This window comes from Pelophylax lessonae (assembly GCF_965119305.1).
Source record: "Pelophylax lessonae genome assembly, chromosome: 11".
Taxonomy (NCBI): Eukaryota; Metazoa; Chordata; class Amphibia; order Anura; family Ranidae; genus Pelophylax; species Pelophylax lessonae.
The window spans coordinates 199,301,122-199,425,259 of NC_138778.1; the positions used below are offsets into that span (position 1 = coordinate 199,301,122).

Here is a 124,138-nt window from a genome sequence, read left to right on the forward strand (position 1 = left end):
GGTGTCAGGGGGGCACACACTGGGGGGGAGGTGCTGGGAGGGCATACCATGGGGTATCAGGAGGGCACACACCAGGGGGCATTCACAATGCTTTATTGAGCTAAATGAAAAGGACATGCATTTCCATTTGTTAGCTAACAGCAGCTCTATGCTAAGCTGCAGTAACTCAGCAGACTTGGCATAGAGGTGCTTGCAAACGAATCCACCATGTACAGCTAGCTGAGCCTACCTCCAGGGACATTCACTCGGCTCCCTCTGCTCAGCTGCTCACACTTCCCTCTTTCAGGCGGGCGCGATCTCCGTGGTCAGGTACATCCCCATCCTGCCCACTCAAGCAGCAAGCAGCCTGCAGGAGATAGGCTGGAAACCTGCTGGGGGAGGTACAGGGGGTAGAGCGTCAAGTGTCTATGTGTAATGGCTGTGAGTCGTCCCGACCGCAGCTCTGATTTCCCGGGGGGGAGGGGGGGTTGGCCTCACAATCAGTAATATTTTCTCGGGGGGAGCAATTGCCCTGTTGCCCCCCCCCCCGCCGAACCCCTGAGACTGACTCACCGAACCCCTGGGGTTCGATCGAACCCAGGTTAAGAACCACTGCTTTATGGTCTGTAAAGAGCACCCTGGCCAGACCCGTGAATGGCTAGGTGCCACCCTGAAGGGACCCATGAACAGCCGGGGGCACCCTGGAGGGACCCGTGGACAGACGGAGGAATCCTGGCCAGACCCATGGATGGACGTGGGCACCCTGGCGGGACCCGTGGACGGACAGAGGAATCCTGACCAGACCCATGGATGGACGGGGGCACCCTGGCAGGACCCGTGGATGGACTGAGGAATTCTGGCCAGATGCGTGGATGGACGGGGGCACCCTGGCGGGACCCGTGGATGGACTGAGGAATCCTGGCCAGACGCGTGGATGGACAGGGTCACCCTGGCAGGACCCGTGGACTGACGGAGGAATCCTGGCCAGACGCGTGGATGGACGGGGGCACCCTGGCAGGACCCGTGGACGGACTGAGGAATCCTGGCTAGACACGTGGATGGACGGGGGCACTCTGGCGGGACCCGTGGATGGACAGAGGAATCCTGGCCAGACCCATGGATGGATGGGGGCACCCTGGCAGGACCCGTAGACGGACTGAGGAATCCTGGCTAGATGCGTGGATGAATGGGTGCACCCAGGCGGGACCCATGGACGGACAGAGGGATCCTGGCCAGACCCATGGATGAACGGGGGCACCCTGGCGGGACCCATGGATGGACAGAGGGATCCTGGCCAGACCCATGGAAGGACGGGGGCACCCTGGCGGGGGCCAGTGGACGAACTGAGGAATACTGGCTAGACCCATGGGTGGACGGGGCACCCTGGCGGGGGCCAGTGGATGAACTGAGGAATACTGGCTATGGTCAGTGGGTTGTCTGACCAATATTCGGTTGGTCGCTGGATGGTTGGCAAGTAGTGACTGGAAATCCCCTTGCTTTTTTGATCTGTGTTTGCCCTTCCAGTGCTCCTTACTATCAAGACCAGTTATAGGTGGGGGAGGTGACCACTTTTTGTATTATCGTTTATATTGGTCAGGCAACGCACTGACACCTGTGCTGCCAATGTGCGATGTGCTGGATGTTCAGTGTGACCCTGCGCCTTCAAGGAGGGGTGGGCTCCCTCTAGTCACCTGTCCTCCATCTACCCATTAGATGCATGTGCTCCCATTGTGAAGACTCTTTAAAGGTAGGGTTAGGGAATGCAGATATCAGGGTGCCTTGCCGTGGCCTGCAGCTTACGCATGTATTTGCAAACGTGTGCAACTAAACCCCTGCTTTTAACGCATACCACTGTTCTGAGTGGAACCTGTCCTGTTGAACTCCTGTATGGTATGATGTATGGTCTTGGCCACAGTGCTGCAGCTCAGTTTCAGGGTCTTGGCAATCTTCTTATAGCCTAGGCCATCTTTATGTAGAGCAACAATTCTTTTTTTCAGATCCTCAGAGAGATTTTTGCTATGAGGCGCCATATTGAACTTCCAGTGACCAGTATGAGAGAGTGAGAGCGATAACGCCAAATTTAACACACCTGCTCTCCATTTACTCCTAAGGCTGTGTAACACTAACGAGTCACATGACACTGGGGAGGGGAAAATGGCTAATTGGACCCAATTTGGACATTTTCACTTAGAGGTGTACTCACTTTTGTTGCCAGCGGTTTAGACATTAATGGCTGTGTGTTGAGTTATTTTGAGGGGACAGCAAATTTACAATGTTATACAAGCTGTACACACACTACTTTACATTGTAACGAAGTGTCATTTCTTCAGTGTTGTCACATGAAAAGATATAAAATATTTACAAAAATGTGAGGGGTGTACTTACTTTTGTGAGCTACTGTATAGATCTATATATTTTTTTTCTATATATTAGTGATGGACTTCCTTTAATTTTTTTTAAAAAAATTTAAAAAAAAGGAAACACTTTTTTTTATAATTTAACTTTTTATTGAATTCTCTTTACATACATAAAAAGTAAAAATATAACATTACAACTTTTACAAAACCATAAAAAGATGGTGTTTCCAGCGTATACATTATCCTTCAAAGGATCACCTTTTAATCAGAGTGTAGCATCGAATCAGTTGAACTTCTGGTATATTGATCTGTTCAGTTAAGTAGCAGAGGAGGTTGTTAGCTGCTTTGGTGTTAATGACATTAACTGTTGCCTATCTAGTGCACCTATAAAACCACCTCCAAAACAGGAATGGTTTTACAGGTGCAGGCCAGACTTTGTTTTACCTACTCCTCTTTTCTGACTGTTTTTCACTAGTTTTGCATCTGGTTAGGATCAGTGTCACTGCTGGCAGCATGAGGCCATACCTGGACCCTATAGAGCAGGGGTATTGAATTACAATTCACCAAGGTCCGGTCAGTAAAATTTTCTTCTAGGAGAGGTCCGAATATCAGGTCGGTACCGTTGCGCATTTTCACGTGCGCCAAACGGCATATGTTGCTTCAGCACCATGCGGCTTGGTGCTGCGCAATTTTTTAAAAATAGGTAAAAGGACTTCTTTCTGTGATTCTTGCGGGTGGTGCAGCCCATGATGTGTGCACCTAATGCACATGCACAGATCTTAGCCCATTCTTACATCAGCGTCCTCCGTCCCTACTGCACATCACAGTCCCCTCCCCCTTCACATCAAGATCCCCTCTTGATGGGTGTCCTCAGTAGGGCTGAATAATATACGATTTTCACATTGACATCGTGCTGCGAGCGTGGGCAATAGTCACATTGCCGAAACATGCGATGGAAGACATAGAAGAACACAGCCTGACATCCGTTCCCCCCCCCCCCCCCCCTTGACATGTTCAGTCTGCCCTGCAGCTAGTTCTCCTGACTGAGCGATGAGCAGCACGCCGTGACCAGCAGCACCTCCCCCCCACATTTCAGTCCTCAGCTCCCCCCCCCACATTCCAGTCCTCAGCCCCCCACATTCCAGTCATCACTTCTCCCATATTCCAGTCCTCAGCTCCCCCCCCCCCCCACATTCCAGTCCTCAGCTCCCCCCCCCCCCCACATTCCAGTCCTCAGCTCCCCCCCACATTCCAGTCCTCAGCCCCCCACATTCCAGTCGTCACTTCTCCCACATTCCAGTCCTCAGCTCCCCCCCCCCCACATTCCAGTCCTCAGCTCCCCCCCCCCCACATTCCAGTCCTCAGCTCCACCCCCCCCCCCACATTCCAGTCCTCAGCTCCCCCCCCCCCCCACATTCCAGTCCTCAGCCCCCCCCCCCACATTCCAGTCCTCAGCTCCCCCCCCACATTCCAGTCCTCACCTCCCCCCCCCCACATTCCAGTCCTCACTTCTCCCACATTCCAGTCCTCAGCCCCCCCCACATTCCAGTCGTCATTTCTCCCACATTCCAGTCCTCAGCTCCCCCCCCCACATTCCAGTCCTCAGCCCCCCCCACATTCCAGTCCTCAGCCCCCCCCCCCCCCACATTCCAATCGTCATTTCTCCCACATTCCAGTCCTTAGCTCCCCCCCCCACATTCCAGTCCTCAGCTCCCCCCCCCCCACATTCCAGTCCTCAGCTGCCCCCCCCCCACATTCCAGTCCTCAGCTCCCCCCCCCACATTCCAGTCCTCAGCTCCCCCCCCCCCCCACATTCCAGTCGTCACTTATCCCACATTCCAGTCCTCAGCTCCCCCCCCCCCCCACATTCCAGTCGTCACTTCTCTCACATTCCAGTTCTCAGCCCCCCCCCCCACATTCCAGTCCTCACTTCTCCCACATTCCAGTCCTCAGCTCCCCCCCCCCCCCACATTCCAGTCCTCAGCTCCCCCCCCCACATTCCAGTCCTCAGCTCCCCCCCCCCCACATTCCAGTCCTCAGCTTCCCCCCCCCCCACATTCCAGTCATCACTTCTCTCACATTCCAGTTCTCAGCCCCCCCCCCCCCCACATTCCAGTCCTCAGCTCCCCCCCCCCCCACATTCCAGTCCTCAGCTCCCCCCCCCCACATTCCAGTCCTCAGCTCCCCCCCCCCACATTCCAGTCCTCAGCTCCCCCCCCCCCACATTCCAGTCCTCAGCTCCCCCCCCCCCCCACTCCAGTCCTCAGCTCCCCCCCCCCCCACATTCCAGTCCTCAGCCCCCCCCCCCACATTCCAGTCCTCAGCTCCCCCCCCACATTCCAGTCCTCAGCTCCCCCCCCACATTCCAGTCCTCAGCCCCCCCCCACATTCCAGTCCTCAGCTCCCCCCCCCCCCACATTCCAGTCCTCAGCTCCCCCCCCCCCACATTCCAGTCCTCAGCTCCCCCCCCCCCCACATTCCAGTCCTCAGCTCCCCCCCCCCCCCCCACATTCCAGTCCTCAGCTCCCCCCCCCCCCACATTCCAGTCCTCAGCTCCCCCCCCCCACATTCCAGTCCTCAGCTCCCCCCCCCCCCACATTCCAGTCGTCACTTATCCCACATTCCAGTCCTCAGCTCCCCCCCCCCCACATTCCAGTCGTCACTTCTCTCACATTCCAGTTCTCAGCCCCCCCCCCCCACATTCCAGTCCTCACTTCTCCCACATTCCAGTCCTCAGCTCCCCCCCCCCCCACATTCCAGTCCTCAGCTCCCCCCCCCACATTCCAGTCCTCAGCTCCCCCCCCCCCACATTCCAGTCCTCAGCTTCCCCCCCCCCCCCACATTCCAGTCATCACTTCTCTCACATTCCAGTTCTCAGCCCCCCCCCCCACATTCCAGTCCTCAGCTCCCCCCCCCCACATTCCAGTCCTCAGCTCCCCCCCCCCACATTCCAGTCCTCAGCTCCCCCCCCCCCACATTCCAGTCCTCAGCTCCCCCCCCCCACATTCCAGTCCTCAGCTCCCCCCCCCCACATTCCAGTCCTCAGCTCCCCCCCCCCCACTCCAGTCCTCAGCTCCCCCCCACATTCCAGTCCTCAGCCCCCCCCCCCCCACATTCCAGTCCTCAGCTCCCCCCCCACATTCCAGTCCTCAGCTCCCCCCCCACATTCCAGTCCTCAGCTCCCCCCCCCCCCACATTCCAGTCCTCAGCTCCCCCCCCCCCACATTCCAGTCCTCAGCTCCCCCCCCCCCACATTCCAGTCCTCAGCTCCCCCCCCCCCCACATTCCAGTCCTCAGCTCCCCCCCCCCACATTCCAGTCCTCAGCTCCCCCCCCCCCACATTCCAGTCCTCAGCTCCCCCCCCCCACATTCCAGTCCTCAGCCCCCCCCCCCCACATTCCAGTCCTCAGCCCCCCCCCCACATTCCAGTCCTCAGCTCCCCCCCCACATTCCAGTCCTCAGCTCCCCCCCCACATTCCAGTCCTCAGCTCCCCCACATTCCAGTCCTCAGCTCCCCCCCCCCCACATTCCAGTCCTCAGCTCCCCCCCCCCACATTCCAGTCCTCACTTCTCCCACATTCCAGTCCTCAGCCCCCCCCACATTCCAGTCGTCATTTCTCCCACATTCCAGTCCTCAGCTCCCCCCCCCCCCCACATTCCAGTCCTCAGCCCCCCCCCCCCCCACATTCCAGTCGTCATTTCTCCCACATTACAGTCCTCAGCTCCCCCCCCCCACATTCCAGTCCTCAGCTCCCCCCCCCCACATTCCAGTCGTCATTTCTCCCACATTCCAGTCCTCAGCTGCCCCCCCCCCACATTCCAGTCCTCAGCTCCCCCCCCCCACATTCCAGTCGTCACTTATCCCACATTCCAGTCCTCAGCTCCCCCCCCCCCCCACATTCCAGTCGTCACTTCTCTCACATTCCAGTTCTCAGCCCCCCCCCCCCCACATTCCAGTCCTCAGCTCCCCCCCCCACATTCCAGTCCTCACTTCTCTCACATTCCAGTCCTCAGCCCCCCCTTCCCCCACATTCCAGTCCTCAGCCCCCCCCCCCCTCCCCCCACATTCCAATCCTCACTTCTCCCACATTCCAGTCAGCTCCCCCCACATTCCAATCCTCACTTCTCCCACAATCCAATCCTCAGCCCCCCCTCCCCCCACATTCCAGTCCTCAGCCCCCTTCCCCCCACATTCCAGTCAGCTCCCCCCACATTCCAATCCTCATTTCTCCCACAATCCAATCCTCAGCCCCCCCCCCCACATTCCAGTCCTCAGCCCCCCCCCCACATTCCAGTCCTCAGTCCCCCCCCCATATTCTCAGCGGGGGATCGATCCCCCACTGAGAAAAACGAGTCCGCCTGGCAGACTTTGTATGTGAAAGAACCCTTAGGCCCCTTTCACACTGGTGCGACTTATGCGACTTTGCAGTCCCAAATCGTAGGACAAGTCGTACTCCATGATTTCCAATGAGTACCATTCATATCTGTACGACTTCAAAATCGCAACAACTTCAAAGTAGTCCCTGCACTACTTTGGGAAGATTTTAATATGTTCTGAGGTCCAAAGACATAGGCATTTCTTCAAATCCAGTCAAAATCACATAGGTCGCATAAGTGTGAAAGGGATAGCCATGCGAATAGCGGCTACAAGGCATAGTCGGCACCGGAAGGAAGGTGATAAAACATGAAAATGGCAGGATCACCGCATTATTTATCAATAACAATTTGCCCAATTTAAAAGGCGTATAACTATGAAAGTACAAAGATTCTGCGAACCCTGCAAAAGACACTTCGTTTACTTTTACCTGGAGTTCTGCTTTAAGGCCCCTTTTACACTTGTCCTGTGATTTGGGACTGCAAAATCGCATGACAAGTCGTTCTCCATTATTTCCAATAAGTACCGTTCATATCTGTATGACTTGAAGTCACACCGACTTCAGAGTAGTCCCTGCACTACTTTGGCCCGATTTTGATGCGCTTTGAAGTCAAAAGACATAGGCATTGCTTCAAACCCAGTCAAAATCGCATCAAAATTGTGCCAAAAATCGCGGCAACAAAGGCGCAGTAAAATCGTGAAACTTTTAAGTCGCACAAGTGTGAAAGGGGCCTAAAAAACACAAAAAAAAAAAAAAAGTAAAAAGTAAAAAAAAAAAAAGTCACGCACACACAAAACTACTAAAACCACTGAAGACTCAGACTAGAAGAGCGAACATGTCGGATACAGCACACAATGTTTTTCAGGCTGCGAATCCAAGATCAGAATTATCACACCACAGAAAGGTGTTCTACAAGAAAGGTGACTGAAGTTGTAGCTCGGTTCTGTGCCACAAATTCCAGATTGAGAAGGAGCGGATAAGACCAGAAAGTGAAAGATGTAATAAAAGTTCCAGAACTTTCCACAGCCAAGAGAAGAATTACAAGAGGAAAGCAAAGCACACAGCCCCTCATTTACACAAAATGCGCCTGCACATGTGCCCCCCACAGAAAACTGCTTCCTATGGGGGGGGGGGTACTAGTCAGAGAGAAGGATCCAGGAGCACCAAGAGGAGGAAGCTCGAGGTCGCTCTGTGCAATTCCAGCAAGTCTAACTATGTATAAACCCATTTTCTATAAAGAAAAAAAGAAACATAAAGAAGACGTTTACAAATCACTTTAAGCACAGTTTCTCAGCCAGGGTTCCTCCAAAGATTGCCGGGGGTCTCATGGGCAATGAGCAACTTCTACCTTTCAAATAAGTAACCTATGGCACTAATTATCTCTTGAGCCATTTAGGGGAACATTCTTCCCGCTGGGCGCCAACGCAAGGGGCCTCCTCCCCGCTGGGCGCCAACGCAAGGGGCCTCCTCCCCGCTGGGCGCCAACGCAAGGGGCCTCCTCCCCGCCGGGCGCCAACGCAAGGGGCCTCCTCCCCGCCGGGCGCCAACGCAAGGGGCCTCCTCCCCGCCGGGCGCCAACGCAAGGGGCCTCCTCCCCGCCGGGCGCCAACGCAAGGGGACTCCTCCACGCCGGCCGCCAACGCAAGGGGCCTCCTCCACGCCGGCCGCCAACGCAAGGGGCCTCCTCCACGCCGGCCGCCAACGCAAGGGGCCTCCTCCACACCGGCCGCCAACGCAAGGGGCCTCCTCCACGCCGGCCGCCAACGCAAGGGGCATGCTCCCCTGATGGCCGCCAACGCAAGGGGCATGCTCCCCTGATGGCCGCCAACGCAAGGGGCATCCTCCCCTGATGGCCGCCAACGCAAGGGGCATGCTCCCCTGATGGCCGCCAACGCAAGGGGCATGCTCCCCTGATGGCCGCCAACGCAAGGGGCATGCTCCCCCCCTGACCCCCAACGCAAGGGGCATGCTCCCCCCCTGACCCCCAACGCAAGGGGCATGCTCCCCCCCTGACCCCCAACGCAAGGGGCATGCTCCCCCCCTGACCCCCAACGCAAGGGGCATGCTCCCCCCCTGACCGCCAACGCAAGGGGCATGCTCCCCCGCTGATCGCCAACGCAAGGGGCATGCTCCCCCCCCTGACCGCCAACGCAAGGGGCATGCTCCCCCCCTGACCGCCAACGCAAGGGGCATGCTCCCCCCCTGACCGCCAACGCAAGGGGCATGCTCCCCCGCTGACCGCCAACGCAAGGGGCATGCTCCCCCCCCTGACCGCCAACGCAAGGGGCATGCTCCCCGCTGGCCGCCAACGCAAGGAACATTGCTCCCACTAAATGCCAAGGTACCAAAATAAGGCCCATGCTTCCCACTAACACCAATATAAGGGGGCACTTCTCTCATTGGATTACCAGTCTGAGAGGGCGCTTGTTTCATTGATAGTCCTTCCCACTGGCCACCAGTGCAGGAAGCATTCTTCCCACTGGCCACCAGTGCAGGAAGCATTCTTCCCACTGGCCACCAATGATAAGGGGTACTTCCCCCCAACCATCAATATGAAAAAAACACTACACATTTTCACTGAGTTTTTCTTTTCTCATCATTATTACAGAAAATAAAGGCTAGATAGATAATCATATAGTGTCAGAATGCTTATTCCTCTATTTAATCCAATATCTGCATTCTACTGTCCACACTACACATACCACAAGATGGAGATATAATAAATTATCAGCTGGGATTCCTGGATACCTGAAAAGTTATTTCAAGGGTTCCTCTATGATAAAAAGTTTGAGGAAGCCCGTTCTAAAATAACTCAGCAAAAGGCGCGCAAAGTTTTCTGCTGTGACCCGGGACTGAACATGTAGAATAAGATCAGAGGAACACACGGCACGGAGAGAGGTCTGCAAAATGAAGACGAGTTAAGAAAAATAATCGTGTTTCAGCTGAGCTCCACTCATCCAGACACCATCAAAAGTCCCCCCACCCTTCCCCGTGAGACCTACTTCAGTCTGTGACCACAGACCTTTAACTGAACCTAAAACACCAAGACAATTTTTTAAAAGACTGAAGGAAGTCATGTGAGCACAGTAGCCAATCAGATTGCAGCTGTCAATTTCAAATGCGTTCTATCAGCAACTCCGCTGATTCTGGCTGCACAAAAAAAAAAAAAAAAAAAAAAAAAAAGAAGAAGAAAAACACATGGGACCTTCACCTAATCTTTAGGACACAGCCACACGGAGTTCACAATCAGGAGAAGGAGATATCAGTTTATGGGAAGCAAAGAAATAGAACTTTAATGTCATGGTAAATACAATTTAAAAAAAAAAAAAACACAATAAATCTCTCTATAATATAATATATTATATATATTTATTTTTTTTTTTTTTTTTATTAATACTGTAAAAAAAATTTTATATATATCAGGGTTTTTCAAAAACGATTTTCCGCCACTAACTCTATTATATTTACATATAGTGCAGGAACATTTTGAAGAATATATATATATATATATACACATATACATATACACACATATATATATACACACCCCTCACATTTGTGTAAATATTTTATTACATCTTTTCATGTGATAACACTGAAGAAATGACACTTTGCTACAATGTAAAGTAGTGAGTGTACAGCTTGTATAACAGTGTACATTTGCTGTCCCCTCAAAATAACTCAACACACAGCCATTAATGTCTAAACCGCTGGCAACAAAAATGTGTACACCCTAGGGCTGGGCGATAAATCGATTTTTTGGTTGGAAACGATTTTTGTTAAACTCAAGTTTTTTGTACAATACTAGCCACCGAACTCCCCACCGCCGCGCCTGGATGTGACGTCAGCTGCGGGGCGGGCGGTGCGCTGTGATAGGTAGTCTCCCCGGCCTGGATGTGACGTCAGCTGCGGGGCGGGCGGTGCGTCTGTACAGGCCGGGGCTGCGGCGCGCTGTGATGATCACAGCGCGCCGCAGCCCCGGCCTGTACAGACGCACCGCCCGCCCCGCAGCTGACGTCACATCCAGGCCAGGGAGACTGTCTGTACCTATCACAGCGCACCGCAGCCCCGGCCTGTACAGACGCGCCGCCCGCCCCGCAGCTGACGTCACATCCAGGCCAGGGAGACTGTCTGTACCTATCACAGCACGCCGCAGCCCCGGCCTGTACAGACGCACCGCCCGCCCCGCAGCTGACGTCACATCCAGGCCAGGGAGACTGTCTGTACCTATCACAGCACGCCGCAGCCCCGGCCTGTACAGACGCACCGCCCGCAGCTGACGTCACATCCAGGCGCGGCGGTGGGGAGTTCGGTGGCTAGTATGGAGAACAGCATATGACGTGGCATACAATGTGGACAACCAGGGATGGTGGAAATGAGGGAAAACTATCTAGGTCGGCTAAAACTGAAGTGGTAATCCCATTTTGGAACCAATATTCCCAGTGACATGAACACACTTTGCATCTTCCTAAAGCTGAAGACACCAAGTTAACTTGTAATGAGACATGGACATTGAATATAAAAACATGTAATAAAGTCTGAATTCTTCTTACTGCAGCATTTTCAAAAAAACAAACAAACATACTAAATAAAAAGCAGTAGAACTCAAAAAAAAAAAAAAAAAAAACTCGAGTTAAAACAAAAAAAAAAAAAAAAAGAAACGTTTCAGCCCCGGTTCACACTACTGCGAGTGCGGGGTTCGCATGTAATGTCGGAGCGCACAGCTCCTTCATTACATGCGATCGGCTGTGCGGTGCGAGTTTAGCCATACACTTTGGCTAAATTCGCACCCACAGCAAACTCGCACAGGACCCTTTTTGGAAGCCGCATCAGGATCGGATCGCACAGCGGTTCACACTTGTGCGATCCGATCCTGTGCGAACTGCACGATCGCACTGCGATATGCGATCAAACTGGGGGTGTCGTTAAGATTACATTGACACCCCCAGCGTATCGCATATGGCAGTGTGAACTGCCGGGGGTGCGTGTGCCATGCGGGAACAGGCTGCGAGTTTGCAGCCTTCCCGCATCGCATAAGGTCCGGTTCACACTTATGCGATGCAGGAAGGCTGCGAATTCTCAGCCTGTTCCCGCATCGCACACGCACCGCCCGCAGCTGACGTCACAACATCCAGGCGCGGCGGTAGTCCGTCAGAGTCAGACACACATATACAGCGCTTCTCCTTCCTCAGTCCTCCCTCAACACAGTGAGCTCTCCTCCCTCCCCGCTCAGTGCGACGCCCCCGCGTCTTCTTTTACTCTCTAATGTCTAGTAGTCTATTAAAAGAACAACACAGTCAAAAAATTCTACGCATTTTAACTCTTGAGGAGTTAAAATAGCAATAAAGTTGCACTTTTGACACTATATCTGATGTCTGCAGTCTTTTTTTTTTTTTTCCAATGCACTTAAAAAATAACTAAAATCGAATCGAAACTCGAATTTTTCTTTAAAAATCGAAGATTTTTTTTTAGGCAAAATCGCCCAGCCCTAGTACACCCCTAAGTGAAAATGTCCAAATTGGGCCCAATTAGCCATTTTCCCTCCCCAATGTCATGTGACTCGTTAGTGTTACAAGGTCTCAGGTGTGAATGGGGAGCAGGTGTGTTAAATTTGGTGTTATCGCTCTCACTCTCTCATACCGGTCACTGGAAGTTCAACATGGCACCTCATGGCAAAGAACTCTGAGGATCTGGAAAAAAGAATTGTTGCTCTACATAAAGACGGCCTAGGCTATAAGAAGATTGCCAAGACCCTGAAACTGAGCTGCAGCACAGTGGCCAAGACCATACAGCAGTTTACCAGGACAGGTTCCACTTAGAACAGGCCTCGCAATGGTCAACCAAAGAAGTTGAGTGCACGTGCTCAGCTTCATATCCAGAGGTTGTCTTTGGGAAATAGATATATGAGTGCTGCCAGCATTGCTGCAGAGGGTGAAGGGGTGGGGGGGGGTCAGCCTGTCAGTGCTCAGACCATACGCCGCACACTGCATTAAATCTGCATAGCTGTCCTCCCATAAGGAAGCCTCTTCTAAAGATGATGCACAAGAAAGCCCACAAACAGTTTGCTGAAGACAAGCAGACTAAGGACATGGATTACTGGAACCATGTCCTGTAGTCTGATGAGACCAAAATAAACTTATTTGGTTCAGATGGTGTCAGGCGTGTGTGGCGGCAACCAGGTGAGGAGTACAAAGACAAGTGTGTCTTGCCTACAGTCAAGCATGGTGGTGGGAGTGTCATGGTCTGGGGCTGCATGAGTGCTGCCGGCACTGGGGAGCTACAGTTCATTGAGGCAACCATGAATGCCAACATGTACTGAAGCAGAGCATGATCCCCTCCCTTCAGAGACTGGGCCGCAGGGCAGTATTCCAACATGATAACGACCCCAAACACACCTCCAAGACAACCACTGCCTTGCTAAAGAAGCTGAGGGTAAAGGTGATGGACTGGCCAAGCATCTCACCAAATCCAAACTCTATTGAGCATCTGTGGGGCATCCTTAAACAGAAGGTGGAGGAGCGCAAGGTCTCCAACATCCACCAGCTCTGTGATGTCATCATGGAGGAGTGGAAGAGGACTCCAGTGACAACCTGTGAAGCTCTGGTGAACTCCATGCCCAAGAGGGTTAAGGCAGTGCTAGAAAATAATGGCGGCCACACAAAATATTGACATTTTGGACCCAATTTGTACATTTTGACTTAGTGGTGTACTCACTTTTGTTGCCAGTGCTTTAGACATTAATGGCTGTGTGTTGAGTTATTTTGAGGGGACAGCAAATTTACACTGTTATACAAGCTGTACACTCACTACTTTACATTGTAGAAAAGTGTCATTTCTTCAGTGTTGTCACATGAAAAGATATAATAAAATATTTACAAAAATGTGAGAGGTGCACTCACTTTTGTCAGATACTGTGTGTGTGTGTGTGTGTGTGTATATACATACATGGCTTGACAAATGTGCTTGGAATCTATAGGAACCAGCTAAAAAAAAAAAAAAAAAAAAAAAAAATGAAGATATGAGCCATTTTTTCCCCGCGCATGCCGAATGGCTGGCTTCTGAAAGACTGGCTGTCATACACACAGGCCACATAGTGACCAGTTTTTATTGAACCGGCTGATGGTGCCCAGCATTCGACCCGTGTGTACTTGGCCTGATGGTGTGATGGGCAGTGGCTCACTAGGGAAAGACAGTGCAGCAAGGTGGGGGCGATAGGAGATCCAGTAACCCATGCCACCTTAGGCCCCTTTTTTATGGGCACCTCCACTAAGCGGAATCTGCTTGCTCAGCGGGGACTTCTCTGCTAATCCCATCTGAACAGGCAGATGACAGGTCTTGTCCGCTCCGCTATGCAGAGCAAACACTAACACAGCCCCGCTCTCCTCTATGGGGCAATCAGATGGAAATGGACTGCCTGTCCCATTTCCATCCGATTCAATCCATCGGAGGGATGTAAAGTAGGACCACCATCCATCTGTTTTTGGCGGACAGGATCGGATGGCAGCGGACATCCACTGTTCCATGGAGGAGACTGGAGGGTCCGATCAGGTCCGTCCGAAAAACTGACAGGTGGACCTGATCCGACAGCCTGTGTGAAAAGGGCCTTCGGCTGTGTGGCATGACAGGGAGAGAATGAAAAATAAAAAATGTATTTTCATGGGAAAAAAAAAAGAATAATAAAAAACGGTTTCCATCTTTGTGGGGTTGTAAAGGGAACGGAGACCGTTCCAACCAGCTGCCCCACACTCCCTGTCCACTCACCGGTAAAGACAGGGTGCCAGATCAAGCCGGCAACACCTTCAGCCTCCTCTGTTTGGAAAGAGATGGGTGGGCGCACTGGGCAGTGAGAACAGACAGGGGAAACCCTCAGCGCCACCATTGACTACTTGTTGCATCCCTGGCCACCACAGGAGGGCGCTAGTTCCCCAAAGTGTCTCGCTCCAGCAGGCCGCAAAGCCACGGCCTCAATTACCGGCCGGCACGGCATTTTAGTCCGCACACCCGCGGGCAGGGGCCACATGGGGACAACAAACAGCCCAACCTGCAAAAACTAATTTCAGGAAGGTGGCACTCCACCTTCACCTCCCCCCACTAATTTAACACCACTAGAGGATGATCAAATGAAATGCAATCAGTATACGGAGGTTTACTTCCTCGGAGAGATATAAAAACACTAACCACCATGACCACTTCAGTGATTTGAAGTGGTCATGGTGGGAGGAGTCAGAAACACTGCACATGCTGTTAAACTTACCATTATGTGCTGGGGGCTGGTTGCACCCCTAATAGGGCTGAACGATAGTAGGTAAGTCTCTCTGCATTGATGGGGTGGCACGCTGGTCACTGCATTGATGGGGGGGGGGGCACGCTGGTCACTGCATTGATGGGGGGGCACATTGGTCACTGCATTGATGGGGGGGCACACTGGTCACTGCATTGATGGGGGGGGGGGCACGCTGGTCACTGCATTGAATGGGGGCACGCTGTAGTAACTCTGCACTACTAAAAATGCGCGAAAAAAAAAAGGATCCGCCGCAAAAAAATATCGCAATATATATCGTTGGGGGAAAAAATATTGCAATGTGATTTTTTTTTTCAATATCGTGCAGCCCTAACCCCTAGCACATATGACTTACTGCTGGCGGGTAATGCTGGCTCCTCTGAGAGACATCAACAGAGTGTGCATTTAATATCACTCCGCCTCTGACAGGATGGGGCTGAAACTATACAGGATACATCGGCTCTGTTCTGACAGCCCGGAGCCGGGATATCGCATGGCACTTGCGGGTGTCAGGGAGCCTCAGCCCGCATGAGGGAGAATCCCGCACCTCACGGGAGACTTGGGATGTCTGGCATGGGGAGAGGACACCTACTGAAGTGCAGCCCAGGTGCCATGCCGCTTTCTAGTCGCCAATGCGACCTGGCGCCTGGGATTTGTCGAGCCCTGCATTTATATATATATATATATATATATATAAGATAGAGATATCTATCTATCTATCCACTGCTCAAAAAAAAAAAAAAAATACTTTTTAATCAGAGTATAGCATCAAGTCAATTCAATGGACATTGATCTGGTAAGGTAAGTAGCAGAGGGGGTCGTTAATCAGTTTCAGCTGCTTCAGTGTTCATAAAATTAACAACAGGTGCACTAGATGGGCAACAATGGGATGACCTCCAAAACAGGAGTGGTTTTACAGGCCACTGACTTTTTCCTTACTCTTTTCTATCTGTTTTTACCTAGTGTTGCATTTGGCTAGGGTCAGCATCACTACTGGTAGCATGAGGCAATACGTAGACCCTATAGAGGTTGCACAGGCAGTCCAACTCCTCCAGAACAGCACATCAATACGTACCATTGACAGGTTTGCTGTGTCTCCCATCACAGTGTCAAGAGCATGAAGGAGATTCCAGGAGACAGGCAGTTACTCGGAGAACTGGAAAGGGCTGTAGAAGATCCTTAACCCATCAGCAGGACCGGTATCTGCTCTTTTGTGCAAGGAGGAACAGGATGAGCTCTGCCAGAGACCTACAAAATGACCTCCTGCAGGCCACTGGCATGAATATATCTGAACAAACAATGAGAAATAGACTTCATGGAGGGTGGCCTGAGGACCCGACGTCCTCTAGCGGGCCCTGTGCTCACTGCCTGGCACTGCGGAGCCCGATTGGCATTTGCCATTGAACACCAGAATTGGCAGGACCACCACTGGCACCCTGTGCTTTTCACAGATGAGAGCAGGTCGTGAAAGGGTCTGGAGAAGCCATGGAGAACATTATGCTGCCTGTAACATCGTTCAGCATGACAGGTTTGGTGGTGGGTCAGTGATGGTCTGGGGAAACATATCCATGGAGGGACGCACAGACCTCTACAGGTTAGACAATGGAACCCTGACTGCCATTAGGTATCGGGATGAAATCCTTAGACCCATTGTCAGACCCTACGCTGGTGCAGTGGGTCCTGGGTTCCTCCTGGTGCACAACCATACCCGGCCTTATGTGGTGAGAGTATGCAGCCAGTTCCTGGAGGATAAAGTAATGGATACCATTGAATGACCCCCATGCTCGCCTGACCTAAATCTAATAGAACACCTATGTTTCAGTCTGATGCCACCAGGTTGCAACTCAGTCTGTTCAGGAGCTCAGTGATGCCCTGGTCCAGATCTGGGGGGAAATACCCCAGGGCACCATCCATGGTCTCATTAGGAGCATGCTCCAACATTGTCAGGCATGCATACAAGCACGTGGGGGCCATACAAACTACTGAGTACCATTCTGAGTCGCTGCAAATTTCAAAATGGACTAGCATTTTTTCTCTTTGATTTTCGGGGTGTCTTTGAATTCAGCCCTCTGTAGGGTGATAATTTTCATTTCCAAACGATGTGGCATCCTTTCCTTCCTAACACATTACCCAGTCCATATCAGTATAGATATCCAGCATGAGATTTTTTTTTATGTGTTTTCAAAGTGTTCCTATAAGATTTTTGAGCAATACATACTAAATATCTCCACACACAAAATATATACACATACACAGTGCCTTGCGAAAGTATTCGGCCCCCTTGAACTTTGCGACCTTTTGCCACATTTCAGGCTTCAAACATAAAGATATAAAACTGTAATTTTTTGTGAAGAATCAACAAGTGGGACACAATCATGAAGTGGAACGGAATTTATTGGATATTTCAAACTTTTTTAACAAATAAAAAACTGAAAAATTGGGCGTGCAAAATTATTCAGCCCCCTTAAGTTAATACTTTGTAGCGCCACCTTTTGCTGCGATTACAGCTGTAAGTCGCTTGGGGTATGTCTCTATCAGTTTCGCACATCGAGCGACTGAAATTTTTGCCCATTCCTCCTTGCAAAACAGCTTGAGCTCAGTGAGGTTGGATGGAGAGGGTTTGTGAACAGCAGTTTTCAGTTCTTTCCACAGATTCTCGATTGGATTCAGGTCTGGACTTTGACTTGGCCATTCTAACACCTGGAAATGTTTATTTGTGAACCATTCCATTGTAGATTTTGCTTTAGGTTTTAGATCATTGTCTTGTTGGAAGACAAATCTCCATCCCAGTCTCAGGTCTTTTGCAGACTCCATCAGGTTTTCTTCCAGAATGGTCCTGTATTTGGCTCCATCCATCTTCCCATCAATTTTAACCATCTTCCCTGTCCCTGCTGAAGAAAAGCAGGCCCAAACCATGATGCTGCCACCACCATGTTTGACAGTGGGGATGGTGTGTTCAGGGTGATGAGCTGTGTTGCTTTTATGCCAAACATAATGTTTTGCATTGTTGCCAAAACGTTTGATTTTGGTTTCATCTGACCAGAGCACCTTCTTCCATGTTTGGTGTCTCCCAGGTGGCTTGTGGCAAACTTTAAACGACACTTTTTATGGATATCTTTAAGAAATGGCTTTCTTCTTGCCACTCTTCCATAAAGGCCAGATTTGTGCAGTATACGACTGATTGTTGTCCTATGGACAGAGTCTCCCACCTCAGCTGTAGATCTCTGCAGTTCATCCAGAGGGATCATGGGCCTCTTGGCTGCATCTCTGATCAGTCTTCTCCTTGTATGAGCTGAAAGTTTAGAGGGACGGCCAGGTCTTCGTAGATTTGCAGTGGTCTGATACTCCTTCCATTTCAATATTATTGCTTGCACAGTGCTCCTTGGGATGTTTAAAGCTTTGGAAATCTTTTTGTATCCAAATCCAGCTTTAAACTTCTCCACAACAGTATCTCGGACCTGCCTGGTGAATTCCTTGTTCTTCATGATGCTCTCTGAGCTTTAAATGGACCTCTGAGACTATCACAGTGCAGGTGCATTTATATGGAGACTTGATTACACACAGGTGGATTCTATTTATCATCATTAGTCATTTAGGTCAACATTGGATCATTCAGAGATCCTCACTGAACTTCTGGAGAGAGTTTGCTGCACTGAAAGTAAAAGGGGCTGAATAATTTTGCACGCCCAGTTTTTCAGTTTTTTTATTTGTTAACAAAGTTTGAAATATCCAATAAATTTTGTTCCACTTCATGATTGTGTCCCACTTGTTTTTGATTCTTCACAAAAAATTACAGGTTTTACATCTTTATGTTTGAAGCCTGAAATGTGGCAAAAGGTCGCAAAGTTCAAGGGGGCCAAATACTTTCGCAAGGCACTGGGTGTGTGTGTGTGTGTGTATATATATATATATATATATATACACACATACATACATACACACACATACACCCACTTATTTTTCTTACTCTATAAAAAAAAAAAAAATCTAGATCCACTTGTGAATGGGGTTGTAAGCGATTACATGCAGGAACCACAAGGGTTGGAAACCCCATTGAAAGCACCTGGAGACTGACAGCTGCCGCCTTTTGCGTCCGCTTTCATATAATTGCCAAAGCTGCGATTACCTCCAAGTGATTGGCCCTGGACACAGACTCTTGTTGCTTTCAAGCAGGGCTTCCCTCCTGCAGCAAATTGCCAGGAACCCCGCCTGGGTTCCCACATGGAATTGCAACATGGTTGCAAATGCAGCCTAATGAAGGTGGTTACATTTGCTCTTCATGGTCCCACTGTATGTAAGGAATGTAGCCACCCTCCTGAGACCGGCTCAGTGACAGATGTTGGAGGTACCTGTATATGCAAAAAAAGATGCATGCACACAGTGGAATCATCAGGTGCAATAGTGGATGGGATTTGTAGTATGGTGGGAGCGGCACATGTGACTGCAGTCTACATACCCACAAAAACAGAAGTGAAAGGAAAAGAGCCTCCATGGAAGGGTGCAAAGAGGAAACAATTTGTGAAATCAGAAGATTTGAATAACTGAAGTAGTACTGTATGCTGGACTGAGATTTTAAATTAACATGCAGTGTTTAGGGACACGTTAAATAGCCAATCCAAAAAACAAAAGCAGTGCACCCAGATGTCCTGGTTACATTTCATAGAGGATAAAACGGCTGGGACCACTGATAAAACACACATCAGTTCCTATGGAGGAAATGCTTCAGCATCCGAGTACATAAACCTCTAGTGACACCAGCTGACGGACTTCACAAACTGATAGTCAGGATTTTATTCAATTCTAAATGATTAGAGGCATAAATAAAGAAATAAAAATGAGAACATCTAAAAGTATATACCAAAGTTCTAAAAACACAACAGATTTGGGGGTCATTTGTACCATCAGATGACAACTAAACAACCAAAAAAATAAAAAAGTAGCATTCAAACTACAAGTCAGAAAATAGCATTCCAAATTAATATAAAAAATGACAATAAATCTGAAGCTTCTATAGTCCCTTGCAGCCAGTTCTCCGATTTATTGACAAAAGCGAGTTTGACCATGTTAGTTTTAGGTTCTGGCAACATAAATGGGTTAAATCAGACAATCGTAAAAAAGATCAATAGAACGGACTGCAAGCCTTGAAGAGTGAAATAGGAGTTGTGCTGCCGAGAGATCCGGTGGAGGAAGGCACACCGGGACAAGGTGGGTTGAGGGCACTCTAGGTGACTCGGATTGGAACTCTTCACAGGATGGTATTTGCACAGAACGAATAGATTACACAATGCTCCGGGTCTCACTCTTTCCAAGCTGTCAAAATGCTGCCCCATGTGACCCTCATACAAAGCTGTGGCTTTCAGAGCAGGGTGACAATGATTGGTTGGATGAACAGGCACATGTAGTATAAACACAACTAGAAGAGGGAGGGGTACACACAGCACGCCTCTCCCAATTCACACTCAGCTGAACTGGTCTTCTAATGTTGAAGAGGTTGGGTAACTTTTCCTAGTCACTTCTTTACTTCTAAAGAGTGCCAGGCAGATGCCCACCCTAATCCAATCACCATGGTAAAGAAGATTGTACAGTCCCAAAACAGGACCTTCCCATTCACAGACAATCGACATCTGCATATGCCATGGGGATTAGACTGAAGCACCCGTGCTACCTTTATCATATAGATTTTGGGATATTATCCCAACATGCATGGCAACTGAAGAAGCTGCGAAACATCTTCTGGTACAATCATTTTTATTGAAGATTTGGAGATGGCAAAAGAACTGAGCAAGTATGCATGGGGATCAAAATAAAGAAGTGTAAAAGTAGTGACGTAGATGAGATCACATAAAATATAGCATTTTTGTACAATAAAATGTCCATAATCAAACCTCACAGCAGGGACCGTCAGTCTGCGTAGATGACCTAGGTCCAGGGACTCGAACATAGCTGTTTAACACCTTTGACATTACAGAACAAGTCCAGATCATTGAGAACCTTGACAGACACATTCCATGACCCGGATCAATGAGAACCTTGACAAGACACATTCCATGACCCGGATCTATGAGAACCTTGACAGACACATTCCATGACCCAAATCATTGAGAACCTTGACAGACACATTCCATGACCCGGATCATTGAGAACCTTGACAGACACATTCCATGACCCGGATCAATGAGAACCTTGACAGACACATTCCATGACCCGGATCAATGAGAACCTTGACAGACACATTCCATGACATGGATCATTGAGAACCTTGACAGACACAGTCTATGACCCCGATCAATGAGAACCTGCACAGGCACATTGCATGACCCCGATCAATGAGAACCTGCACAGGCACATTGCATGACCCCGATCAATGAGAACCTGCACAGGCACATTGCATGACCCCGATCAATGAGAACCTGCACAGGCACATTGCATGACCCCGATCAGTAAGGACCCTCGCAGACATTCCATGACTTGAAACAATGAGAACCTTCACAGATACATTCCTTCACCTGGACCAATGACAACCCCCACAGACACATTCCATGACTCAGATCTATGACAACCCCCACAGACACATTCCATGACTTAGATCAATGAGAACCCTTCACAGACACATTCTATGACCCGGATCAATGAGAACCTCCACAGACCTTACATGACCTGGATCAATGAGAACCTCTACAGACCTTACATGACCCGGATCAATGAGAACCTCCACAGACCTTACATGACCTAGATCAATGAGAACCTCCACAGACCTTACATGACCTGGATCAATGAGAACCTCCACAGACCTTACATGACCTGGATCAATGAGAACCTCCACAGACCTTACATGACCTGGATCAATGAGAACCTCTACAGACCTTACATGACCTAGATCAATGAGAACCTCCACAGACCTTACATGACCTGGATCAATGAGAACCTTCGCAGACATATAGCATGATCTGGATCATTGAAACCCTTCACAGACACATGCCATGACCCGGATCAAGAGAACCTTCACAAACATATTGCACGACCTGGATCCATAAGAACCTTCAGTCATTTACCATGACATGGATCAATGAGAACCTTCAAAAACACATTGACCCAAAGACAATATAGTTTCTTACCTGGAGGAAGCTGAAAGTTTTGGATGTTTGGTGGGTTCTGTGGAGGCTGTGGCACCCGCGGCGCTAACATAGGTGGTGTTATGGTCGCCCTGATGCCACCACCCGGTGCTGTAGGAGTCCTTGGCAAGCTTGGAGGCACAGTGCTGACTGTAGGTTTGCCCATTGCTGTCGGGGTGCCAGGAGCTGCTACTCCAGGGCCAGGATGTCCTGCTTGCATAGTCTGTCCAATAACCATATTCCCAGGGGTAGGCTGGCTCTGCTGAGGAGTCTGAATAATAGTTTTAGGGGACTCAGATTTGATCACCTGGCTAGGAGCCGGGCTGGGCTGGCTGTTCATTTGCAAAGATACCCCACCAGGTGTTGGCAAAGGGGAATTGATCACAGTATTGCTTCCGTTCTGGGTGGCTGGCACTCCCTGATGCACAAGAGGTCTCACCAGCGCTACAGTAGTGGGTACACCTGCCATGCCTGCGGGCTGTCCAGCTGCCCCTACAGTCGATGCAGATGAGGAGATGACAGAGGCCGACACATTGGTTGTTGCAAGGTAAGAAGTCTGGATCACCGTATTGGCAGCTGCGTTCACACCGCCCTTGGTGACAGGAGCAGGGCCATTGTTGACAAGATTAACGCCTGGCGTTGGGTTACTGTTCCCCTGAAACGGAGCTCCATGTCCTCCAGGTCCATGAGAATTTATAACAACATTATTTCCATTCATGGTCTGAAGGGCCGCAGGTTTGCCATTACCTGAGCCGTGGTTGGGCAAAGCAGTTACAATGTTGCCTAGGATCCCAGCTTTGGCCTGACTGAGCGGTCCTCCCGTCTCTGATCCAGCAGACTGAACTCCATCCGGCTGAGGGACTGTTTGCGGTCGGGTGTTGTTAATGACGCCTCCTTGGACTCCAGGTAAAGCTGCTCCTAGGAAGCAAAGACATATGGTGAAATAAAGATGTATAGGGTCCAATTCTATAAACAATCTAAAATGTGACAACAGCACACAACTTCTGTTACCAAGAGAACTTGATATGAACCAATGTACATCTCTGAGGCTATTGAGCTTAAGTCATAGGCTAAGGCAGATCCCAAAATAGGATAAATACGGGTTACTCACTCTAATGTAATGCAGCAAAAGAACATCTACATGTTTATTAGGGTTATGTGCTCCTTGACCTTGGTTGCATTTTATAGTAATCATTTCTTCAAGTCAAGTCTCTCACCAACAAAAACCATGACACCTGTAACCTAAGCTGTCATTATACATCAGAGGGGACCCCCGTATAAACCCCCAAAATAAATACCAATGTGGGAGCTTGTTTCTAAGGATGACTACGTGTCCCATGAACTCTCTTCTGTCATATACTACCTGAGATTATGACACACCTTTAAAAGTCTATGGAGGCCCTTAAACCCTACAGGAGCCACCCTCAACCTTTTTACCATGGAGGAACCCTTGAAATACCTTTCTGGCCTAAGGGAACCCCTACTAACGATTACTAGATCTACAGCCTGTGGTACATTGCTGTGATAGTCAGTGGAAAGAATGCTGCTTACATGTATGGTTGGTCAGTGGGAAGAATGCCCAGTACATATATTACGAGTGAGAAGAATGCCCCTAACACACATGACGAGTGAGAAGAATGCCCCTAACACACATGACGAGTGAGAAGAATGCCCCTAACACACATGACGAGTGAGAAGAATGCCCCTAACACACATGACGAGTGAGAAGAATGCCCCTAACACACATGACGAGTGAGAAGAATGCCCCTAACACACATGACGAGTGAGAAGAATGCCCCTTACATATATGACGAGTGAGAAGAATGCCCCTTACATATATGACGAGTGAGAAGAATGCCCCTTACATATATGACGAGTGAGAAGAATGCCCCTTACATATATGACGAGTGAGAAGAATGCCCCTTACATATATGACGAGTGAGAAGAATGCCCCTTACATGTATGACGGGTGAGAAGAATGCCCCTTACATGTATGACGGGTGAGAAGAATGCCCCTTACATGTATGACGGGTGAGAAGAATACCCCTTACATATACGACGGGTGAGAAGAATGCCCCTTACATACATGACGAGTGAGAAGAATGCCCCTTACATACATGACGGGTGAGAAGAATGCCCCTTACATACATGACGGGTGAGAAGAATGCACCTTACATACATGACGAGTGAGAAGAATGCCCCTTACATACATGACGAGTGAGAAGAATGCCCCCAACACACATGACGAGTGAGAAGAATGCCCCTTACATACATGACGAGTGAGAAGAATGCCCCCAACACACATGACGAGTGAGAAGAATGCCCCCAACACATGACGAGTGAGAAGAATGCCCCTTACATACATGACGAGTGAGAAGAATGCCCCTTACATACATGACGAGTGAGAAGAATGCCCCTAACACACATGACGAGTGAGAAGAATGCCCCTAACACACATGACGAGTGAGAAGAATGCCCCCAACACACATGACGAGTGAGAAGAATGCCCCTTACATACATGACGAGTGAGAAGAATGCCCCTAACACACATGACGAGTGAGAAGAATGCCCCTAACACACATGACGAGTGAGAAGAATGACCCTTACATGTATGATCAGTGGGAAGAACCCCCCACCCCTTACTAAAAGGATCATTGGTGTCAGTCTTTACCTACCTGAGAGGCAGAAATAGCCCATTGCTTAAGGGACATCTAGCAAACTCTAGAACAGGGGTCTCCAAACTACGGCCCTCCAGCTGTTGCTGAACTACACGTTCCATGAGTCAGTGTAAAACTCTGACATGACCAGGCATGATGGGAATTGTAGTCCCTGAACAACTGGAGGGCCATAGTGTGGAGACCCCTGACCTAGAGGAACCCTGGCTGAGAATGATTGCTCTACTGCTGATGTCCCCGGACCTTAGGAAGCATACCCAGGCCTGATCACCCAAGTCTGCATTACTAAGGTGCCTGGCATCACCCTCCTACAATAAAGCTGCATAGGATCGCCCCATAACACAGCATGCTGAAGGCAGGACTAGCCAAATGTTAGGACAGGTAATAGAAGGTCTCTGGTAGCTTTGCATACTAGGTTTGGTTTTCGGCACATAGTGATCACTCTGCAATGGTTTACTGAGTGCGCTTTATACCAGGCTATGTGCCCTGCCACCCTCACCCAACACCACTCATCTCAGGGCAAGTGGAAGGAATTCTATGGTCAGCAATGAGGACATTCCACCCTTTTCACAATTACTGGAAAATCAGGACAGTACGCCAGAGTAGTCCTGGTAACCCCGGCATTAGCTGCCCCAGAAGTTTCAGCAAGTTCAGCAATCAGACCCCAATAACCTGAACCACACAGTTGGCGACCTCTGGGCTTATGGCTGGAACGTGGTAGTTGTCAAAGCCCTGGCACCCCAGGAGAAACGACAGCTACTACCTTCCATTAGCTACTACAGATAAAAGCTGGTATGACCCCGTTCACCCCTCCCCCCCCCCTATGTGACACTGAATGACTGCCAGAGCTTCCAGCTTCTTGTGCCCAGTATGCCCACTCGCCTCAAGATTTCCAGACAACCTTCAGCAGCCGTGAAATTGCTTGCCACTCTCAACCTTGTTGCTGGGGTGCAGCAGCGGGCACACTCCCCGACAACCCCAGGGTACACTCCCTGCCACCCCCAGGGCACAGCGGACACATCTTTGACACCTGAACATGGTAGTTGTCACAGCCCTGGCACCCCAGGAAGAGATGACAGCGGCATGACAGCTGCTACCTTCCAAGCGCAACCAAAGCTGGCAGTGGGCATGGCGTCATTCACCGTCCCAGGTAACCCTGCCACCCTTACAACTGCAAGAGCTTCCCACTACTAGTGTCAGGTATACCCAGATGCCACAAGCTTACCAGACAATCTCCTACAGCCGACATGACATCACTGACTCCTCACCAGCCTGACAGCAACATATTGCTGGGGTGCCGTAGCTGGCATGCTTCGGTCACCCTCAAAGCAAACCTAGAACCCTCCTGTCACCCTTGGGGGCACAGTCAGCATAGTCTTGTTGCGCTCTGAACACATCTGACATGCTTGTCACCTTCTGGGCATGCTCCTGTCACCCTTCCGGGCACACCTGGCACCCTCCTGTCAAACCTCGGTTAAGTCTAGCACCCTCCAGGCAAGACTGGCACCCTCTCGGCAACCTCCGGGCAAGACTGGCACCCTCCCAGCAACCTCCGGGCAAGACTGGCACCCTCCCAGCAACCTCCGGGAAAGACTGGCACCCTCTGGTCAACCGCCAAGCAAGACTGGCACCCTCCGGTCAACCGCCAAGCAAGACTGGCACCCTCCCGTCAACCTCCGAGCAAGACTGGCACCCTCCCGTCAACCTCCGGGCAAGACTGGCACCCTCCCGTCAACCTCCGGGCAAGACTGGCACCCTCCCGTCAACCTCCGGGCAAGACTGGCACCCTCCCGTCAACCTCCGGGCAAGACTGGCACCCTCCGGAAAAGACTGGCAACCTCCTGTCAAGCTCTGGGCAAGACTGGCCCCCTCCTGTCACCTTTAGGGCACAGTCAGCAAGCTCTTCTTGCCCTCTTAGCACAGCTGGCATGCTTGTCACCTTCTGGGAAAGCGGATACCCTCTGGGCACACCCGGCAACCCCTGGGCAAGCCTGGCACCCTCCTGTCAACCTCTGGGCACACCTGGCACCCTCCTGCTACACCCTGCACAGTTTGGGTACACCTGGCATCCTCTTTCACCCTCCAAGCACACCTGGAACCCTCCTGTCAACCTCCGGGCAAACCTGACACCCTGCTGCTGCACCCTGTACCCTCTTTTACCCTCCAGGCACACCCTTTAGTCACACATGGCACCCTCTTGTCACACTCAAACACCCTTTAGGTGCACCTGGCACCCTCTTGTCACCGCTAGCACCCTCCAGTAACCCCCAGGTGATAGTGGTCACACTCTTGTCACCCTGGGGTCACAGCGGGCAGCAGACACCCCCCGGCCCCACTGAAGAGGTGACAGCGGGGTGACATACCCCAACTTCCCCGCACAGACCCCAGCCGGGCCCCAGTCACCCCCCAGGGTCACCCTGAGAGCGGTCAGCCCCCCGTCACCTGACTCCCGGAGCCCCCAGACACCCCAGGGTGATGCCCCCCCTCCAGGCACCCTCTCCTGCCCCCCCTGGGTGGCACACACCAGCTGGCCTCCTCCTGTCACCCCCAGGCTCCCTCCCTGGCCCAGCCCGCCCCTCTCACCCGTCTTGGGGAGGTCCTGGGGGAGTCCGATCTTGGCCTCCGGCTGTCCCCCGGCGGTGGCGGCGGCCCCTACCCCAGCAGGGCTGGCAACATGGTTGGCGAGGGCCTGGCTGCGGACCTCGGGGGGCCCCGGGTGCGGCTGTGGCGGCTGCTGCGGGTGGTGGTGGTGATGGTGGTGGTGGGCGGTGGCCGCCAGCTCGGACTCCAGGGAACCCACCAGATCGCTCACCACTTTCTCGTCCACGTCCGTGTTGAAGAAATCATCCAGCAGATCCGAACCCGCCGCCATCTTTACTCCGCCGCTCAAACTCAAGAGGGCAGCGGCCTACTGCGCCTGTGCGGCTGGCCTACCACGTCACGGGCACACAGGGAACCCATTGGACGGCGGCGCCCTATATAAGGCGAGGGCAAATGGCTGCGAGCGGGATTTGGTGGTGCGGAGGGCTGAGGAGAGGAACGGGGGAGGGGAAAGGAGAGCGGGGCCTGGCGGGAGGGTGAGAGGAGTCCGGGCTGGGAGTGGAGGAGGAGGACCGGGGATAGAGTGAGGACAGCGGAGGATCGGGCGGGGAGGGAGAGACAAGCCTTTGTCTGCAACATTCAAAATGGCTGCGGGTGAGCGGAGCACTACCACACCTGTCCGGGCTGAGAGAGAGCGGGGAGCCGGGGACGGGAGAGCCCGCGCCTTTCCAATACACACCCCGGGGGCGGGGCTGGGACACCCGGAGGGAGGCGGAGATACGCAGGCGGTGCTACGGGGTCATTTCCGGGTGAGCGGGTGACATGCCGTTCCGGGATAAACGATTACCTACCGGGAGAGGGAGGCCGCCGGCCACGTATCCACCGGAGAGACCTGAGACTACCGGGGAGAGACATGTACCTACCGGAGAGACCTGAGACTACCGGAGAGAGAGGTGTACCTACCGGAGAGAGAGGTGTACCTACCGGGGAGAGAGGTGTACCTACTGAGACCGGAGACTACCGGGGAGAGAGGTGTACCTACCGAGACCTGAGACTACCGGGGAGAGAGGTGTACCTACCGAGACCGGAGACTACCGGGGAGAGACATGTACCTACCGAGACCGGGGAGAGAGGTGTACCTACCGAGACCGGAGACTACCGGGGAGAGAGGTGTACTTACCGAGACCGGAGACTACCGGGGAGAGAGGTGTACCTACCGAGACCTGAGACTACCGGGGAGAGAGGTGTACCTACCGAGACCGGAGACTACCGGGGAGAGACATGTACCTACCGAGACCGGAGACTACCGGGGAGAGAGGTGTACCTACCGAGACCGGAGACCACCGGGGAGAGACATGTACCTACCGAGACCGGAGACTACCGGGGAGAGACATGTACCTACCGAGACCGGAGACTACCGGGGAGAGAGGTGTACCTACCGAGACCGGAGACCACCGGGGAGAGACATGTACCTACCGAGACCGGAGACTACCGGGGAGAGAGGTGTACTTACCGAGACTACCGGGGAGAGACATGTACCTACCGAGACTACCGGGGAGAGAGGTGTACCTACCGAGACCGGAGACTACCGGGGGGAGAGAGGTGTACCTACCGAGACTGGAGACTACCGGGGAGAGACATGTACCTACCGAGACCGGGGAGAGAGGTGTACCTACCGAGACCGGAGACTACCGGGAAGAGAGGTGTACTTACCGAGACTACCGGGGGGAGAGAGGTGTACTTACCGAGACCTGAGACTACCGGGGAGAGACCAACGGGTCATGTATCTACAGAGATTCGTACCTACCAAGATGTGAGACTACAGGAGAGACCACCGGGGCATGTATCTACAAATACCTGAGACTATCGGTAGAAACATGTACTGACCGGGAGAGTGACCACCAGGGCATGTACCTTCTGGGAGAGACCTGTACCCAGGGAGACTACATACCGGGAATGACTGCACCTACTAGGGCATCCCCTTAATATTGAACCCACTGGGAGACCCCCCCCCTTCCTGTACCAGAATACCGCCCCAATACTGTACCAACCAGGTCATCCACCCCCCAATACAGTACACACCAGGGATCCTCCCTCCCCCATTGGAAGCCCCTAATACTGTACCCATTAAAGGATCCCCCCTTTCCCACTGGAAGACCCCCCCCAATACTCTACCTACTGGGGGATCTTCCCCCACCAGAAGACCCCCCCCCAATACTGTACCCACCAGGGCATTTCCACCACCACACTAGAAGACCCCCCTCCCCCAATATCGTGCACATGGAGATCCCCTTCCCTAAATATTGTTACTCTTGGGAACTTCCCCAAATGCTGTACCACCAGGACACTGTACACCCCCCTCCCCCCAGGAAGATTTCCCTCCTCTATATTCTGCCCACCAGGAGACTTTCCTCCTTCTCCCAATACTGTACACATTGGGGATCCCCCACCCACTCACTGGCAGACTCCCATCCCTCAATACTTAACACATACCCCTATCAAGACTACCCCAATACTGTACCTGCTGGGGATCCCCCACCTGGAAGACCCCTCTCCCCAGTACTGTACACACCTGGGATTCCCCCCTCCCCAAGGGGAAGACTACCACACTACTGTACCCACTAAGAGAACTTCCTCCCCAATACTGTACACATTCGGAAGCCAACCCCCCCCCACACACACACACACACACACACACATATATATATATACACACACACACCAGAAGATCCCACCCAATACTGTATCCACTAGGGCATCCCCCACTGGAATACTCTCCTCCTGCAATTGCCCACATCCCTCCACTGTACACACCACTGAGCTACATCTGACCTGCTCGTCACTGAGCCTGGGACAATGGGTGCTTATCCACTGAACCCCACACAGGTTATATATGGCTCAGTACCTACCGTATCACCTATGGCAGGGATCTTCAAACTACGGCCCTCCAGCTGTTGCAGAACCACACATCCCATGAGGCATTGTAAAACTCTGACATTCACAGACATGACCAGGCATGATGGGAATTGTAGTTCCTGAACAACTCGAGGGCCACAGTTTGGGAATCCCTCACCTATGGTCTCCAGGCTGTGTATAGAATGACTCCTTGTAGGGACTCCTAAAACTATAGCTGAGTGGCAACACTGACAGATGTTACAGCCAGCCATGCTACCGGGGCATTAGACGGCTCATTCCTATAAATGGCCGGTCTGTACACTGCACAAGGCAACAAAGTAGTGTAAATGGGCCCCAACTGCTCATGGAATGCTGGTGTATATGTGGGGGTCTCAGATACACTTGCTTTGCACACTTATTCACCAGTATGGATATTCATTCACTGGTGGGGAAAAATAAAAGTAAAGCATGGGCTATCTTCACACCCCTAGGCCTTCCATTACTTGGCTTTATGGCCAGTAACGGGCACCTCTTAGCAAGCCTTGTAATACACCTTCATCCCATTTGCCTAACCAGTAATGTTTTATCCCAGCAATGCCTCCCAGTTGTGCCAGGCTCTGTAACCACTGAGTTACATACTTCTCTGAGCCATGCTTTTTGGCAAATGCCACATTCTGGAAGGCTTTGCATTCATGGACTTTCTATTAGAGTAAGTTCACCTTTTGAGAAAGGATAAAAAGGTGAACTAACTCTCTACATGCCCCCACCCCTCTATTTCCTATTCTACACCCTCACCCTGGTCTCCTACATGGGCGATGCAGTTTCACCATCCATGCAGCCCAGTGTGGTGGTCCTGGGGTTTGAAAACCATGCTGTCCTTTCCCTAGAGCAGTGATTTGGCACCCCAGATGTTTTGTAACTACATTTCCCATGAAGCTCAACTACAGTGCAGAGTGCATGAGCATCATAGGAAATGTAGTTCCAAAACATCTGGGGTGCCAAGGTTCCCCATCACTGGTCTAGAGGGACCAAGATGAATCAGATCATGGAAAGAAGAGGAAGAACAGCATAGTTTCCAAACCCCAGGACCACCACACTGGGCAGCATAGACAGTGAAACTATCACCCACAGAGGTAAGTACAGTAGGGACTGGTCGGGTGTTAACTTTTTTTATTCCTCAAAAGGTGAGTTTGCACTATAAAGTTGATGCACACCCTAAACTGAATGACGTTTCCTTTGTGAAAGCACTGGGTATCCTAAACTATGACCTTCCCTCCTCTAATAAAATACTTGTTTTTGCCTTTATTTTTGTTCTTTGCTGCATCTCCGTACTTCTGATCATCTGCAGCCTCTTTGTTGCCACTTTCTGTCTACGGGGGCTCCAGCCATTGCTGTATGGGGGGGGGGGGGTCCAAGGAAGGCTTTCTTGATGAAGACTACAGTAGACCATGCACATGGCATTTTGTGATATAATGGCACCCCAATTCGTATGGAATTTTTACTTTTAGATTTTCTTATCATGTGTTTGAGCCTGAGTGGTGCCAACAAGGAGGAGCTGGAAGAACATTTTGCAACTAATAAGAACAACTGGCAACAAGTCAGAAACATGATTGGACATAAAAAGGGCAACTTTCTGAGTCAGTATCTCAGAAGTAAGGATGGGGAGAGGTTCACAAAGCTGTGTCTAATAAAAGTTGTCATACAATGTCAGAATAAATGTTCCACAATGTAAAATTGCAAAGACCTCATGCCCAGTCACAGGTGTGGGGTGGGTCCAAGAGAAACTGTCTCTAATACATCATCAAATGTCATTTTTTTAATGCAAGCAATTTAAAGCGGAGTTCCACCCAAAAATGGAACTTCTGCTATTTTGCTCCCCCCCCCCCCTCTGGTGCCACATTTGGCACCTTGGAGGGGGGAGGGGGGGAACGGGTACCCGTTTTTGACAAGTACCCTTTCCCCTCTTCCGGGACACGGGCTGGGCACAGTGTCCCAGAACTTCAGCTCCCGCCTCCCCCCTGCCGCGAGCCAATAGGAATACGCAGCGCGCTTCGTGCATGCGCAGTAGGGACCCGGCTGCGAAGCCGCAAGGCTTCACGGCTGGGTTGTCTTTCCCAGAATGGCGGCGGCAGCACCTGAGAGCCGATACCAAAATCGGCTTTGGGTGCCAACATCGCTGGACTTTTAATTTTTTTTTTTAGGGGAAGGTAGAACTCCGCTTTAAGCACTTGAATAGGACCTGCTATCATCCTCTTGCAGTCCCTGTACAGCAGGGCTGGGGAGTGAAAGGAAAAAAGGAGACAACCAGTTCACGTGCTAACAAAAAGTGTACTGATAGGATGAGAAAGCAGAGGTGAGCTGATGCTTCTGTCTTTGCCCAGTCACAAGTTGGGGTAGGAGAACCTTGGCTCAGAGGAATTATGCTGGTCATCAGACTGAGGACATCTACTGGCTGCAGAAAGAAGTATTCTAATGCCTCGTTTCCACTGAGTGGTACGGTTCAGTTCGGTATGGTTCGGAACGGTACACATTGCGTTTCCACTGCCAATAGTACCCTTTCATGATAGGCGTGGTGTAGCAGGAAAGCTGTGATAGACGATTCTCTGTCAACCAATCAAAGTTCTGCAGAGTGTAGCTCCACCCTGTTTGTATGGTACTAATGTGCTTGGTACCCCAACGAAAGGGTACCAAAAATTGGTACGGTACAGTTTGGAATTAGGGTACCATTCACAATGGAAACGGCATAAATGGCGTACTGTACCAGAAAGCTCAGTGGAAACGAGCCATAATTTACCTCTGCCCCGTTCAAGGGATTTGCTTTCACTCACTGTCCTGAGGAAGTGAAAGAAACCGCAACATAGGGGTAAAAATGCCTTTTTTTGATGGTGTGGAATGAACAGGAAGTGAGGGTAATTCTCTCTAAGTGCCGGCTCACACATATGCGATGTGACTCGCACCGCACTCACTGCTATGAAAATCACATGTGATGTCTGCAATGCAAATTCAGCCATACAGATTGTATGGCTGAATTTACAGCTCATTCGGACCAAAGTCGCACAGGACCCTTTTTTGGTCCGCACCACACCTATGCGATCCCATTCTTGTCTGAACTGACAGTTCTCACTGTGATATGCAAACTGATCTGGGGGTGTCATTAACTTTGTATTGACACTCCCAGCAGTTTGCACATGGCAGTGTGAACTGTCTGCGAGTCGGGTGCGATGCTGGAACCCGCAGTGGATTCGCAAGGTTCCCACATCGCGCCAATGTGAACCGGCACTGCGGGTACATTCATAACAGCCACTGCGTTACAACCAAGCTGCTCATTCTATCCAAAACAAAAAGAAAATGGGTTTGGCTGTAGGTACACTTTAGTTCTTTAAGGCCCCGTTCACACTGGGGCGATCCGACTTGGGGGGGCGACCTCCGAGGTCGCGGTGCGAGCAGCGCGCCGCGACCTCGGAGTGGCCGGCACGGACTTCATAACATTGAAGTCTATGCAGGTCGCTCCGGGTCGCCCCAAAGAAGCTCCGGACCCTTTTTCTGAGTCGGAGCGACTTGTGTCGCTCCTATTAGAACGGGTCCGCAGCTTCCCTTTGGAAGGCGACCAGGTCGCCTCACAGGTCGCCCCTGTGTGAACGGGGACTTAAGGGGAACACCTTTCAGTATTGGTGAGCCAGTCCCTGTTACTGATTTATTTATACTGTATGTGTATGCACCAAGGTTTCCCCTTGTTTATTTTATTCCTTGCCAGTAAAGGGATGAAGTATGGTAATTATGGACTTGTTTTGTACGGTGCAGGTGTAGGGACTATCATCTTTTTCTTATTTCTGGTTATTTTCTAATCCTGATTAGGTTTCAGTCACATATCCTTACCCACTGTCCTGAGTTTTATAGCAAGAGACACCTATTTTTCTTAGGTCCTGTTTACTCTAGTGCCTCCTGCTGGCAGAACAGGTAACGGCTCTGGAAGACTGTGGTAGTCCATGCATACCAAAGCATTAGGTCTATGCATCACTTGTAACCGTGAGAGTGTGCAGGGTTTAAATTGCAAACAATAATGAGAAGAGGAGCTCCAACCACCTATCGAAAAAATAAAAGTTAGCAGCTGCAAAAAGTGTAGCTGCTGACTTTAAAAAAAAAAAACAGCCACTCACCTGTCCAGCGGTGCCCTCAGCCCAGCCGTCTTCATCCTCCCTCAGCGGCGCCAGCATCTTCACTATGGTCACCTGGCTGTGACAGCTTGCGGCTTTACAGCCGGGTGCCTACTGCGCATGCGTGCGTCGAGCCGCGCATTGTGAATGTTGGATGCAATCTTCTGGGACCTGTCAGTGTCCCAGAAGACTATAGGGGAAAGAGGAAGAAGGGAAGTGGAAAGCAGGTATCTGTCAAAATCAAGTACCTACACCCCCCCCCCCCCCCACACTTCTCAAACATACTCGGTGTCTAAGTCCATGGGCGTTCGCTATTGGCAATTAAGACATGCTCTTGGGACCCAGTTTCCAGACTTTGGTCGGACCCCGTAGAGCAGGGATCCTCAAACTACGGCCCTCCAGCTGTTGTGGAACTACACATCCTATGAGGTGTTGTAAAACTTTGACATTCACAGACATGGCTAGGCATGATGGGAATTGTAGTTCCTGAACAGCTGGAGGGCCATAGTTGGAAGACCCCTGCCGTAGAGCAGTGGTTCTCAACTCCGGTCCTCGGGACCCACCAACAGGCCAGGTTTGCAAGATAACTAAATTACATCACAGGTGATCTAATTTGCTGCTCAGTGATTGCAGTATTCTAGTCTGCATCTCCCAAGGTAATACTTAAAATCTGGCCTGTTAGTGGGTCCCGAGGACCGGAATTGAGAACCACTGCCGTAGAGCATCTCCTGACCTCTAAAGTGATGGGGAAACCCTTGTCCTCACTATACCTCCACTTGTCTGTGGCCCATGAACATTAAATCTACTCGAACATTTGACAGATGGCGCACTGATATTCCTACCCTTACTGAGGAGGATTGGGATGATGTGTTCCTCCACAGAGCATACTACACTCCTCAACGCTTAGGTGGACTCAACATGGACTAGGTGTATTGCTGAACCTGGTACCTTTTGGCATATGGCGTGGTCCTGCCCTAAGCTTCGCCCCTTTTGGGATTGGGTGGTTGACACTCTCAGTGACCTAAGTGGTGTGGTCCCCCTTGACCCTCTCGTTCTGCTACTGAGTTGTATGGAGGAGGTTGATGGAGATACTGTAGATACACCAAGCTCTCCCTTACTTATACTCTATTTTATGCGAGGAGGGAGATCCTTTTGAGATGGAAATCTTCTGATCCTCTTACCTGACGGAAGGGTGTTAATTCTGTGATACCATTGGACAAGATAACATATGAGAGCAGAAATTGTCCTAAAAAGTTAGACAAAATTTGGTCCAGTTGGATCGATGCAGATGGTCAGGACCCTTTGGCGGATGTTTGACTTGCATGTGCTACTCTCCTTGGCACGCTCCTGTCTTGCTTAAAATCCATCATCTACTACGTTTTGAAAAAAAAACATGACAAGCTTCGGGAGGAGATGGTCTCAGTGGGCATGTTTTCTGTGAGATCTCTGTGTATGATAACCTACAAACAGAGCAAATATATAAAAATGCTTGTAAACTGCATTCACTACTTACTCTGGGGTCTATTTATAAAACATTCATTGGATGAATGTCACACACATTCGTTCAGCATGGATGAATTTCCCCTCTAGTTTCTGTATTAGTTTAATTCCTATGATCATCACCTCCATCTAGTGGACAAAAGGCGGCATGTTTTTCATTATGGTAGTTTGGATAACTATACCGCATTTTGGCCACTAGATGGAACTAATGGTCATAGGAATTATTGTATTACAGAAAATACTGGGATAGGTCGTCCACCCTGTACAAATGTGTGTGACATTCATCCAACAAATGTTTTATAAATAGACTCCCTATGTGTATAGCACACCTGTGAGAGGGATGAGGGCTGCCTTTGCTGACCTCCTAACATTTTTGATTGTCCCTGGAGGAACCCTTAAAATAATTCGCCTTGCTAAAATGTATTATACCTACAGTTGACAGTATACGGGTAGTAGCAGGATCATTAAGTTGTAGAAAGTTTCAATTAAAAGAATGTCTTGTACCTACAGTATATGACACCCAGCGTAGATCATTTTTAATGATCTTCTTTCAGATCATTTCAATAATAATCTAGAACTGAATAATAACAGAAAACTCAATACATATAGTAAAAATTGTTGTGTCCTCTTACATTGGTGGTCAGTGAAGAAGTGACCCCTTACATTAGTGGTCAGTGAAGAAGCGACCCCTTACATTGTTGGTCAGTGAAGAAGCGACCCTTTACATTGGTGGTCAGTGAAGAAGCGACCCTTTACATTGGTGGTCAGTGAAGAAGCGACCCCTTACATTGGTGGTCAGTGAAGAAGCGACCCTTTACATTGGTGGTCAGTGAAGAAGCGATCCCCTTACATTGGTGGTCAGTGCAGAAGCGACCTCTTACATTGGTGGTCAGTGCAGCAGCGACCCCTTACATTGGTGGTCAGTGCAGCAGCGGCCCCTTACATTGGTGGTCAGTGCAGAAGCGACCTCTTACATTGGTGGTCAGTGCAGCAGCGACCTCTTACATTGGTGGTCAGTGCAGCAGCGACCCCTTATACTGGTGGTCAGTGCAGAAGCGACTCCTTACATTGGTGGTCAGTGAAGAAGCGACCCCTTACATTGGTGGTCAGTGCAGAAGCAACCCCTTACATTGGTGGTCAGTGAAGAAGCGACCTCTTACATTGGTGGTCAGTGCAGAAGCGACCTCTTACATTGGTGGTCAGTGAGAAGAGCACTCCCATTACATTGGTGGTCAGTGAGAAGAGCGCCCCCATTACATTGATGGTCAGTGAGAACACCCACATTAAAGGTCAGTGAGAAGAGCACCCCCATTACATTGCTGGTCAGTGAGAAGAACGCCCCCATTACATTGATGGCCAGTGAGAAGAGAACCTCCATTACATTGCTGGTCAGTGAGAAGAGCGCCCCCATTGCATTGATGGTCAGTGAGAAGAGCGCCCCCATTACATTGCTGGTCAGTGAGAAGAGCGCCCCCATTACATTGCTGGTCAGTGAGAAGAGAACCTCCATTACATTGCTGGTCAGTGAGAAGAGCGCCCCCATTACTTTGCTGGTCAGTGAGAAGAGAACCTCCATTACATTGCTGGTCAGTGAGAAGAGCGCCACCCTTAACTTGGCTGGTCAGTGAGAAGAGCACCCCCATTACATTGCTGGTCAGTGAGAAGAGAACCTCCATTACATTGCTAATCAGTGAGAAGAGCACCCCCATTACATTGCTGGTCAGTGAGAACACCCCCATTACATACATTGATGGTCAGTGAGAAGAGCGCCCCCATTAAAGGTCAGTGGGAAGAGCGCCTCCATTACATTGCTGGTCAGTGAGAAGAGCGCCCCATTACATTGCTGGTCAATGAGAAGAGCGCCCCCATTAAAGGTCAGTGAGAAGAGCGCCCCATTACATTGCTGGTCAATGAGAAGAGTGCCCCCATTAAAGGTCAGTGAGAAGAGTGCCCCCATTAAAGGTCAGTGAGAAGAGCGCCCCATTACATTGGTGGTCAATGAGAAGAGTGCCCCCATTACATTGATGATCAGTGAAAAGAGCACCCCCATTACATGGGTTGTCAGTGAGAAGAGCGCCCCCATTACATGGGTGGTCAGTGGGAAGAGCGCCCCCATTACATTGGTGGTCAGAATGACAACTTTTTCAGGCTGGGTTCATACTGGTGCGATGTGGGAAACTGCGAATCCTGTGTGGGATCCCACATCGCACCTGAATCGCAGACAGTTCACACTGACATCTGCGAACCGCTACAGGTGTCAATGTAAAGGTAATGACACCCCCAGATCGGTTCGCAGTGCGAACTGTGAAATGGTAAAGGAATCAGATCGCATGAGTGTGAACATCCGATTCCAGTGCGGACCAAAAAAGGGTCCTGTACCATTTTTGTCCGAATGCGATGCAAATTCACCCATACAAACTGTATGGCTGAGTTTGCATTGCCCAGACATCGCATTTGATCTGCACAGCAATGCAGTACAAATCACATGCGATGTCTGTAATCGCATCAGTGTGAACCCAGCCTCAATTCCCACTGAATCTGCACTCCAGCTGCACCGGACATATGTGAACAGGCACAATACAAAGCAATGTTCTTTCACATGTCATGCGAATTGGATGCAGTTTAAAATGCATCCTATTTTCATATGTGTGAGCCTAGCCTGAGGAAATCACTGTCACATCAGAAGCCACCCTTCATATCAGAAGCCACCCACCACATCAGAGTTCCCCTCATCCCATCAGAAGCCACCCTCCACATCAGTGGTCCCCCCTATCACATCAGAGGTTCCCCCATGTGCCATCAGAAGCCCCCTATTCACATTAGAGGTCTTCTGATCGCATCAGAGGTCCTCACATCCCACCGGAGGTCCCCCCATCACATCAGATGTCCCCTGATCTTATCAGAGATGCCCCCCATCATGTCAGATGTCCCCCCTTAACATAAGAGGGCCCCCTTTACATCAGAGCTCCCCCCAATTACATCAGATGTCCTCCAATCACATCAGAGGTCCCTTCACCACAGCAGAGATCCCCGAAATCACAGCAGAGGTCCCCTATCGCACCAACGGTCCCCACAATCACATCAGATGTCCTCCCATTACATCAGAGGTCCCCCCAATCACATCATATGTCCCCTCCTTCACATGAGAAACCCCCCTAATTAAAGCAGAGGTCCCCCTTCACATCAGAGGTTCCCCTATCACATCAGAGGTTGTCCACCCCACCACAGCAGAGGTCCCCACATTGCACCAGAGGTCACCCCCTGCCCATTACATCAGATATCCTCTCATCACAGCAGGGGTCCCCCCAATAACAGCAGAGATCCACCTTCACATCAGAGGTCTCCTCCATCAGATGTCCTCCCATCACATCAGAGCCCCCCTCCTTCACACCAGAGGTCCTCCCATCACAACAAAGGCCCCCCATCACATCAGATGTCCTCCTTTCACATCAGAGGTCCTCCCATCACATCAGAGGCCCCCCCATCACAGAGGTCCCCCCATCACAATAGAGCCTCCCCATCACACCAGAGGTCCCCTCCATCAGATTTCCTCCCATCACATCAGAGCCACCCCTCCCCTCCTTCACACCAGAGGTCCCCATCAAAAAAAAGGTCCCCTCCATCACATCAGAGGCACCCCCCCAATCACATCACAGGCCCCCCTTCTCATCAGAGGGCTGCAAAATCAATTATACACACCTCCCTAATAGATGCCAATTACAAAGTATTAATACGAAGGTACATGGTCCACGCTAGAATTGCCCAATGGGCACACCCCCCATGTTTTTGGGGGTGTGCCCAAGAGGGAACAGTGTATCACGTGTGGTGGATGTGTCCAAAAGCGCAGAGATTTTTGATCCAAATCTACAATTTTATCTATTCTCTCACGGTGACCAATCTAAGTCCCTGCAACAGGCACTCCTTGGATACTCTGTTGGGAGAGACCCCGAGACCCACCCAAAGCCTAATTTATTTTTTACTGCAGCTAGAATAACGATCACAAGATCCTGGAATTCACAAGATCCTGGAATTCCCCAGTGCTGTCTTTTGACCGCTTTGTTAAACGGATGCCTCTTTGCCATCCTGCAGGAAAAGTCCTCCTGATTCGAAAAAAAACCTGGGACCCCTGGACTACATACCTGACAGGGTCCACCTTGTCAGATCTGAGACTACTCTCTTAGTGCCCCAGGAGAGGCTCGCTGTCTCTTTCCTCTTCCTTTATCCCTTTCCTTTTCTTCTCCTTTTCCTACTTATTAAACCCTTTGATAGTTTAAGGAGTGTTCTAGGGCCGCTGGGTGACTGCCATTCATTGGTCCAACTCCTAGTTTGTGGGTTGTGTATTCAAACATAATGACTAGCTCCTATGATCAATTCATGGCTGAGATGGGGCTGCCTCAGACCATGCAGTTCTTTTTCGAAGGATGGATCTTCTGTTCTTAAGAACTATAGTCATAGCCCAATATAGCTTTATACTGGTTCCTTTATGACCAATGCTGTAGGTCAATAATGTTGTCATGTACTGGTACTTCTCTATACTCTATTGTACAGTTTTATATCTGTATTGTTTATAACCCTAAGAAAAAAACTATTGGAAAAAAAATACACATGTGCAATCCTACTCAGACATTTTTGTAATACAGACGCACCTGACAAATAATGTAGCCAGATCCCCGACCTCCAGGGCAGTTAGGTTGGACAGTTTGGCCAAAGACTTACCTAAACCTATTGCTTGAACAATGAGGGAGCTGCAGCATTCGGCTGATGACAACCCTGTGCTCTCTGGTCTTGTATTGTCAGCACTGTGCTAAGCAATGTTGCCTGTCCCTTTCCCAATCTGATGATTCCAATATAAAAACAGAAGCTGGGCACTTATACTAGCTGTATACCATTTAATATTTATACTGAATGCCTGGAGCTCCATAATGACTGGACATTTTAATCGTCATTAATAAAGAAGACCTAAACTCCTAGTTGTCTAGGACTCCTGTATCAATACAATCACACTTTTTTCTTTATTTAAAATACAATTTTCCAGCCCCTTTCTGCCTACATGCCCTCCAGTGATGGCAGCATGGCTGCCAAGGACAGGTGACAACACTGGAGTGCATTTGGGAGACAGTTGCCCCCCCTATCAGGAAGTGCCTGAACAAAGACCTCCATGGGTACATCACCAGATAATCTCTGGATGGGAGCTGCAGATCTGAAGATTGAGACTTCTAAAATAACAATGAATCTGACCTCCAGCCTTCCCTTCAGTCTTCTCCTCAGTCTTCTCCTCAGTCTTCCCTTCAGTCTTCTCCTCAGTCTTCTCCTCAGTCTTCTCCTCAGTCTTCTCCTCAGTCTTCTCCTCAGTCTTCCCTTCAGTCTTCTCCTCAGTCTTCTCCTCAGTCTTTCCTTCAGTCTTCTCCTCAGTGTTCCCTTCAGTTTTCCCTTCAGTCTTCCCTTCAGTCTTCTCCTCAGTCTTCTCCTCAGTCTTCTCCTCAGTCTTCTCCTCAGTCTTCCCTTCAGTCTTCTCCTCAGTCTTCCCTTCAGTCTTCTCCTCAGTCTTCCCTTCAGTCTTCTCCTCAGTCTTCTCCTCAGTCTTAGAAACATAGAAACATAGAATGTGTCGGCAGATAAGAACCATTTGGCCCATCTAGTCTGCCCAATATATCTGAATCCTATGAATAGTCCCTGGCCCTATCTTATATGAAGGATAGCCTTATGCCTATCCCATGCATGCTTAAACTCCTTCACTGTATTTGCAGCTAACAATTCTGCAGGAAGGTTATTCCATGCATCCACTACTCTCTCAGTAAAGTAATACTTCCTCATATTACTTTTAAACCTTTGCCCCTCTAATTTAAAACTGTGTCCTCTTGTGGTAGTTTTTCTTCTTTTAAATATGCTCTCCTCCTTTACCGAGTTGATTCCCTTTATGTATTTAAAAGTTTCTATCATATCCCCTCTGTCTCTTCTTTCTTTCAAGCTATACATGTTAAGGTCCTTTAACCTTTCCTGGTAAGTTTTTTCCTGCAATCCATTTACTAGTTTAGTAGCTCTTCTCTGAACTTTCTCTAGAGTATCTATATCCTTCTGGAGATATGGCCTCCAGTACTGCGCACAATACTCCAAGTGAGGTCTCACCAGTGTTCTGTACAGCAGCATAAGCACTTCTCTCTTTCTACTGCTTATACCTCTCCCTATACATCCAAGCATTCTGCTGGCATTTCGTGCTGCTCTATTACATTGTCTTCCCACCTTTAAGTCTTCTGAAATAATTACTCCTAAATCCCTTTCCTCAGATACTGAGGTCAGGACTGTGTCAAATATATTCTATATTCTGCCCTTGGGTTTTTACGTCCCAGGTGCATTATCTTGCACTTATCCACATTAAATTTCAGTTGCCAGAGTTCTGACCATTCTTCTAGTTTTCCTAAATCCTTTTCCATTTGGCGTTTCCCTCCAGGAACATCAACCCTGTTACATATCTTTGTGTCATCAGCAAAAAGACAAACCTTACCATCGAGGCCTTTTGCAATATCACTTATGAAGACATTAAACAAAATTGGTCCCAGTACAGATCCCTGAGTCTTCCCTTCAGTCTTCCCTTCAGTCTTCTCCTCAGTCTTCTCCTCAGTCTTCTCCTCAGTCTTCTCCTCAGTCTTCCCTTCAGTCTTCCCTTCAGTCTTCCCTTCAGTCTTCTCCTCAGTCTTTCCTTCAGTCTTCTCCTCAGTCTTCTCCTCAGTCTTCTCCTCAGTCTTCCCTTCAGTCTTCCCTTCAGTCTTCTCCTCAGTCTTCCCTTCAGTCTTCTCCTCAGTCTTCTCCTCAGTCTTCTCCTCAGTCTTCCCTTCAGTCTTCTCCTCAGTCTTCTCCTCAGTCTTCTCCTCAGTCTTCTCCTCAGTCTTCCCTTCAGTCTTCCCTTCAGTCTTCCCTTCAGTCTTCTCCTCAGTCTTTCCTTCAGTCTTCTCCTCAGTCTTCTCCTCAGTCTTCCCTTCAGTCTTCCCTTCAGTCTTCCCTTCAGTCTTCTCCTCAGTCTTTCCTTCAGTCTTCTCCTCAGTCTTCTCCTCAGTCTTTCCTTCAGTCTTCTCCTCAGTCATTCCTTCAGTCTTCTCCTCAGTCTTCTCCTCAGTCTTCTCCTCAGTCTTCCCTTCAGTCTTCTCCTCAGTCTTCTCCTCAGTCTTCTCCTCAGTCTTCTCCTCAGTCTTTCCTTCAGTCTTTCCTTCAGTCTTCTCCTCAGTCTTCTCCTCAGTCTTCCCTTCAGTCTTCTCCTGTAATGTTCTGGTACCTTTGGGTACCCTAGTTACTCTTTCATAAGTGTATGAGCCCCACCATTCTCTTTTGGTAAGGTGCGCATACACCTTTAAGACTGATGCTGTCATCACTGAGCGCCGGACTGGATGGCTATTTAGATCGCCGGCTCTCACTCACGTGTTCGTTCAAACTGCTTTGTGCCTTGATGCTAACCTGTCTTGAAGCTCTCATGCTTGCAAGCATACCTCGCTGTCGGAACCACGCTGCGCTGATCCCTGTATCCCGCTACCGGATCATCCGCTCTTGCCGAACCTCTCCTCTGCTACATTGCTATTAGTGATAAGTACCCCACAGGGGAAACCTCTATAACCTTTATACTAAAGCTTACACTATCTAGCTCTGCATACTAAGGACTATTACTACATCTGCATTATCTAAGATTGCTAGCTCTTGAGCCTACTACCACCTGTTCTTGCACTGGGTTGATCTCTCTTGTATGTCCACCTGCTACTCTGTCATCTGCTACCATACATGATTGCTAAACCTATCTGCATCCCATCTGCTACTATCTTACTTTCAAGAACATTTCCTTTCAAGTGTCTGTCATCTACCATCTCTACCCAACCTGTCTCTTCAGCCTATCATCACTGTGTTACTATATACATAAGTCACTCTAGGAAACATCTTATTGAGTGTGTGTATTTACTTGCTGAATTGAGATCATCCACACATGATGAGTCATTGAGAGTTGGGAATGGTGTCTCAGCGTTTCTCTACATGACTACTGAAGTGGAATATTTCTGCAGCTGAAAATCCACATCATACGTAAAACGCAGGAGCGTTACAGATTGAACGAACCCCAAATGGATTCAGCAGAAATAACCACTCAGATGACACAATTAAAACAGCAAGTACCTGCGTTAATACACGCACTTGCTGAATTAAAAGAAGACAATCAGGCTCTGTCGCAGCAGGTAATTAGACTGACACAACTTACCACTGCTCAGTCCCCTGAACCCAAAATAAATCCTCCTTTGGTATTTACAGGCGATCGCAAAAAATTTTGCGAATTTAAAAACGCATGTGAGTTACTTTTCTTGCTAAAACCCCGTACCTACCTTACTGATCACATTAAGGTTTGTACTATTATTTCTTACCTAACAGGCGATCCTCGGGCCTGGGCAGACTCTCTTTTTGAGAAAAGCGACCAGCTTCTCAACTCCTATTCCTTGTTCCTAGCAGAACTCACTAGCCTATATGATGATCCCAATAGGCAGAGTACTGCCGATCTTCAATTAAGATCCTTGAAACAAGGTGGGAGACCTGTAGAAGACTTTGTCGCAGAATTCAAGAGATGGACCCTTGATTCAGAATGGAATGATGCATCTCTGAAATCCCAATTTAGGCTTGGCCTATCAGAGGACGTTAAAGACGAGCTCGCCCGAGCGGATCTGCCAAAAACCCTAGATGCATTGATACAACTCAGTATCACCATAGATAGAAGACTACGAGAAAGAAAGGCTGAGAAAATGGGAATGCCATTATCCAGTTTTTCTCGGATTTCGGCCGTTGACCCCGTTCCTATGGAGGTAGGAACCATACGCCCACCTCTATCAACTATGGAAAGAGCCAGAAGACGATCTGGTAATCTCTGCTTGTACTGTGCATCCCCGGATCACAAGATAAACGTCTGTCCCCTAGTCTACAAAAAGAAGGGTGAGTGTTCACATGTCCTCCTAGGGGGATTGACAACTTCAATCACTAACCCTTACCTTTCTGTTTGCTTAACATTACAGTGGGACCAGAACAGGATTACTACTAAGGCCATGATTGACACAGGATCTTGTGGAAATTATATTGACATACGTTTTGCTGCTTTAAATAAAGTTCCTATTATTTCTAAACTTAAACCTGTCTCAGTGAGTCTTATTAACGGTGTTCCTTTATCCTCTGGTCCGATCACTGATCAGACACAGGCACTCCTAGTCACTACTAACGGGTCTCATATGGAGACCACTACCTTCGATCTAATACCTTCACCCCACTTTCCCATTGTTTTGGGACTTCCCTGGTTGCACACACATCAACCAACCATAGATTGGAAGGAACGGACCCTGACCTTCCTCTCTTGCTATTGCGAGGGTACGTGTAACCTCCCGTCTTTCGGGAAGATCCTGTCTGTGGTGACAGATGAGATTGCACCACTATGTTATCAGGATCTCTCTGAGGTTTTTCTTGAGAAAAATGCTCAAGCACTACCTCCCCATCGAGACTATGATTGTAGCATTGATCTACTCCCAAATAGCAAATTGCCGTTCGGTCATGTTTATCCTCTTTCACAGGATGAACTTTCCCATCTCAAAGACTATTTGGATGAGAATTTGGAAAAAGGTTTTATTAAACCTTCCACTTCTTCCACAGCAGCAGGACTCTTTTTTGTCCGCAATAAGGACTCAAGTCTCAGGCCTATCATCGACTATAGGCAATTGAATGCTATTACAATAAAAGATCGCTATCCTCTACCGCTTATCCCTGAGCTCATTGAGCAGGTGCGTGGAGCTACCTATTTTTCAAAATTGGACCTGAAAGGAGCATACAATCTCATTCGAATCCGTGATGGACACGAGTGGAAGACTGCATTCAGAACCAGATACGGATTGTTCGAATATCTTGTAATGCCATTCGGGCTATGCAACGCCCCTGCAGTTTTTCAACGTTTTATAAACGATATTTTCAGAGACTTACTAGATGTCTGTGTTGTGGTATATCTGGACGATATACTTATATATTCACGATCCCTGTCTGAACACATAAGACATGTAAGACTAGTATTATCGAGATTGCTTGCACACAACCTTTATGTGAAACTGAAAAAATGCTTGTTTCATAAAGAATAGGTACTGTTTCTAGGCTACATCATATCCAAAACAGGAATCGAGATGGACATGAGTAAGATATCCTGCATTCAGGATTGGCCTACACCAACCACACGCAAGGCGCTACAGCGATTCCTTGGATTTTCGAATTTCTACAGGAAGTTCATTAGAAACTTCTCTGCCATTGTGAGACCCCTCACACAGCTCACTAGCATTAAAAAACCATTCAAATGGTCAGATGAAGCAAATAAAGCTTTTCACCTGTTAAAGACAAGGTTTACTTCTGCTCCCATACTACGCCATCCAGACCCATCCCTCCAATACATTCTGGAAGTAGATGCGTCAAACATGGCAGTAGGAGCAATACTCTCCCAACGACCAACTCACACTTCACCACTTCATCCAGTCGCCTTTTTTTCTAAATCCCTAAGCAGTCCAGAGATAAATTACCCCGTGGGTGAAAAGGAACTGCTTGCTATAAAATTGGCTCTGGAGAATTGGCGACATCTACTCGAAGGCAACCAATTACCAATACTTATATACACGGACCATAAAAATCTCCAATATCTTCAGACTAACAAAACTCTCTCGCACCGACAGGTACGATGGTCACTATTCTTTCTAAGGTTTAACTTCCTAGTGACCTACACACCTGCAGATAAGAACAAAAAGGCGGATGCACTATCACGACTAACTGAAGAAAACTACTTCGAAATCCCTTCCGTTCCTATAATACATCACAAACGCATTATTGGAGTTGTCCGTTCCTTGAAGGAAGAGGTTTTGCATGGTATAAGTTTGGATTCACCCCCACCACAACGAAATACTGATGCAGAAGGCTTCCTCTACTACAACGACAAACTTTACATACCACCTACCATACGCACCAAGATCTTGGAATTATCGCATGATGTGCCTATGGCAGGACATATGGGTATGACAAAGACTCTTAATCTGATTACCAGGCAATTCTGGTGGCCTGACATGAAAACATCTATACAAAAATTCGTCTCTTCATGCAATGTCTGTGCCAGGTCCAAAATTGACACTACGAGACCATCCGGTCTACTATGCAGTCTACCAATACCCCAAACTCCATGGGAAGTTGTGTCCTTGGACTTTATAGTGGAATTGCCTCCTTCCAAAGGATTTAATACCATCTTAGTGTCAGTGGACCATCTGACAAAAATGGCACATTTCATTGCTATTCGCAGACTACCTTCGTCCAAACAAATGGCAGAACTCCTGATGAAACATGTCTTTAAGTTACATGGTATCCCAAAAACTCTTCTGTCTGACCGTGGATCACAATTTATTTCCAAGTTCTGGCAAGAACTATGTCACATACTACGGATTGAGCGGAAGCTCACTTCTCCTTACCATCCGCAGACCAACGGACAGACTGAAAGAGTCAACCAATGCATCGAGCAATATTTACGTTGTTACACTTCTTACCAACAGGATGATTGGGTGGATCTTCTCCCTCTGGCAGAATTTGCCTACAACAACGCAACCCACAGTACGACCAAGCAGAGTTCGTTCTACTTGAACTATGGGTTTCATCCCTCTATTCTTCCACCACGCATCCTTCCTTCAAATAACCCAGTAGCTTCAGACTATCTTACCCAAATAAAGGACTCTCTGGGTTTGCTTAATACTACCATTGCACACGCTCATAGTCAACAAAAGAAGTACTATGATCTTCGCAGAAGACCTTCTCCTCAGTACGCTATCGGGGACCTCGTTTGGCTCTCAACAAAAAATTTAAGACTGAAAATCCCTAGCAAAAAGCTTGGACCTCTGTTCTTGGGACCTTTCCCAATCAAGAAACTTATTGGAAAAGCTGCAGTACAGCTTACATTGCCAATAGACCTCAAAATACATCCCATTTTCCATGTGTCGCTACTGAAGCCCCATGTTCTTGACCAAGGAATAAGGCCTACTATCCCACCTCCTCCTCCTGTACAAGTTGAAGGTGGAGAAGAATATGAGATAAAAGAGATTCTGGATTCTCGTATCCACAGAGGAAGACTTCAGTACTTGGTTCGATGGAAGAACTATGGGCCCCAAGACGACACCTGGCTAAACACCTCTGACATACATGCCTCTAGATTAATCCGCAATTTTCATGCGAAGTACCCAGACAAACCAGCTCCAGAGGCCTTCAGGAGCCGGCCTTAAGGGGGGGTACTGTAATGTTCTGGTACCTTTGGGTACCCTAGTTACTCTTTCATAAGTGTATGCGCCCCACCATTCTCTTTTGGTAAGGTGCGCATACACCTTTAAGACTGATGCTGTCATCACTGAGCGCCGGACTGGATGGCTATTTAGATCGCCGGCTCTCACTCACACGTGTTCGTTCAAACTGCTTTGTGCCTTGATGCTAACCTGTCTTGAAGCTCTCATGCTTGCAAGCATACCTCGCTGTCGGAACCACGCTGCGCTGATCCCTGTATCCCGCTACCGGATCATCCGCTCTTGCCGAACCTCTCCTCTGCTACATTGCTATTAGTGATAAGTACCCCACAGGGGAAACCTCTATAACCTTTATACTAAAGCTTACACTATCTAGCTCTGCATAGTAAGGACTATTACTACATCTGCATTATCTAAGATTGCTAGCTCTTGAGCCTACTACCACCTGTTCTTGCACTGGGTTGATCTCTCTTGTATGTCCACCTGCTACTCTGTCATCTGCTACCATACATGATTGCTAAACCTATCTGCATCCCATCTGCTACTATCTTACTTTCAAGAACATTTCCTTTCAAGTGTCTGTCATCTACCATCTCTACCCAACCTGTCTCTTCAGCCTATCATCACTGTGTTACTATATACATAAGTCACTCTAGGAAACATCTTATTGAGTGTGTGTATTTACTTGCTGAATTGAGATCATCCACACATGATGAGTCATTGAGAGTTGGGATTGGTGTCTCAGCGTTTCTCTACATGACTACTGAAGTGGAATATTTCTGCAGCTGAAAATCCACATCATACGTAAAACGCAGGAGCGTTATATCTCCTCAGTCTTCTCCTCAGTCTTCTCTTCAGTCTTCTCCTCAGTCTTCTCCTCAGTCTTCTCCTCAGTCTTCTCCTCAGTCTTCTCCTCAGTCTTCTCCTCAGTCTTCCCTTCAGTCTTCCCTTCAGTCTTCCCTTCAGTCTTCTCCTCAGTCTTCCCTTCAGTCTTCTCCTCAGTCTTCTCCTCAGTCTTCTCCTCAGTCTTCTCCTCAGTCTTCTCCTCAGTCTTCTCCTCAGTCTTCTCCTCAGTCTTCCCTTCAGTCTTCCCTTCAGTCTTCTCCTCAGTCTTCTCCTCAGTCTTCTCCTCAGTCTTCTCCCCAGTCTTCCCTTCAGTCTTCCCTTCAGTCTTCTCCTCAGTCTTCTCCTCAGTCTTCTCCTCAGTCTTCTCCTCGGTCTTCCCTTCAGTCTTCCCTTCAGTCTTCCCTTCAGTCTTCTCCTCAGTCTTCCCTTCAGTCTTCTCCTCAGTCTTCTCCTCAGTCTTCTCCTCAGTCTTCTCCTCAGTCTTCTCCTCAGTCTTCCCTTCAGTCTTCTCCTCAGTCTTCTCCTCAGTCTTCTCCTCAGTCTTCCCTTCAGTCTTCCCTTCAGTCTTCCCTTCAGTCTTCTCCTCAGTCTTCTCCTCAGTCTTCCCTTCAGTCTTCCCTTCAGTCTTCTCCTCAGACTTCTCCTCAGTCTTCCCTTCAGTCTTCTCCTCAGTCTTCTCCTCAGTCTTCCCTTCAGTCTTCTCCTCAGTCTTCTCCTCAGTCTTCCCTTCAGTCTTCTCCTCAGTCTTCCCTTCAGTCTTCTCCTCAGTCTTCCCTTCAGTCTTCTCCTCAGTCTTCCCTTCAGTCTTCTCCTCAGTCTTCCCTTCAGTCTTCTCCTCAGTCTTCCTTTCAGTCTTCCCTACAGTCTTCCCTTCAGTGTTCACTTCAGTCTTCTCCTCAGTCTTCCCTTCCCTTCAGTCTTCTCCTTAGTCTTCCCTTCAGTCTTCAGCAGTACCAGCCAGCAGTTCCCCCACCAGCAGTACCCGCTAGCTGTACCAGCCAGCAGTACCCACTAGCAGTATCTGCCAGCAGTACTCACCAGCAGTACCAGCCATAAGTACCCACCAGCAGTACCAGCCATGGAGTACAGCCAGCAGCAGCCACCAGCCATACCCGCCTGGGGGACAGCAGCAGCCAGCGATACCTGCAGGAATCCTGAGGAAGAAGTGAAGATTGAGGTCAGTTGAGGTGCAGGTAAACCGCAGTGTATTCACGTGAAAGCAGCCTTAGGCCCCTTTTACACAATCGGTCTAATTAGGTCCGCCTGTCTCTTTTTCAGGTGGACCCAATCGTACCCTCCATTCACCTCTTTAGAGTGGCAGATGTAAATGGACTTGTGTCCATTTACACCCGCCTATCTCCAATCCGATCCACTTAAAAAAAACAGAAGGGGATCCGTCCCCTTCTGTCTGGGCGGATCAGGTCAAAGGGCCCATAGAGTAGAGCGGGCTGTGTCCGTGTCTGCTCTGCATATGCTGAGTGGACATGGACCTGTCATCTGCCTGCTCCGTTAAAGTGGCCCTCGCTCCTCAAAAAGGTATATATATATATATATATATATATATATATATATATATATATATATAAATATACACACACACACACACTTTTTTATTTTTGAGGTGGGGGGGGGGGGGGTCTTAGGCGAGTTCCCACACCTTTTTTTCCCCAGGACTTGACCCCTGAATCTCCCCATATCAAAATATCAGTGCAGAGCTAATTAAAAGCAAAAAAGCACAAGATCCCAGAAAGTGAGGAAATGTGCTTCTGAATGAGTCTTGCAGGTGATTCAAGTGCAGATCCTCCACCACAGCTTACCTCACTAGGAGATCCCTGAATCAGCAGATGGGTCAGATGGACATTTCCCCTCTGGGGTGGACAATGGAAGAGGATGAATTCTCCTGTCAAACGCAAACATCGACTGTACCAGGAATCTATCCAAGGATCGTGCGGAACTGGAAACAGCCAACCAATATGTAGCACTACCCCCTTGAGGGTTGCTGTTGAGTGTATGTTCTTCTGCACTGCTTTGACCCTGTGAACCGTCCAGCCCTCCTGCCATTCTAGGTTCAGACATGTTGTATGCACCTTTAAATAATACACTGGCACAATATAAATGAGTTTTAACTTTTACTCAAGAGATAAACGTGTATAATTTTTTCCATCAGCTCCCTGAATAAACTACCAGAGTTCAGCGAGACTGACATCAAAAAGACAGTAAGGAAACAGATTGTTACACCAAATGATATAAAAAAACACAATGTTTTACAACATGCAAGTAAATCTCTCAATTATTATTATTAGGCAGCGCTTAAACTAAAGGGGAACCCTGGGCTGGCCTATACCACCTGTATCCTGATGAGAGATAGGGTAGTCTAGATACCAGAAACGTGTTCCCTTTAAGAGAAACCGTATAATAATGTCCCCCTTGCAAGGCCTTGCTATAGTCTTCACCGGCAGTTAGAGCTAATGTAATAAACAGTTTCCAGTATGACTTAGCGTATAGCAAGAAATGCAGGATAGCTGATTATAAAGAGATTTGATAGCTGCTTCAGTTTCAAAGTGTCAGTGTTCAGTGTAATAGGGAGCTGTGATAATTGCAGTCTGAACTTTGAGCAGGTGCCCGCTCACCAAATCCTGATGTCCATCAATGAGGGCCCAGGGAACAGGCGATGCAATCTTTCACACTCTGTGGCCTTGAGATGGCTGCGCTCTGCTGTCTCAGGGTGTTGCGCTGACCTCTATCAATACTGCAAAGATGTCTTCAATGCTGCGATGGACATCCATTCGAGTCTGCGAGCGGGTCAGGCGATGTGCAGTAGGCCGCAGTTTGCTGTCTCACTCTCTGCACAACAAACCGATGTGCACATGATGGGTCCCATGAGCAAGAGGCCTCAAGTCTGTTTAGCTGATACCCTTTCCCAGAATGCTTCACTGTCCCCAAGCTTTCTGGGAAAGATAAGGCCCGTACACACGTACCGATCGTCAGCGAACGATCGGCCGTCTTTTGTCCCTGGGCTGTCGGTGTCTGTTGAAAAGTGCAAAGACAGCACAAGAATTTTGTCCGCCGACTACAGCCGACTGCAGAAGTGATGTCACGTAATGGTTAACTTTCCCTGTGTTTTTTCTTTTTTGAGCATGCCCAGTCTTGCAAATCTGCGGTCTGTCGTCCGAATTCTGTACTGACTGGCGAACAATCGGCCGCTCTGGTGTCGGCATACAAAGATTTTAATGCTTGCAAGACAGACTCTTGTCGGCAGAATGTGCGCTGACGGCTGTAGGAGGCACCATACTAACAAGCGTACAATCGGCAGATCTTTCGTCCGCCGACGTTTGTATGCCGACGATCGGTACGTGTGTACGGGCCTTTAGTTCTTAAATAATCCAGCCATATAGTCACCACTTTACAGAAGACTACAGTTCCCACAATGCCGTTCTTCCAGTCTCTCGATAGGACGATTTAATCCTGAAACCAATACTGGAGGGACATAGAGACAATCCAAAGGAACAAAAGATAAGTCTGCACTTTCAAAATATGGTAGTCTGGTCCCGCCTACATATATAAATCTCAATGGTGGCCTGGTCCAGAAGAAATCCTCATTGCGTGTGACATGCAAATAAAAGAATATATAGTGCTCTCTGCTTGGACAAATTCATTTAATATAAGTAACATATTTGCCCAGGTGCTCCGTAAGAGAGCGTGAATAAACAAATGAATCAGGGATGACCACGGGTGACATCACGTGGCTCCTCTCCTACTCCTTACGCGTTACGTCCCAGGGGCAGGACTTCATCAGCGGATATGGAATCACAACAGACACCACCCAAAGCATCTCCTCATATGGTCAACTCAGCATGGCAACTATACACAATCCAAGCCAAGCCAGGAAGTGTCCGCAGCCTTTTTTGGAGTCTAACCACACTCCCAGCAAAATTCCTAGTCGGCAGATAGTAATCGGCCAAATACTCGCTATAGAGCCAAAAAAAACTGATGAAAAATCTCAAATTGTATATAAAATGTTCAAAATATAAAAAAAATTAATTATATATATATATATATATATATATATATATATACACATATACACACACACTGTATACACAGCATATAAAAAAACCCCAAGGGGATGCCTAAATATCATATGTCGAAATCATAAAAGGGTCACTAAATATTCATACCACCTCGGTCATCCTTACAATACACAAAACAGTAAACATAAAAAGTAAATTAACGATCTGATGTAAAACAATCTTCCCATACAATCTCCCCATACACTGTGCAAGCTCCCCATACAGTATACACTATACAATCGCCCCATATACTATACAATGTACAATCTCCCCATACACTAAACAATCTCCCCATACACTGTGCAAGCTCCCCATACAGTATACACTATACAATCTCCCCATACACTGTGCAAGCTCCCCATACAGTATACAATATACAATCTCCCCATATACTATACAATGTACAATCTCCCCATACACTATACAATCTCCCCATACAATATACATTGGACAATCTCCTTTAACAAAACGATTTAATAGGGGCACATACCTTTCCAATCTAGTTAGTGTCCAATTAGGCAGACCCTCATACTGCAGAGGTTGGTAGATCTGATGGACATTATACAATCAGATTGCAGAGTGTAGGATCATCGTTTATAGGGAGGGCTCCCGCCTGGTTACATATAATTGGATTGGATAGTTCAGGTGTGAGATTGTACAATCAGATTGTGGAGTGTACAGCTATGACATCTGCTGGTAATGGAAATATGAGGGAAGGTATAGTGGTCTGCAGTGGGAGGGGCTTGTAAATAATGATCCTCCTTACACTATCTTGGCCACAGAACCTCTGACCCCACCCCTGCCTGTATGGGAAAAGGCACAGCATCCCCAACACAGAACATGGGGGGGGGGGGGGGGGGAGCTGACTCTATAAGAAGGAGGAGGATGACTCCTCCTCTCAGACGGACTCTCAGGTGGAATCTTTCTTTGTTACAAACTTTTTTTATTAGGGATAAATTAAAAATAAATTATTAATTATATCATTATTATTATATCTTTACATCATTATTATAATATAAATATATATATATATATTTATTATTATATATAATCATCATTATTATATCATTAAATTAAATAAATATTAGGGATAAAATAAATAAAACAGGAGCATATTGTACATAAAAAAAAAAGATTTATTGTATAGTATACATGAAATAAAAAAGGGCATTAAAATATAATCTGTTAAGAAGAAATACAGAATGAAGTTATTTGGTATATACTATAGGATATACACAATGATTGGAATAGGTATATCTTTACAAATATAAGTAATAAAGTGCAATTCTTTTGGATGGGTATCTTATACCTTCAATACAGATATTAATGTGTACACTCAATTATCTAAAGGTTGGAATAGAATTTCTGCATCCCATTTCTTGTTATAGAATTGTGTAGAGTTAAGCCCCGTACACACGTACCGATTGTCGGCCGTAAATATTCGTCCGACGACCGATCGGCCGATTGTAGGCTTGTTAGTATGATGTTTCCGACAGCCGACAGCGCACTTTCGGGCCGAAAAGAATCGATCGTGTAGGCATTAAAATTTTTGTAGGCCAACACCAGAACGGCCGATTGTTCGCCAGTCAGTACAGATTTCGGCCGACAGACAGCAGATTTGCAAGACTGGGCATGCTCAGAAAAGAAAAAACACACGGAAAGTTAACCATCACATGACATCACTTCTGCAGTCGGCTGCTGTTGGCCGACAAAATTCGTGTGCAGTCTTTCGCAGTTTTCAACAGACACGACAGCCCTGGACAAAAGACGGCCGATCGTTCGGCCGACGATCGGTACGTGTGTACGGGGCTTTATAAAAAGAGTATGAAAAGTCTTTTCCATAAGACTGATTGCATTCACTCTTGTTTTCAATTGGGTAGACGGGAATGAAGGTGATTTCCAGTGGAGAGCAATTAGCCATTGTATGGCCACACCTATCGTATGGGTAAGTCTCATAGGAGGTATAGAAATGCCTGTGGTGGGTGTGAATAACAGGCAATTAGATATGGAGAGATTGATGAGATTGCCAGAAATGGTGGATGCTAATTTTTCTAGTTGACGCCATATATAAGAGATTTTTCTGCAGTCCCAGAAAATGTGTGAAAAGGAGCCTGGAGATGGACATCCTCTGAAACAGTTTGAGGGAATCTCAGGTGGAATCTTGGGGTGACTCTCAGGTCAACTCTCTGGTTGGGTTCACACTTGATTCGCATGCGGCTCACAGCAGGGGTCCGGGGCGTCCCCATTCGTAAGAGATTTTTCCGCAATCCCAGAAAATGTGTGAAAAGGAGCCTGGAGATGGACATCCTCTGAAACAGTTTGAGGGAATCTCAGGTGGAATCTTATGCCCAGTACACACGATCCGAAAATCGGGCGACGTTCCATCCGTTATTTTTCGTATTCTAGCAGCTCTCAATAATATTCGCTAACGGGAGAGGTTACTCACGATACGAATTTTCTCGGACGATAATTCTTAGCTTCCGGTATGCGTAACCACGCTGTAGCGTGTGAGGGGAAAATGATGTCTACTGCTCATGCGCTGTCTACTGCTCACCATTTTTTTCGGACGAACAACATACTGATAATACGATTATCGTACGATGTGTTATAATACGATCAAAATTTTTATGCTTGCACGACCGGATAATATCGGGTGAACTGTCGTGATCGCCTCTCGTAAGCTGTGTACTAACGATCCGATTATCGTCCGATCCTTTCACAAGCGTTAATTTTCGTCCGATTTTCGGATCGTGTGTACGGGCCATTAGGGTGACTTTCAGGCCAACTCTCTGGACAGCTCTCAGGACTACTTTCAGGAGGACTCTCAGGTTGGGTTCACACTTGATTCACATGCGGCTCACAGCAGGGGTCCGGGGGGGCGTCCCCATTCGTAAGAGATTTTTCCACAATCCCAGAAAATGTGTGAAAAGGAGACTGGAGGTGGACATCCTCTGAAACAGTTTGAGGGAATCTCAGGTGGAATCTTGGGGTGACTCTCTGGACAGCTCTCAGGTTGGGTTCACACTTGATTCACATGCGGCTCACAGCAGGGGTCCGGGGCGTCCCCATTCGTAAGAGATTTTTCCACAATCCCAGAAAATGTGTGAAAAGGAGCCTGGAGATGGACATCCTCTGAAACAGTTTGAGGGAATCTCAGGTGGAATCTTAGGGTGACTTTCAGGCCAACTCTCTGGACAGCTCTCAGGACTACTTTCAGGAGGACTCTCAGGTTGGGTTCACACTTGATTCGCATGCGGCTCACAGCAGGGGTCCGGTGCGTCCCCGTTCTCTGTTTAAAGCCCCGTACACACGTACCGATCGTCGGCCGAACGATCGGACGTCTTTTGTCCAGGGCTGTCGTGTCTGTTGAAAACTGCAAAAGACTGCACATGAATTTTGTCTGCCAACAACAGCCGACTGCAGAAGTGATGTCATGTGATGGTTAACTTTCCTTGTCTTTTTTCTTTTCTGAGCATGCCCAGTCTTGCAAATCTGCTGATTGTCGGCCGAATTCTGTACTGACTGACGAACAATCGGCCGTTCTGGTGTTGGCCAACAAAAATTTTAATGCCCACACGACAGATTCTTTTCGGCCGAAAGTGCGCTGTCGGCTGTCGGAAGCATCATACTAACAAGCCTACAATCGGCCGATCGGTCGTCGGCCGAATATTTACATCCGACAATCGGTACATGTGTACGGACCTTAAGGGAGGAATCAGGCCCGAGATTTTGCCTGAATTCAGACCTGAAATGGAGCCAAAAGACACACCGGACCTCTGTGCTATTCCCTCCACAGCCACCACGGAGATGTGTGAACTGGCTCCATTGAGAGCTGGTTACAGTTTATTGTCATGCGAATTGGATGCGGAGAAAAACCCACACCCAATTCACACTCTCAGTTCTCTGTCAGGTGACTCTCAGGATGATTCTCCAATGGACTCGCAGGTGACTCTCAGGTCAAATTTTAGGATGACTCCCAGATCAACTCTAAGGATGACTCTCACGTGACTCCCTGGTCTCTCTCAGGTGACTCTTAGGTCGACTCTCAGGTGGAATTCCAGGGGACTCTCAGGTGACCCTCAGGTGACTTTCAGGACGACTCTCAAGTGACTCTCAGGATGATTCTCAGGTCAACTCTCAGGTGACCCTCAGGTGACCTTCAGGACAACTCTCAGGACGACTCTCATGTGACTCTCAGGTGGAATTCCAGGGGACTCTCAGGTGACCCTCAGGTAACTTTCAGGACGACTCTCAAGTGACTCTCAGGATGATTCTCAGGTCAACTCTCAGGTGACCCTCAGGTGACCTTCAGGACGACTCTCATGTGACTCTCAGGTGGAATTCCAGGGGACTCTCAGGATGACTCTCAGGTGACTTTCAGGATGACTCTCAGTATGATTCTCAGGATCACTCTCAGGTCGACTCTCAGGTGGAAACTCAGGGGATCCCCAGGTGGAATTACGGGTGGACTTTCAGGTGGAATCACGGATGGACCCTCAGGTGGAATCACGGGTGGACTCTCAGGTGGAATCACGGGTGGACCCTCAGGTGGAATCACGGGTGGACCCTCAGGTGGAATCACGGGTGGACCCTCAGGTGGAATCACGGGTGGACTCTCAGGTGGAATCACGGGTGGACCCTCAGGTGGAATCACGGGTGGACTCTCAGGTGGAATCACGGGTGGACCCTCAGGTGGAATCACGGGTGGACCCTCAGGTGGAATCACGTGTGGACTCTCAGGTGGAATCACGGGTGGACTCTCAGGTGGAATCACGGGTGGACCCTCAGGTGGAATTGCGGGTGGACCCTCAGGTGGAATCGCGGGTGGACTCTCAGGTGGAATCACGGGTGGACTCTCAGGTGGAATCACAGGTGGACCCTCAGGTGGAATCACGGGTGGACTCTCAGGTGGAATCACGGGTGGACCCTCAGGTGGAATCACGGGTGGACCCTCAGGTGGAATCGCGTGTGGACTCTCAGGTGGAATCGCGTGTGGACTCTCAGGTGGAATCACGGGTGGACTCTCAGGTGGAATCACGGGTGGACTCTCAGGTGGAATCACGGGTGGACTCTCAGGTGGAATCACGGGTGGACCCTCAGGTGGAATCTTAGATGGAATCACGGATGGACTCTCAGGTGGAATCACGGGTGGACTCTCAGGTGGAATCACGGGTGGACTCTCAGGTGGAATCTTAGATGGAATCACGGATGGACTCTCAGGTGGAATCACGGATGGACTCTCAGGTGGAATCACGGGTGGACCCTCAGGTGGAATCACAGGTGGACCCTCAGGTGGAATCACGGGTGGACCCTCAGGTGGAATCACGGGTGGACCCTCAGGTGGAATCACGGGTGGACCCTCAGGTGGAATCACGTGTGGACTCTCAGGTGGAATCACGGGTGGACTCTCAGGTGGAATCACGGGTGGACCCTCAGGTGGAATCACGGGTGGACCCTCAGGTGGAATCACGGGTGGACTCTCAGGTGGAATCACGGGTGGACCCTCAGGTGGAATCACGGGTGGACCCTCAGGTGGAATCACGTGTGGACTCTCAGGTGGAATCACGGGTGGACTCTCAGGTGGAATCACGGGTGGACCCTCAGGTGGAATTGCGGGTGGACCCTCAGGTGGAATCACGGGTGGACTCTCAGGTGGAATCACGGGTGGACCCTCAGGTGGAATCACGGGTGGACCCTCAGGTGGAATCACGGGTGGACTCTCAGGTGGAATCACGGGTGGACTCTCAGGTGGAATCACGGGTGGACCCTCAGGTGGAATTGCGGGTGGACCCTCAGGTGGAATCGCGGGTGGACTCTCAGGTGGAATCACGGGTGGACTCTCAGGTGGAATCACAGGTGGACCCTCAGGTGGAATCACGGGTGGATCCTCAGGTGGAATCACGGGTGGACCCTCAGGTGGAATCACGGGTGGAATCACGGGTGGAATCACGGGTGGACTCTCAGGTGGAATCACGGGTGGACTCTCAGGTGGAATCACGAATGGACCCTCAGGTGGAATCACAGGTGGACTCTCAGGTGGAATCTTAGATGGAATCACGGGTGGACTCTCAGGTGGAATCTTAGATGGAATCACGGGTGGACTCTCAGGTGGAATCACGGGTGGACTCTCAGGTGGAATCACGGGTGGACCCTCAGGTGGAATCGCGGGTGGACCCTCAGGTGGAATCGCGGGTGGACTCTCAGGTGGAATCGCGGGTGGACCCTCAGGTGGAATTGCGGGTGGACCCTCAGGTGGAATCGCGGGTGGACTCTCAGGTGGAATCACGGGTGGACCCTCAGGTGGAATCACAGGTGGACCCTCAGGTGGAATCACGGGTGGACCCTCAGGTGGAATCACGGGTGGACTCTCAGGTGGAATCACGGGTGGACTCTCAGGTGGAATCACGGGTGGACTCTCAGGTGGAATCACGGGTGGACCCTCAGGTGGAATCACGGGTGGACCCTCAGGTGGAATCGCGTGTGGACTCTCAGGTGGAATCGCGTGTGGACTCTCAGGTGGAATCACGGGTGGACTCTCAGGTGGAATCACGGGTGGACTCTCAGGTGGAATCACGGGTGGACTCTCAGGTGGAATCACGGGTGGACCCTCAGGTGGAATCTTAGATGGAATCACGGATGGACTCTCAGGTGGAATCACGGGTGGACTCTCAGGTGGAATCACGGGTGGACTCTCAGGTGGAATCACGGGTGGACTCTCAGGTGGAATCTTAGATGGAATCACGGATGGACTCTCAGGTGGAATCACGGGTGGACCCTCAGGTGGAATCACGGGTGGACCCTCAGGTGGAATCACGGGTGGACCCTCAGGTGGAATCACGGGTGGACCCTCAGGTGGAATCACGGGTGGACTCTCAGGTGGAATCACGGGTGGACTCTCAGGTGGAATCACGGGTGGACCCTCAGGTGGAATCACGGGTGGACCCTCAGGTGGAATCACGGGTGGACCCTCAGGTGGAATCACGGGTGGACTCTCAGGTGGAATCACGGGTGGACTCTCAGGTGGAATCACGGGTGGACCCTCAGGTGGAATCACGGGTGGACCCTCAGGTGGAATCACGGGTGGACCCTCAGGTGGAATCACGGGTGGACCCTCAGGTGGAATCACGTGTGGACTCTCAGGTGGAATCACGGGTGGACTCTCAGGTGGAATCACGGGTGGACCCTCAGGTGGAATTGCGGGTGGACCCTCAGGTGGAATCACGGGTGGACTCTCAGGTGGAATCACGGGTGGACCCTCAGGTGGAATCACGGGTGGACCCTCAGGTGGAATCACGGGTGGACTCACGGGTGGACTCTCAGGTGGAATCACGGGTGGACCCTCAGGTGGAATTGCGGGTGGACCCTCAGGTGGAATCGCGGGTGGACTCTCAGGTGGAATCACGGGTGGACTCTCAGGTGGAATCACAGGTGGACCCTCAGGTGGAATCACGGGTGGACCCTCAGGTGGAATCACGGGTGGAATCACGGGTGGAATCACGGGTGGACTCTCAGGTGGAATCACGGGTGGACTCTCAGGTGGAATCACGAATGGACCCTCAGGTGGAATCACAGGTGGACTCTCAGGTGGAATCTTAGATGGAATCACGGGTGGACTCTCAGGTGGAATCTTAGATGGAATCACGGGTGGACTCTCAGGTGGAATCACGGGTGGACTCTCAGGTGGAATCACGGGTGGACCCTCAGGTGGAATCGCGGGTGGACCCTCAGGTGGAATCGCGGGTGGACCCTCAGGTGGAATCGCGTGTGGACTCTCAGGTGGAATCACGGGTGGACTCTCAGGTGGAATCACGGGTGGACCCTCAGGTGGAATCACGGGTGGACCCTCAGGTGGAATCACGGGTGGACTCTCAGGTGGAATCACGGGTGGACCCTCAGGTGGAATCACGGGTGGACCCTCAGGTGGAATCACGTGTGGACTCTCAGGTGGAATCACGGGTGGACTCTCAGGTGGAATCACGGGTGGACCCTCAGGTGGAATCGCGGGTGGACCATCAGGTGGAATCACATGTGGACCCTCAGGTGGAATCACGGGTGGACTCTCAGGTGGAATCACAGGTGGACCCTCAGGTGGAATCACGGGTGGACTCTCAGGTGGAATCACGGGTGGACTCTCAGGTGGAATCACGGATGGACCCTCAGGTGGAATCACAGGTGGACTCTCAGGTGGAATCTTAGATGGAATCACGGGTGGACTCTCAGGTGGAATCTTTGATGGAATCACGGGTGGACTCTCAGGTGGAATCACGGGTGGACTCTCAGGTGGAATCACGGGTGGACTCTCAGGTGGAATCACGGGTGGACCCTCAGGTGGAATCCCGGGTGGACCCTCAGGTGGAATCGCGTGTGGACTCTCAGGTGGAATCACGGGTGGACTCTCAGGTGGAATCACGGATGGACCCTCAGGTGGAATCACAGGTGGACTCTCAGGTGGAATCTTAGATGGAATCACGGGTGGACTCTCAGGTGGAATCTTAGATGGAATCACGGGTGGACTCTCAGGTGGAATCACGGGTGGACTCTCAGGTGGAATCACGGGTGGACCCTCAGGTGGAATCACGGGTGGACCCTCAGGTGGAATCACGGGTGGACCCTCAGGTGGAATCGCGTGTGGACTCTCAGGTGGAATCACGGGTGGACTCTCAGGTGGAATCACGGGTGGACTCTCAGGTGGAATCACGGGTGGACCCTCAGGTGGAATCACGGGTGGACCCTCAGGTGGAATCTTAGATGGAATCACGGATGGACTCTCAGGTGGAATCACGGGTGGACTCTCAGGTGGAATCACGGGTGGACTCTCAGGTGGAATCACGGGTGGACTCTCAGGTGGAATCACGGGTGGACCCTCAGGTGGAATCGCGGGTGGACCCTCAGGTGGAATCGCGGGTGGACTCTCAGGTGGAATCACGGGTGGACTCTCAGGTGGAATCACGGGTGGACCCTCAGGTGGAATCACGGGTGGACCCTCAGGTGGAATCACGAGTGGACTCTCAGGTGGAATCACGGGTGGACCCTCAGGTGGAATCACGGGTGGACCCTCAGGTGGAATCACGGGTGGACTCTCAGGTGGAATCACGGGTGGACTCTCAGGTGGAATCACGGGTGGACCCTCAGGTGGAATTGCGGGTGGACCCTCAGGTGGAATCGCGGGTGGACTCTCAGGTGGAATCACGGGTGGACTCTCAGGTGGAATCACGGGTGGACCCTCAGGTGGAATTGCGGGTGGACCATCAGGTGGAATCGCGGGTGGACTCTCAGGTGGAATCACGGGTGGACTCTCAGGTGGAATCACAGGTGGACCCTCAGGTGGAATCACGGGTGGAATCACGGGTGGACTCTCAGGTGGAATCACGGGTGGACTCTCAGGTGGAATCACGGATGGACCCTCAGGTGGAATCACAGGTGGACTCTCAGGTGGAATCTTAGATGGAATCACGGGTGGACTCTCAGGTGGAATCTTAGATGGAATCACGGGTGGACTCTCAGGTGGAATCACGGGTGGACTCTCAGGTGGAATCACGGTTGGACTCTCAGGTGGAATCACGGGTGGACCCTCAGGTGGAATCACGGGTGGACCCTCAGGTGGAATCGCGTGTGGACTCTCAGGTGGAATCACGGGTGGACTCTCAGGTGGAATCACGGATGGACCCTCAGGTGGAATCACAGGTGGACTCTCAGGTGGAATCTTAGATGGAATCACGGGTGGACTCTCAGGTGGAATCTTAGATGGAATCACGGGTGGACTCTCAGGTGGAATCACGGGTGGACTCTCAGGTGGAATCACGGGTGGACTCTCAGGTGGAATCACGGGTGGACCCTCAGGTGGAATCACGGGTGGACCCTCAGGTGGAATCACGGGTGGACCCTCAGGTGGAATCGCGTGTGGACTCTCAGGTGGAATCACGGGTGGACTCTCAGGTGGAATCACGGGTGGACTCTCAGGTGGAATCACGGGTGGACCCTCAGGTGGAATCACGGGTGGACCCTCAGGTGGAATCACGGGTGGACCCTCAGGTGGAATCACGGATGGACTCTCAGGTGGAATCACGGGTGGACTCTCAGGTGGAATCACGGGTGGACTCTCAGGTGGAATCACGGGTGGACTCTCAGGTGGAATCACGGGTGGACTCTCAGGTGGAATCACGGGTGGACCCTCAGGTGGAATCGCGGGTGGACCCTCAGGTGGAATCGCGGGTGGACTCTCAGGTGGAATCACGGGTGGACTCTCAGGTGGAATCACGGGTGGACCCTCAGGTGGAATCACGGGTGGACCCTCAGGTGGAATCACGGGTGGACCCTCAGGTGGAATCACGAGTGGACTCTCAGGTGGAATCACGGGTGGACCCTCAGGTGGAATCACGGGTGGACCCTCAGGTGGAATCACGGGTGGACTCTCAGATGGAATCACGGGTGGACTCTCAGGTGGAATCACGGGTGGACCCTCAGGTGGAATTGCGGGTGGACCCTCAGGTGGAATCGCGGGTGGACTCTCAGGTGGAATCACGGGTGGACTCTCAGGTGGAATCACAGGTGGACCCTCAGGTGGAATCACGGGTGGACCCTCAGGTGGAATCACGGGTGGACCCTCAGGTGGAATCACGGGTGGACCCTCAGGTGGAATCACGGGTGGACTCTCAGGTGGAATCACGGGTGGACTCTCAGGTGGAATCACGGGTGGACTCTCAGGTGGAATCACGGATGGACCCTCAGGTGGAATCACAGGTGGACTCTCAGGTGGAATCTTAGATGGAATCACGGGTGGACTCTCAGGTGGAATCTTAGATGGAATCACGGGTGGACTCTCAGGTGGAATCACGGGTGGACTCTCAGGTGGAATCACGGGTGGACTCTCAGGTGGAATCACAGGTGGACCCTCAGGTGGAATCACGGGTGGACCCTCAGGTGGAATCGCGTGTGGACTCTCAGGTGGAATCACGGGTGGACTCTCAGGTGGAATCACGGATGGACCCTCAGGTGGAATCACAGGTGGACTCTCAGGTGGAATCTTAGATGGAATCACGGGTGGACTCTCAGGTGGAATCTTAGATGGAATCACGGGTGGACTCTCAGGTGGAATCACGGGTGGACTCTCAGGTGGAATCTTAGATGGAATCACGGGTGGACTCTCAGGTGGAATCACGGGTGGACTCTCAGGTGGAATCACGGGTGGACTCTCAGGTGGAATCACGGGTGGACCCTCAGGTGGAATCACGGGTGGACCCTCAGGTGGAATCGCGGGTGGATACCCTCAGGTGGAATCGCGTGTGGACTCTCAGGTGGAATCACGGGTGGACTCTCAGGTGGAATCACGGATGGACCCTCAGGTGGAATCACAGGTGGACTCTCAGGTGGAATCTTAGATGGAATCACGGGTGGACTCTCAGGTGGAATCTTAGATGGAATCACGGGTGGACTCTCAGGTGGAATCACGGGTGGACTCTCAGGTGGAATCTTAGATGGAATCACGGGTGGACTCTCAGGTGGAATCACGGGTGGACTCTCAGGTGGAATCACGGGTGGACTCTCAGGTGGAATCACGGGTGGACCCTCAGGTGGAATCACGGGTGGACCCTCAGGTGGAATCACGGGTGGACCCTCAGGTGGAATCGCGTGTGGACTCTCAGGTGGAATCACGGGTGGACTCTCAGGTGGAATCACGGGTGGACTCTCAGGTGGAATCACGGGTGGACCCTCAGGTGGAATCACGGGTGGACCCTCAGGTGGAATCGCGTGTGGACTCTCAGGTGGAATCACGGGTGGACTCTCAGGTGGAATCACGGGTGGACTCTCAGGTGGAATCACGGGTGGACTCTCAGGTGGAATCACGGGTGGACCCTCAGGTGGAATCACGGGTGGACCCTCAGGTGGAATTGCGGGTGGACCCTCAGGTGGAATCACGGGTGGACCCTCAGGTGGAATCACGGGTGGACCCTCAGGTGGAATCGCGTGTGGACTCTCAGGTGGAATCGCGTGTGGACTCTCAGGTGGAATCACGGGTGGACTCTCAGGTGGAATCACGGGTGGACTCTCAGGTGGAATCACGGGTGGACTCTCAGGTGGAATCACGGATGGACCCTCAGGTGGAATCACAGGTGGACTCTCAGGTGGAATCTTAGATGGAATCACGGGTGGACTCTCAGGTGGAATCTTAGATGGAATCACGGGTGGACTCTCAGGTGGAATCACGGGTGGACTCTCAGGTGGAATCACGGGTGGACTCTCAGGTGGAATCACGGGTGGACTCTCAGGTGGAATCACAGGTGGACCCTCAGGTGGAATCACGGGTGGACCCTCAGGTGGAATCGCGTGTGGACTCTCAGGTGGAATCACGGGTGGACTCTCAGGTGGAATCACGGATGGACCCTCAGGTGGAATCACAGGTGGACTCTCAGGTGGAATCTTAGATGGAATCACGGGTGGACTCTCAGGTGGAATCTTAGATGGAATCACGGGTGGACTCTCAGGTGGAATCACGGGTGGACTCTCAGGTGGAATCTTAGATGGAATCACGGGTGGACTCTCAGGTGGAATCACGGGTGGACTCTCAGGTGGAATCACGGGTGGACTCTCAGGTGGAATCACGGGTGGACTCTCAGGTGGAATCACGGGTGGACCCTCAGGTGGAATCACGGGTGGACCCTCAGGTGGAATCACGGGTGGACCCTCAGGTGGAATCGCGGGTGGATACCCTCAGGTGGAATCGCGTGTGGACTCTCAGGTGGAATCACGGATGGACCCTCAGGTGGAATCACAGGTGGACTCTCAGGTGGAATCTTAGATGGAATCACGGGTGGACTCTCAGGTGGAATCTTAGATGGAATCACGGGTGGACTCTCAGGTGGAATCACGGGTGGACTCTCAGGTGGAATCTTAGATGGAATCACGGGTGGACTCTCAGGTGGAATCACGGGTGGACTCTCAGGTGGAATCACGGGTGGACCCTCAGGTGGAATCACGGGTGGACCCTCAGGTGGAATCGCGTGTGGACTCTCAGGTGGAATCACGGGTGGACTCTCAGGTGGAATCACGGGTGGACTCTCAGGTGGAATCACGGGTGGACTCTCAGGTGGAATCACGGGTGGACCCTCAGGTGGAATCACGGGTGGACCCTCAGGTGGAATCACGGGTGGACCCTCAGGTGGAATCACGGGTGGACCCTCAGGTGGAATCGCGTGTGGACTCTCAGGTGGAATCACGGGTGGACTCTCAGGTGGAATCACGGGTGGACTCTCAGGTGGAATCACGGGTGGACTCTCAGGTGGAATCACGGATGGACCCTCAGGTGGAATCTTAGATGGAATCACGGGTGGACTCTCAGGTGGAATCACGGATGGACCCTCAGGTGGAATCTTAGATGGAATCACGGGTGGACTCTCAGGTGGAATCTTCTGCTACTATAGGCAAATGCTATGATAAAAAAAAAAAAAAAAAAAAACACGTGATCCTATAGGTGACATCGCTCAGGGATGACAGGTCCTCATTTTACCCCGGGAGTCGGGACGCCTGTGACCCGCCCATCACACTGAAAGACACACCCACCTACACCATGGCCGCCGCCCCTCTACATGTCGTCACCGTGGAGCCAGCTGCGCCTTCGCGTCACTAGTTGCCAGGGCTCGCCTAGTCTATCCTCCACGGCCAATCAGCGCGCTCGACGTCACCCGCCGAAAGGGACCCGCACAGAAGAGTGCGCAGTAAAGAAACAAGAGTGGCGCCCCGCCCCCTCGGCGTGTTAATGGGCGTGCCCGGCGGCGCGGTTTATTAATGGAGGTGGTGGGCGGCGCCTCGCAGTCCGGGGGGGTTCCTCAGGTGGGAAGGTGTATAGTGGGGACTCCCTGACAAGACTGGAAGGATGAGCTCGGGAACGCCGTACATCGGGAGCAAGATCAGCCTGATCTCCAAGGCGCAGATCCGCTATGAGGGCATCCTCTACACCATCGACACCGAGAACTCCACTGTGGCCCTAGCCAAAGGTGCAGCCAGGGGCCCCGGGCCTGGGAGGATGGGGGGTTGCACTGCTTGCGCGTCACTGGGAGGACACCAGCCTGTGCCCGGTGGGGGGTGCGTGTCTCCCTGCGGAGGGGTGACGTCATTCAGGGCACGGTGCTGGAACCCGCTAGGGGGCGGGGACAAAGCCCTGTCACCCCAGGACAGCACTGGAGGCCATGATGGCATTTAGGGTTATTAACCTATGTGCTGGCGTGCTGCAACTGGAGAACTACATGTCACAGAATGTCCTGGAGGGGTGGAGGGCCCATTGTGTCCTAAGGGTTGACCATTTTACTCACCAGATAGTCTGCTGGGCTGGGATGGAGCTCCCTGGAAACCTGGTACTGGGATGTTGGGTTGGTGCCCCCAGGAGATCCAAATTCCTCTGGAATTTTGGATGGAGCCCCCTTAATCTCTGGGGACAGGGTTTCTAATTGATGTATTCCTCTGAATCTGGGGTTGGCGCCCCCCAGGAGATCCAGATCCCTATAGATGTTGGGTTGGAGCCCCCATTTGGAATAGATGTTGGGTTGGAGCCTACCAGGATATCCAGATCCCTCTAAATCTTGGGTTGGAGCCCCCATTTGGAATAGATGTTGGGTTGGAGCCTACCAGGATATCCAGATCCCTCTAAATCTTGGGTTGGAGCCCCCATTTGGAATAGATGTTGGGTTGGAGCCTACCAGGATATCCAGATCCCTCTAAATCTTGGGTTGGAGCCCCCATTTGGAATAGATGTTGGGTTGGAGCCTACCAGGATATCCAGATCCCTCTAAATCTTGGGTTGGAGCCCCCATTTGGAATAGATGTTGGGTTGGAGCCTACCAGGATATCCAGATCCCTCTAAATCTTGGGTTGGAGCCCCCATTTGGAATAGATGTTGGGTTGGAGCCTACCAGGATATCCAGATCCCTCTAAATCTTGGGTTGGATCCCCCATTTGGAATAGATGTTGGGTTGGATCCCCCATTTGGAATAGATGTTGGGTTGGAGCCTACCAGGATATCCAGATCCCTCTAAATCTTGGGTTGGAGCCCCCATTTGGAATAGATGTTGGGTTGGAGCCTACCAGGATATCCAGATCCCTCTAAATCTTGGGTTGGATCCCCCATTTGGAATAGATGTTGGGTTGGATCCCCCATTTGGAATAGATGTTGGGTTGGAGCCTACCAGGATATCCAGATCCCTCTAAATCTTGGGTTGGAGCCCCCATTTGGAATAGATGTTGGGTTGGAGCCTACCAGGATATCCAGATCCCTCTAAATCTTGGGTTGGAGCCCCCATTTGGAATAGATGTTGGGTTGGAGCCCCACCCTGGTGATCCCGATTCCTCTGACTCTTGGTTTGGGGCACCTCTTTGGGATTGATGGGTTGTAGCCCTGCAGAAGATCCAGATCCCTCTGAATCTTGTGTTGGAGCCTTCCTCTGAGATCAATGTTGGGTCAGTGCCCCTCAGGAGAACAATTCCCTCTGAATATTGGGTTCTAGTTCCCCCCCCCCTTTTGGGATGGATGTTGGATTGGAGCCCCACTGGTGTTCCAAATTTCTATAAATCTTTAGATGGAGCCCCATCACTTCGGGAGGGCTGTTGGGACAGAGCCCCCTTGGAGATCCAGATCCCTCTAAATCTTGGGTTGTGCCCCCTTTGGAATAGATGTTGGGTTGGAGGCCTTTAGGAGATCCACATCCCTCTAAATCAGGGATCCTCAAACTACGGCCCTCCAGCTGTTGCAGAACTACACATTCCATGATTCATTGTAAAACTCTGGCATTCACAGACATGACTAGGCATGATGGGAATTGTAGTTCCTGAACTGGAGGGCCATAGTTTGAAGATCCCTGCCCTGAGTTGGAGCCCCTCCTTTTGAGTGGGATGTTGGCATTGCACCCCCCCCCTTGAGAGGAATGTTGTGATGGAGCCCTTCAGGAGATCCAGATCCCTCTAAATTTTGGGTTTGAGCCCCCCTTTTGGGAGGGATGTTGGAATGGAGCTTACCAGGAGATCCAGATCCCTCTAAATCTTGGGTTGAAGCCCCCCTTTGGAATAGATTTTGGGTTGGGGCCCCTCGGGAGACCCAGATCCTTCTGAATCTTGGGTTGGAGCCCCTCCTTTGAGAGGGATGTTGGGTTGTAGCCCTTCAGGAGATCCAGATTCCTTTGACTCTTGCGTTGGAGCTCCCTGTAGCCATGCAGAAGATCCAGATCCCTCTGAATCATGTATTGGAGCCTCCCTCCGAGATCAATGTTGGGTCAGTGCCCAACATATTAATATTGGGTTTTAGTCCCCCCTTTTGGGATGTATGTTGGTTTGGAGCCCCACTGGTAATACAAATTTCTATAAATCTTTGGTTGGAGCCCCATCACTTTGGGAGAGCTATTGGGACAGAGCCCCCTTGGAGATCCAGATCCCTCTAAATCTTGGGTTGAGCCCCCTTTGGAATAGATGTTGGGTTGGAGGCCTTTAGGAGATCCACATCCCTCTAAATCCTGAGTTGGAGCCCCCCCTTTTGAGTGGGATGTTGGCATTGCACCCCCCCTGAGAAGAATGTTGGGATGGAGCCCCTCAGGAGATCCAGATCCCTCTAAATTTTGGGTTGGAGCCCCCCTTTTGGGTGGGATGTTGGAATAGAGCTTACCAGGAGATCCAGATCCCTCTAAATCTTGGGTTGGAGCCCCCCTTTGGAATGGATGTTGGGTTGGGGCCCCTCAGGAGACCCAGATCCTTCTGAATCTTGGGTTGGAGCCCCTCCTTTGAGAGGGATGTTGGTTTGTAACCCTTCAGGAGATCCAGATTCCTTTGACTCTTGTGTTGGAGCTCCCTTTTGGGATTGATGTTGGGTTGTAGCCGTGCAGAAGATCCAGATCCCTCTGAATTTTGTATTGGAGCTTCCCTTTGGGATCACTGTTGGGTTAGTGCCCCTCAGGAAAAAAAATCCCTCTAAATATTGGGATCTAGTTGGATGTTGGTTTGGAGATCCACTGGTGATCTAAATGTCCCTTTAAATCTTGGGTTGGAGCCCCGTCACTTTGGGAGGGTTGTTGACATGGTGCCCCCCCCTGGGAGGCATGTTGGGATGGCACCCCCCCTCCCCCCCCCCCAAGGAGATCCAGATTCCTCTAAATCTTGGGTTGGAGCCCCCCTCTTGGGAGGGGATGTGGGAATGGAGCCCACCAGGATATCCCGATCCCTTTAAATCTTGGGTTTGAGCCCCCCTTTGGAATAGATGTTGGGTTTGAGCCCCCCATTGGGATGGATGTTGGGCCAGTGCCCCCCCCCCCAGGAAATCCAGGGCCCTCTTAATTTTGGGTTGGATCACCTTAGAAGATCCAGATCCCTGTAAATCCTGGATTGGGCCCCCCACCTTGGGAGGGATGTTGGGATGGAGCCTCGCAGGAGATATAGATCCTGTTAAATCTTGGGTTGGAGCCCCTCAGGATATCCAGATCCCTTTGAATGGGTTGGATACCTCTTTTGAATGGATGTTGGGTTGGCACCCCCCCTGGAGATCCAGGTTCAGTTCTTCTGAGTCCTGGGTTGGATGTTAAGTTGTAGTTGTGCAGGAGTTCCAGATCCCTCTTGGGATGGTTGTTGGGTTGGAGCCTCCTTTGGAATGGGTGATTTAGGTCCTTCTGAATCTTGGGATGAAGCCGTGCAGGAGATCCAAATCTCTCAATCTTGGGTCGGAGCCCCCCCTTTGGGATGGATGTTAGGTCAATGCCCATTGGAGGTCCAGATCCTTCTGGATGTTGTGTTGTAGCCACGCAGGAGATCCAGATCCCTCTAATTTGGTTGGAGCGCGCCCCCCCTTGGGATGTTGGGTCAGTGCCCACCGGACATCCAGATCCCTCTGAATATTAGGTTGCTGCTCCCTTTTGGGATGGAGCCCCTTAGGTGATCCAGATCCCTCTGAATCTTGGGATGGCTGTTGGGTTGGGAGCCCCCCCCTTTGGGATGGCTGTTGGTTTGGGAGCCCCCCCCTTTGGGATGGCTGTTGGGTTGGGACCGCCCCCCTTTGGGATGGCTGTTGGGTTGGGACCCCCCCCTTTGGGATGGGTTGGGAGCCCCCCCCTTTGGGATGGCTGTTGGGTTGGGAGCCCCCCCCTTTGGGATGGCTGTTGGGTTGGGAGCCCCCCCCTTTGGGATGGCTGTTGGGTTGGGAGCCCCCCCCTTTGGGATGGCTGTTGGTTGGGAGGCCCCCCCCTCGGATGGCTGTTGGGTTGGGAGCCCCCCCCTTTGGGATGGCTGTTGGGTTGGGAGCCCCCCCTTTGGGATGGCTGTTGGGTTAGAGCTCCACTCTTTGGAATGGATGTTGGGTCGGAGCCCACCCCAGATGGATGTTGGGTTGGAGCCACTGCCCCACCCCGGATGGGTTTTGGGTTGGAGCCTGCCCCCCTCCCCCTTGGGATGGGTGTGGGGTTGGAGCCCGCCCCCCATTCCCCCTTGGGATGGGTGTGGGGTTGGAGCCCGCCCCCCATTCCCCCTTGGGATGGGTGTGGGGTTGGAGCCCGCCCCCCATTCCCCCTTGGGATGGGTGCGGGGTTGGAGCCTGCCCCCCCCTCCTTGGGATGGATGTTGGGTTGGAGGCCCCCTCCTTGGGATGGTTGTTGGGCTGGAAGAACCCCCCCGGGATGGATGCTGGGTTGGAGGCTCCCCATCCCCAGGATGGATTTTGGGAGGGAGCCACCGCCCCACCCCCGGGATGGATGTGGGTTGGAGCTTCCCAGAAGATTTAGGTCATCCTTAATCTTGGTATGGGGCCCCCATGAGGTCTCGGAACTGAGTTTGTAATTTGTAGTGTTGCCCTGCAGATCTTGAGGGTTTGAGCCCCCTGCGTTGTTGGGATTGAGGCTTGTTGGGAGTACCCTTTGGGGTTTTGGATTGTCATCCAGGAGGTCCAGAGCACTCATTCTTTGGACGAAGCCACTTAATTGGTAAAGTGTTGCCCTGCGGATCTTGAGATGTTGGAATTGAGGCCTGTTGAGTTGGTGTCTTCCAGAAGATCAGAGCTATCTTGAGATTCTGGGACAGGGCACCTAACTGGTAATGTGTTGCCCTGCCGATCTTGAGGGTTTGAGCCCCCCTGCGTTGTTGGGATTGAGGCCTGTTGGAGTGCCATTTTGGGTTTTGGATTGAGTCATCCAGGAGGTCCAGAGCACTCATTCTTTGGACGAAGCCACCTTGAGATCTTGGAACAGGGCTCCTAATTGGTAAAGTGTTGCCCTGCGGATCTTGAGATGTTGGAATTGAGGCCTGTTGAGTTGGTTTCTGCCAGAAGATCAGAGCTATCTTGAGATTCTGGGACAGGGCACCTAACTGCTAATGTGTTGCTCTGCCGATCTTGAGGCTGCTAAGGGTTGGAGTCCCCCCTAGGATGTTAGGATGAAAGCATTTTGGGTTGGAGCCCCCTAGTATGAATGTAACCCCCCCCCTTTCTAATTGCAGTGTTTGTGAGATTTAAAAAAAATCGAATACTCTTTTTCAGTTAACCTGAACCTGTGTTCACAAGATCTGTTGTCACCAAGTACCTCTGTTTACTTTCTTTTGCTGGGTGTCTTGTTAGGATCTGGAAGACATGACGGTGCTATGGGCTTGCAGGGGACAGGACAACAAGGCTTACAAATGGTGGTCCTGCAGGGTCAAACTGCATTGGCGAGGGCCCTGGATTTTGGAGGGGGGAAGTTAACACTGAGAAGGATGGGTTAGAGAGGAGGGATGTGTAAGAATGCATTTTTGGGTGGCACTGAGCTCTATATAGGATTTATATGCTATAATGCGTTCTAATGGAAGTCTGAATGGAAAACCTGCTTGAAGCGTGTAAAATACAGGTCAGAAGATCACCTGTCCATGGATTTGGAATGATCTTAGGGGCATCTTAAACTGTGATTGCCACAAGCTCAAAGCCTGACACAGGTCCCTAATTGGGACAGTGTATGGTGCCTGAAAGAAGGAAACCTAGTACGCTGGTGGAAGGACTTAAGCCTTAACCTTCCCTTACCTTTTTGGCAGAGTTAATCGGCAACAATTGGATTACGGTTTTCCTGCAGCATTTGAAAACGGGCGAACCCATTGTACTTTTACTGACTGGTGCCAATATGCTTTATAGCAGAGTTTTCAGAATCCTAGAAGGGTCAATGGTCACCGTGATTGGCGCTAGCAATGAGGTTTGAGGATGGGGCTCAAAAGGCTCCTCATATCTGCATGGTTAGTGCCCCATCTTCAAATCTCATTGCTATCGCCAATCTAGGTGAACATTGACCCTTCTAGGATGCTGAAAACTCTGCTATTCAGGATGCAGTCCTTGTCCTTGCACAGTAGACTGACTATAGACCGCTCTGGAAGCTTGTCAGGTGAGTATAGGTGGGATGTCCTTGTGATAACCCATGAACATGCAACCAATTCCTTGCAAAGAGGGTTTGGCCGATGGACCAATTTGGGGCCCAAATAGCTGCCTCTAGGGCTTGAGGAATACCCTGGCTATTACATGCATCCTATAAGCATAAGTTGGCCGTCGGTGTGCACATTGCTATACTCGTTACCATTGAGGAATATTTCACTGAACTGGGTGCACAGCTTGAGATCTGATGACTATGTAATACTGCACAGCATGATCCTGGTGCATAGGTTAGTCTATAGTCAGACAATAAGCAAAAAGCCGCTCAGGTGTATGTTCCAAACCCGGTGCAGGTCAGATCCGTCATCCAAGAGTAGAAGAAATCCAAGTTTGAGATCGCACTCAGGGTGTTATTATGAAATCAAAAAGTTTCTTTATTCCTCATAAAGTAGAGAGTGTACAAACAGACGCGTCGGGTTGACGCATTTCACGACGCTGTAGGTCGCTTACTCATAACCAGTCTATAGTCACCCAATCATCGCTGTTGCTCTTGGCCACATTTATATGCACTGGACTCTGAGGACTAGTATCCTTCTGTTTTTTCCTGAACAACTTTTTTACTTTTGTTTTCTTTACAGTACGATCCTTTGGGACCGAAGACCGTCCGACCGATCGTCCAGCACCCCCTCGTGAAGAGGTATATGAATATATCATCTTCAGGGGTAGTGACATCAAAGATATTACGGTGTGCGAGCCCCCTAAGGCCCAGCATGCCTTGCCCCAGGATCCAGCAATTGTTCAGGTATGTGGCAACACAAGGGTTTCACATTGGACGGTTTCCTAAACTTGCGTGCTAATTGTGTCTACCAGTTCATGCTTGGTGGTGTTCCTTCCTTGTGCCAGAGCATGCCCATAGTCCACATGCAAGCGTTGACTTCTGGAATGCTGTAACCTGCACAGCATTAGGTAAGCTCTTCCTGGCTCCCTATGTGACGGTGCATAGACCTGGTGATTTGGCAGTCAGCCGTTCCTAGCACCTAAATATTGGGGGGGGAAGGGAGTGTGTCCTATCATACCGTAAGTAGTAAGATCCCGCTACAGGATCAATGTATGTGTAGTTGGCCTTAACAGGGTTCTCCCCTGCTGGACTATAGAACACCTTGTTTTTAGGATGAAGATTTGTCCCGTAGTCTGGGGTAATGTACCACAGTCCAGACAAGGACAAGGCAGGGTTGACAAGTGCAGCAGAGACACAGTTGGCTTACTACAGGAATCAAAGGAAGCATATAGGGGTAGGAGTGTGCAACTCTTATTTCATTGCGAGCTGCATTAGCTAGCAGTATGGTTCCCCTAAAAGGTCTAGTTTTATCTAGGGTGCCCTACGTATAGAATGCAGTGTGCTAAATATGGGCTTCAGGGTTCAGGGTTGCACAGTGTACTACCCCCACAAAGCTTCCTCAGATCTCTACTCTCCTACCTGGCCCGACTCTAGTACCTCCCTGTTTGTGGCTCTGCCTCGTTTTGCATGGGGATTGTACTCCTTGATTTTGGTGATCTGTGCCCACCCTGAGTGTGCAGGGATCTTTTAGATCCAAAGAAAAGCTGTCCCTTGTAAACAGACTTCTTCTGCCTTTACAAGTGACGGGGGAGTGTACGGTGAGAGCCGGAGGTGGCGGAGTAGAGTTCCACCACGTTCCAGCTGCAAAACTGGGTGAGGGCCACATAAGGCCTGGCAGGCCAGATTCAGCCCACCTGACTTGTTTGACATATGTGATATAGGGCCTAAATACAGACACTTAGGCCTGAGCACTCTTGTGACGCTTGGGCTCCTACCTGCCCCATAGTAGAAAAAAGGCCCATCGCAAAATTAGATTTTGGGTGGCTGATGGGTTAACTTATAAAATATAGAACTGGAGCAAGCAGCCCTTTAATTCCTCCGATGCCGGATCTAGTCCCTGTTTATCTAAATTGTCCTCGAATTCCCGACAGTGAAAAGATAATTATAGGCTTCAGTAGCGAGACAGATGAAGCACCGTCTAACAAAGCGAAGGTGGGACGTCATTGTCACCTGCAGGAGACGGGAATAGATCTCAGCCTTGTGATATCTGCAGGGTTCAGGAGATTGCCATGCCAGGAAGGCTGCAGGAGTCGGGTGGTCAGGCTGTGTTTTTAGGTATATTAGGAGACTAAATTTACACAATTGTCTTGATTGACTTGGCAAGGATTTGCACTTGGCTAGAGGGAAGCTGTATGGTAACTAGGTTGTAAGGGGACAGTAAGGGGGTTATCTTTGGTATAGGTGACCATTAGTGGGCGATGTCCAGTTGGTGACTACTCTTTAAAAAAGATTTCCCTTTTTCCATGGCTGAGCTGGTGAGAAGCCTGCAGTAGGTTTCACCAATTGGCTAAGGTAGATGGGGAGATGTATTACCATCCATCAACTTGTCACTGGCTTATATGGTTATGGTTAGCTCTTTGGCCTTACAGTGCTGGGGTCCTTGGCTCAGTGACCAGGGCTTTTCCTGCATGCCAGCTTTGCTTTTCCCCTTGACTACTTTAATTGGCTTCTTATCAGCTTGTTTATATAGGGAGATAGGCCTGGAAGCAAACCTAGAGCAAGCAGTGATAGTTTCATCACTGGAAATGATTGGCATATCTTTAAGAGCAGTGGTCCTCAACCCTGGCCTACAGGGCCCACTAACAGGCCAGGTTTGCAAGATGACTGAAATACATCCCAGGTGATCTCATTTGCTGCTCAGTGATTGCAGTATTTTAGTCTGCATCTCCCCAAGGTAATACTTAAAACCTGGCCTGTTAGTGGGCCCTGTAGGCCAGGGTTGAGGACCACTGTTTAAGAGAACCGGTCACCAGACCATTAATTTCAACAATCTTCCCATAAGACTGTAGTTGGTGTTCTAAACACCCAACAGTAAAATCTCTGTATATGCAGTAAAGCATGCGTGTTACATTCAATGTGGAACCTAAGAGGTTAATCCATCTCCTGATAGAACAGAGCCTTGGGGGCACGGCACATTCTTTTTTTGGAGGGTGCATGTGATCAGTACAGGGCCAAGCAGCATTGTCCAAAGTCGGGGGTCGTGCAGCCTCATAGGACAGTCAGAGGAGAATAAAAACGTCTCCTACAAGCTTTAACCAGACACTGATAGATGTCACAAGACTGCTATATACTGCTGAAGAGAAGGTATTTAGCAGTTTCTATTTACTAAAATGATTGCATTTCCATGTTCTCTGGGACACCAGATGTAGTGAATGCAGGCTCCTGAGTTTAGTTGCACTTGAATAATTTCATGCATGTTTACCTAAGAGACCTCATTCACATTGAATGTGGCTTTGAAATCGTTCAACTTCATCTGAAATGGCACGATTCAAAGCCGCATGTCAGTGAGACTTCAGGTGTTACTTGGAAGACGTGTGGCTTTATGCAGATGTCTATAAAAGTCGCACCTAAAATCACCAAAAGTAGTGCAGGAACTGCTGTAAAGTCGGTGTTGCACCAATTTGAACAGCGCCATTGCCAATATTAGGGTGCGACTTGTCTTGCGATTTGACCAGTCAAATCCCATGACAAGTCTCTCCATTGTGAATGAGGGATAAAAGCCTCCTTGTGGTGACAACCAAAAGCCTCCTTTGATGCTACCTTGCATGTGATGATAGAGGCCCCAGCAGGCTCAAAGCAGTCCCTATAGTTTTCTCCTTCACTCCCCTCTTGTCAGCTACAGGTTATGTAGGGAGGGGTGGAGGAGCTGGACCAGCACATGCAGTAATTCCGTGTAGAAGAAGGCTGTAGCGGTGGAGTGAATTGGAATAGTAAGTATTTTTTTAGCAGGGTCAAAGGCACATTGCAAATGAATAAAGCAAATTTATAAAAGGACTGGAAGTAAGCATATAAAATTTGGTTCTCAATCGTTGACCTGCTTTTTATGTATGGTTTCCTGCTATAGTACTGATGTGTGGTGCTGGGATTTTAATGGTCTTCCTCACCCTTTCTTTAGTCCTCATTGGGCTCGGCTTCAACATCGTCCTACCAGTCGTCGGTGCCTTACAGTCCGTTCCGTGGCATGCCATCGTATGGTCAGTTGGCGGCTTCCTCTCTCCTTAGCCAGCAGTATGCTGCATCCTTGGGCCTTGGTAAGTGCCTGTATTAGTCATTGCTGGGAGTCATTGATCTGAACCTACCTGTCAATGTGGGCTTGGGAGAGTACAATTTTGCCAAATTTTAGTATAAAGTTCCATGAATGGGGATTCCTAGAAAAATGGTCGTCCCTTTCTTCCTTTCCTGCAGGGGTCCTTAGGGTCCTCGTATGCCCATTATAGTGAGACCACCATCCTGCTGTCTGGGGTGTGAAGCCTGAAAGGGGCCATGCTGCAGAGAACTTGTTCTGTGGAAGCTGTGGCCTCTCTGTAGAGGTCTGGCATACCCCCAGAGTCAGAACCAGAGTTCTGCAATCAGCAGGCATGAGATTTGGTAACTGGTGTAGCTTTGACTGGGGGGGGGGGGGGCTATTGGACCTCAGCAGAGAGAATATAGCTTCTGCACACAGCATATTGACAGGGGGCAGGATGTTTTACTCATGCTGTGGTTCTGCTTTTAAGCGCGATCCTGTGCAAATGTGGACTAAGCCTTTTAAGTGGAGGTAAAGCCCAAGATCTAGAAAGAATCCATTTAGTTAAAGTGGAGTTCCACCCATTTTTAATAAGTTGGATTACATAATGTATGTAATCCCCTTTAAAATGACTTTTACCAATGGAAACTTTTTTTTTTGCTAGGTAGTACCTTTTCTTTATTCCTCCTCTCCTCACTTCCGGGTCCGGTCGGCGATTACGCCATTCGGGGATTCGCAGGGTGTGCTGGGATGTATCTCAGGGCATGAAATCTTGCATTATTACAAAGGAGATGAGCTGTACTGCGTGCTCTGCCCCGCCTCCTCTCAGTTAGCTGTATGTAGTGTATTGAGGCCGTGCTCTGCCCCGCCTCCGCCCCGCCTCTTAGTGAGCGAGGACTGAAAGCATTATATCCTCACTGAGCTTACTGAGAGGAGGCGGGGCAGAGCACGCAGTACAGCTCATCTCCTGTGTAATAATGTGAGATTTCATGCCCTGAGATACATCCCAGCACACCCTGCGAATTGCCGAATGACGTAATCGCCGACCGGACCCGGAAGTGAGGAGAGGGATGAATAAAGCAGAAAATAAGGCATTTACTAGCAAAAGTTTCCATTGGTAAAAGTCGTTTTAAAGGGGATTACATACATCTAAAGTTACTAAAATGGGTGGAACTCCACTTTAATAGGCAATCAGTTTCCTTGGAACGCCTTTAAAATGGAACCTGCAGGATACGAATATGGATGTTGCCTGGTTGGACCGGTTTATGCAAGTGCAGCTGTCCTTAGGGATGCACTGATGCCATTTGTTGGCAAGTACGTGTACCAATACTTTTGGTCAAGTACTTGCCAATACCGAGCACCGATACATTGTGGTGTGATTTGAGTCAATACAAAAAAAATTGGCGCAAATCGCACTGCAAAAATCTTATGCTAATTGCAGGCATGTGGTGTGATTCAGGTCTGAATTGCATGCTATTTCCTCCACTGCTCCTGTGTATAGAAAGGGGGAAGTGCCATCTAGTGGTCAGTTTATTAAAAATGTTAGAACTCACAGTACATATCTGACCAAATGCAAAATCTTCAGTTATCCCAGCCGTGCCAAATCATGGCCACTGGAGGTGCTCACAGGTCTGAAGAAGTTCCGGGGCCCTCTGGGTATAGGGCGGAAGTGATGTCCGCTTGGAGGCAGACTCGCCTCTACATCTCCAGCCCTGCGAACGCCTCCAGCGGCCATGATTTGCTATAGTCATTGGGACTGGAATACCTATAAAGATTTTCTATGTGGCCACTTGTACTGTGGGTTTTAACATTTGAATAAACTGCCCACTAGATGACGCTTTTCCCTTTCTACACACAGGAGCAGTGAGGGAAATTGCATGAGATTCGGACAGGAATCTCACTGCATTTCTGTTCAAATTGCATGTGATTCTTTGCAGTGCGATTTGCGCCCATTCATTTTGTTTTGATGCAAATCGCACTGCAACATGTTACTTTATCGGCGCATTTGCACAAGTACCGATACTTGCAAGTGCTTGGTATCTGCACCAGGATTGGTGCATCCCTAGCTGTCCTGGTGTTGCTGTTGAACGTGTATATGACGCGCTCTGAGCATTCTATGTTCGCTTGTTCTGGGTCGGTTACAAGATGACAGCAGTGAAAGCTGACATTCTGTCTCGATAGATGCAAATGGTAGCGGTGTCACAGTACAGCCCTGCAGTGACAATGCTCCAATTCCTCCCATGCCAAGGGATCAGTGACACCCCACTGCCCAGGTCAAATCAACTCTGCATTAATCAGTACTCATTATAAACTCACAAAAAGTGATAAAATCTGGCATATAAGCACATATGTAACCTATTGTGTATTACCAGTCCTTAGAGGTGATGGTTGCACTGGTCTAGTGCTAGTATGTTCTGCAAATACCGAATTGTTGGCCTTCCCAACTATTTTATAACTACAAAACTGCTCTGCCCTATGGGATGGAGAAAAGCAGAGTGGGGGTGTTCTAACATGTACTGGGGTGACAATGCTGCTCCTCCATATGGTGAGTGAACGTTGTCCACCCTAGGACAGGAAGTCTTGGGCCCCTTTCACACAGATGGACCGGTCAGATCCGCCTGTCAGTTTTTTTTTTTGCGGATCTGAACGGTCACCCCCATGCATCTCTATGGGGCATCGGATGTCAGCGGAGACATGTCCGCTGACATCCGATCTGATCCGTCCCATCTGGACGGATGGAAACCCTATTTTCCATCCGTCCAGTGGATCGGATGAGAACGGACACACGGTCCGTTCCCATCCGATTCCCCCATAGAGATGCATGGGGACCTGACAGTTGTCTCCGCACACAGCGCGGAGACACAGCTGTCATCCTCCTGCTCAGCGGGGGATCGGCAGATCAATCCCCTGCTGAGAAAAACTGAGTCCGCCTCTGTGTGTGTGAAAGGGCCCTTACTGGCAGGATCATCATGTGTACTGGATCCTGTAATCTCAACAAATTTCAGGTTTTCTGGCTGTATTCCCTGATGTCTCAGTATTTGTCTTGTCTGTAAAGTCTTTCTGAAGATTTTAAAAATGTTGAAAAAATGTGTTCTGCCAGTCTTTGTGGTCTTGAATAGCTGCAGCGGCTAAAGAATCTTTGTGTCTGACACTTTGCTGAGTGGCTGGTCTCCATCGGAACACTGCTGTCCCGGTGCCTCCTGTGTGGCCCTGTATTGGCCTGCAGATGGAGCTAAAGAGTACAGTGGGGAGCTAGGATTCTGACACTCCTGGAAGTGTCAGATGCTGGACTCATTATCCACTGTGGGTCCCAGTGCCTCCTGTGGCCCTGACACTCCTGGAAGTGTCAGATGCTGAAGACTCATTACCCACTGTGGGTCTCAGTGCCTCCTGTGGCCCTGTATTGTCCTGCAGATGGAGCCAAAGAGTACAGTGGGAAGCTAGGATTCTGACACTCCTGGAAGTGTCAGACGTTGAAGATTCATTATCCACTGTAGTTCAAAGGTGAAGACTTGGTCACTTTGGGTATCTGTGAAAAAAGTGTAAAAATGAAGCTGCAAGGAAAATGACTATTGTAAGATGCCTTAATTTTGATCAGTAATCACCTGTGAATTGTTGGTTTGCACAATGCCTATTGTCTGTAATAGGTTCTGTTTTTAGCGCAAGGGAGAACAGAATCTTAAAGCCGACCTTGGTACAGTTTTCAAAAAAACTTTAGCAAGCAAAGCTGCACCCCGCTAACGCTGGGAGAAGCTCCATTTTGGAATGTGCCATTCCTTGCCCTGGAAAGAGGATGAATTGACAGACATGGGTCCGTCCCAGTGACATGGGTCCGTCCCAGTGACATGGGTCCGTCCCAGTGACATGGGTCCGTCCCAGTGACATGGGTCCGTCCCAGCATTCTGACATCAAAGCTGTTAACCATTGCAGGATACTCTCCTACACCCAGCTAGTCAAATGGCGCAGAGAAGCTTGCTCTGAGCTGCCTGGCTTTTCTCAGCGGTGCAGCATTCTTGCATACTAGCCTGTCGCACTGATATATTAACAGCTGTCATAGTGCATAGGTATCTTTGAGCCCAAAAGCTGTAGTCATGGGTGTCCAACCTGCGGCCCTCCAGCTGTTGTACTAAAAGTCCCATCATGCCTCTGCCGTTGGGAGTAATGCATGCAACTGTCAGTCTCACAATGCCTCTTGGGACTTTTCTTGCAATGCCTTATGGGTCCTGTAGTTCCATAACAAGTGGAGAGCCGCAGGTTGGACACCCATGCTGTAGATGGAGCCTTTTATAGTCTAAAGATTAAGGGCTTTCTTCACCTATTGAACATTTATAGTGCATGGTCAGCTTTAACATTCGAAACCTTTGTAGGGAACTTCCTTTAGATGAATTGTGTTTATACTTGTACATAAAACCAGCTTTGTCTGCAGCACATTGTACTAAGGCTGTTGAGTCAGAGAGCAATAGTTTTTCCAAATACCAGCTATCATTTTTCCTGTGTAAGCTTGAGAATGAAATGGACAAATCTGGCTGTCAACGTTCCTCATGTGATCTTGATACTTGAAGCCCATGCTGTGTTAATGACCTGTTGATTAATGTTTTGCCCTATCCATGCAGAGAAGCTGGTAAGTCCTTCGGCCTCAGCCGCGGAATCCAGCTCCTCCTCTTCCCCATCTCCACAGCCTGCCCTGGCGGATCCCGACATACTGGCGGAGCCTCCGCACCTCGCCTCAAAGGGTAACATGGCCGACGTGTCGTTTGTAACGCTGTGCATGCTGTTGTGATCTTCCCTTTAGCCCTTGCATGCATAGACTAGTTTGTGTATGTTGTCCAGCCATGCTTTGACGTTTTGCGGATTCCAATCAATTGGAAAACCAGTGAAGCTGTGTTGTGTCCCTGCCTGTGAACTAACCTTGTCTGTGTAGTTTACCTCAAGGAGCTTAATTCACAATAGCTAGTCCATAGCCTTCTGCACAAATGCACCACCCCAGCCGCTTGATACTTTTTGCCAGCCCTATTGCTGTTCAGACCTCTGAGCCATCAGCAAAATACCCAGTGTCAGCCAATGTCAGGGGACAGCCGTTAAGTCATTCCTCCATGTGACCATGCTTGGGGATAGAGTATGGGCTTCCTTATACTTGGGAGCACCGGGTGTTTTGCAGTGGTGGCCGTTGGAGAGAGGACTAGCTTTACCCTTCCTGCCCTAAATGTCAAGGCCGACTGGCCTAAATGGGCAAGATGAATGTCTACTTAAAGACAGATGTAGAAATGTTTAGTCCACCTATCCTCAAATTCTAATTGTTTGACCTGTGTTTTGTGCAATTACATAAGTCTTGCATTCTCATCTTCTACCCACCAGTTGAAACAAATTGGCTATTGTGGGAGTGGTAGTCTATCGGCTTGCATATTGTGTTTCGGAAACCCATGTCCTGCTTTATAGTCTGTGCGTGTCTAGTACAAAAATTTACAACTGTTTTGTCAGTAGAATTAGAGCCAGTCATTTTGTCCTGATTAATGGAGTGGAGTTTCCAAAAGTAGAGCACATTTGGGTAGATAACTCCTTTTTCCGGGCATATGTGGAAAGCGGGGTTAGTATGGCCAGCCTAAGCAGATTTAGTTTTGGATAGCAGAAGGGTTAGAAGAACCCCAATCATTTCCATATCAACCTTCTATTACCCTGGGCTTTGTTCACCTACCTTTGGGATTTTCCTATGTCTCGGTTCACACTACGTCGCTCCGACTTCAGGGGCAACCTGTGAAGTTGCGTGCAGCGCGACTTCAGCGTGACTTGCATGGACTTCATAAAATGAATGTCTATGCAAGTCACCTCCAGGTCGCCCCTAAGTAGTACAGGACCCTTTTTCTAAGTCGGAGCGACTTGTGTCGCTCCTATTAGAACCGGTCCTGTACTACACTATGGGATGCGACGGTGCGCGACTTGCCAGGCTGACCAAGTCGTACTAGTGTGAATGGAGACTTAGCGTTGTCCTACAACTGTTTCACAGGAAGTCATGGAAAAATCTCTAACAGCAAGCTGCTTTTTTAGGGGAAGTCTACAACCCAGCCAGATTTTTGTTCTAAATTTCAGATTTTTCCTCATCCTATGAGAGGTGAAACCACCACCCTTCCCCCAGTCTGTCCACAAAAATCCCCCTTACACCTAAGAGAGTCCAGTATGGAGAACACTGGTTTTAAATACCCCCTGCAGTATGTCATAATTGTTTAATAAGATGTTTTTTAAAAGATTTGGTTGAGTTTTCCAACAGTCATTTTGGTTCTTATAGAGTTTAATTGAGTAATTCAGATACCTGAGACCCACTGTACTAGGTTGTCATTTTTATTCCTTCACAAGTTAGGTTTGCATTAAAACCAAGGTACCATTGGTCAGTGTGGGATTTTAAGACGAATGAACTTTATCCCCTAAAAGATAGGATTTCCACCACAAATCGGTAGAATCAATGACTTAATGGTCTGGTGACTTCAACATTTTGGTTTTCCAAGCTCCAGAATACCCATCCCACCAGACAGGCTGAGATTCCAACTTGATGAATAACCACTCAACCAGCGACATTTATTCTGAGAAGCCGGTTGAGTTTTCAGGTCCAGTAGCTTTAAATTAAACAGCATTTTTTTTGGAAGGGAACAAAGCTTTGTGAAATTTCGTTTTAGGATTAGTAATTGAGGTCCATCTCATGTACTGCAGTGGAAAAACAGAAGGTGCATCAGCTATGGGCATAAGGCTTGTTTCACATGGTCCGCCTCCATAGGCAGATCCGTGCTGCCCAGTGGGGGATCGATACACAGATCCCCGCTGAGCAGGCAGGTGACGGCTCCCTCTCCGCTCTGTGTGCGGAGAGGGAGGTGTCAGAGCCCCATTCATCTCTATGGGGGAATTGGATGAGAGCGGACTGCCTGTCTGCTCTCATCCAATCCCATCCGATCCGCTGGATGGATGGAAAATGGGGTTTCCGTCTGGATTTCACGGACAGGATCAGATGCGGATGGCAGCGGACATGTCTCCGCTGACATCCGCTGCCACATAGGGATGCATGGAGGATCCGATCAGATCTGCCTAAAAAAACGGACAGGCGGATCAGATCGCTCGTGTGAAAGGACCCTTACCTTTAAAAAAATAATTTTAAGAAAGAAAATCACCAGCATCACATGGAATCAAGCTCATTGATATCCAAAGTGACCTCCACACTGCACCAAACCCATCATTGGGAAGACACTTCCAATGGCTGACGAGGGAAGTATCCTCCTCGGAGCCAAAAATGTGGGTATTGATGCGCTTTATTTTGTGCTGCTTGCGAGTGCATATTTTTTCTTTGAGCTTCCCCAGTCCTTGGGGGCTGCAAGGTCTTTGCTAGCTTCAAGTTGTTGAAGACCAAAGGTCCTCCACTACTGGAACATCCAGCTCAAGTGCAGGAGTTTGTTTTTTTTTCTACAGAGCCTGACAGCAAGTTCTTTGGGCTCTGTTCTGTCACCATAGTGTTTTTGGGTTCCCCATGTTTTCTTTGTCCCTAATATAAATTGCAAAGGGGAAGTTGGAAGTGCCATAGTAGCCATGGCAGATCATGGTAGTATCCCCCAGATCATGATTGGCAAAATACCAGGTTTATCTTTGTAGATTGAGCGGCATTTGCTCTCCAGCCAATTCGGCCTGCCTGGGAAATTACTCCTGGCAAGGAGGAACACTTGACAAACCCCACTGCCCCCCTAACAAATTGGTGGTTTGGTCTACAAATAACTCTTAGGACTGGATTTGACCAAATCTTGCTTTGTGCCTAACAATTATTTCTCTTACGTCCTCCGACAGTCGCCGCCCACTTCATATTCATCACCAATGGGGTTATGTCCTTTATTCCGTAGGAGTAGCTAGGCAATAGAATATGTTAGTACAAAGACTTTTAACATATCCCACCCCCAGGGGGTGGTCCCCTCAGTACAATGGATTCTCAGGAATGCTAGTTTCCTGCCAATTTGGTGGGAAGCCGGGGGACTGCGGTTCCCCCCCCCCCCCCCGGGGGGGATTTGGCTGCGATTGTGGCTAGCCTTGCGACTCAGGTGCAAATGCTGGTGGCTGCTCAATCCTCTAAAAGGCCCAGAGTTTCAATTTCCTCTGATTCAGAGGGTGATAGTACTGGGGCTGCTGTGGCAGAGATCTCCTTATCGGGGTCTCGTTCCTCCCTGGACCTTATAGGGTCAGAAATGGAGGCTGTGGTAGAGGGGGTTGATAATTCTCCCCCTGGCTCGTCTGAAGAGCTTGCATTCAAATTGGTTGCTTCTATCAAGCAAACTCTGCGTTTGGAGGAGGACGCATGTCCTCCAGCTGCCTTGGCGGCTTATGGGACGCAGAAAAGGCGCAAATCATCGCAGATGTTTCCATGCACTGATGATTTTCAGCGCGCTGTGAAAGAACGATGGCGTAATATACGCAAACCTTTTGCTGTACCAAGTAGGTTTAAGCTGCGCTATCCTTTTACGCCCGCTACTGATGGGCGTTGGTGTGTCCCCCATCCGGTGGACCATGCGCTAGCAGTTTTGAACAAGTCCACTGCGATTCCTGCTGAAGACACCCCGGTGTTCCGGGATGCCACGGACAAGAGGATGGAGTCCCTTGCCCGTCGTTCCTGTTCTATTATGGGTTCTATGTTGAAAGCTTTATTTGCTTCACTTATGGCGGCCCAGGCGGTCGCGAGCTGGACGCAGGTGCTTAGGCGTGTCCTGGTGGCTGATTCTGCCCCCCAGGCGACTTTGGATATGGTGGATCAAATCCACCAGGGTGTCATGTATTTGTGTGCTGCGGACCTGGATATGGTTCCGTTGGCTGCACGTGTACACAGTGTGGCGGTGTTATCTCGCCGCCCGGTTTGGTTGAAGTGTTGGTCTGTGGATCAATCTTCACGTAAGACCTTGGCCAGTCTGCCTTTTGATGGTTCTCGCCTTTTTGGCGAATCCCTGGATGCCCTAATTAAAGGGGTCACGGGGGGTAAGAGCACGCTCTTACCTCAATCCCACGAGACTAAGACGGCTCCTGGAAAAAAGAATGCCTTCTTTCGGCCCCCTCAGGGGTCCTTTCGTGCCTTTCAGTCACACTTTGGGGCAGCCGTCCATGGGTCAAGGCTCCCGCCAGAAGCCGTGGGCAGGTAAGCAAAAGTCCGGCCAATCCGGTTCTGCGGCCCACAACAGTGCGGCCTGAAGGGGCGCCCTCACCCAATTCACAGGAAATCGTTCAATCTGGCTACTAGATCCAGTTTCTCTCTCGGCCGGAGAGCAGATTTTTTCCCTCAAGTCTTCTGTTATCCCCGGAGCGTTTGCGGGACCTGCATCTAGCGGTGCAGGACCTGAGGGCTCAGGGAGTGGTGGTCCCGGTGCCTCATCGGGACAGATTTCGAGGGTTCTATTCCAATCTGCTCACCGTGCCCAGGAAGGAGGGCAAGGTGCGTCCGATTCTGGACTTGAAGGCGCTGAACCGCTTTGTGCGGGTGCGCAAGTTCCGCATGGAATCCCTGCGGTTGGTGGTGGCTGCCCTGGTTCCGGGGGAGTTCATGGCTTCCATCGACTTGAAGGATGCGTATCTTCACATCCCGATTTTCGAGGGTCACCAGAGGTGCCTTCGATTCGCCATAGCGGAAGATCATTACCAATTTGTGGCGTTGCCTTTTGGTCTCGCCTCGGCTCCGAGGGTGTTCACCAAAGTGCTGGCACCGGTTCTGGCTTTGAGGGCCCAGGGCATTTCGGTTCTGGGGTATCTGGACGATATTCTGGTTCGGTCTGCGACCAGCCAGAGTCTGGAGAAGGATCTGTCCATCACGTTGCAGACTCTGCAGGAGTTTGGTTGGACGATCAACTTTCCAAAGTCGACATTGTGCCCATAGGTTCGGATTTCTTACCTGGGTATGATTCTGGACTCTGTCCAGGCGAAGGTCTTCCTGCCGGAAGAAAAACTCGCAGCTCTTCAGGAGGCAGTCAGGTCCCTCAGGGACGTTCCATCTCCGTCCATTCGGACGTGCATGCGGTGTCTGGGATTGATGGTCTCGGCTTTCGAGGCGATTCCCTTCGCCCAGTTTCACACACGGGATCTCCAAGCGGAGATATTGTCCAAGTGGGACGGGCGTCCGCAGTCTCTGGATCTCCAGATGTCATTGAGTTCTCAGACCAGAAGGGATCTTCTGTGGTGGCTTCAATCCCCCTCCGTATCGGGGGGCAAGTCTTTTCGTCCCCTTTCATGGTCGGTGATCACCACGGACGCCAGCCTGTCTGGCTGGGGTGGTGTTCTGGGCGTTCTGTCCGCCCAGGGTGTTTGGTCGACGGAGGAATCCTCCCTTCCGATCAACGTTCTGGAACTGCGTGCGATACTCCTCTGTCTTCGTCGTTGGACGGACAATCTTCACGGCTACCCGGTTCGGGTGCAGACGGACAATGCCACGGCGGTGGCTTACATCAATCACCAAGGGGGCACCAGGAGTGCCCGGGCGGCTCGTGAAGTGGCCGCGATTCTGTCTTGGGCCAAGACGCATGTCCCGGCAATATCGGCAGTTCACATTCCGGGGGTGGAGAACTGGCAGGCGGTTTATCTGAGCCGCCGGACCCTGGACCAGGGGGAATGGTCCCTTCACCCGGCTGTCTTCCAGATGTTGTGCGCGAGGTGGGGTCTTCCGGAGGTAGACCTGCTCGCGTCTCGTCTGAACAACAGTACCACGGTTCATGGCAAGGACGCGCGATCCTCGGGCAGACGCGTCGGACGCGTTGGTTGCCCCGTGGCTTCAGTACCAACTGATGTATGCGTTCCCACCGATTCAATTGCTGTCCGGGTTCCTTCGCGGAACCGACCACGGTGATTCTTGTGGCACCGGACTGGCCTCGCCGGTCCTGGTACGCAGACCTCGTAAATCTGGCAATCGACGCCCCGTGGCGTCTGCCTCTTCGAGAAGATCTTCTGTCGCAAGGACCGATCTTCCATCCTGCTTTACAGTCGCTGGCTTTGACGGCCTGGCTGTTGAAACCGAGGTCCTGAAGAACAGGGGTCTTTCCCCTGAGGTCATTCACACCTTAATAAATGCGAGGAAGTCTTCCTCGGGGAAGGTTTATTACCGTACTTGGAAGGCGTATTTTGCCTGGTGCGAATCCAGGGGTTTCTCTCCTGACACTTATTCGGTGTCTAGGGTGTTGCCCTTCCTTCAGACGGGTGTTGACCAGCGTCTGGCGCTGGCCACGATCAAGGGTCAGGTGTCTGCTTTGGCCGTTCTTTTTCAACGGCCTGTGGCATCTGATTCTTTGGTTAGCACTTTTGTGCAGGGGGTACGTCATCTGATCCCTCCTAGGAGGGACCCTCTTCCCCCTTGGGACTTGAATCTAGTTCTATCAGTATTGCAGCGTGCTCCTTTTGAAAGGATCAGGGAGATCTCGCTGTCTTTGTTATCCAAGAAGGTCGCCTTTTTGGTGGCTATCACCTCGGCTCGTCGAGTGTCGGGGCTGGCAGCCTTGTCCTGCAAGTCTCTGTATCTGGTTGTGCATTTGGACAAGGTGGTCTTGCGACCTAACCCTTCTTTTCTTCCAAAAAGGGTTTCGGACTTTCATCTCAATGTGGACATTGTCCTACCTTCGCTTTGCGCGAAGCCGAAGCATCCGACGGAGGTGTTGCTTCACTCCTTGGATGTTGTCCGGGCGATTAGAGTCTATCTCAAATCGACTGAGTCTTTTCGCAAGTCGGATGCCTTCTTTGTCCTTCCGGAAGGTCCTCGGAAGGGCATGGCGGCGTCGGCTTCTACAATCGCCAAATGGATCAGACAGACCATTGATCAGGCCTATGCTTTGAAGGGGAAAGTTCCCCCTGTACCTGTGAAGGCGCACTCTACCAGATCTCTGAGTACGTCTTGGGCCTGTCGTCATGGGGCCTCTGTGGCCCAGGTGTGTAAGGCGGCGACTTGGTCGACCGTACACACTTTCACGATATTCTACAGAGTAGATGTTCAGGCATCGGCTGATGCTTCCTTTGGCCGCAAGGTTCTTAGTGCGGCAGTTCCCTAGAGCCCTTGTTACGGGTTCTTTGGCTTTTTGGGATATTTGTTTTTTCCCTGGGTTTTCTTGCTCCTGTTGAGCGAGTGTTTTGTTCTTATGCCCAACTGGTTTCCTTCCTTTGGTAAGGTTCCTTTCACTGATGGGGAGACGGCGTTGCCTTGGGCGCGGCTGCGTTCTTCCCACCCCTCATGTTTACACTGCTTTGGGACATCCCCATTGGTGATGAATATGAAGTGGGCGGCGACTGTCGGAGGACGTAAGAGAAAACGGAATTTTTGTAAAATCTTACCTGTAAAATTCCTTTCTCTGAGTCCTCCGACAGTCGCCGCCCCCGCCCCTCTTTTGGGGTTTTGATGTACTCTCTACTGCTATTCCACTGAAACTGAGTTGGATACAGGAAGTGGAGGGTTAAGTACTGAGGGGACCACCCCCTGGGGGTGGGATATGTTAAAAGTCTTTGTACTAACATATTCTATTGCCTAGCTACTCCTACGGAATAAAGGACATAACCCCATTGGTGATGAATATGAAGTGGGCGGCGACTGTCGGAGGACTCAGAGAAAGGAATTTTACAGGTAAGATTTTACAAAAATTCCGTTTTTTGACGTTAATCTTGTATTGCAACATTAAAATCTATGGTTGTGTATGGCCAGCTTTATTTGACCAGCTTCTGAGATCTGCATAGGTAGCCACAGGTTCACCTATCTTTATGCCTCTACTGAAAGGCGCTGGATGCAGAATTCCTAAAACGTTCAGCTATAAAGGCAGTTTTAGCTGTAATGGTGTTTCAATTTCTAATGCAGCAATAGGCCTCATTGCAATATGCAGTAGCCTGCGACCTTGCCAGTTTCCAGTGTAGAGTAATGAAGTCTGTACAAAGTATATAGCCAACCTGATGCTTGTAAAATGTTGTGCTGGTCTTGTTTGAACAGTGCCACCTGTGGTAGCTGCTAGTGTATCTAAAGCCAAAACTTTGGTTTTGGATAGTGGCAAAGGGTTGGCGACCATACTTTATTGCGGTGCCCACTGGAGAAATTCGCGATGTTTTTGCCCTGGTAACCACTGTCGCTAGGGCTGGAAATTTTTAGGATGCCAAGACAAAAAATTGGCTTGTCTGCCAATGTGGACACTTATAGTGACAACGAAAACCACTTCCCTCCCTTCGGAGAGATTTTCATGTTGGACAAAGGTGACGGGACTTTTAACACTTCCCTAGCTATTCAAAACACACAAGTTTGGCTTTAGATACGAATATGGCCTTGCTGAGTTTGTCCTTCAGGTACCAGTTTCTTTGAGAGTAGCTTGCTTATCGGGAGTTTTCCAGCCAATCTTGCCAAGGATGAAATCCACCTAACCTTCTGTATTAAGTGCAAATCCTTTAGATAGTTGCCCATGGGAATAAATGTGGCTTTCAGGGTGTATGCACTCGGAGGGGACCAGACAGGGAGGATTCTTAATATGGTTTGACCGATTGAGATTGCTAGTTTTGGGGGGGGAGCGGCAAGTGTTGGGCTATACCGGGGGGGATTCTTCTGCAGGCTGGGATAAAGATAGAATTTGGCTTGAGTGTATATTTGCATAGATGTTCTAATGGACACGTTCTTATACTTGTGCAATTCAGATTTACCTAATGTGGACTAACCATCTTCATCTTCATTTCCATCCAACATTTCATGTCTTCATTAATCATTGTTCAGGTGTTATATACAATATTCTGAAAATTGTGGTGATCATGTAATCTTGTCAATCATGTCAGTCTGTGGGGAGAAAAACCCTTACTGTAAATGGCAGTTGCCTCCAGATAACGTACATGGTCTTAGAAGCAAGTATAATGCAGGAAGATTTTGTGCTCCTTTTCATGTTTCTAAGGTACTTTATGTTTTTGCTTTTACATAGCAAGGAGTTCAGTAAAAAAAATATCACCAACACAGCTTGTGGTTCTGGTGCTCCTAATGCTGACCCCCCCCCAACCTTGAACCTACATGGTGTACCATTGGATGAGGCAACCTATGAGTGAGGTGCCTGCTATTTACATTAAAGTTGGTCTAAAAGCGCCAAGATGGCTTAAGCTTTAACATATCTCCAATTTTTTTTGTGCAGCTCTTATAGAAAAAACTGATCTGGCATGATGGTCCTCTTTCAGGCACTATTTATTCGGTGAACAATGTGTGGCTCCTGTCATCAGATGTGCTTCTGGTGGAGACCACTAATGGCTGGGCTAATATTTCAGACATGGTTCACCTTTGTCACCATTGGTAAACTCATCCAGAGCATTGATATTCAGACAACACTGAAGGGAAATTGCATTTTATAGACCAGGGTTCTCCAAACTTTCTAGACTAAGGGCTATATTGTCTTTCAGACTTAGGGGGGCCAGACTGGCCAATGGGAGTGGAAATTGTCCTGGCATCATTGGGAGTAGACATGGCCACATTTGTTATAAGGTGGAAGAATAATGTCCCGTCATTGGGGTCGTTGGTAGAAATGGTGCCCCATCGTGTTAATTTCATTAACAAATATTTTAGTCACTGAAATTGACACTGGAGTTTTTAGTTGACTAAACGACAAACCATTCAGGTGACTAAAATAGGGCTAAAACTAAAATGGCATTTTAGTCAAGACTGACTGAAACAATCTAAATTTGACATCTAAATTAAAACGCTGGAGCCCCACAGCTGGTGTCAATGGGATTATTAGTGCCCCATTGGCATCAGCTGGCAGAATAGTCTCGTGTAAGTGGGAAAATGGTGTTCCAAGGGCTGGGTAAAGGAAAGCAATCCAGCACCTGGGTCGCAGTTTGGAGACCAGTGTGATAGACGGATAATAACCCAGTGTCACCTTGTTAGGGTTTAGATTTGGCTTTAAGGGACATCTTAAGCCAAAACACTTTGGGTTTAGTTATTTCACCATTAAGGAATTTCTCCGTGTGCCATAGGCACAAGTTAGGGAAAATTTCCTTCGGTGGTGACAGCTGTAAGGGTTGTCGTCCCCCCCCCCCCCCCCCCCTCCCCTTTAAGGATTTAGAATGTCTCCTGGTTGATGCGTTAAGTTGCCATGCTAGTCATTAAGATGCATCGGTTAGAGACCTTAAAAATCCATACGGGTTGCTTTCTTAAAACTGAGCCGGTTACCCATATCGGTAGTGAACTTTTTCTTTAATGGCTGTGTTTCTGTGCCGCTTGGGTCTGTTAAGAAATTTGTTGCCTTTAAGTGTACTTGGTGCTTCCATTTCAGCATCCTAAAGAACTATCTTTCTTGTTAGGAGGTGGCTTCCCATCTGTTCCAGTACGGAAGAGTCCAATGGTGGAACAAGCGGTTCAGACTGGTCCGGTAGAGAATATGGCACAGAACATGGCACAGAAGAAGGTGCAACTGCCCAAAGGACCCCCTGTAAGCCAGCGTGGGAACAGACCGGGCCAGGCACCAGCACCGCCTGCACAGATTAATGGTAATAGAGACGGCTTTGCCACTGTAGGAGGATGGTGCAAAGATATATTCCCACTGAAATGCTTCACCATATATTGAGGTCTTCTAACTAGCGAGAGAACGTTGACACTACTTGTTCTATGATGTCAATTTGTCCTTTCCAGATTTAGAGTGGATCTAAACTCAAAGCTTGGGTATGCTTCAGAAAAAGCTACCTATCCTGGCGGCATGGTCATGGTTGTCCTATAGTGTAAAAATGTACCTGTTAAAAAATGGCAGGTTGTGGTTGAGCCCGTCTTGGGTCACAGTGACAGCAGACTTTTCATTGAGTGACCTGAGCACCATGGTGCCTTTTGCTTGCCAACCTTGAACCCATTTTCTGAAGCCAACATAAGCTTGAGTTAGGCCCACTGGAAAGGGTCCCAAATAACCATATTCTAGCTTAGTCTTAGGTCCCTGTTCATGTCCTTATTTGATAAACTGCAAAGTGCACATGACTATCTGCAGTCAATGGCCCAGTTTCTTATCTGAGTTTTCTTCGTTGAATATACTGGCACTAACACTTGAAACGAATGTTAGTTATGTGCAGCTCTCAGCTATATTTAAGTTCCTTCTACCTCTTTCAGTACCAGCTCCTGCTACACAGGTACAGAATACAGTGAATGACGAGAACAGACGACCCCCCAGACGGAGATCAGGTAATTTTTAAAGGCAGTGAGGTTATGTGACACTGGTGGGGTCACCAAGGGCCATGTACTGGTGGGGTCAGATAGAAAATGGCCATCTAGAAGTGATATACTTTAATAAACATTTGATCTTTAGGTTACATTTGTAAAGTTGTGTTTTTTTGAACACTGGCAACTGTTGCCATTCTTGACCCATCCCTGTGCCAATTGTGTGAAATCTGGTTAGGCTTTAGCTAAGCGATTTCGTACATTGTTCTTAAAGCAGAACTTCACACTAAAGGTGAAGTTCTGGTTTATGGCTGCTTTACTTTTGACACTTGTGGGTAGCGGGTACCCGCTCCCTCTTGGTTAGGTCACTCAGGCAATACCACCAGAAGATCCCCAGTGTAGCTGCTGACTTAATTTTTTTTTTTTTTAAACAGGGTGAAGAACCGTTAAAAATTTTCAAGACTTGGCTAGTCATTCATAATGAACAAGTATTTATGTAGCACTGCCCTCATTTAATATAAACTGAGCTTTTATGGCTTGAGCTCCCTAAAGCAAACTTTTGAGTTGCTCATTAGTGGGAGGCATCCCCCATCAACTTAGGAAATTATTCATATCTCATATCCCTTTTTGTAGTCTCTGGATTGGTAAGTGTAGGGAAGACTCCCCAATCTGATATGGCAGGGCTTTTATCCATTCCCTATGCTATCCAGAATGTCTAGATGTACACTGTACTGTAAAGCATACTTCAACTGAGGTCTTTATGGAGTTGGGTATATGCATTATGGAAGGATGGTTAAGAGTGTCAATTATACAGTGCCTTGCAAAAGTATTCACCCCCTTGGCATTTTTCGTGTTGCTTCACAACCTGGAATGAACATGAATTGTTTGAGGTTTTGCATCAATTTACAGAACATGCCCACAACTTTGAAGAGGTTTTCTTCACAATAAATAAACACACAACAAATAGGACAAAATAAGTCAATGTGCATAACTATTCAGCCCCCTAAAGTCAATACTTTGTAGAGCCACCTTTTGCGGGAATCACAGCTCCAAGTCGCTTTGGATAAGTCTCTATGAGCTTGCCACATCTTACCACTGACTTTTGCCCATTCTTCCTTGCAAAACTGTTCCAGCTCCCTCAAGTTGGATGGTTTGAGCTTGTGAACAGCAATCTGACCACAGATTTTCTATTGGATTGAGATTTGGGCTTTGACTAGGCCATTCCAACACATTTACATGTTTCCCCTTAAACCACTCAAGTGTTGCTTTAGCAGTGTGTTTGGGGTCATTGTCCTGCTGGAAGGTGAACCTCCATCCTAGCCTCAAATCACGCACAGAGTGGTACATGTTTTGATCAAGAATATCCCTGTATTTAGCACCATCCATCTTTCCCTCAACTCTGACCAGTTTCCCAGTCCGGCTGCTAAAAAAGCATCCCACAGCATGATGCTGCCACCACCATGTTTCACTGTGGGGATGGTGTTCTTTGGGTGATCTGTTGGGTTTTTGCCACTTTTTATTTGATGGTCAAAGTTAAATTTTATTCTAATCAGACCAGAGCAACTTCCTCCATACATTTTGGGAGTCTCCCACATCCCTTTTCGCAAACTCAAAACGTGCCACTTTGTTTTTTGCTGAAAGTAATGGCTTTCTTCTGGCCACTCTGCCATAAAGCCCAACTCTAGAGTGTACGGCTTATTGTCCTATGTACAGATACTCCAGTCTCTGCTGTGGAACTCTGCAGCTCCTCCAGGGTTACCTTGGGTCTCTGTGCTGCCTCTCTGATGCCCTCCTTGCCCGGTCCGTGAGTTTTGGTGGGCGGCCGTCTCTTGGCAGGTTTGCTGTGGTGCCATGTTCTTTCCATTTGGTTATGATAGATTTGATGGTGCTCCTGGGGATCATCAAATATTTGGATATTTTTTTTATAGCCTAACCCTGACTTGCACTTCTCAACAACATTGTCCCTTGTTTCATGATGTCCCTTGGTCTTTATAGCAGTGTTTGGCTAGTGGTGCCTCTTGCTTGGGTGTTGCAGCCTCTGGGGCCTTTCAAAAAAGGTGTGTATATGTAATTATAGATCATGTGACACTGAGATTGCACACAGGTGGAAATCATTTCACTAATTATGGGACTTCTGAAGGTAATTGGTTGCACGAGAGCTTTTTATGGGCTTCATAACAAAGGGGGTGAATACATAAGCACGTGCCAATTTTCTGTTTTCTATTTCTAAAAAATAGTTTTATGTATATATTTTTCTCATTTCACTTCACCAACTTGGAGTATTCTGATCCATGACATGAAATTCAGATTAACAAAACATTGAACTTAAAGCGGAGTTCCACCCTGGATTTTTTATTTTTTTTTAATACCCCCGGGACAGTCAGGGCTAGTGCATTCCACAATGGCTAGCCTCTGATCTGTCCCGGGTTGCACTTACCTGTTAGGACAAATACTTACCTTGCAAACGTCTTGTCCAGCGCTGCCATCTCAGATGTGGGCAGCTTGAAGCCAGCACGTCCTCTTCGGCGTCTTCTTCCGCCTTCTTTGGTCCCACGATGCTCTGCGCCGGCCCCGACGTCACTTCCGGGTCGCGCGCGTCATCCCTCTACAGCTTCTGGGCATGCCCAGAAGCTGTTTAGAAGGGGATGACGCGCGCGACCCGGAACTGACGTCGGGGCCGGTGCAGGCGCAATGATTCCTGGGAGCTATGACGTCCAGCTCCCAGGAATCATTGCAGAGCCAGGAAGTGACGACGGGCCGCGGCCGAGGAAGAAGGAAGTAAGGTAAGTATATTTTTTCTTCGCTACGAGGTAAGTAAAAAAAAAAAAAAATATGCGATTATCCATTTCTTTTTCAGGTGACCCGGAGCGAGAAGATGGAGGTAAGTATAAAAATAGGGTGGAACTCCACTTTAAGGCTGTAATGTACCAAATAGGTAAAAAGTCAAGGGGGTGAATACTTTTGCCAGGTACTGTACATGTGTACTGTAAAGTAATTCTGCAGTTTTGGGGTGGGGCCTAAATTTGTGGGCTTAGGTGTCAAGGTCAGCAGAATTTAAGTGTATTTAGACTGGCTTCTGTGCCAGTGCAGAATTGCTGCAGGCCATGAGCTCTAATGCTGGTCTTTGGTCACCTAATTTGGAAGTGGAGCAGCACCATACCTATTGCAGAGGTAAATAATTTATTCAAACACCCTACACACCCTCAATCATTGCAATTAATGCAGACCTACACCTTGAGTTCTAAAACAACTTGGAGTTCAGCCCAGAAACTTGTCTTAGCCTGAGAAGTTGGCTGCTTTTAATATGGACAGATATGAAGCTGTACTCAAGGCTTATTCCTGTTTTGCAATGCCTTCACATAGGTAACAGACGGACAAGGAACCGTTCTCGGGGTCAGAACCGTCCAACGACTGTCAAGGAGAACACCATCAAATTTGATGGAGACTTTGATTTTGAGAGCGCGAATGCTCAATTTAATCGTGAGGAACTGGACAAAGAATTCAAAGATAAGCTCAACTTTAGAGGTAATTCTGTTCTTTTGAGCTCCCTCTTTCCAGATTGGAGTCCATACTTAAATACCAATATTTACAGATGACAAGCCGGAAAAGGAGGGGGATGAGAAGGGAGATTCTGGTGTAGAGACCCAAAATAGTGATGGGAACCCTGAGGAGGACCCTTTGGGGCCGAATATTTACTATGACCGGTCAAAGTCGTTTTTCGATAACATCTCTTCGGAGATGAAATCCAGGTAAGTGTTGTCTTTTATCCTGGAAAACAAAGTTGCCCATGGCTACCTTTTTAGGTTCTTGTCTATTCTAGTGCAACAAAAATGTTTCGGAGCACCCTAATTCCATGAGATCACCAAGATTTTGGTCCTTCTGGGCCAATATTCATCTTTCAGCGTCACACTGAATGACAATTAGTCATGCAACACTGTACCCATATGAATCTTATTTTTTGGTGGTGTTTAATCACCACTAGTATTTTATTCCTAAATTTAGACCAAAACTTATTTGCTACATTTTTGGGGTAAAAATAACCTAAAACAGTTTGCCTGCAAAAGGGGGTCGGTCTACAAACCATGGGATATATATTTGGAAATTAGTTGAGATCCAAAATGCCAGGCCCTGGTATGGGACTTACGGCGGTGATCGAAAGCTGGTTTGGCGGTATGACTATGCTGCGGCAGTAATCAGGGATACTGGGGCAGACGAACTGCAGTCTGAGTGTACATGCAGCCTGCCAGGTTACTGTACACTTACGGGCTACAGCGTTGGAATGATACTTTAAGTTTGCATTAGGTGATTGCTGTGATTGGACACAGCAATTGTGTGGTAAAACACCATGTGATCAGAGGGGTGAGCTGCTTCACATCAGCACTGCTTCCCATTTGTCTATAGGCGGATGGAAAGTGGTCAATAGCACATAGACAATTGTCAGGCATTTGGTGCAGTGTTAAAGCGGTTTTAACCACTTTAAGACTAGGGATGATCGAACTTTTGAAAAGTTCGGTTCGACAAACAAAACTGTTCGATTTCAGAACCCCATTGAAATCAATGGGACCCGAACTTCGGTAATCACAAAACACCATTTTGAAGCCCTAAAACCCAATAAATGCCCCTAAAAAGTGCCTAGGGTTCTGGGTCATGCCCCAGGGACTATTAATCACACAAAAAAAAGTTCTTAAAAATTGTCATTTTTGATAGAGAGCCAATTAAAAAAAGATTTCTTTGGATTTAGTGTCTGGGGGGTCTAAAAAGTGTACCTGTGAAGTTTTAGCTCTGTAGCATGTCCAGAACCAGAAAATAAAAATCGTTTGTATCAGAATTGCAGTAGCGCAGGGATATGGCTCCGCTATTTTCGCACCCGGACGTTTTTGTTGCAGGCGTTGGGCTTTTTTTGTGGATGTCTTTGGAGGCAGGCATGACATCTGAACTTCTGTGTAGGGGTATATATACACATACACATATATAGGTGTGAAAGTAGCAGAACCCTATGCCTGCACTAATGAAATCATTTGCAGGCATAGGGCTACGCTCCGATCGCACCTATGTGTGTATGTGTATAAATACATACAAGTGTGTGTAGATATACCCCTATACAGAAGTTCAGATGTTATGCCTGCCTCCAAAGATGCCCAAAAAATGCCCAAAAAAACGCTTGCAACACACCTGGGCGTTTTTGTTGAATGCGTTTTTTTTGGGCATTTTTTGGGCGTCTTTGGAGGCAGGCATAACATTTGAACTCCTGTATAGGGGTATATATACACACACATATGTATTTATACACATGCACACATATAGGTGTGATGGGAGCGAAGTCCTATGCCTGCAAATTTCATTAGCGCAGGCATAGGGTTCTGCTACTTTCACACCTATATATGTGTATATATACATACGTGTGTGTGTATATATACCCCTACACAGAAGTTCAGATGTCACGCCTGCCTCCAAAGACGTCCACAAAAAAGCCCAATAAAACGCCTGCAACAAAAACGGCCGGGTGTGAAAGTAGCGAAGCCACTATCCTGCTCTACTGCAATTCTAATAGAAACAATCTTTTTCCTATGGCGGTCACCCTGAAATGGAAGGGTTTGGTCACCCTGCCATAGCAGTCAGTCAGTTAACCCTACACTACAGTCACCCTGACACTTAACACTTTCCCTACAGAAACTAGATTATTAAATCTAACTATAGTGGAAAATAGTACCCTAACTACACTAGATATCCCTTTCCTCACACTAATTGCTAAATGACACTTTTGAAGCAGGAGTAACAGAACTGCTTCCACTCTCTTCCACAGCCCCTGTATTATCATGCTAGAGATTTGGCGGGGCTATCTTATATACTGGGGGGCGTATTCACTGATTGGCCTCTGTACCCCCTAGTCACTCCAATCACATTCCTAGCATCCTCCTGCCCCCTCAATTGGCTTTTACTGATGGCTCTGGTCAATCACGGGCTTTTAAAGCCCAGTTCCTGTCCCATTGCATTTTGGTCGGTTCTGGTTGCCGAATTCCGAACGTTTTCAGCAAAAAGTTCGAAATTCGGCGGAATTTGGAACAGTCAATGTTCGGGTCGAAGCGATGGTCTACCCGAACCGTTCGATCATCCCCATTTAAGACCAGGTCTATTTGGCTTTTACAAGCTAAAATCAGTTTTTTTGCTAGAAAACTACTTGGAGCCCCCAAACATTATATATATATATATATATATATATAATCTATAATAATTTATATATAATAATTTATATATAATAATTTATATATAATAATTTATATATAATAATTTATATATAATAATTTATATATAATAATTTATATATAATAATTTATATAATTTTTTTTTTAGCAGAGACCCTATACAATAAAATGGAGATCGTTGCAAAATTTTCACTGTATTTGCGCAGCGGTCTTCCAAACGCATTTTTTTTTTGAAAATTCACTTTTTTTAAATAAAAAAGAAAACCGTAAAATTAGCCCAATTTTTTTCCATTATGTGAAAGATAATGTCATGCTGAGTAAAGAGATACCCAACATGTCATACTTCAAAATTGCGCATGCTCACGGAATGGCGACAAACTTTGGTACTTAAAAATCCCCATAGGCGACACTTTAAAAATTTCTATAGGTTACCAGCTTAGAGTTAGAGGTCTGGGGCTCAAATTATTGCTCTCGCTCCAATGATCGCAGCGATACCTCACATGTGTGGTTTGAACACCATTTACATATGTGGGCGGGACTTGTGTATGCGTTAGCTTCTGCATGCGAGCTAATGGGGACAGGGCGCTTTAATTTTTGTTTTTCCCCTATTTAATTTTTGATTTTTATTTTTTTATTTTTTTTTTTTAATTGATCATTTTTATTCCTATTACACGGAATGTAAACATTCCTTGTAATAGAAATAGCCATGACAGGTCCTCTTTATTGTGAGATCTAGGGTCAATAAGTCCTCAGATCTCAAGTACACTAAAAAAGGAAAAAAATGGTTTAAAAAAAAAAAAACGGCCATCTTGCCCTCACTCGACTTCCTGTCTAAGAGGATCCGGGACCGGATAGTTTTCCCCGCTGACGGTGGGTCTGGTAAGAGGAAAACGGCCGGGACACAGCGGGAGGGGGCACCTCTTCCTCCGCACTGTAAGGGGTGATCCAGCGGCGAATCCACCGCTGGGACCACCCTTACCTGAAAGCCGACTGCCTGCCATTTAAAAAAAAAATACCAGGGTGGTTGGTAAGTGGTTAACCACTTGCCGACCGCCCACAGTATATTTACTGCGGCAGTCAGCCCCTCCTGGGCAAAGCGACGTAGTACTATATCGCTCGCACAGGAGCCTGCAGGGGACAAGCGTGCGCGACCGGAGGCGTGCTCCCGCTCTTTCCCTGACATCCCCGTGCGAGTGGCCGGCGGCTCTGATGTCCGCAGGTCACTCGCGATCTCCCGGTGCACAGGGAGAAAGGCAGGCGGCTGATGTAAACACATCTGTCTGTCATTCTCCCTGGTGTAACTGCAGACACTGTACGATCCTGCTATGTAGGATCGTATGTCTCTGTGGTTACATCACAAGCCACGCCCCTTTACAGTTAGAATCACGCCCCTAGGGACACCTTGATCACTAATAAAGTTAACCCCTTCCCTGCCAGTGTCATTTTTACAGTAACAGTGCATATGTATTGCACTAATTACTGTAGTAATGTCACTGGTACCCCCAAAAGTGTCAAATGTCAGTCAAGGGTCCGATCTGTCCACCGCAATATCGCAGTCCCGCAAAAACATCGCAGATCGCCGCCTTTACTAGTTAAAAAAAAAAACAATAAAAATTACAAAAATCTTTCCCTTAGTAAACGCAATAACTTTTGCGCAAACCAATCAAAATACGCTTATTGCGATTTTTTTATTTTTTTTTTAGCAGAAAAATTGGCCTAAAATGTTAAATTTTGATTTTTTCGTTTTTTTTTTTTTTTGGAATTTCATATAAAAAATTTCAAAATTGATGCTCTTTCTTTGTTTATAGCGCAAAAAAATAAAATTGCACAGGTGATCAAATGCCACCAAAAGAAAGCCCTGTTTGTGGGGGAAGAAAACGTCAATTTCATTTGGGTACAGCGTCGCACGACCGCGCAATTGTCCGTTAAAGTCACGCAGTGCCGAATCGCAAAATAGGCCCTGGTCTTTGAGCAGGAAAATCCTCCGGGGCTTAAGTGTTTAAAGATGGTAAACTTAAAGGATTCACTTGCCAGTAATGTGATTCAATCTTTTCCAGAAGAACTACATGGGCAGAGGAGAAAAAGCTGAACACGGAAACATTTGGGGTCTCCGGAAGGTTCCGTCGAGGTCGCAGCTACCGCGGAGGCTTCAGAGGAGGTAGGGGTGGCGGAGTTCCTCGAAGAACCCAGGCGACGCAGAGGGCTGGCACTGGGAGAGTGTGAAGACCTCTGCAATCACAATGGACAGAAAAGGGGGTTCTCATGTCCCTAGACCGACCTGTCTTCCATACGTTTTCTTCCCTGATGCATTGTAGCAGTCCTGTAACCCTGCGCCAGGCAGGCTTGAATCCTGCCATTGCTTTTCATCCATGTAACACTGTATAAGCCACAGAGCAGACATGACACAAGAGGTTGTGCATATAGGCGGAATGATCAATGCTGAGACTATGGGGTGGGGGGGAGGGGGAGATGGTATGTAGCACTTTAGTTAAGGTGAGCAATTATGTTTTGTGCCCCTAGCAAAAAGGAATCTCCTTTATGATTACTTTTCACCAGTCACTTTTTTTTGGAAGGATGCATTCCCCTTCCTAGTGAGGGGGAGTTTTAATGCCCTTTGGTCTGCACTCAGATGAGTGATATGCTCACCATTAAACACTTATTTTTTTAGGTGGGGTACCATCCAAGCTTTTTACATTAGGAAACTAAGTTGTACCAAAGCGTAAGGGTGGCGGGCACTTAGTTGAACCCCTCCATTTTTTGATTTTCAAAGCACTTAGTACTGAGATTACAGTGCAGCCAGGTAAAAGGGGGTCCTGTATGCAGTAATATCGCTCATTGCTCAGATAAAAGTATGGCGGCTACCATTGTGGACTTGTTAAAGGTGCATAAGGAGTTTTATCCTAGTACGTCACACTAGTCCCTGAACCGGGGCAAGCATTTGCATATTGGCTGTACAAACGTGTGTACTTGTGCAGTCAAGCAATGGAAGGCCCATGACGGCACCTTCAAAAACAAGTTGGCAATGGAAGCTCTCATATTTTAGGCTCCGTTCACATGTCAGCGTATGGATCGCGGGCAGAACCGCCGCGGTTCCACCCGCGATCCGGAGATTATTGCAAATCGCGGGACGCCTGTGCGTTGCCCGTTGATTTGCAATAGCCCCCCAAACGCTGAGCGATGCCGCGATTTCCTCCTGCCGAATCGCTGTAACATCGCGCAAAAAAAATCGCGGGACACCATACGCTCCAAAGAAGCTCTTGTACTTTTTTGGGCGTAATGGGTCCCGCAATTTTTTTTTTTGCGCGATGTTACCGCGATTCGGCAGGCGGAAATCGTGGCAACATAGCTCAGCGTTTGGGGGGCTTTTGCAAATCAACGGGCAACGCACAGGCGTCCCGCGATTTGCAATAATCTCCGGATCGCAGGTGGAACCGCAGCGGTTCTGCCCGCGATCCATACGCTGACATGTGAACGGAGCCTCACCCAGAATGGTTCCTTATTAACTGCCATAAATTGTGGAACAGTCACATAGGTTCCTTATTAACTGCCATAAATTGTGGAACAGTCACATACACAGTGCAGGCAAGTGTATTGCTAGTACTTAAATCTAATTGGGAGATCATGACTTACAAAACTGGCCAATACAGCTGCCAAGCTGTATGTGTGTGACTTTATCATATGAACCCAAAGTGTGGCTTTCCCAGCTAGAGCATGCCTATTAAGCAATTCTCTAGAACCAAATGCCACAACATTAATTGCATGAGGTGGGTCTGCTTATTTTCTTTGTGTTTTTTTTGTTTTTTGCATTAAGCATTACCTAGTATTGTCAAGTTTCTCCGTAAATGACAATTTTTAAGTTATAAGTTTATGAAAAAAGTTTAAGTTAAAAAGTGTCTTTATTTTTGTAGAATCCTGGTGCTGAGAACCAGTAGCCCATGAGGATTTGATCTCAATTGTAATCTACAAATAAAAAGACGACCATTTAACAAATTGTGTGGGTTTTTTTTTTTTTCCCTCCTGAAGGTCATTTTACACTGAAATGTAATTTTTGATTTATTAAAGGTAATCTGTGATGTAAAAAAAAAGCAATGGCTCAGTTGTGACATGAATGCACAACTAGGGTTGCAGCTGTATCGGTACCGAGTATTTGCACGCGTAATCTTGCAAATGCTCTCTAAAACCAAAGCCGATAACGTTTGCGGTGCAATTTGAGCCTATACAAAATGAATGGGCTCAAAGAAATGCATGCACTTTGATCAGGAATGCGATGCAATTCCTGTTTGAATTACATGTGATTCCCCCACCGCTACTGTGTAGAACCCTGTACAGGTCCTTCTCAAAAAATTAGCATATTGTGATAAAGTTCATCATTTTCTGTAATGTACTGATAAACATTAGACTTTCATATATTTTAGATTCATTACACACAACTGAAGTAGTGCAAGCCTTTTATTGTTTTAATATTGATGATTTTGGCATACAGCTCATGAAAACCCAAAATTCCTATCTCAAAAAATTAGCATTTTTCATCCGACCAATAAAAGAAAAGTGTTTTTAATACAAAAAAAAGTCAACCTTCAAATTATGTTCAGTTATGCACTCAATACTTGGTCGGGAATCCTTTTGCAGAAATGACTGCTTCAATGCGGCGTGGCATGGAGGCAATCAGCCTGTGGCACTGCTGAGGTGTTATGGAGGCCCAGGATGCTTCGATAGCGGCCTTGAGCTCATCCAGAGTGTTGGGTCTTGCGTCTCTCAACTTTCTCTTCACAACATCCCGCAGATTCTCTATGGGGTTCAGGTCAGGAGAGTTGGCAGGCCAATTGAGCACAGTAATACTATGGTCAGTAAACCATTTACCAGTGGTTTTGGCACTGTGAGCAGGTGCCAGGTCGTGCTGAAAAATGAAATCTTCATCTCCATAAAGCTTTTCAGCAGATGGAAGCATGAAGTGCTCCAAAATCTCCTGATAGCTAGCTGCATTGACCCTGCCCTTGATAAAACACAGTGGACCAACACCAGCAGCTGACATGGCACCCCAGACCATCACTGACTGTGGGTACTTGACACTGGACTTCAGGCGTTTTGGCATTTCCCTCTCCCCAGTCTTCCTCCAGCCTCTGGCACCTTGATTTCCGAATGACATGCAAAATTTGCTTTCATCCGAAAAAAGTACTTTGGACCACTGAGCAACAGTCCAGTGCTGCTTCTCTGTAGACCAGGTCAGGCGCTTCTGCCGCTGTTTCTGGTTCAAAAGTGGCTTGACCTGGAGAATGCGGCACCTGTAGCCCATTTCCTGCACACGCCTGTACACGGTGGCTCTACATGTTTCTACTCCAGACTCAGTCCCCCAAGGTCTGGAATCGGTCCTTCTCCCCAGTCTTCCTCGGGGTCCGGTCACCTCTTCTCGTTGTGCAGCGTTTTCTGCCACACTTTCTCCTTCCCACAGACTTCCCACTGAGGTGCCTTGATACAGCTCTCTGGGAACAGCCTATTCAGAAATTTCTATCTTACCCTCTTGCTTGAAGGGTGTCAATGATGGCCTTCTGGACAGCAGTCAGGTCGGCAGTCTTACCCATGATTGCGGTTTTCAGTAATGAACCAGGCTGGGAGTTTTTAAAAGCCTCAGGAATCTTTTGCAGGTGTTTAGAGTTAATTAGTTGATTCAGATGATTAGGTTAATAGCTCGTTTAGAGAACCTTTTCATGATATGCTAATTTTTTGAGATAGGAATGTATGCCAAAATCATTAATATTAAAACAATAAAAGGCTTGCACTACTTCAGTTGTGTGTAATGAATCTAAAATATATGAAAGTCTAATGTTTATCAGTACATTACAGAAAATAATGAACTTTATCACAATATGCTAATTTATTGAGGGACCTGTGTGTGTATGTATGTATATATATATATATATATGTATGTGTGTGTGTGTGTGTATATGTATATGTATATGTATGTATATATATATATATATATATATATATATATATATATATATATATATATATATATATATATATATATATATCCTATCTATCTCAGACATGGAAGCAAGTCACAAGCAAGTCTTAACCTTCAAGTCTCTAGCAAGTTACTGTGGCAAAAAGCAAGCAAGTCGAGTCCCTGCTAGAAGTCAAGCAAGTCATTTTATTCAAGTCACAAATCAAGTCAAAATACTGATCTACCCCAATTTTCACCTTTAAGTCAGTGGTCAGGAAAGGTTATATTTTCAACATTAAAAAAACTGCTTAGTGCTTTTTTTCTTGGCATATTAAAAAAAAAACACTTTGCCCAAACAGCTCAAAATCCTTTGTCCGGTCATGTTTCAACACCACAGTCACTAAAAACATGTTAATTATTTCCATTGTTAACAGTCAGTGTCCTAAAAATCAGAACACACCGAGGTGTTAAGTGACTGTGGTGTCAAACATAGCAGGCACATTCATTTTGCTTTAACACATCTTGAGAAAATGCAAATATTAACTTAAAAAATAGTCATTTTGAGTCATATGTCTCAAGTCAGTCAAGTCATGAATACCAAGTCAAAGTCAAGTTGAGTCTTTATTAATTTTAGTCAAGCAAGTCTCAAGTCCTCAAACTGGTGACTTAAGTCTAACTTAAGTCAAGTCATGTGACTCAAGTCGCCCACCTCTGGTAATCAGTGTTAAATAATATTCACTGTTATGATATAAATGACACTGGCAAAGATGGGGTTAATACTGGGGGTGATCAAAGGGGTTAAATGTATGCCTAAAGTGCTTACTCACTGTGTGGGGGGATGGTTCTGTGACAGGCACAGAGAGATCGGTGTTGTAGCCTAGCTGAAACTGCTTCTCTCCCTGCCTGTCTGACAGAACTGCCTGTTTGTTTACATAAGCAGGCGGGTCTTCCCTTGGTTTCTCCCATGATCGCGGGAGGGCAGCAGCAATCACCGCTGCTCCTCCTCCGGTCCGCCTCCCGCTGTGTCTAAACTGAGTGACTGAGAGCAGCCGAGCCACCCTGCTGCAGTAATATTACGGCGGGTGGTCGGCAAGTTGTTGAAGGCCTGTTCTGACAAAAACACAGAGAATCTGTACAAATGGTGGTAGTGGATGTGGAAGTACATAAGGCAATGACTGTTATGATTATCTACAATACGATCCTATCAGCTGTGCCATTGTAATGGTGACAGGGTCACTTTAAGAGAATCTACATATACTCTGATTATACTATATTGTTGTACCCCCCCAAACAAAGTATTTGTTCATATCTCTTACACAACCGTTTATTAATTCTACCTTTTGAAAAAATGATTAAACACACCCACACAGATAAAAAAAAGTGCATTTATTTATTTTTTTGCATTTGAGCCTGAAAAGCATTGCAGGCACGATCAGTGAATGGAGCCTGCAATGCTCAGGCTCCTGCAGACTATTCTTCCAGCTGCAGGACTATACAGCCATTCAGTCACAGGGCTGGAGAAAGTGATCAATGGACTATGGGTGTGGTGACGTCCCACACTTGTGTTCTATTCAGTGGAGGCACCAGGATGAGGGGGGTTCTATATCACCTTCAAAATGTCTTTAGGCACCCCCATCCATCGGGTATCTGCCTGGGTTTCCAAACACCAATACATTCCTGGGTTCAAGCACAGAGGAGGAGCTACTGCATCTGCTCCACCTCCTTCCTCAGCCAATAACATGCTGCAAGTTGCCCTGGAAACGCCCCCTCTTCCCGAACTGTCACGTTGGATTAAGGGGAAGAGCCAAGGGACCCAGTTGCCTGCCGCCGCTCCATATCATGCAGGAGGAGGTGAGCCTGACACCGGCAAAACAATGCGTCTGTGACTAGCACGCGGTGCTTTTTGCATTTGAACAGTTGGATCAACGGTCCCCATCCCAGAAGTCATGGCATTAGAGGGTATGTGTGGGCTGATCTTTACATTCCTACCCCAATTATAGCTTGTTGTCTTCTGGGGGCCTCCCCCCCGATCTCTTCAGTTCTCTCCCCTCTCTGTTTATTACTCTTCTTCCCCCCTCTGCTCTCTCTCCAATGATGGGACTTGTTTTATTCCCTGTAACACAACAATGGGACTTATCCCGCTGACACCAATGAGGGGACTCATTTCATTTCAACTGACACTAATGGTGGGATTTACTATATTGCCTTTGATGTCAATGATGGAGTGTACTTTATCCCATTGACATCAATGATGGAGTGTACTTTATCCCATTGACATCAATGATGGAGTGTACTTTATCCCGTTGACATCAATGATGGAGTGGACTTTATCCCATTGACATCAATGATGGCGTGTACTTTATCCCACTGACATCAATGATGGCGTGTACTTTATCCTGTTGACATCAATGATGGCGTGTACTTTATCCTGTTGACATCAATGATGGCGTGTACTTTATCCTGTTGACATCAATGATGGAGTGTACTTTATCCCACTGACATCAATGATGGCGTGTACTTTATCCTGTTGACATCAATGATGGAGTGTACTTTATCCCACTGACATCAATGATGGCGTGTACTTTATCCCACTGACATCAATGATGGCGTGTACTTTATCCCACTGACATCAATGATGGCGTGTACTTTATCCCACTGACATCAATGATGGCGTGTACTTTATCCCACTGACATCAATGATGGCGTGTACTTTATCCCATTGACATCAATGATGGAGTGTACTTTATCCCACTGATATCAATGATGGAGTGTACTTTATCCCATTGATATCAATGATGGTGTGTACTTTATCCCATTGACATCAATGATGGTGTGTACTTTATCCCACTGACATCAATGATGGAGTGTACTTTATCCCACTGATATCAATGATGGAGTGGACTTTATCCCATTGACATCAATGATGGCGTGTACTTTATCCCACTGACATCAATGATGGAGTGTACTTTATCCCATTGACATCAATGATGGAGTGTACTTTATCCCATTGACATCAATGATGGAGTGTACTTTATCCCATTGATATTAATGATGGCGTGTACTTTATCCCATTGACATCAATGATGGCGTGTACTTTATCCCATTGACATCAATGATGGAGTGTACTTTATCTCATTGACATCAATGATGGAGTGTACTTTATCCCACTGACATCAATGATGGAGTGTACTTTATCTCATTGACATCAATGATGGAGTGTACTTTATCTCATTGACATCAATGATGGAGTGTACTTTATCCCACTGATATCAATGATGGAGTGGACTTTATCCCATTGACATCAATGATGGCGTGTACTTTATCCCACTGACATCAATGATGGAGTGTACTTTATCCCATTGACATCAATGATGGAGTGTACTTTATCCCATTGACATCAATGATGGAGTGTACTTTATCCCATTGACATCAATGATGGAGTGTACTTTATCCCATTGATATTAATGATGGCGTGTACTTTATCCCATTGACATCAATGATGGAGTGTACTTTATCCCATTGACATCAATGATGGAGTGTACTTTATCCCATTGACCTCAATGATGGCGTGTACTTTATCCCATTGACCTCAATGATGGCGTGTACTTTATCCCACTGACATCAATGATGGAGTGTACTTTATCCCATTGACATCAATGATGGAGTGTACTTTATCCCACTGATATCAATGATGGAGTGTACTTTATCCCACTGACATCAATGATGGCGTGTACTTTATCCCACTGACATCAATGATGGCGTGTACTTTATCCCACTGACATCAATGATGGAGTGTACTTTATCCCACTGATATGATTGTAATTATAGGATTATTTCACTTATTTGTATAATAAATAGGAAGTCCATAGTCATTATACAAATAATGAAATATTTTTTCTGCTGCCCCCCTGCAAAGTGCCGCCCTAGGCCTGGGCCTTGTTGGCCTAGGCCAGGATACAGCACTGCTGACACCTATGTTAGGACTTATTTTATCCCACTAACACAAATGATGGGATTTATTTTCTTCTCACTGACACCAATGATGTACCCCTATGCATTCTTGGCAGCACGCTTCACACACCTCATTTTTCTTCTCAAGCCCTTTGAGGGGACCCTCCTAATTTTTTTTTTTCAATTGTTTGAAACTGTACTAAAGGATATATCTTTATTTATAGACTCACATTAAATCTGAATAAAATGGCATTGTTCCTAGCAAACAATGTGGCCAATATCAATAAAGATCACCTTCGCCCCCTCTTCTGACACAAGCTTGATCCATCTTGTTCCAGAATTTTCCCCAAATATGCACAGTAGAATGTACAGTACACCACAACAAGTGACTTTGCGTTGCCGTGCTCTGTGTTGGGAGAAAATAATCTATAAATCAATACTGTGGACCAGAGATGTATAGTAACTAAGTAGAACTACTTCACTACTGTACTTAAGTACTGAAAGGTGGTATCTGTACTTTCCTAGAGTAGAATTTTTTTCTCCTACTTCACTACATTTTTTCAATGATTTCAATACTTCTACTCTGATATTTTTTTTTTGTGCTGCATAGTTACTCGTTACAATTATAAAAATTACCACTGCCAGAACAGTAGATGGCAGGTTTCATGAAGCTCAAACAAATGTGTATAATGTCATGTGTAAATCAGCGCATACGAACATAAATGCTACTGTATGTATAAATAAAAGCTGCTATACCAAATCTTTCCACTAAAAAGAAAATATGAAACAAACAAATTGTGATTGTCCTTTAGGTTAATCATTTGAAATAATAAAAAAACAATATGATGTTCAAACTTTTGACTTCTTTCTTTAATAACTACATAACACAGTACTTGTACTTTTACTTTCAGTACTTGAGTAGCAATTTTTTTTAAAAAAAAACTACTGGTACTTTCAGTACTTGAGTAGCAAAATGTAAAAAAAAAAACTACTTGCAATACTTAAGTACAAAAAATGTTGAATACTTTAGTACTTCTACTCAAGTCACTTTTTGATCGAGCACTTCCACTTCTACTCAAGTCACTTTTTGATCGAGCACTTGTACTTTTACTCAAGTATGGGTTTCGAGTACTTTATACAACTCTGCTGTGGACATTACTATACACCCTTTCCATTTCTAAGGAACTTTGCATAAAAAGAGGGATTTTTGGTCCACATGTATCGCAATACATGTTTAAGCTGGCCAACTGCGTCAAAGTAATCCCTCCCTGGCCAGTTTTTTTTTTTGGTTTTGCTTCCTATATATACAATGCATAGCTTTAGTAGTTTCAGTATAAAATCACTGCACCTACAGGGAAGAAATTCTTGGCGGTTTCACTGTGTCTTTTGACACAGGGTACAAAGCTTGACGGTTTCTATCCAAAGGGAAACGCTGTAGGTGCAGGACACAAGTTCTTGGCGGTTTCTTCTGTATGTATAGGAATTGATGATGGTATGTTTAACAGGTGAATTCCATAACTCCCAGTTGATCCAGAGGAATGCCTTCCTGACCCCCGAAGGAGGATCCAGAGGAAGGCCTTCCTGACCCCCGAAGGCGATCAGATTATTTCCCGGATCAACCATCTGTGGTGAGCTGTCAGTGGGCATGTGGCCTGTGTAGTAGCTTTGAAATCCCCACTCTTCTACTCTCTAGGGCACTTGCAGGACAGATCTGTGATATTCTGACACAGAACATTGAGCCCTGAATATAGAAGACAGAGAAGAGCAAGAATTTCAAATCCCCGGACCACTACACAGGCTCCATGGGCACTGACAGTTCAGCTACCTGGGAGGTAAGTACAGCTGAAGATGTACAATCTTCTGTATGTACAGCCTTCACAGGTGATGGTACAGTATGGAACTCACCTGTTGATCCAGAGGAAGGCAAAAAAACCCTTGTGAAGCATTGTATAATTCGCTCCAACAGGGAAAAAAATTCCTTCCTGACCCCCGAAGGCGATCGGATTACTCCCTGGATCAACCATCTGTGGTATAAACCATGGTGGTAAAATTTCTGTGATGTTAACAAATTGTCAAATATCCATAAAATCATTTTTTCCTGAATCTTCGCAGGACGATATCATTGTCTAATGCAGACTTGCATGGGGTGCCCACATTCTGTTGATGTATGTGAACATGGGTAAGTCCATCTCCACTCCTGGATTCTTTGATGGTTTTGGCATTATATCCGATGGAGAAAGTTGGCTGTCCATTTCCACGTCCATGGGCTGTAAAGAGAAAACACATGCGTCATTTTCAATGTTTATAGATCTCGGGTCTTATTGTTTATTAACCACTTCAGTTCTGGAAGGTTTTACCCCCTTAACCACTTAAGCCCCGGAGGATTTTACCCCCTTCCTGACCAGGGCCTATTTTGCGATTCGGCACTGCGTGACTTTAACGGACTACGACAGACAGATCAGGCCCCTAACTGACATTTCTGACACTTTTTGGGGACCAGTGAGATTAATACAGTAATCAGTGCTAAATAATATGCACTGTTACTGTATAAATTACACTGGCAGGTAAGGGGTTCATACTGGGGGTGATCAAGGGGTTAAATGTAAGCCTAAATGTGCTTGCTAACTGTGGGGGGGGGCTCTGTAAAAGGCACGCTAACTGTGGGGGGGGCTCTGTGAAAGGCACACAGAGATCGGTGCTTCAACTTAGCTGAAACACACGATCTCACTGTGCCTGTCTGACAGGAGAGCCACCTGCTTTGTTTACATAGGCAGGCGTCTCTCCTGTCAGTTTCCCCGAAGATCGCGGGAGTGTGTTGGCGATCGAGCCCGCTCCTTCCGAGCGCCGTCGATACAGCGTGCACATAATCACATAGATCTTTGTGATTATGCACACCCGAGCGACCCTGTCGCAGTAAATCTGCATGGGCAGTCGGCAAGGGGTTAATTACCAGGGATCTATAAATTAGATCCGATCTCTTCTTCCTCATTTCCATGTAGTGGGAGAACAGATAGGACACAAATGTGTCTATGGCCATCGCTTCCATCACATGGTGATGGCTGATGTCACATCTCATAGACCCCATAGAGGTTGTGTCATGTACCATTGTACCATCTCACTTCCACTGTGCACCATTGTGTCTGGTGCCTAGAAAGTTATGTTCTTATCTTCTCCTCTCATGGAAAAAGGAACAATTGACTGGTTAGCCTGTGAGGTTTTCCTGCAGGCTGGAATATGTTTGTGTTCCCTACATTATCTGTAAGGACACAGCATTGCTCCAATCTTTTAGATACGTAGTAATATCCTCCCATTAGGGTTTGGGTACTTACCATGTCCACTTGGAAAGGGGGCGATGCTTTCCCTTCCTCTAGTTCTTCCCAGTCGATGGATTCCATGAAGATGTGGGATCTGATGTCTTCACTGATACCCAGTCTCTCCTCCGGATATTTGCAAAGCAGCTATAAAATAATGAACAGTTATCAATGAGGACTTGTATACATGATTAATAAAAGTTACATCACTTGGCTCTGTATAGATTAGGAAAGAATTCTGGCTACTTTGCATCTCCTCCCAATAGAGCATCTAAGTGTGTGAAGTAGTGATAGACCGATATCATAGTTACATAGTTACATAGTAGGTGAGGTTGAATAAAGACAATAGTCCATCCAGTTCAACCTGTGTAGGTGTGTGTGACTGTAATCATCTAACATAGCCCTCAATCTCCTGATCCTTGAGATGTAAGTCTAAGAGTCTTTTGAAAGTCACCATACTACCCGCAGAAACCACCTCTTGTGGTAGACAATTCCACAATCTTGTAGCCCTAACAGTAAAGAACCCCCCACGTTGCCTGAGGTTAAAACGCTTCTCCTCTAATCGCATTGTATGTCCTCGAGTCCTCATGCAATTCCTTCGAATGAACAGCTTTTCTTCTAAGCTGAGATCCCCATTAAGATATTTATAAATTGCTATCATGTCCCCTCTCAGACGTCTTTTCTCCAGGGAAAATAAATCGAGCGATTGCAGCCGCTCTTCATAGGTAAGGTCCTCCAACCCCCTAATCAGTTTAGTTGCCCTTCTCTGGACTTTCTCCAGCTCCAACACATCCCTCCTGAGGACTGGCGACCAGAACTGGACAGAATACTCCAGATGCGGTCGGACCAGAGTTTTATAAAGTGGAAGGATTATAGTCTTATCTCTGGAATACATCCCTTTCTTTATGCATGCTAATATTCTGTTGGCTTTGGAAGCTGCCGCTTGGCATTGCATGCTGTTGCCTAATCTATCATCAACTAAGACTCCCAGATCTTTCTCCATTTTTGATTCCCCCAAGGGTTCCCCTCCTAACGTGTATTGTGTTTTTATGTTTTTGGTCCCCAAGTGCAAAACCTTACACTTCTCCACATTAAACCTCATTTGCCATGTCGTTGCCCACTCTGTAATTTTGTCCAGGTCATTCTGTAGGATATCTGCTTCATGCTGTGCAGTTATTGCCCTGGCCAATTTTGTGTCATCTGCAAAAACTGATAACGAACTACTGATCCCTTCCTCAATGCTGTTTATGAATAAATTGAACAAGGTTGGTCCCAGGACTGAGCCCTGGGGCACCCCGCTTACTACCTCAGACCAGTCTGAGTATGCGCTGTTTATTACTACCCTTTGGACACGGCCTTTTAGCCAATTCCGTATCCAAGAGCAAACCCTGCTGTCGATACCTGCAGACCTTATTTTATAAATTAAGCGCTTGTGGGGAACTGTATCAAACGCCTTAGCGAAATCCAAGTACACCACATCCACTGGTCTCCCCCTATCTAGCTCACAGCTCACTTCCTCGTAGAATGCTAAGAGATTGGTTTGACAAGAACGCCCATTTGTAAACCCGTGCTGGTTACTACTGATGATGTTGTTGTCTTTAGCATACTCTACGATATAGTCCCTTATCATCCCCTCCAAAAGTTTACATATTATTGATGTCAGACTGACAGGCCTATAATTTCCCGGGATATGTCTCTGGCCCTTTTTGAATATCGGAATCACGTTAGCCTTCCTCCAATCCCCTGGTACATCTCCTGTCCTAATACTGTCAGCAAAGATCAGGAACAGTGGTCTAGATATAACCATACTGAGTTCCTTGAGCACTCTCGGATGTACGCCATCCGGGCCTGGTGATTTGTTTGTGTTAAGTTTATCCAGTCTTTCCCTGATTTCCCCCTCTGTTAGCCATAGTGGCAAGTCCTGTGTATTACTACTAACCATACAGTCATGGTCAGCGTACCCTTCCTTTTCCTGCGTAAAGACTGACGAGAAAAAAGAATTCAGCACTGTTGCTTTTTCAGTGTCCTCTGTAACCATCCTCCCATCATCGTTAATTATGTGTGCAATATGCTCTGCCCTAGTTTTTTTGCTGTTGATATATTTAAAGAATTTCTTTGGGTTTTTTTTACTATCCTCCGCTATTTGTCTCTCAAAGTTGATTTTAGCCATCTTGATTTCTTGTTTACACTTCTTATTTTCCTCCTTGTATTGCTGGAAGGCCGATACTGTGCCCTCTGATTTATATTTCTTGAAGGCCAATTTTTTTCCCCTAATAAGTTTTTTAACGCTACGGTTTAGCCAGCCAGGTTTGGCTTTGTCTCTTCTAAATTTATTCCCCATAGGAATGCACTGCAAGATGCCTTTGCTTAATATTGTTCTAAAGCATTCCAATTTTTCCTCTGTGGTCAGTGATCCCAGGGTTTGGTCCCAGTTTACCCTTTCCATCAATGAGTACAATTTTGGAAAGTCTGCCCTTCTGAAGTTTAGGGTTCTTATGTTCCCCACTTGCCTTTTTATATTGTTATTTATACTAAATGTGATCATCCTGTGATCACTAGAGCCCAGGTTGTCCTGGACTCCTACCTCCGAGATTATGTCTGGGTCATTAGTGATCAATAGATCCAGGATAGCATTCTCTCTAGTAGGTTTTTCGTTGCCGATACCGATATATTGGTCAATGCATATCAGTATTGGCAGATATTTTTGTACATTTAAAAAAAAAATAATAATAATATATATATATATATTTATTTATTTTTCTTTGACAGGTACTCTTGTGGAGGGATCTGGGGGTCTAAAAGACCCCAAACCCCCTCCTCTGCACTTAAAAGCATTCATAACACCAAGTTTGAACATTACATCCGGGTTTTTGCATGGAGATCCGATTCAGAGCCGAATACGGCTTTAAACGGCCTTCGGCGGCAGTGTAGGCTGGTTGCCCGGGTCTCCCGGTAGGACGGGAGATCCGGGTGAGCCACGGGAGGGGAGGGGATGTCCCCTCCCGCTCCTTGTAATGACAGCCGCATCGGTTGTCATTTCAAAACAGCCAACCGTCGGCTATGGACGCCGGTATCAGGGTGATGCCTCTAGCTGCAGGCATCACTCCGGTACAATTCAATATTGTATATTCAAGTACAGTGCCACATTTATAGATGACAATGAATGAACAGAGTCCATAAAGTCCGTGAAACCAGATGCTGAAGTGCAGAAATGAATGCAAAAGAATTCCAACACCATGAGTGAAGACACAATCCTGACGATCACCACGTGCACAGATAAGGTGATTCCCTTACCAGAACTTTAGACCCCCTGTTACGGAAAGGTCCACCAAGCATAGGGCATGGAAGCAACCACCAGGGCAGGGTCCACTCCAAAATTCAGCACCAGGTCCACCACGGAACTTTCATTCAAAGCAATACAACCTCATATTCTCAAAAGGCCACAAGTGTTGAATGATGGTATTCCTCCTCTGCTACACTCCGGTACAAGCACTTTCCCGAAATATCAGTCACCTTGGTGGCCGATTCCGATATATCGGGGAAAGTGCAGATCGGCCCTCGATACATCGGCTTTGCCGATAATCGGTCGATCCCTAGTGTGAAGACACACACACAAAGCCTAGTACAGGTGCTGGATGCAAAAAAAATGAGTTTGAGTTCTGTGTTGATAAAATTATAAAATGTGCATATCAGCGATTTACCCCATGTGGTATCTTCGGCCCCCTCAGTCCCATGATAAAGTGCTATCATAGTTGTGTAACTGAGACTTTACCATTCGACAAAGAAGCCAAACTACCCAACAGTCAAGCCAATGACCAGACTTGTTAACAAACCTACATTATACCCCTAGAGCAGCAGTAGGCCCAGAAACCTTTCCTGTTGCTATTTAGAGTTAAAAATTGTCTTCTACTTACTCCTTTTATGAAGTCCGCCAGGTCCGGGTCCATGTTACGGGGGTAATAGGGATGGCAGAAGTTCACCTCTCTCCTGTATTGATCAAAGGTCTTTCTCCCAAATGGCATACGCTTTGTGGCCAAGATGTAAGTAATAACTCCTAGAGAAAACCAGTCAGGTTCGAACTGGTAAAAGTCATTGTTGACAACCTGCCAATCCGAAGAAAAGACATCAATTAGTACATTGGTCGGTACAGAAAACCAGAATACATCAAAGAAGCCCATGAAGCTGAGTTCCATAAAGGGGCCACATAGGCTGACCCCAATATCCTAAAGGAGGCACAAGCCCCCCCCTAACTTATAGTCTTTTATATATAATCCCTTTTATAATGTATATTAATCAAACACATATGTTAAGGGAAGTAATTTTAACCGCTTGCTGACCGCCGCACGACTATTTACGTCGGCAGTCAGCCCCTCACAGGCAGAGTGACGTAGGGCTACGTCGCTAGCCTGTGAGGGTCTAGGGAGCGAGCGCGCGCCGCTGGAGGCACGCTCCCGCTGGGTCACGGACCCCCCCCCCCCCCCCGCGCGTGTGACCGGCGGACCCGATGTCCGCCGGTCACTCGCAATCGTCCGTTAGAGCGGGAGAAAGGCAGGCGGCTAATGTAAACAAGCCGCCTGTCATTCTCCCCTGTGTAAGAATAGTGATCATACGGTTCTACTATGTAGGACCGTTGATCACTGTTCCTACACCTCAAGCCACAGCCAATCACACTTAGAATCACGCCCCTAGGGACACACATAACCCCTTCCTCTAAAAAAAAAAGTTAACCCCTTCACTGCCAGTGTAATTTTACAGTAACAGTGCATATGTATAGCACTGATTACTGTAGAAATGTCACTGGTAACCCCAAAAGTGTCAAAAATGTCAGTCAAGGGTCCGATCTGTCCGCCGCAATGTCGCAGTACCGCAAAAAGAATCGCAGATCGCCGCCATTACGCGTAGAAAAAAAAAACAACAAAAATGACAAAAATCTTTCCCTTAGTTAGTAAACGCAATAACTTTTGCGCAAACCAATCAAAATACGCTTTTTGCGATTTTTTTTTTTTTTTTACCAATCATATGTAGCAGAAAAGAAATTGGCCTAAATTGTTAAAAAATTTTGATTTTTACATTTTTCTTTTGGGAAATTCGTATAAAAAAATGTGAAAAATATTGTTATTTTTGCAAAATTGACGCTCTGTTTTTGTTTATAGCGCAAAAAGTAAAAATCGCACAGGTGATCAAATACCACCAAAAGAAAGCTCTGTTTGTGGGGAAAAAAGGACGTCAAATTTGTTTGGGTACAGCGTCACACGACCGCGCAATTGTCCGTTAAAGTCACGCAGTGCCGAATCGCAAAATAGGCCCTGGTCAGGAAGGGGGTAAAATCTTCCGGGGCTTAAGTGGTTAAAGCTGTGGGGTGTCCTTTAAAAGAGCATACTGCTGCTTTACAAAAATAAACCATTCTAAAGCAGAGTGGTGTGCTTTACAAAGGTGCATGGCACTCCATTGGCTTCTCAGGGCTTCGAGCAATAATAAAATGAATGGGTGTAAGAAAAATCAGTGGTATTTGATGAATTCTGAAATACTGAACAGATAAATTATGAGTCTGGAGAAAAATACATACCTCTGGAGCCATGAATCCTCTGGTTCCAGCCACGCCAGTGGCTCTTTTATCGTCCCATAGACCGCCTACTGCCAGTCCATAATCGGCAATGCGGACATGTCCTTTTTCATCCATTAGAATGTTATCAGGCTTGAGGTCCCTGCAAAGAGAAAGACTGTAAGTGTCATCTTCTGGTGCGGGTCATCTACAACACTTTACCACCAACTGATATTTTAATTCTGGGTGGCTGCTAGTGACAAAAGTTTTCCATTAGCTTCTTATATCAGTTGATTGGAAAAGTGAGAAGACATTAGGTACCCATGTATATATGTGCCTTTCCTCAATCTCACCTCAGCACACATTTTACACAGGTATATGGTATACAATTGAATAGGAAAGAATTAGTTACCTATGGAGGATGCCATTACTGTGAAGGAACTCCAGTCCACACGATATTTCCGCCACAATGAATCTAGGAAAGAGAAAAAAAATTTAGATTGAAACAAAATGACATATAAATGAAATGAAATTCAAATAAAAGCATAACCCATGGGCAGAGGAAGGCAGGGGCAGGAAGGTGCTGGTCAAGTCTGATTAACAGGGCCACCTGAGACGGGTGCAATTTTTGGTGCAGTTCTTACCAAAATCCTAAAGTCTACTGGTAGATCCCACCTAAAGGATCCGATCTGCCCCATTTTAACCACTTGCCGACTGCTCACTAGAGCTCTACTGCGGCAAAGTGGTTCGTTATCATCTGGCGACGTAGACCTATGTCGCCAGACACTCCCCTTTCTCGGCGGCGCGCGTGCGCCGCCGGAGGCTCGCTCCCGCTGTATTCAGTCACAGCGGGAGTCGGGCCAGGGGAGGAGCAGCGGCGATCGCCGCTGCTCTTCCCCGATCATCGGGGAATCGAGTGTGGAGATCCGCCCGCTTGTGTAAACAAAGCGGGCGGATCTCCTAAGTGACAGGCAGGGTCAGATTGCAGGGTTCAGCATAGCTGAACCTGCGATCTGTCCTTGTGTCACATAGTCCCCTCCCCCCACACACGTCAGTAAGCACCAGGCATACATTAACCCCTCCCTCTCTAATAAAATTAACCCCTTCCCTGCCAGTGTCATTTTTACAGTAACAGTGCATATGTATAGCACTGATTACTGCAGTAATGTCACTGGTACCCCCAAAAGTGTCAAAAATGTCAGTCAAGGGTCCGATCTGTCCGCTGCAATGTCGCAGTCCCGCAAAAAAAATCACAGATCACCGCCATTACTCGTTAAAAAAAATAAAAAATAAAAATGACAGAAATCTTTCCCTTTGTTAGTAAACGCAATAACTTTTGCGCAAACCAATCAAAATACGCTTATTGCGATTTTTTTTACCAAACATAGGTAGCAGAAAACAAATTGGCCAAAAATTGTAAAAAAATTAGATTTTTAAATTTTTTTGGGGGGGAATTTCATATAAGGCCCCATTCACATAGGGGCGACGCTACTTCGCACCGCGACCTCGGAGGTTGCGGTGCGAGCAGCGCGCCACAACCTCGGCGCGGCCGCCATGGACTTCATAATATTGAAGTCTATGACGGTCGCCTCCTGGTCGCCCCAAAGAAGCTCCGGACCCTTTTTCTAGGTCGGAGCGACTTGTGTCGCTCCTTTTAGAACGGGTCCGCAGCTTCCCTATGAGAGGCGACCTGCGGCGACCTGTGAGGCGACCAGGTCGCCTCACAGGTCGCCCTAGTGTGAACCGGGACTAAAAAAATGTGAAAAATATTGTAAAATTTACACTTTTTTTGTTTATAGCGCAAAAAGTAAAAATCGCACAGGTGATCAAATACCACCAAAAGAAAGCTCTGTTTGTGGGGAAAAAAAGGACGTAAATTTCGTTTGGGTACGGCGCCGCACGACCGCGCAATTGTCAGTTAAATTCGCACAGTGCCGAATCGCAAAAAGTGGCCTGGACGCAAGACAGCAAAATCCTCCGGTGGTAAAGTGGTTAATCTTGTGTCTCAAAGCACATGTGCACTGCAACCAGTGTTGGGGTAGTTACTCAAAAAATGTTACTAGTTACGTCTGTAAATTGTAATGAGATTACTTTACTAGTTACTGCATTTGAAAAGTAACTTCACTACTTATTACTTTACTTTCCTCTTTCTTAATTGACCGTGTAGAAGAAGATACATGACACTCTTTCTGCATAGAGTTTATTGTATAAACACAGGCTTTGGGAAACATGAGAACAAAACCTGAAAAAACAGAATAAAACATAAAGTGCAACAAAAAGTCATAATCTTCATCCCTCTCTATTCTTCGAAATAACGATTGTATCGCACGGCTTGGGTAACACAGGAAAGCGCGTTCCTATAGCCTAGTAAAGTAGTGTTGTTACCTCCTATAGTCTAGTAAAGTAGTGTAGTTACCTCCTATAGCCTAGTAAAAAAGTGTAGTTACCTCCTATAGCCTAGTAAAGTAGTGTTGTTACCTCCTATAGCCTAGTAAAGTAGTGTAGTTACCTCCTATAGCCTAGTAAAGTAGTGTAGTTACCTCCTATAGCCTAGTAAAGTAGTGTAGTTACCTCCTATAGCCTAGTAAAGTAGTGTTGTTACCTCCTATAGCCTAGTAAAGTAGTGTAGTTACCTCCTATAGCCTAGTAAAGTAGTGTAGTTACCTCCTATAGCCTAGTAAAGTAGTGTAGTTACCTCCTATAGCCTAGTAAAGTAGTGTAGTTACCTCCTATAGCCTAGTAAAGTAGTGTAGTTACCTCCTATAGCCTAGTAAAGTAGTGTTGTTACCTCCTATAGCCTAGTAAAGTAGTGTAGTTACCTCCTATAGCCTAGTAAAGTAGTGTTGTTACCTCCTATAGCCTAGTAAAGTAGTGTAGTTACCTCCTATAGCCTAGTAAAGTAGTGTAGTTACCTCCTATAGCCTAGTAAAGTAGTGTTGTTACCTCCTATAGCCTAGTAAAGTAGTGTAGTTACCTCCTATAGCCTAGTAAAGTAGTGTAGTTACCTCCTATAGCCTAGTAAAGTAGTGTTGTTACCTCCTATAGTCTAGTAAAGTAGTGTAGTTACCAATATTAGTATTGTAACTAGTTACATTACTCCGTTACCAAAAAAGTAATGTAGTTACTGTAATCCGTTACTTTGTAACTAGTTACCCCCAACACTGACTGCGACTCATTACTAGGTAACTATATGTACAGTCTCCATCACCTTTCACATGTGCAATCACTGCCCGCTATGGGAAAAACTGCGTTTGAGAGCAGTGGTCAGGCTTTCCAGTATGCTGCCAGCATGGGGTATTTAAAACATTCAAATAATAATAGATAAAAAATTCAGCGCAACTGTATAAAATAATATAATAGAAAGCTGCTATGCACTAAAGGATCAATAAACCAAAAGTCCCAATAACAAATATATAACAAAAAGTGCAGCGCTATCAAATATGGATTATGAAGATGATATCGAGGAGAGCAGTCCACAGGTGCAAATTATGGTGAAGCATGCACAAGATATAAACATATATTGTATTACACACAGCGGTCTCGACCGCAATGGATGGCGGGTGACGTCACCGGCCCCTCCCCCTTCGCACGCGTTACGTCCCACTGCGCGGGACTTCCTCAGCTGAGGCCGGTGACGTCACCCGCCATCCATTGCGGTCGAGACCGCTGTGTGTAATACAATCTGCTCATCACATGCACTTGTATAGTGCTTTACAAGGTAATTTTTATGATTTTATGCTATGTTCAATAAAGCAATTTATTGCGGTAATGCACTATGTCCGGACCTTTGTTTTCCTATGGACCTGTGATCCGCTTTATGGACCTGTGACCTGTTACCTGTGAGCCTTATCTTCTGATGAAGAGGAATACTGATCTATATTGGTGATATCCTTGGAGAAAGTTTGTCTTACTAGCCCGTCTGGTGACACAGGGGCTAAGTGTGAGGTGAGAGGCTAATGAGACTGGGTGGAGGATTACCAGCACATTGAAGAGCACTGAATGTTTATATCTTGTGCATGCTTCACCATAATTTGCACCTGTGGACTGCTCTCCTCGATATCATCTTCGTAATCCATATTTAAAACATTGCTGCAGCACTTAGTATGTAAAAATAAAATAGAAAGAATAACATACATATTACTCTTATGTACAACCTGACTGCATTATAGTAATAAATACAAAGGCTTTAGTTGGACTTTAGAATTAAATATCTTATAAAGCTTGCTTTCTTTTCTATTGTAAACTTAGTGATGATACTTACTTGATGGAGTCACTGTCGATTGTAGAATAGTTCCAGATAAAGTCACTTAAACTCCCTCCGCAGACATATTCCATCACAAAACAGGCGGTGAGGCGGGTTTGAAAGGCGGCATATAGCTGAATTAGAAAGGGGCACCCTTCCGACTTTTCTAGGGCGTAGCGTTCTATATCAAGGTCTTCTGTATTTCTAGTCTTAATGACAGACTTAATGGCCACCTTCTGCTGGCTCTTTCGGTGGGTAGCCAGAACAACCTGAATGAGAGAGAATATAAAAATGAGTGGGGTCGTCGGTATTGAAAGGACTGGGGCAAGGGGGTATCTAGTATTGATTATGAATCAGAATTAGTTTTAGGTGAAGGCTGTTTGGTTCTATGACAGATTGACTTCTGTCTCTTGTGGTTAGATATGTATGTATATATATATGTGTGTATATATATATATATATATATATATATATATATATATATATATGTGTATATATATATATATATGTGTGTATATATATATAGATATATATATATGTGTGTATATATATATATATATATGTGTGTATATGTGTATATATATATATATATGTGTGTATATATATATGTATTTATATATATATGTATATATATATGTATATATATATATGTATATATGTATATGTATGTATATATTTACATAAAAAGTACAGTAAAACTGCAGGAAAGGGCACTGGGGGGCAAACTAATGTGATTTTTTTTTATTTTGAATGGTATCAGTGTGTTTGGTGTGTTTTTACATTTGAATTTGCCGCCGGTTCCACCCCCCTGCGAACGTCACGTCGTAGGGGGGTGGGGGCACGGAGACGATCAGGAGGAAGATCCGCCGCGAGACACCGCCGAGACACATCGCTGGATCCCGGTGACAAGGTAAGTAACCTCTTTTACAGGATCCAGCGATGCTTCTGGCGGTACCCAAAGTGTGGCTCAGGGTTACCGCTTTTGGCTCTGAATTTTAACCCCGAGCCACGCTCAGGAATACCGCTAGGAAGGTTAATGTTCACAACTTCTTCCAATGTTGTTTTTGGTGTTTTCTTCTATTCCTCAGTGTGAGAAAGAATGCAGCAGAAAAAGCGAGACCACACTATGGCAGCAGAACTCATGGAGGTGGATTTCAGAGGAAGGCAGTGGGACAAAATTTGGTCTATCCACAGCTGAAGCCATTTTTGGTGGTTTGTACATAATGTCTGATTGCCAAAGAGGGATGTGTTGTGTGGGTGGAGCCAGAATG

The 124,138-nt window shown here is 48.0% G+C and overlaps 2 protein-coding genes across 7 annotated transcripts in view; one reads left to right on the forward strand and one right to left on the reverse strand.

The window, feature by feature from the left end:
- Window positions 1–28,059, reverse strand: part of TAF4 (TATA-box binding protein associated factor 4) — a 136,424-nt gene extending 108,365 nt beyond the window's left edge. For 2 of the 4 annotated variants that reach the window (XM_082271520.1, XM_082271518.1), the window contains exons 1-2: window positions 27,364–28,059; window positions 22,109–23,023 (exon numbers count right to left, since the gene is read on the reverse strand). In XM_082271520.1, the coding sequence (XP_082127646.1) occupies window positions 22,109–23,023; window positions 27,364–27,652 (1,204 nt within the window). In that variant the 5' untranslated portion in view covers window positions 27,653–28,059. The remainder of the gene's footprint in view (window positions 1–22,108; window positions 23,024–27,363) is intronic. The other 2 variants (XM_082271519.1, XM_082271521.1) reach the window with 2 other exon arrangements.
- A 38,788-nt stretch (window positions 28,060–66,847) lies between these two features.
- Window positions 66,848–102,275, forward strand: LSM14B (LSM family member 14B). Of its 3 annotated transcripts, XM_082271626.1 has the most exons (9): window positions 66,851–67,082; window positions 74,068–74,231; window positions 77,443–77,578; window positions 82,167–82,286; window positions 92,836–93,021; window positions 93,626–93,697; window positions 97,037–97,198; window positions 97,266–97,422; window positions 101,934–102,275. In XM_082271626.1, exons 1-9 carry the CDS (start codon window positions 66,962–66,964, stop codon window positions 102,097–102,099), a joined length of 1,284 nt encoding a protein of 427 aa, XP_082127752.1. In that variant the 5' UTR covers window positions 66,851–66,961; the 3' UTR covers window positions 102,100–102,275. The 3 variants fall into 3 exon arrangements, with proteins under 3 accessions (XP_082127753.1, XP_082127752.1, XP_082127754.1); XM_082271627.1 differs by lacking the exon at window positions 93,626–93,697 and having other exon boundaries at window positions 66,848–67,082; XM_082271628.1 differs by lacking the exon at window positions 82,167–82,286.
- The last annotated feature ends 21,863 nt before the right edge of the window (window positions 102,276–124,138 follow it).

What these genes read in the sequence shown, in the direction of transcription:
- LSM14B (XM_082271626.1), top strand. Translation starts at nt 66,962, where the DNA reads ATGAGCTCGGGAACGCCGTACATCGGGAGCAAGATCAGCCTGATCTCC. An exon ending in TCCGCACCTCGCCTCAAAGG is followed by an intron (nt 82,287 to 92,835) that starts GTAACATGGCCG and finishes CTTTCTTGTTAG; the next exon opens with GAGGTGGCTTCCCATCTGTT. An exon ending in TCTTCGGAGATGAAATCCAG is followed by an intron (nt 97,423 to 101,933) that starts GTAAGTGTTGTC and finishes AATCTTTTCCAG; the next exon opens with AAGAACTACATGGGCAGAGG.